Below are 144,179 nucleotides of genomic sequence, written 5' to 3' on the forward strand. Positions count from 1 at the left end.
TGTCTCTGAAGTGACTCAGCAATGATACACTTGACACAAGGGCTCACTTGACACACCTGAAGTGGAGAGTGATAGTAGGTGACAGGAGTCAGAGAAGTTTGATAGAATGTAGACATGAGAAAGAAGTTTATTCATAATCAGAAAAAAATTGAAATTGGACAAGCATTACATTTTTTAATATATGTGCTGAAATGGAGAACCAGTGCATCTAATGGAAAGAGCATGGGCTTGGGTGTTAGAGGACTTGGGTTCTAATCCCACCTCTGTCATTTGTCTGCCATGTGACCTTGGGCAACTCACTTAACTTTTCTGTGCCTCAGTTTCCTCCTTTTGTAAAATGAGGATTAAATCCTTCTTCCTTTTACTTAGATTGTGTGCCTTATGTGGGACAGGGACTGTGATTACCCTGAATACCTTGGATCTACTCCACTGCTTAGTACGGTGCTGGGTATATAGCAAGTACTTAACAATTAGCATTTAAACTGCTATGGTATGGTATATTTGGATCATGAAACAGCCAAATTGAGGGGCATGTCACAAATCCAGAGTCATCTTGGTTTTAGCAGAATTTGACATTTGCTACTTCAGGAATACATTGTTCTGGAGAGTTACACTTGTTACAGTTCCCCTAAGCTGTAACTCCTTGTGGGCAGGGAACATGCCTAATAATAACAATGGTATTTGTTAAGCACTTACTATGTGCCAGGCACTGTTCTAAGCCCTGGGGAAGATACAAGATAATTGGGTTGGACACAGTTCCCGTCCCACATGGGGCTCATGATCTTAATACCTATTTTACAGATGAGGGGACTGAGGCACAGAGAAGTAAGTGACTTGACCGAGGTCATACAGCAGACAAGCAGCTGGGCCAATATTAGAACCCATGATCTGACTCCCAAGCCCCCACTGTTGGGTAGGGACTGTCTCTATATGTTGCCAACTTGTACTTCCCAAGCGCTTAGTACAGTGCTCCGCACACAGTAAGCGCTCAATAAATATGATTGATGATGATGATGATGTGCTAGGCCATGCTGTCTACCAACTCTGTTATATTCTACTTTACCAACTACTTAGTACTCTGCTCTCAGTAACTACCACTGATTGATTAATCACAGGAATAAATGGCTCCAGGTAATTAAATGGTACCTACTGAGACCCCTTAAGAGCATCATTAATCATCAGTACTTAGAATCGTGCTTGACCCATAGTAAGTGCTTAACAAATACCATGAAAAAGGATGTTGGACTGCTAAAGAAAACTGTCATAAGTTGTAGTTTACTTTTTCTTTGGATTCTTTTCCTGCTTGATCACAGAGAACTTCATGAACATTTCATTTACTCTCACAAATTACTACAAAGCAGGAACCGGGGTTATTTCCATTTACCCAAGAACCAGTTGAGAAAATGGGAAGTTAGAGGGTTTGTAAGAATTCCCCAATCAGTGGCAAGACTCAGTCCAAAATAGATATTTCTTTTTCCATGAGACTTGGTTGATTCCTGGCATTAAAGAAAGACCATATCAATTTTCGCCTCTTAGGTAAATGAGCTGACTTGCTCCCAATTTCTAAAGGAACTTTTTATACTGAATATGTTCTGGAATTAAAATCAATACATGACAGATCCCAAAATGACTGACCTCAGGTCTCCCTTTGAAAAGACTACACTGCTCTAAACGTTGCTTCTCTACATTAGGAGCAGCATGGAGTAGTGGATAGAACATGGGCCTGAGAGTCAGAAGGTCCTGGGTTCTAATCCTAGCTCTGCCACGTGTCTGCTGTGTGACTTTGGGCAAGTTGCTTTGCTTGTCTGTGTCTCAGTTACTTCATCTGTAAAATGGGGGTTGAGATGGTGAGGCCCACATGGGACAGGGTCTGTGTCCAATCCAGTTTGCTCGTATCCACCCCAGCACTTAGTACAGTGTCTAATGCTTAACAAATGCCACAATTATTATTATTATTATTATTACACCCATACATTGATCCACAGTGGGCAACTTTATAAAACTGCCTAAGACTGCCTGCTTGATTCTGTGTTGTAACACAGTGTTCCCTAAAATAGGAATAATGTTCGCTTTGTAAAATACTCATTTTAATCTCCCACTTCAAAGCATTCTTGAGGAATGGTATTTGTGTGCAGAAGAAAGACATCACTTGAATCTTTGTCAGAAAGAGCTTAAGATCCTGAAACGCCAGATGTGTACAGAATTGGCTAATAGCCCTCTTGGTGCTGAGAGTCTAATAGAAATTTGGCTTGTTTTTATAATTCTACTGAATTTCTCTAGAAATTAAAAAAAACAAACTTTTCAGGCAAAAGAGAAAGTCTACAAATATAAATTACATTCTTTTGAGCTGAAACAAAATCCCATGTAAAGGGAGAATACCATACATGGAAAAACTCTAGATTGAATAAGGTCATGGTATATAGATTTCTTTAGAGTAAAATCTAGGCTCCCAACTGGACCTGACTGGGAAAATCCTGCAGCTTGATGGAAGGCAGCAATATTTTAATTAAAGTGTTAGACTACATGGAGTTGAAATGGAAATGTCTGAGATAATTAATATCAAACAGCAGAATGTGAAAGGCCTTTACGCCTTTTACTAAGCCATAAAAGGCCAAGTCTTTTCCTGGTAATATTTTATCAGGCAAAACCCCATCAAAACCTAGAGATGCCTTTAGATTTTGTGAGCTTGCTTTGCTTCAGAGACAGCTCGACTTAACTTTGTTTGGGAATGGCTGTGAAATATAGTTCAAATCATATTCGAGGTCTACTATGTTAACTCAGAAAGGGGGTTGGTTGTTTGTTTGTCAGAATCAGTTTCAAATACTTGCACCAGGGGTTTTGGATCAATCTACTTAGTGCCAGGGAACAGCAGAAAAGCTTTTAGGGAAAAGCTGGCTTTGGTCAACGAGGAGAAAGTCAGCAGAGCTCCCCACTGCATTATCTCTCCCTGACTTGGCAGGAAAGCTGAATATACTGCCTCCTCTTCAAGACAGCAAAGTCGGTGAGGCTGCTGTGCCTTACAAAACCCCCTCAGACAAGGCAGCTGCATGATGAGAAGATATCCTGTCTTCCTATGCCTGTCAGTAATAATAGTTATTGTGATATTTGTTAAGTGCTAACTATGTGCCAGACACTGTACTAAACACTGGGGTGGATACAAGCAAATCAGGTTGGACACAGTCCCTGTCCCATGTGGGGTTCACAGTCTCAATCCCCATTTTATAGATGAGGGAACTGAGGCCCAGAGAAATGAAGTGTCTTGCCCAAGATCACACAGCAGACAAGTGGGAGAGCTGGGTTTAGAACCCATGACCTTCTGATTCCCAGGCTAGTGCTCTGTCCATTACGCCATGCTGCTTCTCATAGCAGTAGCAATAGCAGTAGCAATCAGTAGTAGCACCTGTGTGAATGGTCACCTAGGAGGGGAATCCAATGGTTCTAGGGCAGTGCAGCAGGGGTCATTAGATACCTGCAAAAATTACTCTAGGATTGGGTGATCTTCAAAGCCTAAGAATTTATAGTTATAAGATGGGGAGCAGCAGTCTAGTGGGTAGAGCATGGGAATGTGAGTCAGAAGGACCTGGGCTCTAACTCTGGCTCTGCCACTTGTCTGCTGTGTGACCTTGGTCAAATCATATCACTACTCTGTACCTCATTCACTCCATCTGTAAAATGGTGATTATTATTAACAATAATAATAATAATAATGGTGGCATTTGTTATGCACTTACTATGTCAGACACTGTACTAAGTGCTGGGGTGCATACAAGCAAATCAGGTTGGATTCACTCCCTGTCCCACTTGGGGCTCACAATCTTAATCCCCATTTTACAGATCAGGTGACAGGCCCAGAGAAGTTAATTAACTTGCCCAAGCCTACACAGCTGACAAGTGGCAGAGCTGGAATTAGAACTAATGATCTTCTTAGTCCCAGGCCCATGCTCTATTCCCTAGGCCATGCTGTTTCTCTGATTAAGATTGTGAGCCCTATGTGGGATAGGGACTGTGACCAATCTGATTAGCTTGTATCTACCACAGTGCTTAGAACAGTGCTTGACATGTAGTAAGCACTTAGCAAAAGCCATCATCATCATTATTATTATTATTATTACTATTATTTTTATTATTATCATGGAATGAGATGGGGAGGTAAATTTTTTCCAGCCTCAGAGCAGCTGAATTTTGGACAGCATCCATGACCCTCCTAGGTTGAGAATGATGATGACTCTCTTGCTCCTTATCTCTCCACTCCCCTGGGTGGCAAGTGGGTTCTCTGTGAATTCCACTCACGAGCCAATAGCTACTGAGGAACACAATTACAACGTGCAAGATCCTCAAAGATTACTTGCCATGGACTCCAACCAGCTGTTTTTAATGGTATTTTTAATGTGCCAGGCACTGTCTTGTCTTGTCTCATGCCATCAAGTCGTTTCCGACCCATAGCGACACCACAGACACATCTCTCTCAGAACGACCCGCTCACCATCTGCAAATGTTCTGGTAGTGGATCCAGAGTTTTCTTGGTAAAAATGCAGAAGTGGTTTACCATTGCCGCCTTTCACACAGTAAACTTGAATCTCTACTCTCAACTCTCTCCCATGCTGCTGCTGCGCAACATGGGTGAGTTTTGACTTGTAGCAGATTGTCTTCCAGGTGCTAGTCACTGCACAAGCTAGGAATGGACTCTCCCTCCCATAGCCAAGTCTGGTAGAGGACTGGAAACTCTCCAGTTGCAACCCTAAGAGGGGCCAGGCACTGTACTAAACTCATTAGTACACTGACACTAACTTGCTCAAGGACAAAAAGCAGACAAGAGGCAGATTCAGGATTCAAACCAAGGTCCTTCTGACTTCCAGGCCCATGCTCCAGCCACTATGCCATGTTGCTTCTCAATATTACATTCCATTAAAAAGATGGAGGAGATAGATTTTAAGAGGAGACCAGACCTTAATTTCACTTGCACACAGTTTTTCTGTGAGCTTCCTCCTACATCTTTGTAATCCTGCCCTGGTTCCACCGGTATAAATTCATTTGTGAGGTCATAGAAGAGCTGGTTCAAGAATGGGCTTTAGGCTAGTCAACCTGAGAATCCATAAATGAATCCAAAGCCTTCAATAATAATAATAATATTAGTATTTGTTAAGCACTTACTATGTGCCAGGCACTGTACTAATCTCTGGGGTGGATACAAGCAAATCGGGTTAGACACAATCCATGTCCAGCCTGGGGCTCCCGTTCTCAACACCCATTATACAGATGAAGTAACTGAAGCCCAGAGCAGTGAAGTGACTTGTCCAAGGTCACACAGCAAACAAGTGGTAGAGATAGAATTAGAACCCATTACCTTCTGACTCCCAGACCTGTGCTCTATCCACTAGGCCATGCTGCTTCTCACTAATTTCAACCCAAGAAAATGCCAGAGACAGGCAACCATGAGGGCACCTAAACAGAGCAACAAGGGCTACTGAAATTTGGGAGGAAATAATTTTAATTTTGCCTAATTTTATATCTTTCAAAATTGAAGAGTTAATATAAAAAACCCATATTTAAATTTTCACGTTAATACGTTTTTCCCCCCAGCCTACTGGGCAGTTTTCAAGAGTGAGCTGAAAGATGGTGTTAAGGTACTCTTCTGACCTCACTATAAAACTCTTCCAACTTATCAGGCTAAGGACAACATCAAAAGGATTTGATTCACTGGTCCTGGACCTTCATTGTACTGGGCATAGCATGTACACAAGAAGATATGCAGATGACTAAGGAATGCTTAGGGGAGTCAGAATAATGTACATGATAATGCTATTAAATTGTAATTCACTTAAGTGTCTCAGTTACCAAAACTTGTCAGGAAATTGTGAGAGGCTAACTGGTATCATCTTTGTAAATAATTCACTTTCACTATTTCTTTAGAAAAAGGTATCTCATTAAGTGAATATCTTTCTTAAAGCAAGTATCGTATCAGAGGGAAGCAGAGTGGCCTCATGATGGCCTGGAAGCCAGACAAACTGGGTTTAAATTCCACTCTGTCATATGTCTGCTGTGTGACCTTGGGCAAGTCACTTAACTTCTCTGGGCCTCAGTTTCTTCAACTGTGAAATGGGGATTCAATACCTGTTCTCCCTCCTGCTTAGACTGTGAGCCCCACATGAAACAGGGACTGTCTCTGACCTGATTACCTTGTATGTACCCCATCTCTTAGAACAATGCTTGATGCCTAACAAGTATAAAAATAATAATGGTATTTATTACAGGCTTGCTATGTTTTAAGTACTGTTCTAAGTGCTGTGATAGATATAAATTAATCAGATTAGACTCAGTCCCTGTCCCACATAAGGCTCACAATCTTAATCCCCATTTTACAGATGAGGTAACTGAGGCCCAGAGAAGTGAAGTGACTTGGCCAAGGTCACACAGCAGACAAGTGATGGAGCTGGGAATAGAACTCAGGTCCTTTTAACTCTCAGGCCCCTGGTCTAACCACTAGCCCATGCTGCTTCCCAGGCCAAGAGCATGTGTGTCCTTAATCATTCAATCAGTCAAACAATGGTATTTATTGAGAGCTTACTGTGTTTGAAGCACTGTACTAAATGCTGGGGAGAATACAGAACATCAAAGTTGGTAGGCACATTCCCTGCCCATAAAGAATTTATTGCAGTCTAGAAGGGGAGGTGGGTATTAATATAAATAAATACATAAATAAATTATGGTATGAAGGTATTTTCTTGGAAAATGGAATATGTTTTTCAGTTATTTCATACATATATCAAGTGCAAGTAACAGCCTTTCTAGTTGTATATGAAGTAAGAGAAGGACTTCTGGGAAATAGGGTAAATGTTGGGAAAATAATAGAAAACCTGGTTTATGCCTGTACCTCTTATGTGGGTCAACACCCAACACAACAAACTCAAATACATGAGGCCAATGTATTCTGTTTTCAATTATCTGAACTTTTTACTGAGTACAGTAAATTATATTTTATTTTATTCGCATTACTTGCCAAAGATGATAGAGGAATATCTTTACACAAGAAACAATTCTAGCCCCAGAACTCGTCAATCTTGGAAGAAATACAAGAACTGCTGAACAACGGTAGCAGTGGTCAAGCTTTATGGGGACTGTGAATTCATGGTAAGATTAGCAATAATGCATAATAGCTTCAGTTGATTTTTGTTTATGAAAAATACATTAATAAGACATAAAATATAGTGAACAATACCAGCAGCAAGCATCTACTAAAATCAAGGGAGTGATGGAGAGGAAGAGAGAGAGAAATATTAATCTGGACTATTAAGTAAATAATTGCATAAATATAATTTTAATCTTTATCTTCTGAAAATTGTTCTTCCCCAAATTTTGAAAGTAAGTGCTATTTTAAAGTTTTGATTTTTAAGGTAAGCAGGGATGGAAAATAGAAATGGCTAGGCAGCTGTTTGTGTTTTCTGGTCTCTAAACACTTAATTAAGTGTTCTGCATAAATTAGGTGATCTGTCTGCTATGTGACCATGGGCAAGCCACTTCACTTCTCTGTGCCTCAGTTACCTCATCTGTAAAATGGGGATTGAGACAGTGAGTCCCACATGGGACAAGGGATGGTATCCAACACAATTTGCCTGTATCCACCCCAGTGCTTAATACAGTGCCTGGCACACAGTGAGAACTTAACAAATACCATGATTACCATTATGATTATTAATAAACATTACTGACTGATTGACTCTTTTGAATTTCACATGTTCCCTCAAAAAGAGGGCTCTGATTTATATTTTTTCCTGAAGTCCATTAAATTCAAGGTAAATAATAACTAGTGACAGAAATGAACAATGTATTAAAGCTCAATACATACAATTCTTATTCCCCTGCCAAAATGCATGTATTAAAGAAAAAGAAACCTGCCCTTAAAAAGGACAATGAGGTCCTTGTGTGACATTATCTCTTCGGTATAAAACTTTTCACTTACTGCTTCCATCGATCCAACACTATGCTTTCCAATTTGAGAGTACATGACTCTGATTCACCAGCTAGAAGATGTGAGCTAGGTTTCCTATTTTTTAATAGTATTCATTAAGCACTTATTAGGTGCCAGGCACCGTACTAAACACTGGGGTAGATACAAGCTAATCAGGTTGGACACAGGTCATGTCCCACATGAGACTCACAGTCAATCCCCATTTTACAGATAAGGTAACTGAGGCATAGAGAAATGAAGTGACCTGTCCAAGGTCACAAAGCAGGCAAGTGATAGAGTTTTAATTAGAATCCAGGACCTCAGATGGTTACCTCAGACGGTCTTTCCCACACTGAGGTTGGTCCAGTCCTGGAAATAGTTAACCCCTGAGATGCATTTATTGCACTCCTGAGATGCGATTTTCCTAGAGAGGTAGATTATGCAGGGAGAAAACGTTGCTGTGTGCACTACTGCATCAATCTCCAATCAATCAAACAACTGAGTTTATTGAGCACTTACTGTGTGCAGAGCACTATACTAGGTGCTTGGAAGAGTACAACAGTTGGTAAATTTGACCTCTGCCACAACAGTAGCAGGAGGTTCCCTCAGTGGAACCAGACAGATCGATTCCTAGTTTGCTACCTTCAGCTCTGTCCAGAGGATTCACAGAAACAGTATCCCCTCCCCACAGAATACTGACACATTATTCAATGTCCATTTGAGAAAAAGGGGCAAGTCCTTTCCAGAACTGAGCTCCTGGGATCATAATGATAAGAACCATAAAAAGAAAAAAAAGTCATCAGCAGCACTCTAGTTGGTTTAGATTGAATATAATAAAAGCAAATGGTATTGGAACAAAATGATCGACAACACAGCCCTCCTGCCACTTAAGAAATGGCAATTCCTGGACAAAATGGGCATTGGGAAATACTTCAGAAGGACTTGTTAGAGGCACATTTCCTTTCTAGGAAAACAGCTTATTCAATCCTTCTGCACAAAGCCAGCTTTACAGTGGATGGTCAAGAAGGAGCCTGGATTCTCTACTGTACACAAACTTTTATAGCCCTATAAAACAAAACACTAGTTAGAAGTATGAAGGGTCATTATGCCAAGTAAATGACACTCTTTTCTAAAGATAATGTCCCATATGATACCATTAAAAATGCTCATGCAGGATTTGAATAGGCCAGTCTTATTCTGAGACATTGACTAGTAAGGGAATATGTCTACCAACTCTGTTACACTGTACTCTCCCAATCACTTTTTAAAACGTATTTGTTTTTTTGTTTATTCATTCATTCAATCATATTTATTGAGTGCTTATTGTATGCAGAGCACTGTACTAACCAATTAGAAAGTACAATTGGGCAACAAATATGACATTTTATGACATTTGTTAAGTACTTATTATGTGCCAGACACTGAACCAAGTGCTACGTTAGAGACAAGATAATCAGGTTGGACACAGTCCTATATGGTACTCATAATCTTAATCCCCATTTAACAGATGAGAGAACTGAGGCACAAAGAAGTGAAGTGACTTGCCCAAGTTACACAGCAGACAAGTGGCCGAGCTGTGATTAGAACCCTTCTTCTTCTAGACTGTGAGCCCATTGTTGGGTAGGGACTTTCTCTATATGTTGCCAACTTGTACTTCCCAAGTGCTTAATACAGTGCTCTGCACACAGTAAGCGCTCAATAAATACGATTGAATGAATGAATGAACCCAGGTTCTCTGACGCCCAAGGCCGTACTCTTTCCTCTAGGCCAGGCTGCTTCTCAAGCACTTAGTCCTCTGCATGCAGTAAATGCTCAGTAAGAATGATTAAGTGATTTACAAAATAAAGAATGGGTTAATAATAAGTGGATCCTCATTTCAGGTCTCTATTGTTAGCTGAGATCTGATAAGCTTTAAAAGTGAGATTTCACAATTGCTATTGGAATAACCTCTTGAAGGATAGGGACTGTGTCTGGCCGGATTGGACAGTGCTTGGCACAAAGCAAGTCGTGAACTGCATACAGTAAGCACAGGATAAATACGATTGATTGAATGAATGAACGAATGAACAAATAAAACCATTACGATTAGCAGACTTGTTCAATCATCCCGTGACCTAGTGGATTAGAGCATAAGCGTGGGAGTCAGAAGGACATGAATTCTAATCCCAGCTCTGCCACTTGTCTGCTGTGTGACCTCGGACTAGTCACAACCTCTCTGTGCCTCAGTTCCCTCAGCTGTAAAATGGGAGTTGAGACTGTGAGCCCCAATTGGGATAGGGACTGTGTCCAACCCGATTTGCTTTTATCCACCCTAACACTTAGAACAGTGCCTGGCACATAGTAAGTGCTTAACTAATGCCATAATTATTTTATTTATTTACTTTTTTTAATCATCCCACTTCTTACCTACTGTACACTCCTAATATTATTAATAATAGTAGCATTATTTTATTTATGCTTGGGTCTAAGTACTGGGATACATCCAAGTTAATCAGGTTGGACACAGTCCCTGTGCCACATGGGGCTCAAAGTAGGAGGGAATATGACAACCCCTATTTTACAGTTGAGGAAAATGAGGCACAGAGAAGTTAAGGAACTTGACCAAGGTCACACAGCAAGCAATTGGCAATTAGCAGAGTCAGAAATAGAAGCCAGGTCTTTTGACTCCCATTCTGGATTATTTCCATTAGGCCATGCTGTTTCTCAATCATAGTATTAAGTGCTTACTGTGTGCAGGAATGTCTGGTAAAGATTACAGAGCTAGTAATTCGGCATGGTCTTCAACCTTTAGGATGCTCTCCATGCCTGAATGTTCTCCCCTTCAACTTCACTAAAACAGATCCTTCAATATTTCAAAGCCCTCCTAAAACAAACAAAAACCTCTTCATTCCTCATCTCCCCATCTTCCTTATCATGCTGTCCCATCAACCACCACTGTAGTCAAATATATGTCTAATAATAATAACAATTGCATTTGTTAAGTGCTTACTATATGCCAAGCACTGTTCTAATTAATCAATTGTATTTGTTGAGTGCTTATTGTGTATGTGGTAACCTACGAATTGCTTGAGAGGTTACAATAAAACAGAGTTGGTAGGCATGAATTCCTGCTCACAAGGAGCTATCATGTCTCTAATTAGTTATGTATCCTTTTTTATATCCAATTCCTCCTTCTTAGCTATAGTGTATTTTTTTATTCATATCTCTCTGGCCTGGAATTCACTTCCGCTTCATATACCACAGATCACCACCCTCCCCATCTTCAAAAGCATATTAAAATCACATCTCCTCCAAGAACACTTCCCTTATTAAGCCCTCGTTTCCGCTACTCCCTCTCCCTTCTGCATCACCTGCATCCTGTATCTATACCCTTTAAACTCTTGATATTCACCCTACCCTCAGCCCCACAGCACTAATTTACTTTAATGTCTATTTCCCCCTTTAGACTATAGGAACAGGTCTACCAAATTTGTTGTATTGTTTTCTCCCAAGCACTTAGTACAGTGCTCTGCACATAGTAAGCAGTCAGATTGACTGACTGATATATACAGTCTCCCTCATTCAATTATATAAGCTTCTCAAGGGACCAGATTGTAACTTTTGCTTCTTATATATGTTACCCAAACATATATTTCTACACTCTGCAGAGGGCATTCAGCCTATTCTATAGGCAAACTAGGTGATTGCTTATGGCCTTAATTAGTGGGGGGTACCTCTTTTATCTTTCCAGCTTTTTCTTTTCACCACATAGGTTCAATTCTTAGATGTGTTCCTTCCTCTTGCCTGAGGTTCCAAAATGTGGTGAAGCCCTTATCTGCCCACAGTACATTCTTACTAAAAACAATTACTGTTGATGCATAAGGTAGAAGTGAGGAATTGTCTATCTGATATCTGCCTTAATGATTGCTCTACTTAGGCTCACTAGCTTAAAATTTCCCCAGAATGGAGAAAGACATTTTATCCCAAAGAATATACTACTAAACAAATACCAGACCTGATGACAACATCTCCTGTCCTTCAGACAAACTGGGCTTTCCCCCTGTGGTACTGACATGATTTGTTCTTTCACAGATATGTGCTGAGTGACTTCTATGTTTTGCTCCCCTGCTTGTTGAAGAAGAAAGGGAATGGTTTCTGCTTGAACAGTTTTTAAAAGGATGATACGAGGTAAAGCAGGGATGGGGAAGTCTGGATAGTTAGAGAGTGAATGGACAAGATCATTTAAATGAAATTTTAGAGTGGCCTCTGGAAAATTAGCCCCATTTATTACCAATGAAAATACTACCCCTAAAAAAACCATGCCCATTTTATAGCTTTCCTTTTTTGGATGATATTCAAAGCTGTATTATGCTATGGTAGAGAAGGGCAGTTTGTGGGCTACTAGGGACTTCTCAGAGGCATATTTAAAGTTGAACCATCAGATATCCCTCATTCGAGGGTAAAGAGTGAGTTTTCTTACTCAGACCCGAACAGGACGTCAACCTGAGTCTGGAAGTTTGGAAATGATGGGAATGATGGAAAAAAGCTACTGTTTTTCCACTTCCAAGAAAGCTGTAGCTCCCATGAATACAAAATTAAATCAATGTTGTCATAAGCTACTGGCTGCATTTCCTGCCTTAATGAAGACAGGTATTTTAGTACACGATGAACTAAATTCCTAAATCACTCTTTTAGACCCATAAAACTTAGCTCACTAAAGTATGATAAAAATGTAAACCTTATCTATCATAGTATAATCTTATTATTTGGACAGACTGGCATGAATTCATTTTGAATAATGAAAAATGGAAAGCAAGTCATTTTTTATTGTGGGATTCATGTTCCATGGAGAACTTCACTTAGCATTTAATGTTTATTAAGTGCCCACTGAGCTTTGTGAGTTCTTCAGCACAGGTGAAAATGAGTTTCAGAAGTGGGTAGTCACTCTAGGAACCATGGCAGCATGAGATAGGGGCAAGGGAAGGTGAATGAAGAAACGAACATATTTCTTCAAATTCACCAGAGAGAAAATGCCCTACTCCTCAGAAACCTCTGTTGGTTGCCCATCCACTTCCTCAACAAACAAAAACTCCTCAACATTGGCTTTAAAACACTGAATCACCTTGCCCTCTCCTACCTCACCTCACTACTCTCCAACCCCTCATCCACATCCTGCCTCTGGCCTGGAACACCCTCCCTCCTCAAATCTGACAATTACCCTCCCCCCATTCACAATCCTATAGAAGGCCCATCCCCTCCAAGGTTTCTTTCCTGACTAAGCCTCCACTTTCTTCTTCTCCCACTCCCTTCTGTATTACCCTGACTTGTTCCCTCTCTTCTTCCCCCCTCCCATCGCCACAGCACTTAGGTACATATCAATAATGTACTCATTTATATTAATGTCTTTCTTACCCCCTTTAGACTAAGTTCATTATGGACAGGGAATGTGGTATTGACACCTGTCTACTCGTTTTATTTTGTTGTCTGTCTCCCCCTTCAAGACTATGAGCCCATTGTTGGGTAGGCACCATCTCTATATGTTGACGATTTGTACTTCCCAAGGGCTTAGTACAGTGCTCTGCACACAGTAAATGCTCAATAAATATGATTGAATGAATGAATGAATGTGACTGTTTATTGCTGTATTGTACCCTTCCAAGTACTGAGTACAGTGCTCTGCACACAGTAAGTGCTCAGTAAATATGATTGAATAAATGAGTGCCATTTGGCTGTAGAAACAGGACAGTGTCCAGCAGGGATATCTAGAAAGGCCCCATGTTGGGGAGAAGAGGGGAGAGACACATGATTCAGGGCAGATGCTTGGGTCTTGACTGGAGCTCCAAGATGCAGTGTGGGATCAGGGGGGCCTCTTGCCTGACTATTCCCACACCTCAGGGACCTAAAGAGAGAAGGGCAAAAGCTAGAAAGAACAGTGCTTGGCACATAGTATGTGCTTAACAAATGCCATTATTATCATTATTATTATTATTATTATTTGGGAGATACTCGGTTTGAAACTCAGAGCCCACAGTCTTTAGCCAGCAGGAGAAGGGCAAAATGGGGAGGTTGCTCTGATGACCCCCTATGCAGTGATGAATTGATGTCACTCTTCACATAGGGGTTGACGTGGACCTGGGGACATGCATTCTTTCATTCATTCAGTGGTATTTATTAAGCACTTACTATGTGCAGAGCACTATGCTAAGTGCTTGGGAAAGAACAGTACAACAATAAACAGTGACAATCCCTGCCCACAACAAGCTCACAGTCTAGAGGTGGGGGAGACAGACATCAATACAAATGAATAAAATTACAGATAGATCCTTAACTTCCATCTTCAACTGCTCACTCTCCACTGGTTCCTTCCCCTCTGCCTTCAAACATTCCATGTCTCCCCCATCCTAAAAAAACCCTCTCTTGACCCCACCTCCCCTTCTGGTTATCACCCTATCTCCCTCCTACCCTTCCTTTCCAAACTCCTTGAACGAGTCGTCTACACTCACTGCCTCGAATTCTTCAATGCCAACTCTCTCCTTGACACCCTCCAATCTGGCTTCCATCCCCTACACTCCACCAAAACTGCCCTCTCGAAGATCACCAATGACCTCCTTCTTGCCAAATCCAATGGCTCCTACTCTATCTTAATCCTCCTCGACCTCTCAGCTGCCTTTGACACTGTGGATCACCCCCTTCTCCTCAACACACTATCCAACCTTGGCTTCACACACTCCAGTCTCTCCTGGTTCACCTCTTATCTCTCTGGCTGTTCATTCTCAGTCTCTTTTGCGGGCTCCTCCTCCCCCTCACATCCCCTTACTGTAGGGGTTCCTCAAGGGTCAGTTCTTGGTCCCCTTCTGTTCTCTATTTACTCCCTTGGTGAACTCATTTGTTCCCATTGCTTCAACTATAAGCTCTATGCTGATGACACCCAAATCTACATCTCTGCCCCTGCTCTCTCTCCCTCCAGGCTCGTATCCCCTCCTGCCTTCAGGACATCTCCATCTGGATGTCTGCCCACCATCCAAAACTCAGTATGTCCAAGACTGAACTCCCTATCTTCCCTCATAAACCCTGTCCTCTCCCTAATTTTCCCGTCACTGTAGATGGCACTCCCAACCTTCCCATCTCACAAGCCCGCAACCTTGGTGTCATCCTAGACTCTGCTCTCTCATTCACCCTATACATCCAAACCATCACCAAAACCTTCCGGTCTCACCTCCACAACATCGCCAAGATCCGCCCTTTCCGCTCCATCCAAATAGCTACCTTGCTGGTTCAATCTCTCATCCTATCCCGAGTGGATTACTACATCAGCCTCCTCTCTGATCTCCCATCCTCCTGTCTCTGCCCACTTCAGTCTATACTTCACAATGCTGCCTGGATTATCCTTGTAAAGAAATGCTCTGGGCATGTCACTACCCTCCCTAAAAATCTCCAGTGGTTGCCTGTCAACCTACAGATCAAGCAAAAATTCCTCACTCTCGGCTTCAAGGCTCTCCATCACCTCGCTCCCTCCTACCTCACCACCCTTCTCTCCTTCTCCAGCCCAGCCTGCACCCTCCACTCCTCTGCTGCTTACCTCCTCAATGTGCCTTGTTATCCTCTGTCCCGCCATTGACCCCCGGCCCATGTCCTTCCCTGGCCTGGAATGCCCTCTCTCTACACATCCGCCAAGCTAGCTCTCTTTCTCCCTTCAAAGCCCTACTGAGAGTGTACCTTCTCCAGGAGGCCTTCCTGGACTGAGCCCCCTTTTTCCTCTCCTCCTCCCCATCCCCCCCCGCCCTACCTCCTTTCCCTCCCCACCGCAGTTGTATATATTTGTACAGATTTATTACTCTTTTTTACTTGTACATATTTCCTATTCTATTTATTTTGTTAATGATGTGCATATAGCTATAACTCTATTTGTTCTGATGATTTTGACACCAGTCTACATGTTTTGTTGTCTGTCTCCCCCTTCTAGACTATGAACTTGTTGTCAAGTAGGGACCATCTCCATATGTTGCTGTGTAGTTCCCAAGCACTTAGTACAGTGCTCTGCACACAGTAAGTGCTCAATAAATATGACTGAATGAATGATTGAATATATAGGTGCTGTGGGGTTGGGAGAAGGGGGAAGAGCAAAGGGAGCAAATTAGGGTGATGCAGACTTAGTCTGGGAAACCTCTTGGAGAAGATATGCCTTCAATAAGGCTTTGAAGAAGGGGACAGTAATTGTCTGTAGGATTTGAGAGGAGAGGGTGCTCCTGGCCAGAAACAGGATGTGGGCCAGGGGTCGGCGGTGAGACTGCTGAGATCGAGGTACAGTAAGAAGGTTAGCGATAAAGGAGCAAAGTTTGCTGGGTGGGTTGTGGAAGGAGAGAAGGAAGTTGAGGTAGGAGGAGGCAAGGTGATGAAGTGCCAATTGTGAGGAGTTTTTGTATGATACAGAGGTGGGTAGGCAACCACTGGAGATTTTTGAGGAGCGGGTTGACATGTCCTGAGCATTTTTGTAGAACGATAATCCAGGCAGCAGAGTGAAGTATGGACTGGAGTGAGGAGAGACAAGAGGTTGGGAGGTCAGTAAAGAAATTGATGCAGCATTCTTGGCAGGATAGGATGAGTGATTGTATTAATGTGGCAACAGTTTGGAAGGAGAGGAAAGGGTGGAGTGTAGTGATGTGTCATGTGACATCAGAGACCTCTGGTTGACTTTTCCCACACTTCAGAGGCCCGAAAAGACAGCAGGAAAGCCAGAGAGTGGCCTGTTGGAGACATCACTGGGCTTGAAACTCAGAACCCATAGTCTTAGCTGCCCGGATTAGGGCAAAATGGAGATTACTCTGATGACATCCTATGTAGTGATGTAATAATAATAATAATAATGGTATTTGTTAAGTGCTTACTATGTGTCAGGCACTGTACTAAGCTCTGGGGTGCATATAAAAAAAATCGAGGTGGATACAGTCCTTGTCCCATGTGAGGCTCACAGTCTCCATCCCCATGTTACAGATGACTTAACTGAGGCAAAGAAAAATGAAGTGACTTGCCCAAGATCATACAGCAGATGTGTGGCAGAGCTGCGACTAGAACCCAGGTCCTTTTGACTTCCAGGCCTGTGCTCTCTCTCAAACTAGTTTATGACCTTTCACCATCTAGAACACTTATTTTAAAACAGAAAAGGATCCAGGAGAATTTTGACAGGGCATAACTAATGCTAATCCCAGATGGTCTTTAGTCAGAGCCAAAGCCCAACAGAAATTTTGTTTTTTTGTCCAAATGTCCCTTTCCCTATCATGGGTAGTCTTGCTTTACTCAGTGCTCAGTTTTCACTGGGATCATTCCAGGCGCCATCATTAAATCTAGAATAGCTACTTTTTTCCACCAGGAAGAGTCTTAAACTACAATTCCTCCCGGTGCATAAAAATAGACTTTTGTCAACAATTTTCAAGTCAAATGAGCTTAGGCAACTGAACAGCAGTAGAAGGAAAGGCAAAATTGCAATGACAATCTTATAAGGAGGTGGGGAAAAGGATTTTAAGATTGTCTATTTACTTTGATTAGAGCATGTGTTACAACCTATCTTTTTCAGTGCTCCTCAGAATCAATAACCAGGTTTTGTTTTCAATCCAAAATGCTTAGTTCTCATTCATAACAGCTACAGATGAGGTAGAGAAATAAAAAAACAAAAATCAGAAAACAAGCCAAAGAGAATCAAGCTGAGGTGCTTAATGCATGAGACTACATGAGGTTAGAATAGACATTGGTAGGATGTCACATCATTTTATCATGCTTAAAGGATTTCCGCAGAGAGAATGAATGCAAAAAAGAAAGTAATATTTAGCATGTTAATGAAGATAAACAGATGTAACCCAAATGTTTTTCCTGCCTTCCTTCATGTGTTCTTGAATTTTATGTATTATTACCTCATTGATGTCATTGATACATATTGCCTTCACAAAATATGCAGAACTGTTCTAAGCCCATGCTTGCATCAGTTGACTCAGGATAAAAGGGATATTGTTAGAGAAGTCTCTGAGGAATGGCCCCAGGATCAATCCTATGGAAAAGCTGAACTGTAACTACTGATCCCAGGGTCAATAAATTGTAAGTAAATTGCTTCTCTAGCATACGTAGCCTCTAGCAGAGTTTTTGGGAGACAAGCACTGGAAAACATGTACATTTACTATCTGCTCATCCGGTCATTTGGCCCCTTGATGTCTGAGTCCCTCAATCAAGCTTTCATATTTATTGAGCGCTTACTGTGCACAGAGCACTGTTCTAAGCATTTGGGAGAGCACAGTATGACAATATAACAGACACCAAAGCCAGAGGTACTGCTGCTGAGGCTTGAGTTGATGAAATTTCAGATCAATCAGGAATGAAAAGCAATATTCCTCCTGACTGAACAGAAACAGAAATATGCCTGTCAAAAATCATCTACTGATCTGTAGATAGCTGACTTTCATTTCAAACTATGATGCTATTAAGAGAAGATCCTTTTGATGCATTTTATTTCTATATGCGATGTGTGTGTGTGTGTGTTTTATACAGTTGGAAAACAGTGTTTTTTAATGGTACTTGTTAAAAGCTTATTTTGAGCCAAGCACTGAACTAAATGCTGGGGTAGATAAAAGATAATCAGGTTAGACAGCACCTGTCCGACATGGGGCCCAAACTAGGTGTGAGAACATGTATAAACTCCCCATTTTACTAATGAATTGAGGAACAGAGAAGTAAAGTGATTTGTCAAAGGCCACACAGCAAACCATTGGCAGAGTCAGGACTAGAATCCAGGTCTTCTGACTCTCAGGCCCATGCTCTTTCCACTAGGCCATGCTGCAAGACAATATCCGTGGACTCCAGAAAGGCCATGTATTGCACTAATTTGATACCATTAAGGCTTAAAGTGATGCTACATCATGTAGTGATGTTTAAGCAAGTGAAGCAGCATACCTTGCTTAAGTGATGCTGTAGTGATGCTTAAAGGACTTGGGGGAATGTTGGAATCTTCCATCTAGAACAACAGACAAGTGGTTGTCCAAGGTTCTCCCCCTTCTAGACTGTGAGCCCACTGTTGGGTAGGGACTGTGTATGTTGCCAACTTGTACTTCCCAAGCGCTTAGTACAGTGCTCTGCACACAGTAAGTGCTCAATAAATACGATTGAATGAATGAATGAATGAATGACTTCAGGCCTGGGAATCTGTGAAAGGGAAATGATCAGAGTGATGAGTGAAGCAGCATGGCTTAGCTGATAGAGCATGGGCCCGGGAGTCAGAAGAACCACGGTTCTTATCCCAGCTCCTCCATATGTCTGCTGAGTGACCTTGGATGAGTAACTTAAGTTCTCTGTGCCTCAGTTCTCCTGTTTGCCCTCCTAGACTGCGAGCCCCATGATGGACTGGGACTTTGTCCAATCCAATTATCTTACCCAGTTCTTAAAACAGTGTCTGGAACATGCTAAGTGCTTAACAAATATCGCAATGATTATCACTATCATGATTTTCATGTGAATATTTACATGTCCTTTGCAGTGTGCTGCTCCCTATTCTGCATACTTGTTTAACCCACCACTCAGCAGGATCCTGACAATCGTGCTCGGAGAATGTGAAAGGTACTGAGGTACTACAGCTCTAGTGCCATAATCAGTTCAATCAATCAATCAATTACCATTATTGAGCACTTAAGTTTGCAGAGCACTGTATCAAGCGCTTGGGAGAGTACAATATAACAGAGTTGGTAGCTGCGTTCCCTGCCCACAAGACAGAAATTGATATAAACAAATAAATTATGGCTATGCACACAAGTGCTGTGAAACTGAAGGAGAGATGAATAACAAGTGTGAACGCAAGTGCAATTCTCGAGGTTGTGTGCCTGAACTGAGGCTGTTATATCCATTAGGGGACTCCATTGCCACCATCATCATCTTCATCAGCAACTCCATCATCATCACCAGCGCCATCTTCATCTATCAGTCAGTCATATTTGTGAAACACTTACTGTTTATGGAGCCTTGTATTCATTCATTCAATCATATTTATTGAGTGCTTATTGTGTGCAGAGCACTGTACTAAGCACTTGGAAAGTACACTGCGGTAACAAATAGAGACAATCCCTACCCAACAACAGGCTCACAGTCTAGAAAGGGAGAAACAAAAAACAGAACAAGACAAATAGACAGGCATCAATAGCATCAATATAAATAAATAAAATTATGGCTATATACATATAATTAATAAAATAAATTGGATAATAAATATGTAAATATAAACGCAAGTGCCATGGGGAGGGGGGCAGGAGCAGAGGAAAAAGGGGGGCTCAATCTGGGAAGGCCTCCTGGAGGAGGTGAGCTTTCAGTAGTGCTTGTACTATGCACTTGGGACACTACGATATAACCGAGGTAGTAGACATGTTCCCTGCCCACAGTGACCTTACATTTTAGCGGAATGAGCTTAGTTTAGAGCTTACATCATCATCTTCCTTATCACCACACTACTATCACTATCATATTCAACATCATCATCATCTTCATCCTGGAGGATATGTCTTTGACAAAGATAGTATGCTTCCATCTCCAACAGGGTAATATCCAGTTGACAGATGTAATCAACCAGTGACCACCCAGACTAGGGACTAATGCTAATTTACTTGGAGAAGGGAGAGTTGAGGTCATCCTCTCCCTCTCTGGAAACAGCCTATGGAGGACCAATCTGACTTTATTCATTCAATTGCATTTATTGAGCACTTACTGTGTGCAGAGCACTGTACTAAGCGCTTGGAAAGTATGATTTGGCAACAGATAGAGACAATCCCTACCCAACAATGGGCTTGCTGTCTAGAAAGGGGAGACAGACAGCAGAACAAAACAAGCAGAGAGTCATCAATAGCACATGGAAGTTCTCACGTTTGGTAAATTCCCCAATATTTGAGACGATTTTAGAGGAGGCTTGACAAAGCCACCATTCCCTTTCTTGAGTGTGGTATCTGGCATTGCTAGTGAAGAGGAAGTGGGGTAGGGAGAGGAATCAGGGCAGACCAGGGTCCTGCTAAGGGGATTTATGGGGATTCCCGGGCAAGCAGGGGAAACGCTGCCAGGAAGTCTCTCCTAGGTCATTCATTCATTCATTCAATCAATTGTACTTATTGAGCACTTACTGTACACAGAGCACTGTACTAAGTGCTTGGAAAGTACAATTCAGCAATGGAGTCAATCCCTGCCAACACTGGGCTTACAGTCTAGAAGGGGGGAGACAGACATCAAAACAAGTAAACAGGCATCAATATAAATTAATAGAATTATAGATATATACATAAATACATGTATACATAAGTGCTGTGGGGCAGGGCAAGGGGGAGAAGGGCAAAGGGAGCGAGTGGAGGTGATATGGAAGGGAGGGGGAGCTGAGGAAAAGGTGGGCTTACTCTGGTATGGTCTTTTGGAGGAGGTGAGCCTTCAGTAGGGCTTTGAGGTGGGGGGAGAGTGATTGGCTTATTCCTTCATTCATTCATTCATTTGTAATTATTGAGTGCTTACTGTGTGCAGAGCACTGTACTAAGAGCTTGGGAAGTACAAATCAGCAACGTATAGAGACGGTACCTACACAACAACGGGCTCACAGTCTAGAAGGGGGAGACAGACAACAAAACAAAAGTAGACAGGTGTCAATACCATCAGAATAAATAGAATTATAGCTATATACACATCATGAATAAAATAGAGTAATAAATATGTACAAATATGTACAAGTGCTGTGGGGAGGAGAAGGGGGTAGTGAGGTATTTGAGGAGGGAGGGCATTCCAGGCCAGAGATAGAACATGGGTCAGGGGTCTACAGCAAGACAGGCGAGATCGATGCACAGTGAGAAGGTTAGCACCAGTGGAGCGGAGTGTGCGGACTGGGATGGAGAAGGAGAGAAGGGAGGTGAGGTAAGAGGGGCAAGGTGATGGAGAGCTTTGAAGCCAATAGTGAGGAGTTTATGTTCGTTAGGGAGGTTGATAGGCAACGACTGGAGATTTTTGAGGAGAGGGGTGACATGTCCTGAACGTTTCTGTAGAAAGATAATCTGGGTAGCACAGTGAAGTATGGGTGAAGTGAAGGGTCCCACCCCCCAACCACACAGATCCAGCCAGCCCACCCCGACTCACCTCCCCAGATATTACTCATGTACCCCGATTTTCTTGGAGATGGAAGCCTACATCCTGAGCAAATGTGACTCAGTTAAGATAGCCTACCAGTCTCCTGTGCCTAACAAAAGACTCCAATCCTTGGGCAGGAACTAGAGAATATTTTCTGCTTTTTGTCCCACTTGTTTGCAGTTTATGATCAGATGAAAAGCAGTGTGGTTCAGTCAGATGTCATGGGTTCGAATCCCACTCTGCCACTTGTCAGCTGTCTGACCTTGGGCAAGCCACTTAACTTCTCTGTGCCTCAGTTAGCTCATCTGTAAAATAGGGATTAAGACTGTGAGCCCCACATGGGACAACCTGATCACCTTGTATCCCCCCCCCCTCCCCGCCCAGGGCTTAGAACAGTGCTTTGCACATAGTAAGCACTTAACAAATGCCATCATTATTATTATGTCAGGTGGTACTGAAACTCCCCTGGGATTGTAAGGGAAGGAAAACAGCTCTCTCTTACAATTAATCAATCATGGCTATTTACTGAGCTCTTACTGTGTGCAGAGTAATAATAATAATGATAAGGACTTGGGAGAGTACAACAGAGCTGGTAGATGCATGCTCTGTCCACAAGAAACTTACACCCCAAACTCCAATGATCATAAGAAACTGCAGCCCTCCCCGACCCCTCACCCCTGCCTCCCCCACTCTCCACTATCCCTTTTCCTAAAGTTTTTAATCTTTCTATGGAAAGAGCATGGTACCGGTAGCTAGGGAGAGCTGCAGATCAGACTGCCTGCTGCCATGAAGGAACATAGAGTGAGTGCTGATTGCCCACCCTACCCAGATTCTCAGGCTCAGATTCTTGGGGATCCTGTTCCTAACCCAGGAGACTCAACAGGGAGATTCATCCACCAATCAAATCCGGCTTGGAGGAACCAATCAGATGGGAGACCAGAAGAGGGGGATCCCATGTGTTAATGGGAAGCAGTGTGGCCTAGTGGATAAAGCATGGTCCTGGGAGCCGAAGGACCTGGATTCCAAACATTCATTCATTCAGTTGTATTTATTGAGAGCTTACTGTGTGCAGAGCACTGTACTAAGCACTTGGGAAGCAAGTCGGCAACGTATAGAGACGGTCCCTACCCAACAATGGGCTCAGAGTCTAGAAGGGGGAGACAGACAACAAAACAAAACATGTAGACAGGTGTCAAAATCATCAGAACAAATAGAATTAAGGCTATACGCACATCATTAACAAATTAAATAGAATAGTAAATATTACAAGTAAAATAAATCTGTAGAAGTAAAATAAATACAGTAATAAATCTGTATAAATATATACAAGTGCTGTGGGGAGTTGAAGGAGGTAGGGTGGGGGGGGTGTGGAGGAGGAGAGGAAAAAGGGGGCTCAGTCTGGGAAGGCCTTCTGGAGGAGGTGAGTTCTCAGTAGTGCTTTGAAGGGAGGAAGAGAGCTAGCTTGGCGGATGTGTGGAGGGAGGGCATTCCAGACCAGGGGAAGGACGTGGGCCAGGGGTTGATGGCAGCACAGGCGAGAACAAGGTACAGTGAGGAGGTTAGCAGTGGCAGAGGAGTGGCGAGTGTGCGCTGGGCTGGAGAAGGAGAGAAGGGAGGTGAGGTGGCGGGGGTGGGGGGTGAGGTGATTGAGAGCCTTGTAGCCAAGAGTGAGGAGTTTTTGCTTGATTCATAGGTTGACAGGCAGCCACTGGAGATTTTTGAGGAGGGGAGTAATATGCCCAGAGCATTTCTGAACAGAGATAATCCAGGCAGCAGAGTGTAGTATAGACTGAAGTGGGGAGGGACAGGAGGATGGGAGATGAGAGAGGAGACTGATCTGCCGCCTGCCTGCTGTGTAACCTTGGGAAAGTCACTTCATTGCTTTGTGCCTTAGTTACCTCATCTGTAAAATGAGGATTATGACTGTGACCTCATGTGGGACGTGAACTGTGTCCAACCTGATTAGCTTCTATCTATCCCAGTGCTTAGTATAGTGCCTGGTACATAGTAAGAGCATAATAACAAACAAAACCAGCTATTCAGGGCCTCAGTTTCTCATCTTTAAAATGGGATTAAAGTATGTGTTCTCCTTACCTCTTAATAGAGGAGCCTTTGGTAGCACAGGGACTGTGTCAGTTCTGAGCATCTTCTATCTACTCCAGTGTTTAGTGTAGCACTTAAGTCTCACAATTTTTAATCCTTAATATAAATGAAAATGTAAATCAGCTGCTATTGTTCAAATATTTGAGTGTAGGAATTAAGAGCTGTGTCTATTATTTTAATGTCTTGTCCATGAATTGCCCTCAAATTATTTCTTTTAATATTTAAATATCCTTTCATTATTTATTTTGGCTTGTTAGGTGTTGAATTATCTATCTTTATTTTCCAATCACCACAGAACAATATATTAAACTGCTTCCTTTTTTACTAGCCCTAGAATGGTTTGACTTGATATGCTCAAGCTCTTAATTGATTTATTAAAAAATAATGGTAGTTAAATATTGGATTAATCCTTTCAACTTGGGTGATTAGATGCATTCTTAATAATTCCAGATTCATTTAAGATATTAGTCCCTTTAATGTTTTGGTTTTAGTTTTATATATTCTGCCTTCCCTTCAGAAGTCATAATTACTTAGAATTGAAGAATTGTTGGAAAACTAAGTCATCATTTTCGATCATGTCCCCATGTAAGTAGAAGAGAGAGCTAGCAACACTGAGAGACTGATTAGAGTAGATTAACAATTTTGCCAGTGCACTAATTAAGGGTCAAACAGCTTTTTCTTGTAAGGTGCCATGGGACCTCCTCTCTACAAATTTAGGAAGATTGGAGCTCTCTGATCAGAGACAATTTTAGAGAATTAGTAGTAATGACAAAAAATTCTAAAAATGTAAATGAATAATATAGTCAGCAACAAATTGCTGTAATAGCTATGAACAAAAACTGTTAAATCCATGACTTAAAAAAAACCCAAAACTATTCCTCTATCATATAGTGCATTATTCCAAAATTAACTCACCCCAATATTAAGATGACTAAAATCCAGTGCTACAAAATGCAAACTTTCCTCCCCATTCCCTTTTATTTTTTAATTCTAGTGTTCTTGTTTCTTTCCTTCTGGTTCTTTAAAACGGGGAAGGAAGGAGTTAAATGTTCTGACCTAAGCAGAGAGTATGTGAGTCTAAGGTCTCATGCTATTTTAAAATTGAACCCTTGCTTCTTAGTGCTAAAATGGGCCACAGAATGTACTAGTTTTGAGAAACATGCTATTTATTATTTTATTTACAGTAGTAGTAGTAGTAGTAGTAAATAAAACTCAGCTTGTGATCCTTCCATAAACCAAATGAGTTTCAGTGTTGGGAGGATTTCTGACTTTAAAAAGGCACTTAGTGTCAGTTAATTCAACTTTATTGTCATGCTGCCTATGAATTGTAAAGAAAGACTTCTGACCTATAGGGAAAGGTAAAGTAAGGCCTTTTTCTTCATATAGGAAGGTTTGGGGATGAATTCTTTCTACTTCTGACTTGTGACCTACATATAGGACACTCCTCTGGAAGCATCTTTCATTGTGAGATAACATTAATAATAATAATGATGTTCGTAAGCACTTACTACCTGCCAGACACTAAGCACTGGGGTGGATACAAGCAAATCGGGTAGACAGTCCCTGTCCCACGTGGGGCTCTCAGTCTCACTCTCCATTTTACAGATGAAGAAACGGAGGCCCAGAGAAGTTAAGTGATTTCCCTAAGGTCATACAGCAGACAAGTGGCAGAGCCAGAGTTAGAACCCCTTCTGACTCTCTGGCCTTTGCTCTATTCATTACACCACGCTGCTTCATGGTGTGGAGTATAGCACTGCAACATAAACTTTGGGAACCCACTTGGGGGGAGCCTTGAACAACAACCCTAGAGTTCTTCATTTTGAGCTATTAATTGGTTATATTAATCAATCATATTATTTGAGCACTCAATGAGCAGAGCACTGTACTAAGCACTTGGGAGAGTTCAACGTAACACAGTCGGTAGACACGTTACATTTATGGAATGCCTGAACAGTTTCCCTGATATAAAACCTTTGGACAAACAGGCAGTTGTCCCACAATCAATCAAAAATGGTGGTGGTAGCAATTAATAAATGGTAATAGTGGTATTTGTTAATCACTTACTATTTGATAAGCACTCTACTAAGTGCTTGGGAAAATGCAAGTTAATCAGCCTGGAAACAGTCCCTGTTCCACATGGGCCTCAAAGTCTGAGGGGAAAGGAGAAAAGGTATTGAATCCTTGTTCTACAGATGGGAGACTGAGGCACAGAGAAGTTAAATGACTTGCTCAAGGTCACACAGCTGGCAAGTGACAGAGCTGGGATTAGAATCCAGATCTTGTGACTCTGAGCCTGGTGCTTTTCCTCTATCTCACCTGCTTCTAAATTCCACCTTTCGGTAACAGGGGAGGGCACAAATCAGTTAAGTGACTTTTCCAAGGTCACACAATCAGACAATATTTATTGAGTGCTTTCTGTGTACACAGAGCACTATACTATGCTCTTGGGAAAGCACAATACAGCAGAGTTGGTAGACAGTACATTCATGGAATGGCTGAACTGTTTCTCTGGCATGAAACCCGATTCCTGCCCATAAAGAGCTGACATTCTATAGAGAGAGAAGCCATTAAAATGGATTCCTGATAGGGGAAATAGAAGAGTATAAAAATATTCTCATAAGTATCATGGGCCTGGAGTAAGTAACAGAGTACTTAAGGTGTACTCAACCAAGTTCATAGCCAACACAGAGAGGAGGGCAGGCGGGGAAATAAAGGGCTTAGTCTGGGAAGGCCTCTTTGCGGAGATGTTATTTGAGGAGAGTTTTGATGTTGGGAAGAGCAGTGGACTTCCAGATATGAAGATGGAGGGACTTCCAAACCCAAGGAAGAATGTGGGCAAGGTGCCAGTGGTGGGATGGGTGAGATGGAGCTACAGAGCAGCATGGGCTTAGGAGTCAGAGGATGTGGGGTCCAATCCCAGCTCTGCCACTTTTCTGCTGTGTGACCTTGGGCAAGTCACTTAACTTTTCTGGCCCTCAGTTACCTCATCTGTAAAATGGAGATTAAGACCGTGAGCCATGTGGGACAACCTGATTGCCTTCTATCTACCTCAGCACTTAGAACAGTGTTTGACACATAGTAAGTGCTTAGTACAGTCCTCTACACACAGTAAACACTCAATAAATATGATTGAATGAACAAATACCATAATTATTATTATCATTATTGGGGTTGGAGGAGCAAAGTGTGTGGTCTGGATTGTACTAAGAGGTCAGCAAAGTTAGGTAGGAGGGCAAGAGCTGATTGAGTACCTTAAAAGTGAGGGCGAGACGTTTCTATTTGATGTAGAGGTAGATTCATTCATTCATTCATTCAATCGTATTTATTGAGCGCTTACTGTGTGCAGAGCACTGTACCAAGCGCTTGAGAAGTACAAGCTGGCAACATCTAGAGAAGGTCCCTACCCAACAGCGGGCTCACAGTCTAGAAGGGGGAGAAAGACAACAGAACAAAACATATTAACAAAATAAAATAAATAGAATAAATATGTACAAATAAAATAGAGTAAATAAATACTCCCCAAGCACTTAGTAAAGTGATCTGCACACAGTAAGCTCTCAATAAATGCGATTGAATGAATGAATGAACCTCCCAAGAAGGCCTGGCATCACCCAACGGACCCCATACTGCCAACTCCCTCCACTCTAAATTGGAAGGTCTGCATTAGCAAGACAGCTTCTCACCGAATTTCTCAGCCCTTTCTCCCTTTCATTCATTCATTCAATCGTATGGTCACCTACTGGCAAAACTGGAGGATTTTGAGTAACAGGGAGAATTGAAGTGAACTTTTTTTCAGAAAAATGATTCAGGCAGCAGAATGAAGTATGGACTGGAGAGGGGAGAAACAAGAGGCAGGAAGGTCAGTGAAGAGGCTGATGCAGAAATGAAGGAAGGAAATGATGAGTGCTCGGATGAGAGTGGTACAGTGCCACCAACATATTAGGGTTCCTTTTCTCCATCTAAGCCAAAGGCAAGACCTTTAAAAGTCTGGTTGGAAACTGTGGAATGGCCAAAGAGGAACCTCAAATTTGTGACTGTCCCACCAGCTTTGAACTTCCGGTCATTTTCACTTCAACTTTAACTGAAGTGCTGATTTTGAAAGCCATTCACCAAATTCCTCAAGATTTTCAAAGAGGGAAGGATATCCCTGTCTAAACACAGTTTAAAAGCAGTATTATATGCAGCCTATCAGACTTTAGAAAAATCATTCCCTTGAAAGAGCCTGAGAAGCCTGAGCTATAGATTTTTATGTTGCTCTGGAAGTGTGATATAAACAAAGGGGAAAACGCAAGTCACTTAAACTTCTCTGTGCCTCAGTTACCTCATCTGGAAAATGGGGATCAAGACTGTGAGACCCAAGTGGGACAACCTGATAACTAGAAGCAGCGTGGCTCAGTGGAAAGAGCTCAGGCTTGGGAGTCGGAGGTCATGGGTTCTAAGCCCAGCTCCGCCACTTGTCAGCTTTGTGACTTTGGACAAGTCACTTCACTTCTTGGTGCCTCAGTTATCTCATCTGGAAAATGGGGATTAAGACTGTGAGCCCCATGTGGGACAACCGATCACCTTGTATACCCCCCCAGCGCTTACTATGTGCAAAGCACTGTTCTAAGTGCTTAACAAATGCCATCATTATTAGTAAAAGGATGTACGCCCTGTACATTTCTCAGTATTCTAGTGAATACTTTCGAGGAAGCACAGTCACTCATCCCTGTACAGAGTCAAGATGTCTGTCTCCCCTCCTCTAGACTGTAAGCTCGTTGTGGGCAGGGAATTTCACTGTTCATTGTTATACCTTACTCTCCCAAATGGTTAGTCCGGTCCTCTGCACACAGTAAGTGCTCAATAAGTATGATTGGATGAATGAATATTTTCCCTTATCCACTTTCCGCCTCTTTATGGCTAAAATGGGAAGGATTTATGAACAGTTGACATTTCTAAGCATTCTTAAAATCAGTTGATAAAATACACCCCCCTTCTTAATGCCTAAAACTGAAATGATTTATTAATCAGTGAAAATGCCAAGCAGTCTTACAAAGAGTTGCTAAAATACTTTTGAGGTAAGTCCTGTCACAAAGGAAAAAACCATAGTGGAGCCGGAATTAGAACCCAAGTCCTCTGACTCCAATGCCTGCACTCATTCCACCAAGTCCCACTGTTTCCCAGGTACCATATACTTGACAGATACTTCCCAGCACCTAGAGAAGCAGCTTGGCTTAGTGGAAAGAGCCTGGGCTTGGGAGTCAGAGAACGTGGGTCCTGATCCCAGCTCTGCCACTTTTGTGCTCTGTGACCTTGGCAAGCCACTTCATTTCTCTGTGCCCTAGTTCCCTCATCAGTAAAATGGGGATAAAGACTCTGAGTCCCATGTGGGACAACCTCATTACCCTTGTATCTACCTCAGCTCTTAGAACAGTGCTTGGCACATAATAAGTGCTTAATAAATACCATAATAATAATAATAATAACTATTATTATTATTGTGCAATTCATTGCACTCAGGGGACTCTCAATAAGTATCATTGCTGCTACTAGGACTAATGGGATAACCTGATTATCTTGTGTCTACCTCCGGACTTAGAACAGTGCTTGGCACGTAGTAAGTGCTTAACAAATACTATAATTATTATTTGTAGTAGTAGTAGTGCTACTACTACTACAGCTACTATTGCTATTACCATTACTACTAATACTAGAAGACCTAGGAATATAAACATAGAATTGGGAGGGAAAACCATCCTTACTTGACTAGTTTGCAGCCCTAGCCTGCTAGGGAATTCTTACTGGTTTGGATCAAGATTCCAAGCTTTCTTTTGAGATCTATCCCGATACATAGATAATAATGATAATGATGATGTTTGTTAAGCACTTACTATGTGCCAGGCACTGTTCTAAACGTTGGGGTAGATACAAGGTAATCGGGTTGGACACAGTCCTTGTCCCACATGAGGCTCACAGTGTCAATCCCCAGTTTACAATTGAGGTAACTGAGACCCAGGGAAGTGAAGTGATTTGTCTAAGGTCACACAGAACATGGGAGGCAGAGCCAGGATAAAAACCTTTAATAATACTGATGGTATTTGTTAAGCCCTTACTCTTACTCAAGCAGTGCTCTGTGCTGCTGCCTAAAATTCAGAAGTTCCTGCTTGTCTCAGAATAAGTGAAGGAAGGTGGTTCCTGCAATCTCTGAAGGGGCCTTTGGCAATTCTGGGCCAGATATGTATATATATATTTTTAATGGTATTTCCTAAGTACTTACTATGTACCAGGCACTGTACTAAGCACTTGTATGGATAAAAGCAAATAGGGTTGGACTCAGTCCCTGTCTCATGTGGGGCTCACAGTCTCGATCCCAATTTTACAAATGAGGTGACTGAGGTACAGAGAAGTTAAGTGACTCGCCCACAAATGGTGGAGCTGGGATTAGAACCCAGGTCCTTCTGATTTCCAAGGCCTGTGCTTTATCCACTAGGCAACATTGCCTCTCACCTCTCCTCTAAACTGTAAATTCATTGGGGGCAGAGAATGAGACTCTTGTTATATCGTATTCTTCTAAACACTTAGTATGGTGCTCTGCATACGATAAGTGCTCAATAAGTATGATTGACTAACTGTTGAAGACTTAAGTTTCTAATTACCAGTTAATTCACATTTCCCCCTCCAAGTTGACAGAAAGATATCAGGAGCTGGCAATCTGCAGTCTTTCATGACTATTTTTGTAGTAAATCTTGGCCATGGAAGGCTGGTACAAAGTAGGGATGGGAGCCATAATACAATTTCATTAAAATTAGACTCAAAACTGTGACATCAATTTTATATCTCTTCTCTCATTCTTCTTCTACCCTGGTCATTATTTGTTAAATCTGGCCTGACCTGTTATGTTATTTGAACCTTGAGATTTCCCATGAGAAAAAAAATGGAGGGAAAGGAGGAAATCATTTTGAAGTTTCTGATTTAAATTGTTTATTGGTATTAAATGTGCCATTGTGGTATTTTTTAATTGTGGTATTTTTTAAGAGTTTACTTTGTGCAAAGTACTGTACTAAGCACTGGGATAGTTACAGGATAATCAGATTGCATACAGTCTGAGGAGGAGGGAGAGCAGGTTTTGAATTTACAGATTAAAAAACTGAGGCACAGAGAGATTAAGTGATTTGCCCAAAGTCATAGAGCAGGCAATTGGTGGAGGCACGATTAGAACCCACCTCCTCTGACTCAGAGGCCTGTGCTCTTTCCACTAGGCTTTCTGCTTCTCAGGTGTCATGTGCTTCTCAGCACCTAGTACAATTCATTGTACTTAGACGACATTCAGTAAGTACCATTGCTGTTGGTAACATTTCTACTACTGCTATTGCTGCTGTTACTACTATTACTGCTAGTACTACTACTACCATTATTACTACTACTAGAAAACTATGGCTGCAGTAATATCAGCGTAAATTTCGAGGGGAAACCAAGTTTACCAGACCAGTTGGAATCTCTACACCTGTAGGGAATTCTTCCATTATGAATCAAGTTGCTAAACTCTTTTTTGAGATAATAATAATAATGGCATTTGTTAAGCCATAATTAACAAATTAACAGGCATGGTTTTCAGCACTGGAGTAGACACACAATAAATGGATTGGACAGAGTCCCTGTCCCATGTGAGTCTTAATCCCTGATCTGACCAACCCGATGCTCGGATGAAGATAGAACTGATAGCTAAGGAAAGCAGTTTATTTCACCATAATAAGTAAATGAGGAGGTGGAAAAGGAAACTAGCTCTGGAGGAGACAAATGGAAACAGCTTTGGTTGGGAAGTAATGAAAGAAAGAGCTGGGCGTAGTCATTTGAGGATCTTTGCTTATAAAAAAATCTCTAATGCCTCTGGGTACTGAAAACACAGTTCCCAAGACTCAACATGATACAGGCAATGCACATAATGAAGGCAAATACAACCAGATTTGAAAAGGATTTGAATTGTTTAGATGATTAAGCCAGCAGATGGCAAATGTAGACAGAAGTTAAATGGAAGCAAATGTAAATAATTAGCATGGCAATCAAAAAGCGATCAAGGGGATATATGCTAAATATGGCAACTATTCAGCACCTCTAGGAAAACAGAATAGAAGAAATTAGGATTACTCTGTAAAATCACCCATGATGCAGGTGTTGCTCTCCAGAGTTTGCATACAGTATATTTAAAAGAAATATTTCATCTGATAGTGAAAATTTTTCAAGAGATCTTCCAGTAGGCTTTGTATTGCAAAGTCCCAGAAGGTTAGTTAGGAATTAGTCTTTCCCAAACCATAAGTATCACTTCAAAATCCCTAAATGGGACACTTTCTCCCTTTTCTGATTTAAATAACAAGGAACTATAAAATCCCTGTAAATGAATACTTTTCCTCTTCCTGATAAAGTTGAAAACATTTCCTTTGAGAAAGTTGCTGTTGGATTGCCAGCCTTCAGTAAAGAAAAACAATAGATTTCATCATGTTTGAAATTGCAGTCTTTCACTTCTTCCATTTCAAATGCTATGTGCACACATTATGCAGTAATGGATCATTATCTGCCAACTCAATGTAATTTAGACAAAAAGAAGTGATCACAAAGCGTGTGGATAATATAAGATGATTGGTTTCAAAGTAACAATAGTGTTTAGGAAATCGCCATCTCAAAACAAGAGTTCCCTTGGCAGGAGCCCTGCCCCCTCCCCTCTTCACAATCTCCTAATATCATCCTATTACTATCAGCAGGATGTGAAGCCACCACTTGTCTGTTTTGTGAGCTTGGGCAAGTCACTTAACTTCTCTCTGCCTCATTACCTCATCTGTAAAATGGGGATTAAGACTGTGAATCTCATGTGGTACAGGGACTGTGTCCAGCCTGATTAATTTGTATCTATCCCAGACCTTAGAACTGTACTTGGCCCATAGTAAGAACTGAGCAAATATTATTATTATTGTTATTGTCATTTCTTGACAGCCTCAGTTATCTAATCTATAAAACCTTGATTGATTCTTCCTAATTTCAATAAAATTGCAGCATAGAGACAAGCTCTGCTCTGTAGGAGTGAAGGGTGGGTAGAAATTCAGCAGTTGGGACCACATGGCTCTGAGCCAGTATGTGCCAACTCCAAAAGATTGTGAATTCTACCTTCAATTATTTCTCTCATTTTTCCTTTTCCTCCTCTCTTGCCCATGGGAGAGAGCATAATTCTGGAAATCAGGAGACCTGGGTTCTTTGAGCCCCACAGACTATTTACCACATTTACTACAGTGTGAGCCCCATGTGGGACAGGGGCTATGTCTGACCGAATATCTTGTACTTACCTGGAGCTTAATACAATACTTGGTACAAAGAAAGCACAAAAGAACTATCATAATTATTATTGTTATTAATAATAATAATAATAATAGAGATAATAACTGAAAATGGAAGAGTAATAATAATACTCTTCTATTCCCAGTTATTCTTGTAGATGACTCACCTGAACAAATATTGCACACTTCAATCAATCTATCAGTGGTAGTTATGGGTCGATCATAATGTGCAGGCATTCATTCATTCAATTGTATTTATTGAGAACACTCAATACTGTGTGGAGAGCACTGTAGTAAGCACTTAGTACAATTTAGCAACAGATAGAGATAATCGCTACCCAACAATGGGCTCACAGTCGAGAAGGGGGAGACAGACAACTAAACAAAACAAGTAGACGGGCATCAGTAGCATCAAAATAGATAAATAGAATTATAAATATACACATCATTAATAAAATAAATACAATAATAAATATGTACAAATACATAAGTGCTGTGGGACAGGGAAGGGGGTAAAGCAGAGGGAGGAAGTAGGGGCAATGGGGAGGGAAGGAGGAGCAGAGGAAAAAGGGGGGCTCAGTCTGGGAAGGCCTCCCGGAGGCCGTGAGGTCTCAGTAGGGCTTGGAAGGGGGGGAAGAGAGCTAGTTTGGCAGATGTGTGGAGGGAGGGCATTCCAGGCCAGAGGTAGGATGTGGGCCAAGGGTCGATGGCGGGACAGGAGAGAATGAGGCACAGAGCGAGGTTAGCAGCATAGGAGTGGAGTGTGCTGGCTGGGCTGGAGACAGAGAGAAGGGAGGTGAGGTAGGAGGGGGCAAGGTGATGCAAAGAGTGAGGAGTTTTTGCTTGATACAGAGGTTGAAAGGCAACCACTGGAGATTTTTGAGGAGGGGAGTGACTTGCCCCAGAGCATTTCTGTAGAAAGATAATCTGGGCAGCAGAGTGAAGTATAGACTGAAGTGGGGAGAGACAGGAGGTTGGGAGATCATAAAGGATGATGTTGCAGTAATCCAGTCGGGATATGATAAGAGATTGTACCAACAAGGTAGCGGTTTGGATGGAGAGGAAAGGGTGGATCTTGGTGATGTTGTGAAGGTGAGACCAGCAGGTTTTGATGGCGGATTGGATGTGTGTGGTGAATGAGATAGCAGAGTCAGGGATTACACCAAGGTTGCGGGCTTGAGAACTGGGAAGGATGTTAGTGCCGACCACAGTGGTGGGAAAGTCATGGAGAGGGCAGGGTTTGGGAGGGAATATAAGGAGCTCAATCGTAGACATGTTGAGTTTTAGGTGGTGGGCGGACATCCAGTTGGGGATGTCCTGAAGGCAGGAGAAGATACAAGCCTGGAGGGAAGGAGAGAGAGCAGTATACTCAACAACAAGAGTACAGAGCACTGTACTAAGTCCCCCCCCCATCCTCTGCTGCTCCTCCCCTCCTCATTGCCCCCACTCCCTCCCTCTACCCTACCTCCTTCCCCTCCCACAGCACTTGTGTATATTTGTACATATTCATTACTGTATTTATTTTATTAATGATGTGTATATAGCTATAATTCTATTTATTTTGATGGTATTGACACCTGTCTACTTGTTTTGTTTTGCTGTCTGTCTCCTCCTTCTGGACTGTGAGCCTGTTGCTGGGCATGGACTGTCTCTATATGTTGTCGAATTGTACTTTCCAAGTGCTTAATACAAGGTTCTGCACACAGTAAGTGCTCAATACGACAATGAATGAATGAAAGCCCTTGGGAGAGTACAATAGTGTAATTAGACTGTAAACTCGTTAGCAGGGAATGTGTCTGCTATATTGTACACTCCCAAGAGTTTAGTACAGTGCTCTGCACATAATAAGTGCTCAAAAAATATGATTCAATGACAGATTAAGTAGACATGATCCCTGCCCTCAAGGAGCTTCCAATCTAGTGGAAGAGGCAGACATTAAAAGAAATCAAAAGTAGGGGAAATAACAGAGTATAAAAATTTGTACATCAGTGCTCGGTGATGAGGTGAGTACCAAAGTGCTTAGGAATTACTGACTCAAGTGAATAGATGATGAAAAAGAAATGGGGAGATGATAAATTACTCAGAGAAGACTTCCTAGAGGAGGTGTGATTTTAGTATGACTTAGTAGATAGAGAGAATGATGATCATTCGCTTGTAAAATGGGAGGGTATTCCAGGCAGGAAGCAGGTAGGGGGATGAGCAAGTAGTCGATGGCAAAAGTGATGAGACTGAGGCATAGTGAGTAGATTAGTATTAGAGGAGCAAAACATACAGCTGGGTTGTAGAAGACGAGAAGCGAGGAATGTAAGGGGAGATAGCAGATTATTTTGTGATATTTATTAAGCACTTACTGTGGCCAGGCATTGTTCTAAACATGGGGGTAATACAAGCCAATAAGGTTAGACATAGTCTCTGTCCCACATAGAGCTCTCAGTCTTAATCCCCATTGTACAGATGAGGTAATAGAGACCCAGAAAAGTGAAGTGACTTACCCAGTGTCACAGAGCAGACAAGTGACAGAGCAAGGATTAGAACCCAGATCCTTCTGGCTCCCAAGCCCAGGCTCTTTCCACTAGGCCATGCTGCTTTCTGGACAGAAATGTGAGAGACTGCTGCCATGATTAATTGTTGGATTTAGGGTTGGGTGTAGAAATACCCTCTGTGCTCAGAGGCGTAGCTTTACCTGGAAGTAATCTGGTGAGCTTTATCCATCTATGAGGCTAGAAGCCATACACTAATGTGCAGTGAGTCTGATGATAAAGTACACAATAAGACTGATTCATTGATAAATGTTGCCTTGGAAACCTAGAAATGAGTGTGCATCTGGTTTAGAGAGCTTTGGTTTAGAGCAGAGGGGAATACACTGAGAAACCCAGCCTGATCTTTTTTTTTTTTAACTGTTTGTTGTTTTGATTCCTAGACTTTAATTTATGAATAAAGTCTAGAGATAAACAGAACATGTAAATTTCCAAGCACAGGGAAAGGGAAGGATTGGGCCTATATGTGGAATTATTTCAATTATAAAACTCTAGTAGTTTTTATAGGGAACATCATCAAGGAACTCACTGGCAGAAGATATTCCAAAGGATGAAGCTCTGGGGCATGCACAAAGCATGGAAGCCAAGCTTTGACATGGTTATGGCTGTCTTACAGAAGTCTGTATTTTTGTAAAGTTGACCAGGTCTGGAACAATAACTCAAATATCTCCTGTCCAGTTAGGGCTTTCTTTCATATAACCTGAATGGCTTTTTCTGCATTTCATATTTCTGCACAGAAGTACACTCTGTTGCCAGCACATAAAAATCCAACTTCACTAAAGGTTGAAGCTTCCGAAGGTGTGATGTGTCAATTTGGAGAAACTGACATCAGTCGGTCACTCAATCAATTGTATCTATTGAGCACTTACTATGTTCAGAGTACTGTACTAAACACTTGGGAGAGTACAATACAAACAATGTGCTCGGATGCTTCTCTAAGGTTCAAAAGGACTTGCCAGTCCTGTGGGCTTTGGAAAATTAGGTGACAAGTGCTAAGATGCTGTATTAAATGCAAATTCCCTCATCTACTGCTCAGGGTAGAGCTACAAAAAAGCAGAACTATAGCAAGAATTATTGTATTTGTTAAGTACTTACTCTGTGCCAAGCACTGTACTAAGTGCTGGGGTAGATACAAGATAATTGGACTGAATACAGTTCCTTTCTCATAAAGGGCTCACAGTCTTAGTTCCCATTTTACGGATGAGAGAACTGAGGCATAAAGAAGTGAAGTGACTTGTCCAAGGTCACACAGAAGACAAGTGGCAGAGCCGGGATTAGAATTTAGACCATGTTGCTTCCCAAGTGAAATAAGCATTCTCTTTTTCATTCCTGCAATCGAGGACTGATCTCCTCCATTCAAGATATCTGAGGACTTATCTCCCCTATCTATCTTTCTGCTTCCACCACCAAAGGTACCTGAATAATTCAAGACTCACTACTTTAATCCAAAAGTCAGAAGGATGGATGGTTCACAATTAGGCCCAAAAGGCAGTGCTTTTCTATTTAATTTACCAGTTGAGCTCAGGGTGCTGCCATGACTAAGGTCTTTATCCTCCTACAAACTCTTTCCATGTAAGTACCTCCCAGACCAGGGGCTCTTAGACAGTGAATGAGTGTAGCTGCAGTCGATCAGTAGTATTCATAATAGTAATAATAATAATGATTACAGTACTTGTTAAGTGCTTTCTATGTGCCAAATACTGTTCTAAGCACTGGGGACAATACAAGTTAATCAGTATGGACAAAGTCCCTATCCACATGGGTCTTGCAATCTAAGGGATTATGGTGTGCAGAGCACTGTACTAAGCGCTTGGAAGAGTACAATACAGCGGAGTAATTAGACACAACTCCTGCCCTCAAGGAGCTTTCAGACTGGAGGGAGAGACAAACATTAGAAATAAATTACAGCTGGATACGTACATAAGTGCTGTGGAGGTGATGTGAAAAACAAAGTGTTTAAGGTTGAACGATCAAGGGCATAGGCAGTGAAGGAGGGAGAATATATGGGAGGGCATTGAAGACTTAGTCAGCAAAGGCCTCTTGAAGGAGGTGTGATTTTTAGCAGGGCTTTAAAGGTTGGGAGAGTGGCAGTCTGTAGGATATGAAGCCTTAGAGAGCTCAAGGCCCTGCCCTGGAGAATGAGGGTAAGAGGTCAGGGGCAAAAAAGAAAGGATGGAGGTTCAGAGAAGAGGTCTGCTCTGGAGAAGAGTATGCCTGCTGGGTTGTAATAGGAGAGCAGCCAGGTAAGATAGGACAGAAAGGATGGAGGTTCAGAGAAGAGGTTTGCTTTGGAGAAGAGTATGCCTGCTGGTTTGTAATAGGAGAGCACCCAGGTAAGGTAGGGCAGGGAGAAATGAATGAGTGCTTTACTTTCAAGCCGATGGTAAAGAGTTTCTGTTTGATGCAGAGGTGGATGGATAACCGCTGGAGGTGTTTGAAGAGTGGAAGAACTGAGCCACATGTTCATTTTGCTCCAGCCACTGAAACCTGGCCTTGACTTCCTAAACAGCCAGGAGGACAAGCATATTTTAATTCATTCATCAAGGCAGCCTGGGGAAGTCTGCATACCTTCAAGGACTCAAAGGTCTTTTGAGTCCTTGAAGGTAGGAACTCTGCAGGGAGGGACAACTGCATGAAAACTAACACTTGCAGTCCAATCACTGGTGCAATCAAATCACTGGATCTCCAAAACCCAACCCATCAATGGTTTCTTTTAGCCTGAGGAGCAGCATGGCCCAGGGAAAACGGGATGGGCCTGGGAGTCAGATGACCAGGGTTCTAATCCCTGCTCTGCCACATACCTGCTATGTGACATTAGCAAGTCACTTAACTTCTGTGTCTCAGTTCCCTCATCTGCAAAATTATGATGGCATTTGTTAAGCTCTTACTATGTGCCAAGCACTGTTCTAAGCTCTGTAAAATGGAGATTCAATCTCTGTTCTCCCTCCTACTTACTGAAAAACATCCGTCAGTCAATCATATTTATTGAGCACTTCCTATGTGTAGAGCACTATAATAAGCGCTTCAGAGAGTATGATATAACAATATAACAGATGCATTTTCTGCCCACAGTGAGCTTACAGTCTAGAATGGGAGACAGACATTAATATAAATAAATGAAATAACAGATCTGTCCTTAAGTGCTGTGGTTGGTTGTGGGGAGGGGGGATAAGTAAAGAGGGCAAGTCAGGGTGATGCAGAGGGAGTGGAAGAAAAGGAAAAAAAGAACTTTGTCAGGGAAGGCCTTTTGGAGGAGATGTGCCTTCAATAAGTCTTTGAAGGTGGGGAGAGTAATTGTCTGTTGGTTATGAAGAGGGAGGGCATTCCAGGCCGGAGGTGGGATGTGGGTGATAGGTCGGCAGCAAGATAGACAAGATTGAGGTATAGTGGGTAGGTTGGCATTAAGGGAGCAAAGTGTGTCAACTGGGTTGTGATAGGAGAGTAGCCAGGTGAGATAGGAGGTGGCAAGGTGGTGACTGAGTACTTTAAAGGTGGCTATCTTGATTACCTGATTAATCTTCTATCTACCCCAGTGCTTAATACAGTGCTACATATAATAGTAAGCACTTAAACACTACAACTTTGGTATTATTACTATTATTATTATTATTATTATTAATAAGAGTAAGGTTAGGCTCAGATAAGGTTGTGGCAAAAGCAGGCTGTGTTTCTGGTTTAAGAGAGCAACTACTTAGGGATTTGGGTTAGGGCTGGGTGTCAAAGGAACCTATTTTCAATTATTTAGTTCAAGGACTGTGAGCCCACTGTTGGGTAGAGACTGTCTCTATGTTGCCAATTTGTACTTCCCAAGCGCTTAGTACAGTGCTCTGCACATAGTAAGCGCTCAATAAATACGATTGATGATGATGATGACTGAAGCAGTGTTGCCTAGTGAGAAGCAGCCTGGCATAGCAGAAAGAACCCAGGCTTGGGAGTCAGAGGTCATAGCTCACCACTTGTCAGCTGTGACTTGGGGCAAGTCACTTCACTTCTTTGTGCCTCAGTTACCTCATCTGTAAAATGGTGATCAAGACTGTGAGCCCCAAGTGGGACAATCTAATAACTTTGTATCTATCCCAATGCTTAGAACAGTGCTTGGCACATAGTAAGCGCTCAAATACCAACATTATTATTATTATTATTATTATTAGTGGAAAGAGCACGAGCCTGGGAATCAGATGACCTGGATTCCAGTTTCACCTCTGCCACTTGCTTGCTGCATCACCCTGGGCAAGTCTCCTACCTTCTCTGGGCCTCAGTTGTAAAATGCAGATTAAATACCTGTTCTCTTTCCCTCAGACCATGACCCTGTGTCAGGCAGGAACAGAGTCTTATTTGATTATCTAGTACCTGTCCTAGGGCTTGGAACATAATAAGTACTTAATACCACTTAAAAAGTTGTGGGTTTTAAACTGCTAAATGAAATAAAGCTAACTTATAATTGTCTTTGGTCATGGTGATGGACAAGGTGTAGGGCTAAGGCTAACATAAGGAAAATCTACATCCAATTCCCAAACCTTCCTATCTAGTCTTTCCACATCCCAGATGAATGATCATTTCTGTATATAAATCCTTAAAGTTGTAATTTGTTTTGAAGCCTGGCTCTAGCACTTGCCTTAAGGAATTAACTTTTCTGTGCCTCAGTTTCCTAATCTGTAAAATAGTGATTAAGTACCTGTTCTCCCCTCTACTTAGACTGTGAGCCCCATGTGGAACAGAGACTGTGTTCAACCTAATTATCTTGTATCTACCTGAGGACTTATTACAGAACTTGTCACATGATATGGGCTTAACAAGTACTACAATTATTATTAGTAATATTTTTCTTTTATAGTGGGGTGGGGGACAGGATATACCTTTCAGTGATTGTGCTACTTCTCATGGTTATATGTAAAAGTTTTATATGCATCTATAAACTACAGAATGGCAACCTCATTAGCAGGGAAATTATTTTCCCTGAAGGGTTGATATGAGTAGTGTTAATGACAAGTTGTAAATGGGGAAAGGGATATTCATGGAGTCTACATGATGTAATTGATTCACATTTTATAGGTTGGTTTGGAGTTGTACCCTGAGGGACATAAGAACAACACCTTTCACTAATTGTGCGACCCATGGAATTATACAAATCTGCCAGTGTATCCCTAATTCAGGAATGTCAGGGGTTAGGTATAGTAAAAATGGCGATTCCACTATTGGAGGCAATAATGGAACATAAGCAGTGCAATTATAGGGTGAGATAGCAGTCCATTCAGTGGAAGGTTCTTCTGTAAAAGTGTGAAAACAGGATACTCTCCCCCATTTCAGAGCCTTATTGAAGGTGCATCTCCTCCAAGAGGTCTTCTCTAAGGCCTCCTTCCCTCTTCTCCCACTCCCTTCTGTGTCACCCTGTCTTGCTCACTTTATTCATCCCCCTTGGACAACTACACAGCACTTATTTACATATCTGTAATGTATTCATTTATATTAATGTTCATTTCTGCATCTAGACCATAAATTCACTGTGGTCAGGAAATGTGTCTGTTTATTGTTATAATGTACTCTCCCAAATGCTTAGTACAGTATTCTGCACTCAGTAAGTTCCCAATAAATATGATTGAATGATTGAATGAACGCTTGGAGGAAGAGTATGCAACATGGCACTCCTGGACATTCATGCTAATAGCTGGGGCTGTACCATCTAAACGGTAGATGTGGCCAGACAAATGGAAGAGATTCGTTCATCGGGCCAACATCTACCCTTTAATGTTCAATGATAGGTTGGCACAATTTCTGCTATGTAATATGCAGTTTCAGTTCTGGGTCCCCTTCTATTCTCCATCTACACCTATTCCCTTGGAGAACTCATTCACTTCCATGGCTTCAACTACCACCTCTATGTAGATGATACCCATCTACATCTCCAGCCCCCATCTCTCTACCTCTCTGCAGTCTCGCATTTCCTCTTGCCTTCAGGACATTTCTACTTGGATGTTCCCCCATTACCTCAAGCTTAACATGTTCAAAAGAGCACTCCTTATCTTCCCATCCAATCTCTGTCCTCCCCCTCATTTTCCAATCACTGGAAATGGCACAACCGTTCTTCCTGTCTCATAAGCCCATAACCTTGGTGTTATCCTCGACTCCTCTCATTCAACACACTTATTCAATCCATCACTAAATCCTGCTGGTCCCACCTTCACAACATCGCTAAAGTCCACCCTTTCTTCTCCATACAAACTGCTACCATGTTAATACAATCAGTGGGTGGTGCTGCGGAGGAGGGAGGCAGGACTTTCCGTGAAGCTCTCCAAAGGAGGAAGGTCACAGAATTTTGAACCTGAGATTGGTGAGGAGGCCAGACATTATGAGAGAAAACATATGGTTCTGAAAATTAGGTGATGCCCAACCAGGGGGCTACTGGGTGACTGTTTAAAACAGTTAACTTTCTATGCCATAGTTTTATCATCTGTGAAATGAGGATAAGAATACCTGCACTGTCTTCTCTCAGAGGGATAGTGTGAGGTTTAATGGACATAAGTGATGAGATGAGATGAAAGTGAGGTGAGACAAGATGAGAGAAAATAAGTAAGAGATGAGATAAGGGAAGCAGCATGGCCTAAGGGAAGCAGCAAGGCCTACTGGAAACAGTACGGGCCTGGGAGTCAGAAAGACTTGGGTTCTAATCCCAGCATCACCACTTGTCTGCTGTGTGACCTTGGGAAAGTCACTTCATTTCTCTATGCCTCAGTTCCCTCAACTATAATATGGAGATTAAGACCTTGAGCCCCATATGGGACAGGGACTGTGTCCAACCTGATTACTTGTATCTGCCCCAGTGCTTAGAACAGTGCTTGACACATAGTAAGTGCTTAACAGATGCCATTATTATCATTATCATTGTAAGTAATGAAACTGATTTGAAAAAGTGAAACTGCCATATACATTATTATATTCATTATTAATTATCATTGATTCATAAGGGGGGGCCTCATTCTGCATCATATCTGTGAGATCAAGTAAAATAAAGCTTTATCCAGCTCCCTCCTTCTGAGCACATGGTGCAGGAATCTAGTAATAGTAGTAGTAATAATAGTAATGATTTTTTTCATGATTTTTTTTTACTCTATGTTGAGCACTATTCTGAATCAATCAATCAATCGTATTTATTGAGCGCTTACTATGTGCAGAGCACTGTACTAAGCGCTTGGGAAGTACAAATTGGCATCACATAGAGACAGTCCCTACCCAACAGTGGGCTCACAGTCTAAAAGGGGGAGACAGAGAACAGAACCAAACATACCAACAAAATAAAATAAGTAGGATAGCAATGTACAAGTAAAATAAATAAATAAATAAATAAATAGAGTAATAAATATGTACAACCATATATGCATATATGCAGGTGCTGTGGGGAAGGGAAGGAGGTAAGACGGGGGGATGGAGAGGGAGACGAGGGGGAGAGGAAAGAAAGGGCTCAGTCTGGGAAGGCCTCCTGGAGGAGGTGAGCTCTCAGCAGGGCCTTGAAGGGAGGAAGAGAGCTAGCTTGGCGGATGGGCAGAGGGAGGGCATTCCAGGCCCGGGGGATGACGTGGGCCGGGGGTCGATGGCGGGACAGGCGAGAGCGAGGTACAGTGAGGAGATTAGTGGTGGAGGAGCGGAGGGTGTGGGCTGGGCAGTAGAAGGAGAGAAGGGAGGTGAGGTAGGAGGGGGCGAGGTGATGGAGAGCACTGAAGCCCAGGGTGAGGAGTTTCTGCCTGATGCGCAGATTGATCGGTAGCCATTGGAGGTTTTTGAGGAGGGGAGTAATATGTCCAGAGCGTTTCTGGACAAAGATAATCCGGGCAGCAGCATGAAGTATGGATTGAAGTGGAGAGAGACACGAGGATGGGAGATCAGAGAGAAGGCTGGTGCAGTAGTCCAGACGGGATAGGATGAGAGCTTGAATGAACAGGGTAGCGGTTTGGATGGAGAGGAAAGGGCGGATCTTGGCAATGTTGTGGAGCTGAGACTGGCAGGTTTTGGTGACGGCTTGGATGTGAGGGGTGAATGAGAGAGTGGAGTCGAGGATGACACCAAGGTTGCGGGCTTGTGAGACGGGAAGGATGGTAGTGCCGTCAACAGAGATGGGAAAGTCAGGGAGAGGACAAGGTTTGGGAGGGAAGACAAGGAGCTCAGTCTTCGACATGTTGAGCTTTAGGTGGTGGACGGACATCCAGATGGAGATGTCCTGAAGGCAGGAGGAGATGCGAGCCTGGAGGGAGGGGGAGAGAGCAGGGGCAGAGATGTAGATCTGGGTGTCATCAGCGTAGAGATGATAGTTGAAGCCGTGGGAGCGAATGAGGAATGCTGGGGAGGGGTAACTACATGTAAATCAGGCCAGACTGGGCCCACAATTTAAGTACAAGATCCGCCCTTTCCTCTCCATCCAAACTGCTACCTTGCTGGTTCAATCTCTCATCCTATCCCAACTGGATTACTGCATCAGCCTCCTCTCCAATCTCCCATCCTCCTGTCTTTCCCCACTTCAGTCTATACTTCATGCTGCTGCCTGGATCATTTTTGTGCAGAAATGCTCTGGGCATGTTACTCCCCTCCTCAAAAATCTCCAGTGGCTGCCTGTTAACCTATGCATCAAGCAAAAACTCTTCACTCTCGGCTTCAAGTCTCTCCATCATCTTGCCCCCTCCTACCTCACCTCCCTTTTCTCCTTCTACAGCCCAGCCTGCACCCTCTGCTCCTCCCCTCCTCACTGTACCTCATTCTCACCTGTCCCGCCTCGACCCCCAGCCCATGTCCTCCCCCTGGCCTGGAGTGCCCTCCCTCCACACACATCCACCAAGCTAGCTCTCCTCCTCCCTTCAAAGCCCTACTGAGAGCTCACCTCCTCCAAGAGGCCTTCCCAGGCTGAGCCCCCTTTTTTCTCTCCTCCTCCTCATCCCCCCTACCCTACCACCTTCCCCTCCCCACAGCACCTGTATATATGTTTGTACAGATTTATTACTCTATTTTACTTGTACATATTTACTATTCTATTTATTTTGTTAATGATGTGCGTTTAGCTTTATTCTATTTGTTCTGATGACTTGACACCTGTCCACATGTTTTGTTTTGTTGTCTGTCTCCCCTTTCTAGACTGTGAGCCCGTTGTTGGGTAGGGACCGTCTCTATATGTTGCCAACTTGTACTTCCCAAGTACTTAGGACAGTACTCTGCAAACAGTAAGCACTCAATAAATACGATTGAATGAATGAAAGTACTAGGGAGAACAGGTTTTGAATCCCCATTTTACAGTTGAAGAAACTGAGGCACAGAGAAGTTGGGCTTTTTGTCCAAGGTCACACAGCAGGCAATTGGCAGGCTTGGTATAAGAACCTAAATCCTCTGACTCCTAAGTCCATGCTCTTTCCACTAGGCTATGCCGTTTATTTCTTGATATTTCCTGATTGCCTGTTACATGCAGCACTCCATACTATGAATTGGGGTTAATACAGAATAAGTGAATTTGGACACAGTCATGGTCCCTCGGGGTCTTCCAGGTTCAATGGATGGACATTTAAAAAAAGAGAAAGGAATCATAGACAGGGACCAGACAGCAGGGGTACTTAGAAAACAAGACCAAAACTAAGGGAATAGAAAGGTAAAGGAACAGCCATGGGTGGTGGGATCATTCCTTATTCTCTTCCCCATTTCAGGAACAGTCCTGTGTTTTAAACTGCATAATCCCCTCAAGGGTTCATCCAGGGTGGGGTTTCTGTCTATTGTCAGACTACTCCCAGACTAAGCCTCCCTTTCCCCAGACTAAGACTCCTTTTTTCCTCTGCTCTCCCTCCCCATCACCCTGACTCACTCCCTTTGCTCTACCTCCCTCCCCGTCCCACATCACTTGTGTACATATTTACATTTTTATAATTATAATTCTAGTTATTTTTATTGGTGTATATATCCATAATTCTATTTATTTATAATAATGTTACTGATGCCTGTTTACTTGTTTTGATGTCTGTGTCCCCCCTTCTAGACTGTGAGCCCATTGTTGGCAGGAATTGTCTCTATTGGTTGCTGAATTGTACTTCCCAAGTGCTTAGTACAGTGTTCTGCACACACTAAGCACTCAGTAAATACAACTGAATGAATACTGACTACTATGCTCTCCCAAGCGTTTAGTACAGTCCTCAGCACAGAGTAAGCACTCAGTACGTTTTATTGATTAAGTTCTGCTTTCTGCATTTCATTGTTGGGGAGGGTATGTGATGGTTTCTGTTCTTGAAACCTATCCCATTGTACCATCTCATATACTCTTACATCCTTAGCCTTCTCTCTAGCCACATAGGGTAGGTGAGAGTTCCATAGTGTTTGCTAGAAGCGAAAGCATTACAAATTCCTCTTGAAACTTCTGATATTGTTGGTCTTGAAGGGATGAAGTCCATACATTTGTCACCAATTGGGTGAAATATGACATAATAATATATATGATATTTATGATGTGTGAGTCTGTATTATATGTATATATATTTTTATAGTCATTCATTCAGTTGTACTTATTGAGCACTTACTGTGTGCAAAACACTGTATTAAGTGCTTGGGAGAGTACAGTATGACAAGTAGACACATTCCTGCCCACAGTCTAGATATATTCATATTCATTCAGCATACTTAATATACTTCGTATACTTTGGCATACTTAATTTTAGGGCATAAGTTCTCTCCACCACAGATCTTGTCTCTGAATTCCATGGCTCAGACACGATATCCAAATTCACCCTGACATGAGAAGGGAACAAAATGATTCTGAAACAACTGTGGGCATGGTCCCCTCGAGAGTGCTCTAATTCCAGATGAATTCTGGACAAGTCAGGTGCACTTCCACAAAATGGCAGCAGGATGATGCCATCACGTCACCCTGCATGCCAGCCTAACATGTGTCATGTCACATGTCTCGAGGTCTGGTTTCTCAGATGCCATTGCTGGCCTCCCTAATTGCTTAGCACAAATTTATGTCCATCCTGCCAGTCCATACCTTTTGTGATTTTGCAGATTTCAGCCAAGTCCCCTCTCAGGGTTCAAATTTCCAGACCAAATAGTCCTCATCCTGCCAGTTTCTCTTTGTACCTGAGCTTCTCCTTAGGTGCCTTCTCACTACACCTCCATCTCACCTATCTCTCCGCTGACCCCTCTCTCACACATGTCCTGACTCTGGCCTGGAATGCCCTCCCATCTCAAATCCAACATACAATTACTTTTCCCCCCTTCAAAGCCTTATTGAAGACATATCTCCTCCAAGAGGCCTTGCATGACTAAGCCTTTCCTCTTCTCCCACTCCCCTCTGCATCACTTTGACTGTTTCCTTTATACATCCCCCTTCCAGCCCCACAGCACTTAAGCATATATCTGTAATTTATTTAATGATAATAATAATAATGATAGCATTTATTAAGCACTTACTGTGTGCAAAGCACTGTTCTAAGTGCTAGGGAAGTTACAAGGTGACTAGGTTGTTCCACGGGGGGGCTCACAGTCTTCATCCCCATTTTACAGATGATGTAACTGAGGCCCAGAGAAGTGAAGTGACTTGCCCAAAGTCACACAGCTGACAAGTGATGGAGCTGGGATTTGAACCCATGACCCCTGACTCCAAAGCCCGGGCTTTATTTATAAATAAATATTTATTTATATTAATGTCTGTCTCCCCCGCCCCAGACTGTAAGCTTGTTGTGGGCAGGAAATGTTTCTGCTTATTGTTGTGTTGCACTCTCCCAAGCACTTAGTACAGTGCTCTACTCATGGTAAGTGCTAAATAAATACGATTGAATGAATGAATGAACGCTCAGCCTTCTCACCAGATGGCCATCTGTGGCAGGGTGCTGAGCCAATTGCTGCTTTTGCATCTTCTGGGAGCCCACACAGCAAAAAACACAGTGTCATAAATAGTGCTCATAAATGAATGATGATGAGAAGCAGCAAGGTCTAATGGAAAGAACATCGGCTTGGGAGTCAGAGGACCTGGCTTCTAATGATGCCTCTGTCAATTGCTTGGTGTGTAACTTTAAGTAACTTAACTTCTCTGTGCTTCAGTTCTCCTTCCTACTTAGACTGTGAGCCCCATATAGCATAAGGACTGTGTCCAACCTAATTCTTCTGTGCCTATGCCAGCACTTAGAACAGTGTTTGATTTATGGCAATTGCTTAACCCTGTCTCAGGAATGCACCTGAAGAATTTCCAGTACTCTACTAATCTCGGCTATGGGAGGGAGAGCTAAACAGAGGCATTTCCATTCCATTCCTAGCTTGGGCAGTGGTTAGCAAGAAGGCAATTTCCTACAAGTCAAAAGTCATCTGTGCTGGGCAGCAGTGGCATGGGAGAGAGTCGAGGGTGGAGACTCAAGTTTACTGCATGGAAGACTCAGTGGTAAACCACTTCCATATTTTTAACCAAGAAAACTCTATGGACAAACTACTAAAACAATTGCAGATGGAGGTGTGGCATTCTGGGAGAGATGTGCCTATGGAGTCGCTATGAGTCGGAGACAACTAGACAGAATGAGAAGACAAGTGCTTAAATACCATTAAAAAAAAGGATGATGATGTTTCTTCTTGGTCCTCCCTAATAAGGATGGTATTTGTTAAGCTTTTACTATGCATCAGGCACTGTACTAAACTCTGGGGTAGATACAAGCAAATCAGATTGGACACAGTCCCTGTCCCACATGAGGCTCACAGCCTTAATCCCCAGTTTACAGAAGAGCTAAGGTACAGAGAAATTAAGTGACTCATGCAAGGTCACCCAGCAGACAAGTGGCAGAGCCAGGAAAAGAACCTATGACCTTCTGACTTCCAGTTCTGTGGGCTATCCACTACCCCGTGGTGCTGGTTCTTCTCAGCTCCCAGAAACACTTGAGGGAACACCCTAGTGCTCCAGAAGCCAGCTGCAACATCAGCAAACTGCCCTTTGAAAGCAGACCTCAATTTGGGGATGTCAAAAATGTCATGAAGGAGAAGTGAGCCTCTCCTGGAGATCAGTGTTTGCTTCTCCTCAATTTTAGTTGCAGTACATTTGCCATCCAATATGGACTGATATCCCTATAAGTACCAGGGTCTGATTCAAGAAGATAATCAGCATTTTCAAGATATTCCTATATTAGTCTCCAAAGGGTGAGCTCTTCTTAAGACTGTAAGCTTCTTGAGCTCAGGCATGGTGCTTTCTTACCCTATTGTTCTCCCCCAAGCTCTTAATACAGTGCAAGTGCTCAATAAATACCACTGATTGATTGATTAATGTTGATACCTAATAGAATCCTCCAAAATACTCAGAATATTTTATTGGGTTGGGTGTGGCACCAATCCTGGACTTTGAAACTGTTTCAGCAAAGACTGCAGTTTGAAAATATGATGAATATATAAAATAATATTCCTTGCCATAAATACCCAAGCCAGTCATTCAGATTGACAGGCAACTTGTCATTTCAAAGAGCACTGCTAAGCAGTCAGAAATGAGAAACCTGAGAGATCTATTATGTTTCACAGCCAACTATAATTGCTTTGATTTCTCTGGTGGAGCAGTAGAGCAGGTTTTCTTCAGGTCCTGACTGCTGAGAAAGAACTGTGAAACCACATATGCTGCTTTTTTGTGTGTTCCCATGAATACTCAGGATACCAAGTCTGGTTTATTTTCAGTTAGAATTGTTATGTGCCTGTTCTGCAACAGAGTTATCCAGGGACAAGAATTTCTGAATTCTTTTGGCAGTGTGCTTTGACCATTTTAATTACTATCTGGATTTTTGTTTTCCTCTCTGTAGAATGAGGAACAGTGATTCTGACTATCCCAATTTTGGGGTTTTCTAAAGATAAATTCATTAATAATTGCAAAATGGTCAAAATTTCTTCATTATTGAGAAAAGTTTTAAAAAATATGTTAGAAATGTTTTCCTAGTTTGTTTTCGTCAAGGATAACCACCATCATTATTGAAAATTCTTTATCTTTGTTTTGTAGGAGCTGAGGGACCAGTTTTGTCTCTTTCCAATCAGGTATAAATCTTAAGCATTTTTGAATCTCACTTTAGAATTCATATAGTAATAATTGATTATAATAATTATGGTACTTGTTAAGGGCTTACTCATAATCAGGTTGGACACAGTCCCTGTCCCACATGGGACCACTCATCCCAGTGTCTTTCGCATCATCCCTCCTTCCCCTTCCCTTTATTTCTCCTCCTTTGAAGCCTATATCATCCACCTCTACCACCCTACTCCAGATTCTTGTACTGTCATCTACTCCCCCGCCCCCACCTCCAACTTCTTTATCCATTTTGACACTTTTCTCACCTTCCTTCTCTCTTTTGCCATGCCCACTCTGATCCTCAGAGATTTCAACATCCACATAGATGTACACGGTGACTCCTCTGCCACCAGCCTTCTATCACTCCTCAACTCCGCCAATCTCCTGCTCCACCCCACCTTGCCCACTCACCAATTTGGACACACACCCAATCTCACCATCTCTAACTGCTGCACAATCTCCACCCTTTCCAACTCTGAAGTTCCTCTCTCTGACCACAACCTTCTCACTTGCCTCCTCTCTCATGCTCCTCCTCCCCATAAATTTCATTCATTCATTCAATCGCATTTATTGAGCACTTACTGTGTGCAGAGCACTGTATTAAGTGCTTCAGAAGTACAAGTTGGCAACGTATAGAGACGGTCCCTACCCAACAACAGGCTCACAGTCTAGAAGGGGGAGACAGACAACAAAGCAAAACATGTGGACAGGTGTCAAGTAGTCAGAACAAATAGAATTAAAGCTAAATGCACATCATTAACAAAAATAAATAGAATAGCAAATATGTACAAGTAAAATAGAGTAATAAATCTGTACAAACATATACAGGTGCTGTGGGGTGGGGAAGGAGGTAGTGTAGGGGTGATGGGGAGGAGGAGAGGAAAAAGGGGGCTCAGCCTGGGAAGGCCTCTAGGAGGAGGTGAGCTCTCAGTAGGGCTTTGAAGAGAGGAAGAGAGTTAGCTTGGCGGATGTTTAGAGGGAGGGCATCTGCACTACTCTCCCACAGAGACCTTCACTCTCTTGAATCCTTCCACTTCTCTCAGCACATCATGCCCCACCTAGCCTCCCTACCCATTCTACCAACTATTTATGACCAAGTAGATGCTCTCAACTCCACCTTCTCTACTCAACTTACTCACTCCCCTAACCCTTCATTGCTCTCAAACAACTAGTCCACAGCCCTGGATCACCTCCACTGTCAGCCTCCTTTGCTCTTATGCTCGAACCTCTGAACGCTACTGGAGGAAATCTAAACACCAGGCCAACCATGTCCACTTTAAGTTTGTCCTTTCTTGCCTAAACTCTGACCTCTCCTCTGCCTGGAAAAACTCTTCCTTTACGGACACCCTTGCCCATCACCCTTATCAATTGTTTTGGACATGTACTCCCTCCTCAGGCCCCCTGTCCCTCCCTCTCCCCCATCCCTCAGCTCCAACAATCTGGCCACCTATTTCATTAGGAAAATTAACACCATCAGGTCTGAGCTCCCTAAAAATCACCCCTCCCCCACCCCACCTCCTCTTGACCTCTTCTACTACTTTTCCATCCTTCCCAGCAGTATCTTCAGAGGAGATCTCCTCCCTACTCTCAAGTGCCACCATCTCCACATGTGCATCAGACCCCATTCCCTCACACCTTAAAAAAAACTCGCCCCTTCCCTCCTCCCAGCTTTAACTTCCATCTTCAACCACTCACTCTCCAATGGCTTCTTCCTCTCTGCCTTCAAACATTCCCATATCTCCCCCATCCTAAAAAAAACCCTCCTTTGACCCCACAGCCCCATCCAGTTAATGCCCCATCTCCCTCCTACCCTTCCTTTCCAAGCTCCTGGAGTGAATCGTCTACACTAGCTGCCTAAAATTCCTCTCCTCCAATTCTCTCCAGGACCCCCTTCAATCTGGCTTCTGTCCCCTCCACTCCACTGAAACCACCCTTTCAAAGGTCACCAATTGACCTCCTTCCTGCTAAATCCAATGGCTCCTACTCTATCCTAAGCCTCCTCGACCTCTCAGCTGCCTTCGACACTGCAGACCACCTCCTTCTCCTCAGCACACCACCCAACCTTGGCTTCACAGACTCCATCCTCTCCTGGTTCTCCTCATCTCTCTGGCCGTTCAGTCTCAGTTTCCTTCACATGATCTTCATCCCCCTCCCATCCTCTTAGGGGTTCCTCAAGGGTCAGTTCTTGGTCCCCTTCTATTCTCCATATATACTCACTCCCTTAGTGAACTCATTTGCTCCCAAGACTTCAGCTATCATCTCTATGTGGATGACATCCAAATCTACATCTCCTCTCCTGTTCTCTCTCCCTCCATCCAGGATTGCATCTCCTCCCCGCTTCAGGACATCTCCACCTGGATGTCCTCCTGCTACCTAAAACTCAACATCTCCAAGACAGAGCTTCTTATCTTCCCTCCCAAGACCTGTCCTCTCCCTGACTTTCCAGTCACTGTGGATGGCACAACCATCCTTCCCATCTCAGTAGCTCACAACATTGGTGTCATCCTTGACTCCACTCTTTAATTCACCCCACATATCCAATCCATCACCAGTACCTGCTAGTCTCACCTTCACAACATCACCAAGATCCACCTTTTCTCTCCATCCAAACCACTACATTAGTACAATCACTCATCCTATCCTGACTGGATTACTGCATCAGCCTCCTTGCTGACCTCCCAACCTCCTGTTTCTCCCTACTTTAATATATACTTCACTCTGCTGCCCAGATTGTCTTTCTACAGAAACATTTTAAACATGCCACCCCCTCCCCAAAGTCTCCAGTGGTTGCCTACCAACCTCCATATCAAGGAAAAACTCCTCACTATTGGCTTCAAAGCTCTCCATCATCTTGCCCCTTCTTACCTCACCTCCCTTCTCCCCTTCTATATTCCAGCCTGCACACACCCTTCCTCTGGTGTTAACTTTATCTCTATGCCATGCTCTCACCTGTCCCACCATTGACCCATGGCCCATGTCCTACCTCTGGCCTGGAATGCCTTCCCTCCTCAAATCCACCAATCACACTTCCCCCCTCCAAAGCCCTACTGAAGGCTCACCTCCTCCAAGAGACCTTCCCAGAATAAGCCTCCATTTTCCTCAGCTCCCCCTCCCCTCATTCATTCATATTTATTGAGCACTTACTGTGTGCAGAGTACTGTACTAAGCACTTGGGAAGTACAATTTGGCAACATATAGAGATGGTCCCTACCCAACAATGGGCTCACAGTCTAGAAGGGGGAGATAGACAACAAAACATGTGTCAAGTCATCAGAATAAGCAGAAGTAAAGCTAGATGCACATTATTAACAAACTACGTAGAACAGTAAATATGTACAAGTAAAATAGAGTAATAAGTCTGTACAAACATATATACAGGTGCTGTGGGGAGGGTGAGGAGGTAGGGCTGGGGAGATGAGAAGGAGGAGAGTAAAAAGGGGACTCAGTCCTGTTCCCATATCACTCCCTTTGCTCTACCCCCCACCCCAGAGCACTTGCGTATATGTACATATCTATAATTCTATTTATATTAATGACTTTACTTGTTTTGATGTGTATATATATCTATAATTATATGTATTTAAAATTAATGCCTGCTCATGTTTTCATGTCTGTATCCCCACTTCCAGACTGTAAGCTCAGTGTGGGCAAGGATTGTCTTTGTTGCTGAATTGTACTTTCCAAGCACTTAGTACAGTGCTCTGCACATAGTAAGTGCTCAATAAATATTACTGAGTGGAAGAATTATCCCAGTTATACAGATGAGGTAACTGAAGCCCAAGGAAGTTAAGTGACTTGCCCAAGGTGACATAGACATATGGCAGAGCCAGAATTAGAACTCAGGCCTGTGACTCCCAGGCCTGTGCTCTTATCCACTAAGCCACATCACTTATAATCATACTCTTTCCACTAATGAAGAAGCAAATCCTCTAAGTTGAGAAGCAGCGTGGCTCAGTGGAAATGGCATGGGCTTGGGAGACAGAGGTCATGGGTTCTAATCCCTGCTCTGCCACTTGTCGGCTATGTGACTTTGGGCAAATCACTTAACTTCTCTGGGCCTCAGTTATCTCATCTGAGAAATGGGGATTAAAACTGTGAGCCTCACATGGGACAACCTGGTCACCTTGTGTATCCCCCCAGCACTTAAAACAGTCCCCCAGCACTTAAAACAGTGCTTTGCACAGTAAACGCTTAACAAATGCCATCTTTTTTTTTAATGGGAAGGAATAGAGATTTTATTACCATTCTCTGGTGAGCAGAGAAGATTAAAGAGCAATAGATTTTTAATGGACTGATCTGGTGGCTAGATCAACAGATTGAGACTAGAGTATCCAAAATTAAAAATCCAGTTCAGCCACTGACTCACTACTTGACCTTGACCTCATCTGAACTCCTTGAATATCAGCCAAAATGGCTCCAAAATGGGACCAAGCCAGAACCACCATGAGATAAGGTAACCACTTTTCTTTCTAAACTGGAGCAACTGGGGAGAATTGCAAACCCAAAGGCATGTGGAAGCATGGGAAGCAGCATGGCTCAGTGGAAAGATCCTGGGTTTGGGAGCCAGAGGTCATGGGTTCTAATTCCAGCTCTGCCACTTGTCAGCTGTGTGACTTTGGTCAAGTCTCTTCACTTCTGTGCCTCAGTTACTTCATCTGTAAAATGGGGATTAAGACTGTGAGCCCCACATTGGACAACCTGATCACCTTGTATCCCACCAGTGCTTAAAACAGTGCTTTGCACACAGTAAGCACTTAACAAATGCCATCATCATCATCATGTCCTCTTGGATTGCCTCATACTATTCAGTGGCTCCCATGAGCTGTGAGAAGAATAGAGTCTTAAAATAAACTCTGAAAAGTATCAGAGCCCAGACATGAAGACTTGATATGAAATGTGGCATGCCAAATATAAGCCACCTAGGTACAGTGCCAAAGATTTCTACTTCTTTGTATCTTTTAATAGAATTTTAATTGGCATGTTTAATATAGAAAGACTATTCAAACAATGGCTCTTGCCATTTCTATTTTCTGTACTCCATGAGTTAGGCTAGAGAGAGTGTAATCACTAAAATGCAAACAATTTGAAAATGAAGTTCAGCTGTATTGCTTCATTTACTGATTTACCGTTCATGTAAATAACCATTCGATTGTCTCTTGCTCTTCCATGAAGATTAATTTAATGTGAGAGACTCCAGAAAGTTTTATAGACTGCACAGTGAGACATAATCCTTTCCTTTGCTGCAATTCTGTTATGCCTGCAATACATTAATTCATTTTTTTGTTTGTTTGTTTTGACAGATTCCTGCATGCTAATGTAAGAAGATATTTTGGTTCATTGAAATAGTTCTGTATATATGTATATCTGTTTCTTTCTGTAAATGTGTGTGTGTGTATATATATATATTTCAGTTACCTAAACAAAGCTGCTCCCTACAGGTGAATACAGAAATTGCCTAAGTTAACTTATCGATGCTTTTTAGAGTGAAAGATGATTCCAGTCTGAAATTTTATTTTAGATTGTATGATTGTAGCTGGTAATCACTTCCATGTATTGTGCAGTGTCCCTCTGCAGCACAGTTGTGTTTGCTTCCCAAACATCATGAGAGGTGGGCACTACCTTTGTTTCTCCTTTTTCTTGCCATTTTCCCAAAGCCTCTGTTCTAACAGAGCCAGCTCATCTCTTATTGCTGTAAACTATGCTGATCTGTCTTCTGCTTCCATCTTTAAAATGCCAAGCTGTAGTTTTACTTGACTGTGGTTTAAAAAAGAGTGCTTCTTCTGTCTTTCCTGTTTCAAGGTCCCTCATTTCAGCTCATCTTGGAATAGCTGTTAGGGTATCATTCTGTCTTCCTTTCTTCACACATGACTTTACCTTGTTTATTCAGATGCAACTCTGACCCTGAATATTGCCATTTTCATTAAGTGTTTAGCTTGCTGTTTTCCAACTTCAGTTATCACCCTCATTTTGGTTACTCACTGTTCCCTAAACAATGACTATCTGTGTAACCTTGGGTATTGTCTGAGTGGTACTAGATCAGATAATTGCAAATTGCTCACAGTAGTGGGCACCACACCTTTCCTTTTGGCAAATACAAAATGGCTTTTCTATGTAGCCAACATTGTAACCATGAGTGGTAAAGTTTGTTTTTAGAGTCTGCTTTACCAGAACACATAATTGGACATGTTTCAGTGTGACTCACTAACTTTTTTTCCTGTTCAAGGGTAGGGCAAGTCCTTTATGTCTCTGCCCGACACAGAACATAAAAATATGATAATGAAAGTAAGTTTTTCAATTATGTTGCCAGCTATTTCCATTCCCAGGAAGACTGAGGTAATAGTCACATATCATGAGAAAATCTTGAAAGATTTGTTGTCAGGAATAGAAGTAGCCTGCTTCTTAGTAATAATAGCAGTGGAAGAGGCAATTATTCAATGCCCACTTGGCCTGGCATAGTGTACTGGGCATTTGGGAAGAAGTATAAAATAATAAAATGATGTGTTTACTGCACACAAGGTGGTGACAATTTAACGGGGGATGCAAATGTAAAAATATATACAACTAGAGAGGTCAAGAATAAATACATAAATGAATAAATGTATGAGCCATTGTGAGCACGGAAAATGTTTACCAACTTTGTCATATTCTCCCAAGCACTTAATGCTCTGCTTTGCACACAGTCAGCACTCAATACTATTCATTGATTGATTGATGAGTGGTAGGAAGGGTATAGAGAAGTTAATAAGTTATAGTTGGCTTAAAAGATGGCATGGCTCAGGATGCTGGGAGTTAACCTGGGAAATCTGGTAGGAAGAGGTGGTTGTCCCATATGGAGCTCACAGTCTTAATCCCCATTTTACAGATGTGGTAACTGAGGCACAGAGAAGTGAAGTGATTGCCCAAAGTCACCCAGCTGACATTTGGCAGAGCTGGGATTAGAACCCACGACCTTTGACCCTCAAGCCCTTGCTCTTTCCACAAAGCCATGCTGCTTCTCACTTTTGGGATCTGATACGCTCTTTAGAAATGCATAGAAGTTTTGAGATTGGTGTTATTCCACATAGCCTTGCATCTCACGCAAACAGTGATGATAATAATAGTAATAATTATAGTAATAGTACTTTTTAAATGCTTGAATAAGCCAAGCACTGTACTAAGTGCTGGGGTAAATTCAAATTGATAAGGTTGTACCGAATCCCTCCCCTCTCAGGGTCACACCTGGAGTGTTTCCAGTACTCTACCAGTCTCAACTGCAGGAGGGAGAGTCAAGCAGAGGCATATCCTTTCCATTCCTAGCTTGGGCAGTGTCTAACAAGTGGAAGGCAATCTGCTATAAGTCAAAACTCACCTGTTCTGGGCAGCAGCAGCATGGGAGAGAATCAAGGGTGGAGATTCAAGTTTACTGCGTGGAAGGAGGCAGTGGTAAACCACTTACGGCCTCAGTAAGAAGGAAACCAAATATTGAATCCCTATTTTGCCCATGAGGAAATTAAGGCTCAGAGAAGTTAAGTGACTTTCCCAAGGTCACATAGAGGGTAAATGGTGGAGCTGGGATTAGAAACCAGGTCCTCTGATGGCCAGGCCTGTGCTTTTTCCACTAGGCCAAACTGTTTCAAGGTGGGGCTGATCTATAGCTTTCTTGACTGAAATGACTCTGATTCAGGAATTATTCTCATCCATCCAGTTTTGAGAGTTTTCTGTTGGAAACATCCAGAGTCTCAAAGGCTGCATGTTAGAGATTATGCCACAGATACTCAATCTTTGATTCCATTGGAAGAGGTAGTTTGGGTTTCTTGACACCATGGGTCTGTTTCCCCACTCCTCAAGAACCTCCAGTGGTTACTCGTCCACCTCTGAAAAACCCCATGTCATCAGCGTTAAAGAGCTTAATCGCCTTGCCCCCTCCTACCTTACCATGCTGCAACACATCCCACAAACCTCACGCCTCTAATGTCAACCTACTCACTTTACCTCCATCTCGTCTATCTCTCCGCTGACCTATTGCCCACACCCTACATCTGGACTGGAACATCTCCCTTCATGTACAATAGACAATCACTGTCCCCACCTTCAAAACCTTATTCATTCAGTCATAGTTATTGAGTACCTACTGTGTGCAGAGCACTGTACTAAGTGCTCCAACTCCTGAGACGTCTTCCCTAAGCCCTTATTTACTTTTTCCCCATTTCCTTCTGCATCACCCTTGCACTTGCACTCTATTTACTCCTCCCTCAGTCCCACAGCATTTAGGCATTTAGATACATATCCATGATTTGTTCATTCATATTAATGTCTGTCTGCCCCTCTAGACTGTAAGCTCAATGTGAGCAGGGAACTTGTCTAGTAACTATTACGTTGTACTCTCTTGCACATAGTACAGTGCTCTGCACACAGTAAGTACTCAATAAATAACTGATTGATAGTTTGATTGATCCTTATTAATTCTACCATCTGTAACCACACTAAGCATCTGGAAATTGGTGTCAGCATGTTACTCCCCTCCTCAAAAGTCTCCAGTGGCTGCCTGTCAACCTACGAATCAAGAAAAAAAAAAAAACTCCTCACTCTCGGCTTCAAGTCTCTCCATCACCTCGCCCCCTCCTACCTCCCCTCCCTTCTCTCCTTCTACATCCCAGCCTGCACTCTCCACTCCTCTGCCACTAACCTCCTCACTGTGCCTCGTTCTCACCTGTCCCACTGTTGACCCCCAGCCCACATCCTTCCCCTGGCCTGGAATGCCCTCCCTCCACACATCCAACAAGCTAGCTTTCTTCCTTGCTTCAAAGCCCTATTCAGAGCTCACCTCCAAGAGGCCTTCCCAGACTTAGCCCCCTTTTTCCTCTCCTCCTCCCCATCCCCCCTGCCCTACCTCCTTCCCTTCCCCACAGCACTTGTATATATTTGTACAGATTACTCTATTTTACTTGTACATATCTACTATTCTATTTTGTTAGTGATGTACATTAGAGTTGTAATTCTATTTGTTCTGATGATTTTGACACCTGTCTATGTTTTGTACTGTTGTTTGTCTCCCCCTTCTAGACTGTGAGCCCGTTGTTGAATAAGGACAGTCTCTATATGTTGCCAACTTGTACTTCCCAAGTGCTTAGTACAGTGCTCTGCACACAGTAAGTGCTCAATAAATGATTGAATGAATATGCATATATACACACATATATATATATATATACACACGAAGACATGCAGATGATTATAAAGTACTTCTTAGAATATGTGAAAGCACTATGGACTGACAGCCTGAAGAAAAATAAGGTTATGTATCAGCCCACACTGGGCAAACCATATGGGTAATAAAGATTAAACATCTGTGACATAGAGTTGGATGCTCTTACAAAATTCTGTTACCTGGATGAGCACATCATCCCATGATGCACTGATAAACAAGGAGATAATAATGATAATTATGGTATTTTTTGTGCTTACTGTATATCAAGCACTTTTCTAAGCGCAGCAGACCATACAAGGTAATCAGGTTGTCCCACGTGGGGCTCACAGTCTTAATCCCCATTTTACAGATGAGTTAACTGAGACACAAAGAAGTGAAGTGACTTGCCAGAGATCACACAGCAGACAAGTGGCAGAGCCAGAATTAGAACACACCTCCTATGACTCCCAAACCTGTGCTCTTGCCACTAGGCCATGCTGCTTCATGGATAGAAACTAAATGAAGAGGAGTAGTGTTTCCTTGAGGAAACTGGAAAAAGGGTATATGGCTCCAAAATGGCTCTGAGATCAATACTGAATCCAACTAAAGGGATAGGACAATTGTAGTACCAATCATTCTCATGGCTGTGAGACCTTGGATCTAGTCAGTCAATCATATTTATTGAGTGTTTATTGCATCCAGAACACTGTATTAAGTGTTTAAGAGAGTAAAGTATAACAATGAACAGACACATTCCCTGCCCACAATGAGTTTACAGTCTAGAAGGAAAGAAAGACAATGTCACAAGCACCCAGCACTTTCCTGGATTGGGAGAGCCTCAGTCACACATAGGAGAGTCAAACCACTTCACTGACCACCAGGGATATTATGGAAAGTTTTTTACTTAGTATTACCAACGGGCAAGGGAGTGACACATACACACAAACTCACTCACTCCACCAAGGGTCCAGTACCAGTCTGCTGATCAAGGGAGCCCCTTCTGCCGCTGCTTCTTTTCTCTGCTTCCAAGTGCTGCTGTCTTCTGCTGCTTTCTAATGCTGCTCTCCAGCTGCTCCCTGTTGATTCAAAATGACCACCTTTTATCTGCATTAGGCATCACAGCTGTGGCTCTACGTGGCAGCCATTGATTGATCCAGGCCCATTACTGAATAGAGCAGGGAAAGAAGGCCATGTCTCCCTCCATGCTCCAATCCCCCATGGACTGGCAACTACCTTTCCTCAATTAGATCACATCAGTGCCTTCCCAAGTTTCTTTTTTGTTCTTCATTGTTATTCTCAGGATCACAAGCAGTCCCTAGTAAAGCTGCTTGCTGCAGGCTCACCAAGATTAACATAAGTAAATAAATTACACATATATGCATAAGTGCTGTGGGGCTGGAAGGGGGGATGAATAAATGGAATAAGTAAGGGTGACACAGAAGAGAGTGGGAGAAGACAAAAGCAGGGCTTAGTCAGAGAAGGTCTCTTGGAGGAGATGTGCCTCCAATAAGGCTTTGAAAGGGGGAGAGAGTAATTGTCTGTCAGATATGAGCAGGGAGGGTGTTCCAGTTCAGAGGCAGGTCATGGCTGAGAGGTCAGAGGCCAGACAGATAAGATTGAGGTACAGTGAGAAGGTTAGCATTATTCATTCATTCAATCGTATTTATTGAGCGCTTACTGTGTACGGAGCACTGTACTAAGCACTTGGGAAGTACAAGTTGGCAACATATAGAGACGGTCTCTACCCAACAGCGGGCTCACAGTCTAGAAGGGGAAGTGTTAGGGCAGATGCCTAGATCACCTTGTAACCTCCCCAGTGTTTAGAACAGTGCTTTGCACATAGTAAGCGCTTAACAAATGCTCACTTAACTACTCTGGGCCTCAGTCACCTCATCTGTAAAATGGGGATTCAAGCTGTGAGCCCCCCCCGTGGGACAACCTGATCACTTTGTAACCTCCCCAGCGCTTAGAACAGTGCTTTAAACATAGTAAGCGCTTAATAAATGCCATTATTATTATTATTATTATTATTATTATTATTATTATTATTATCATTATTATTATTGAGAAGCAGCATGGCTCAGTGGAAAGAGCATGGGCTTTGAAGTCAGACATCAGGGGTTCAAATCTCGGCTCTGCCAATTGTCAGCTGTGTGACTTTGGACAAGTCACTTAACTTCTTTGTGCCTTAGTTACCTCATCTGTAAAATGGGGATTAAGACTGTGAGCCCCCCGTGGGGCAACCTGATCATCATCATCATCATCAATTGTATTTATTGAGTGCTTACTATGTGCAGAGCACTGTACTAAGTGCTTGAGAAGTACAAATTGGCAACATATAGAGGCAGTCCCTACCCAACAGTGGGCTCACAGTCTAAAAGGGGGAGACAGAGAACAAAACCAAACATACTAACCTGATCACCTTGTAACCTCCCTAGTGCTTAGAATAGTGCTTTGCACCTAGTAAGTGTTTAATAAATGTCATCATTATTTGTATAGCAGTTCCACTTATGCCATCTATGGGCACCAAGTGGCAAGATAAGATGCTAAACGATGAGGTCCCAGCCCAGAGCCAGTCACCGGCATCAGAGTCGGAGACATCATATTCCAATTGTGCTGGCTGGAACGTGTGAGGAGAATTCCTCTGTGAGCCCCTCTAGGGACAGCATTCCTAATTCCCACCTGTACATTTTTTCCCAGCACTTAGTACTGTGCCATGCACAGAGTAACTGCTTAATAAGTACCGTTACTATTACTATGGTGAGCTGAAATGGGAAAGCTGTAAGCAGAGTAGATGGAATAAATGCTGTAAAGAGGCAATGAGGTGAGTCTTGCATGATGCTCCCTAGGTGGGAGCCAGCTGCTGAAGGAAGATCAGCCTAGCACAGAGCGCTCAGAAATGAGGTGATGAACTTAGAGCAGATACTCTGGGAAAATCATGACTCCAAGAAAAAGAGATATGATATCTACTCACATAATCATTCAGCCAATTAATGGTATTACTGTTTGCAGACCTCTGTACTAAGTGTTTGGGAGAGTACAATACAACAGGTTGGTAGACATCTTCCCTGCCTGCAAGGAGCTTACAATCTGCAGGGGGATGCAGACATTAAAATAAATTACAGATATCTATAATAATAACAATGACATTTGTTAAATGCTTACTACATGCAAAGCACTGTTCTAAGCGCTGGGAGGATAAAAGGTGATCAGGTTGTCCCACGTGGGACTCACAGTCTTCATCCCCATTTTTACAAATGGGGTAACTGAAGCTCAGAGAAGTTAAGTGACTTGCCCAAGGTCACACAGCAGACATGTGGCAGAGCCAGGATTAGAACCCATGACCTCTGATTCCAAAGCCCGGGCTCTTTCCACAATGCCATGCTGCTGTGGAGCTGAGGGTGGGGTGAATATTCGTTCATTCAATTGTATTTATTGAGTGCTTATTGTGTGCAGAGCACTGTACTAAGCACTTGGGAAGTATATCAAGAGCTTAAAAGGGACAGATCTAAATCTAAATGTACAGGTTGATTGTTATAAAGCCACTGGTAAGGAGTTTCTGTTTGATGTAGAAGATGCAGAGGTGGATGGACAAACACTGGAAGTTTTTGAGGAGTGACCAGATGTAATGGGATGGGATCAAGTGCTTAGTATGGTGCCAAACACTTAGTACAGTGCTCAAGCACTTAATACAGTGCTCAAGCTCTTAATACAGAGCTCTGCACACAGTCAGTGCTCAATAAATACGATTGAATGAATGAATGAAATGAGCAGGGGTGTTTTTAGAGAAATGATTGGGGTAGCAGAGGGAAGTAAGGAATTGAGTGGGGAGAGACAAGAGGTAAGGAAATCAATGAGAAGGTTGATGTAGTATTCAAGGTGAAACATGATAGCTGTTTGGATCAGCATAGTAGCAGTTTGGATTGAAAGACAGGGAATTTTAGCAATGTTATCAAGGTAGAACTGGCAGGATTTGATGACATTGAATATATGCATGGAATAAGAGCGATGAATCGTGGATAATGCCAAGGTTACGGGCTCGTGAGACAGGGAAGAGAGCATTGTTGCCCAGTGATGGAAAAGACAGGGGGAGGACAGGATTTGGGTAGAAAAATGAGAAATTCTGTTTTGGACATGTTTAGTTTAAGGTGTTGAATACCCTTAAGGCAGGAGGAAATGTGAGACTGCAGAGGAGAGATGCCAGGGTGGGAGATGTGGATTTGGGAATCATCTGCATAGAGATGACAGCAAATGAATTCTCCAAGGGAGTAGATTTAGATGGAGAATAGAAGGGGACCCAGTACTGCTTAGAGAAGCAGCATGGCACAGTGGAAAGAGCATGGGCTTTGGAGTCAGCGGTCAGAGGTTCAAATCCCGGCTCCGCCAACTGTCAGCTGTGTGACTTTGGGCAAGTCACTTAACTTATCTGTGCCTCAGTTACCTCATCTGTAAAATGGGGATTGACTGTGAGCCCCCGTTGGACAACCTGATCACCCCAGCGCTTAGAACAGTGCTATGCACATAGTAAGCACTTAATAAATGCCATCATTATTATTATTATTAACTGAGCCTTGAGGGACTCCCACAGTTACAGAATGGCAGGCAGGAGAGGAACCTTGGAAAGAGATTGAAAAAGAACAGCCTGAGAGATGGAAGGAGAACCAAGAGAGGACAGTATCAGTAAAGTCAAGGTTAGACTCACTTGGTCCCCTTTCCCTTCGACGCTCTCGTACCACTAACCCACAGCCCTGGATCACTGCCACTGTCTGCCTCCTTCGCTCTTATGCTCGAGCGGCTGAACACTGCTGGCGTGAGTCTAAACACCATGCCAACCTCGTTCACTTCAAGTTTATCCTTTCCTGCCTTAACTCAGCCCTCTCCTCTGCCAGACAAAACTATTTCTCCTCCCTTATTGACACCCATGCCCATCATCCCCGTCAGGTCTTCCATACATTCAACTCCCTTCTCAGGCCCCCAGTTCCTCCCCCTCCTCCTTCCCTCACCCCCAACGATCTGGCCTCCTATTTCATTAATAAAATTAAATCCATCAGGTCTAACCTCCCCAAAGTCACTCCCCCCCTTCTTCAACCCCCCAGCTCTCAACACTCTCTGCTACTCTCCCATCCTTCCCAGCAGTATCCTCAGAGGAGCTCTCCTCCCTCCTCTCAAGTGCTACTCCGGCCACCTGTGCTTCTGACCCCATTCCCTCTCATCTCATGAAATCTCTCGCTCCGTCCCTTCACCCTGCCTTAACTTCCATCTTGAACCACTCACTCTCCACTGGTTCCTTCCCCTCTGCCTTCAAACATTCCCATGTCTCTCCCATCCTAAAAAAAACCCTCTCTTGACCCTACCTCACCTTCTAGTTATCGTCCCATCTCCCTCCTACCATTCCTTTCCAAACTCCTTGAACGAGTCATCTACACATGCTGCCCCGAATTCCTCAACACCAACTCTCTCCTCGACCCCATCCAGTCTGGCTTCCGTTCCCTGCATTCCATGGAAACTGCCCTCTCAAAGGTCACCAATGACCTCCTGCTTGCCAAATCCAATGGCCTATACTCTATCCTAATCCTCCTTGACCTCTCAGCTGCCTTCGACACTGTGGACCACCCCCTTCTCCTCAACACGCTATCCAACCTTGGCTTCACAGACTCCGTCCTCTCCTGGTTCTCCTCTTATCTCTCCGGTCATTCATTCTCAGTCTCTTTTGCAGGCTCGCCCTCCCCCTCCCATCCCCTTACTGTGGGGTTTCCTCAAGGTTCAGTTCTTGGTCCCCTTCTGTTCTCGATCTACACGCACTCCCTTGGTGACCTCATTCGCTCCCACGGCTTCAACTATCATCTCTACGCTGATGACACCCAAATCTACATCTCTGCCCCTGCTCTCTCCCCCTCCCTCCAGGCTCGCATCTCCTCCTGCCTTCAGGACATCCCCATCTGGATGTCTGCCCGCCACCTAAAACTCAACATGTCCAAGACTGAAGTCCTTGTCTTCCCTCCCAAACCCTACCCTCTCCCTGACTTTCCCATCACTGTTAATGGCACTACCATCCTTCCCATCTCACAGGCCCACAGCCTTGGTGTCATCCTCGACTCCACTCTCTCGTTCACCCCTCACATCCAAGCCATCATCAAAACCTGCCGGTCTCAGCTCTGCAACATTGCCAAGATCTGCCCTTTCCTCTCCATCCAAACCGCTACCCTGCTCGTTCAAGCTCTCATCCTATCCCGTCTGGACTACTGTATCAGCCTCCTTTCCGATCTCCCATCCTCGTGTCTCTCCCCACTTCAATCCATACTTCACGCCGCTGTCTGGATTGTCTTTGTCCAGAAATGCTCCCCTCCTCAAAAATCTCCAGTGGCTACCAATCAATCTGCGCATCAGGCAGAAACTCCTCACTCTCGGCTTCAAGGCTCTCCATCACCTCCTACCTCACCTCCCTTCTCTCCTTCTAAAGCCCAGCCCGCACCCTCCGCTTCTCTGCCGCTAATCTCCTCACCGTGCCTCGTTCTCGCCTGTCCCGCTGTCGACCCCCGGCCCACGTCATCCCCCTGGCCTGGAATGCCCTCTCTCCCAACATCTGCCAAGCTAGCTCTCTTCCTCCCTTCAAGGCCCTACTGAGAGCTCACCTCCTCCAGGAGGCCTTCCCAAACTGAGCCCCCTCCTTCCTCTCCCCCTCATCCTCCTCTCCATACCCCCGTCTTACCTCCTTCCCTTCCCTGCAGCACCTGTATATATGTATATATGTTTGTACATATTCATTACTCTATTTATTAATTTATTTTACTTGTACATATCTATTCTATTTATTTTATTTAATTAATATGTTTCATTTTGTTCTCTGTCTCCCCCTTCTAGACTGTGAGCCCACTGTTGGGTAGGGACCGTCTGTATATGTTGCCAACTTGTACTTCCCAAGTGCTTAGTACAGTGCTCTGCACAAAGTAAGCGCTCAATAAATACGATTGATTGATTGATTGATTGATTGATTAAATAATGTTTCCAGAAGCTAAGACTGGCACACAGTAAGATTGAGAAGCAGTGTTGCTTAGCAATGTTAAATAGAGCATGGGCCTGGGAGTCAGAAGGACCTGGGTTCTAATTCCGACTCTGCCACATGTCAGTTGTGTGACCTTGGGAAAGTCAACTAACTTCTCTGTGTCTCAATTACCTCATCTGTAAAATGGGAATGAGTGTGAGCACAATGTGGGACAGGGAATAAACAATTGTATTTCTTAAGTGCTTACTAATGTGCCAAGCACTGTTCTAATCTCTGGGCTAGATACAAGGTCATCAGGCTTTCCCACGTGGGGCTCACAGTCTTAATCCCCATTTTACAGATGACATAATGGCAGCACAGAGAAGTTATGTGGCTTGCCCAAGGTCACACAGCAGACAAGTGGTGGAGCTGGGATTAGAATCCACATCCTGTGACTCCCGAGACCGCTATGCCATGCTGCTTTATCCCACCTGATTAATGTGTGTCTACCTCAGTGTTAAGAACAGTGCTTGGCACATAGTAAGCACTTAACAAGTACCACAATCATTATTAGTGTTTCTATTGAAGGTAGCTGAGAGGTTTAAAACAATTAGGATGGAATAGAGGCCATTGGATTGGACAAAGATATCACTAGTAATCTTAAGAGAGGGCAGTTTTATGTGTAAAGAAGCAGGGAGAAGTCAGGTTGGAGGTCAAGGAGATAATTGTAGGAGAGAAATTGGAGGGAGCAGGTGTAGACAGCTCACTCAAGGAGTTTGGAAAGGAATGGTAGAAGAAGATTGAATAATAACTGGAGGGAACCATAGGGTCAAGGGAGGATTTTTTTTTAGGATTAGGGAGACATTGGTGTGTTTGAAAGCTTTGGGGAAGAGCTGGTTGGAAAGCAAATGGTTGAAAATGGCAGTTAGGGAGGGAAAAAGGGATGGGGTAATTGTTTTGATAAGGTGTAAAGTGTTGGGGCCAGAGGCGCAGATGGAGGGGGTAGATTTTGATAGGAGGTAGAAAATCTCCTTTTGAGGTGTTGGTTGGAAAGTTAGAAGAGTTGAAGAAGGGTAGGAGGATGGAGAGACAAGAGAAGACCAGAGGAGATTCTAGGGGTTTCAATATTTTCAGTAACCTATTTGGACAGGAGCAAGAGTGCCTTGCACACAGTAAGCACTCAATAAATATGATTGAATGAAGAGGTGTGGGGAGGGGCAAAGGGTTTGAGAAGGGAGGTAAATATCCGAAGCAACTGTTGCCACATGACGAAAAGGGCAGAGTTAAAGTAGGGGAGGATGAAATCGCATATTTTTTGCAACTTAAAAATAGGAGAAGCAGCATCTAATAATGGGAAGAGAATGGGTTTGGAGCTCAAGGACATGATTTCTAAACCAGACTCAGCCACTTGCCTGATGCGTGACCTTGGGCAAATCTCTGTGCCTCAATTTCCTCATCTGTAAAATAGAGATTAAATACCTGTTCTCCCTTCCTGCTACGAGCACCATGTGGGACAGGAACTGTAGCTACCGTGCTTGGCACACATAAAGCATTTAGCAAATACCACAACTATTGGTAACTATTAATACCCTTGGGGATTTAAGTTTATCAATAAGGCAAGTTGGAGAAAAAAGTGGAAAGGAAAAAAAAGAGAAGGAAAGAAAGCCCTTACTTCTATGGCACTCTCCTATGTGTTTCATACAATAGTCATTAATGAATTAAATAACCCTCCCCTCACCTACCCTCCAAACCTTTCCTTCTTCCTATCCTTCCCTTCAAATCTTGCACCTGTGTCCTAGATGTCCTGACCCTACCTTTCTTCCTACACTAGTGAGTGGTATTACCACTGCTCAAATATAATTATCTTTCCTCCCCCATAAAAAAATGGCTGAGGGGGTGGGATTATGCAGGGAAGCAGTAATATGAGTAAATATTGTAAAAGAACAGCATCAAGTGCTGTGAGTAGCAAAAACAGACATACCTAACCATTGTCTTTAAAGCCCTCAATCACACTTACCTTACTTTACTGATCTCCTACTACAACCCAACCCACAAACTTAGCTCTTTTGATGCCAACCTACTCAATGTACTTAAATCTCATTCATCTCCCCTCCAGTTCCCTGCCCATGACCTCCCCCTGGCATGAAACACCCTCCCCTTCCATATCTGACAGACCACCACTCTCCCCATCTTCAAAGTTTTATTAAAATCACATCACCTCCAGGAGACCTTCCCCTACTAAACCTTCTTTTCCTGGACCCCCTCTCCCTTCTGCCTACACACTGATCCAGCTGTACACTTAAAATTGTAACCTTTAAGTACTTGATATCCACCTCACCCTCAGCCCCAGAACACTTAAGTACATATCTTCAATTTATTTTAATTCTGCCAACTGCTTTCTGTGGGACTGTGGGACTTTGGGTAAGTCGCTTAACTTAAAAATAACTTAAATTATTTATGCCTCAGTTTCCTTAACTGTAAAATGGAGACACATGTTCTCCCTCCTATTTAGACTGTGAGCCCCATGTGGGACAGGGACTGTGTTTGACCTAATCAACTTGTACCTATCACAGCACTTATAACAGTGTTTGACATACAGCAAGTGCTTAATAAATACTATAAAAAAAGTTTCCCCCTCTCAACTGTAAGCTCCTTGTGGTCATGTATTGAGTCTATCTTCTCTTTTGTATTGTACTGATCCATGGATTTAGTACTGTGCTCTGTATACAGTAAACACTCAATAAATACTGTTGATTGGCTGATTGATAGCTTCAACCTTTAGTTACCATCTCTAGCAGATGATTCTGAAATTTATATCACCAGCCCTGATCTTTCTTCTTCTCAGCAGTCTCGTATTTCTTCCTGCCTTCAGGACATCCCTACCTGAATGTCTCACCAGCAACTCGAACTGAACAAGCCTAAAACAGAACTCTGATGACACCCAAATCTACATCTCTGCCCCTGCTCTGTCTCCCTCCCTCCAGGCTCGCATCTCCTCCTCCCTTCAGGACATTGCCATCTGCATGTCTGCCCGCCACCTAAAACTCAACATGTCCAAGACTGAACTCCTTGTCTTCCTTCCCAAACCCTGCCCTCTCCCTGACTTTCCCATCACTGTTGACGGCACTACCATCCTTCCCGTCTCACAAGCCTGCAAACTTGGTTTCATCCTCAACTCCGCTCTCTCGTTCACCCCTCACATCCAAGCCGTCACCAAAACCTGCTGGTCTCAGCTCCGCAACATTGTCAAGATGTGCCTTTTCCTCTCCATCCAAACTGCTACCCTGCTCGTTCAAGCTCTCATCCTATCCCGTCTGGATTACTGTATCAGCCTCCTCGCCGATCTCCCATCCTCCTCCTCATCAATCGTATTTATTGAGCGCTTACTGTGTGCAGAGCACTGTACTAAGTGCTTGGGAAGTACAAGTTGGCAACATATAGAGACAGTCCCTACCCAATAGTGGGCTCACAGTCTCCTGTCTCTCCCCACTTCAATCCATACTTCATGCCGCTGCCCAGACTGTCTTTGTCCAGAAACGCTCTGGGCATGTTACTCCCCTCCTCAAAAATCTCAAGTGGCTACCAATCAACCTACACATCAGGCAGAAACTCCTCACCCTCGGCTTCAAGGCTCTCCATCACGTCGCCCCCTCCTACCTCACCTCCCTTCTCTCCTTCTATTGCCCAGCCCGCACCCTCCACTCCTCTGCCACTAATCCCCTCACCGTGCCTCATTCTTGCCTGTCCCGCCGTCGACCCCTGGCCCACGTCATTCCCCTGGCCTGGAATGCCCTCCCTCCACACATCCGCCAAGCTAGCTCTCTTCCTCCCTTCAAGGCCCTACTGAGAGCTCACCTCCTCCAGGAGGCCTTCCCAGATTGAGCCCCTCCTTCCTCACCCCTCCTACCCCTCCCCATCCCCCCGCCTTACCTCCTTGCCCTCCCCACAGCACCTGTATATATGTATATATGTTTGTACGGATTTATTCCTCTATTTATTTACTTATTTTATTTGTACATATTTATTCTATTCATTTCATTTTGTTAATATGTTTTGTTTTGTTCTCTGTCTCCCGCTTCTAGACTATGAGCCTACTGTTGGATAGGGTCCGTCTCTATGTGTTGCCAACTTGTACTTCCCAAGCGCTTAGTACAGTGCTCTGCACACAGTAAGCGCTCAATAAATGCGATTGAATGAATGAATGAACTCCTCATCTTCCCAGCCAAACCCTGTTCTCCCTCTGACTTTCCCACCCTCCCTGTCTCACAAATCCATAACCTTAGTGTTATCCTCAAATCATCTATGTCATTCAACCCACACATGCAGTCTGTCACCAAATATTTTCAGTTCAAGCATCACATCGCTGAAGTCTGCCCTTTCCTCACCATCCAAACTGCTATCATGTAAATCCAAGCATTCATTCAATCGTATTTATTGAGCACTTACTGTGTGCAGAGCACTGTGCTAAGTCCTTAGCACTGTACTAAGTGCTTGCACATATCCTCTGCTGTCTTCATTACTGCAGCAGCCTCCTCACTGACTTTCCTGCTTCCTGCTTCTCCCCACTCTAGTCTATAATTCACTCTGCTGCCCCAAACCATTCAATCTATGTTTCCCCATTTTCAAGAACCTCCAGTTGTTGCCCATCCACCTCCACATCAAACAGAAACTCACGCTATCATCTTTAAAGCATTCGATCACCTTGGCCCCTCCTTACCTTGATCATTTCCTATTAAAACCCAGCCCATACACTTTGTGCCTCTAATACCAACTTATTCACTGTACCTTGATCTCATCTATCTCACCACAGACACCTCGCCTACATCCTCCCTCTAGCCTGGAGCTCATTTTTTATGGTATTTGTTACATGCTTACTTTGTGTCAAATAGTATTCTAAGATCTGGGATAGGTACAAATTAATTAGCTTGGACAGAGTTGCTGTCCCTCCCCCTTCATGTATGACAGACCATCACTCTTCCCACTTTCGAAGGCTTATCAAAATTATATCTCCTTCAAGGGACTTTCCCCAGTAAGGCTCTCAATTCTACTCCCTTTCCTTTCTGCATTACCCTTGCACTCGGATTAGTACCCTTCATTCACTCCACCCTCAAACCCACAGCCTTTATGTTTGTATTTGTACTTTACTCATATTATTTTCTGTGTCCCCCGCCCAGACTGTAAGCTCCACATAGGAAGGGAATATTGTACTCTCCCAAGTGCCAAGTTCAGTGCTCTGTACAGAGTAAGTGCTCAATAAATACGATTGACTGATGGATTGGTGCAACCAAACAACACTGGGCAATTCTTCCAGGCAGAGCTCATGACTTGAAAAGGATAGTGAATTAATGAAAGGCATTTAGAAATTCCAATAAAATTGGGCTGTGTTCAAGGTTAAGGCTGAATCTTTCTTCAGAAGATGCCTGAAGACATTAGAATCTGGAATGTGTCTACCAACTCTGTCACCTGGTACTCTCCCAGGTGCTTAGTACAGTGTTCTGCACACAGTAAGTGTTCAATGAATATGACTGATTGATTGATTGATTAATCTCAAAAATTTGGCTGGACAGCCCCAGAAACCATTTTGAAAGCTGTGACATGGCAGTCACCCAATTTCCCAGTAAAACTAAGGCAGGGCTTCTGTGGGCACCGAGTGTGAGTGGGTGAGCATGCAGGGGTGGCCAGAGGAGGAAAAGAGATAGGGTAACAATTAGTCTAGTTTTATACGGGGAAGTCAAATTTCAGCTGGGTACTGGTCATATCATAGTTAGACTACTGCATCAGCCCCTCTGCTCATCTTCCCCTGCTTTAGCCCAGATTCTGTTCTCCTGCCTGAGTCATCCTCCTATAGTATCGCTTGGCATACATCTCTCCAAAAATCTCCAATTATTAACCACCTCCCTCCTCATCAAGCAGAAATTCCTTGTTGGTAAAGGATCCTGACTCACAGTGTAAATAGGAAGGAGAACGCCCTATAGAATCCCCATTTTACAGATAAGCAAATTGAGGGCCAGAGAAGTTAAGTGTTTTGCTCAAGATTACACAACAGGCGGCTCAAGATTACACAACAGGCAACTGGCAGAGCTGGGATTGGAACCCAGATCCTCCGACTCCCAGTGTTGTGCTCTTTCTACTAAGTCACATTGCTTCTTGACTAAATTCCCTTTCTCTTGAAACCTTTTGGTAGAAAGTTGTTCATTTACTTAATAATAATAATAGTTTTTGTTGAGTCTCTACTATGTGCCAGGCACTGTATGAAGCACTGGGATGAATACAAGCATATCGGGTTGGACACAGTCCTTATCCCAGGTGGGGCTCACACTCTCAAGCCCCATTTTACAGATAAGGTAACTGAGGCAGAAAGAAATGATGTGACTTTCCCCAGGTCACACACCAGGCAAGTGGTACATTGGGGATTAGAACCCATGACTTTCTGACTCCCAGGCCTGTGTTCTATCCACAGTGCCATACTACTTCTCTATCTCCCACTCTAGACCTTAAGCTCCTTATGGGCATTCATTCATTCATTCAATCGTATTTATTGAGCGCTTACTATGTGCAGAGCACTGTACTAAGCACTTGGGAAGTACAGGTTGGGCAGGGAACTTGTCTACCAACTCTGTTATACTGTACTCTCCCAAGCACTTAGTAATAATAATAATAATAATAATGGCATTTATTGAGCACTTACTATGTGCAAAGCACTGTTCTAAGCACTGGGGAACTTACAAGGTGATCAGGTTGTCCCACATGGGGCTCACAGTCTTCATCCCCATTTGACAGATGAGGGAACTGAGGCCCAGAGAAGTGAAGTGACTTGCCCAAAGTCACATGGCTGACAATTGGCAGAGCTGGGATTTGAACCCATGACCTCTGACTCCAAAGCCCATGCTCTTTCCACTGAGCTACGCTGCTTCTCTAGTACAGATCAGTACGATTAGTACAGTGCTCTGCATACAGTAAGCGTGTAAATACCATTAAATGAATGACTACATACAATTGATTGATTGTTCCCTCACCAGGGAGTTTTCACCCTGGCAATCAATCGATCAGTCAATGGTATTGATTGAGTGCTTACCTTGTGCAGAGCACTGTTTTGAGCACTTGGGAGAGTACGTGTGCTTAGGAGAAGCAGCATGGTGTAGTGGATAGAGCATGGGCCTGGGAGTCAGAAGGACATGGGTTCTAATTCCGGCTCTGCCACTTGTCTGCTGTGTGACCTTGGGTAAGTCACTTCAATCAATCAATCAGTCAATCAATCAATCGTATTTATTGAGTGCTTACTGTGTGCAGAGCACTGTACTAAGCGATTGGGAAGTACAAGCTGGCAACATATAGAGACAGTCCCTACCCAACAGTGGACTCACAGTCTAGAAGGCAGAGACAGGGAACAAAACTAAACATACTAACAAAATAAAATAAATAGAATTGATAGGTACAAGTAAAATAAATAAATAAATAGAGTAATAAATATGTACAAACATATATACATATATACAGATGCTGTGGGGAAGGGAAGGAGGTAGACTGTGAGCCCACTGTTAGGTAGGGACTGTCTCTATATGTTGCCAATTTGTACTTCCCAAGCGCTTAGTACAGTGCTCTGCACATAGTAAGCGCTCAATAAATACGATTGATGATGATGATGATGAGGTAAGATGGGGGGATGGAGAGGGGGACGAGGGGGAGAAGAAGGAAGGGGCTCAGTCTGGGAAGGCCTCCTGGAAGAGGTGAGCTCTCAGTAGGGCCTTGAAGGGAACTCTTGACGGGAGCTCGCAGTAGGGCCTTCACTTCTCTGTGCCGCAGTTACCTCATCTGTAAAATGGGGATTGAGACTGTGAGCACCACCTGGGACAGGGGACTGAGTACAACCCGATTTGCTTGTATCCATCCCAGCGCTTAGTACAATGCCTGGAACAGACCAAGCACTTAACAAATATTATTATTATTATTATTATTATTATTATTATTATTATTATTATTACAATACAACAGAATTAGCAGACACGTTACCTGCCTTTAACGAGCAGGTCGATAGATGGTTTTGCAAAGGTCACCCAGAGGGGTGAGCGGAAGGGAGTCCAGATACTTCAAATATTTAACACTGGCAACAGACCAGGCTTGAAATTGTTCATTTCCAACCACCCTCCATATTATTTATTTATTTATTTTACTTGTACATATTTATTCTATTTATTTTATTCTGTTAATATGTTTTGTTAATATGTTTTGTTCTCCGTCTCTGTCTCTGTCTCTGTCTCTGTCTCCCCCTTCTAGACTGTGAGCCCACTGTTGGGTAGGGACCGTCTGTCTATATGGCCAACTTGTACTTCCCAAGCGCTTAGTACAGTGCTGTGCACACAGTAAGCGCTCAATAAATACGATTGAATGAATGAATGAATGAATTTGTCAGGGGAACTGGGAAGTTGCAATATGCCTTTTGGTCACACGAGGGCACCACAGTCCCATCCGTGGTTTATGAGTTCTAGGTTCCTCCAGGCTGCAGCCTGTCTATTCCGTTGGCAGTCTGGAAGACAGATTCATTGACTTATTTTAGTATCATCATCAATCGTATTTATTGAGCGCTTACTGTGTGCAGAGCACTGTACTAAGCGCTTGAGAAGTACAAGTTGGAAACATATAGAGATAGTCCCTACCCAACAGGGGGCTCACAGTCTAAAAGTATGGAAAGTTTCTCTTCAAACTTTTACTCTTTGTGGCTTCCTATTACCTACAGACCCTTTCATTAGCAGGAAACGTGGGGGTATCACTTTTCTCCTGGGCTGGGGCTAAAGGCTGATTCACTATTCATTCATTCATTCAATCTTATTTATTGAGCGCTTACTGTGTGCAGAGCACTGTACTAAGCGCTTGGGAAGTACAAGTTAGCAACATATAGAGACAGTCCCTACCCAACAAAGGGCTCATAGTCTAGAAGGGGGAGAAAGACAACAAAATAAAACAAGTGGACAGGTGTCAAGTCGTCAGAACAAATATAATTAAAGCTAAATGCACAACATTAACAAAACAAATGGAATAGTAAATATATACAAGTAAAATAAATAGAGTAATAAAACTGTACAAACATATCTGTACAAACATATATACAGATGCTGTGGGGAGGGGAAGGAGGTAGGGCAGGGGGGATGGGGAGGAGGAGAGGAAAAAGGGGGCTCAGTCTGGGAAGGCCTCTTGGAGGAGGTGAGCTTTCAGAAAGGCTTTGAAGAGAGGAAGAGAGCTATCTTGGCAGATGTGTAGAGGGAAGGCATTCCAGGCGAGGGGAAGGATAACAGATAATCTGGACACACATGGGACACACAGTCAAAGTAGGAGGGAAAAGAAGTAGTACAAGTTTGGTTTCTCTCCAAGCCTCCTAAGGGTTTTGCTAGGGGCAAGGCTGGGATGACCAGACCCAAGGTCTCCCAAGCCACAGCACTTTTTAATTTTTTTAATGGTATTTGTTAAGCGCTTTCTATGTTACAGGCACTGTAGTAAGCATTGGGGAAGCTACAAGCTACTCAAGTTGGACACAGTCCATGTCCCGCATGGGACTCACAGTCTTAATCCCCATTTTACTGATGAGGTAACTGAGTCAAAGAGAAGTTAAGTGACTTTCTCAGGCAAGTAGATGAACTCGGATTAGAACCAGGTCCTTCTGACTCCCAGGCCCATGCTCTATCCACAAGCCCACTCTGCTTCCCACTTCAGCATCCCCCTCAAGCACTTGACCTTCAGCCCATCCTCTGCCCCACAGCACTCATGTACATACTTATGCTGCATTTTAATGGATGACTCCCCCTCTAAACTAAGCTCGTTGTGGGAAGGGAATGTAGTTACGAATTCTGTTGTATTCCATTCTCCCAAGTGCTCAATACAGTGCTCAGCAGACAATAAGTGCTCAATACCATCGATTGATTGATGGATCAATCAGGGAGGCAGACGAAGTCACATGGGCTGGATGGAAGCAAAACACAGGAAACAGGGGCCCAGGAAGTTGTCAAGTGGCCTTCAGGCTTGGGTCTCCACCTCAGCAGCCCCTTCTGCCAGGAACATCTGTCGGGATGACCAGGCTTCTGCCTCAGCCTCTGGCCACCTCATGGTCCGTCCAACCCAGCAGGCAGGCATTGTCTGAATTCTGCGATCCGCTGACATAATAATAATAATAATGATGATGGCATTTATTGAGCGCTTACTATATGCAAAGCACTGTTCTAAGCGCTGGGGAGGTTACAAGGTGATAAGGTTGTCCCACGAGGGGCTCACAGTCAACTCCCATCTCACAGTCTTAATCTCCATTTTACTGAGGCACAGAGAAGTTAAGTGACTCACCCAAAGTCACACAGCTGATAATTGCTGGAGATGGGATTTGAACCCACGATCTCTGACTCCAAAGCCCGTGCTATTTCCACTGAGCCACGCTGACATATCAAATAAAACTTGTTACTCACCTAGATAGTTCACATAGGGAATATGTAAGAGCTCGAAATAATCGAAGACCAGACTTGTAGGTACTGTGTGCTCAATGTCTGGACCCAAGGACGTATTTCTATAATAATAATGACATTTATTAAGCGCTTATTATGTGCAAAGCACTGCTCTAAGCGCAGGGGATGTTACAAGGTAATCAGATTGGTTGTCCCAAGGGGGGCTCACAGTCTTAATCCCCATTTTACAGATGAAGTAACTGAGGCACAGAGAAGTTAAGTGACTTGCTCAAAGTCACACAGCTGACAATTGGTGTAACTGGGTTTTGAACCCATGACCTCTGACTCCAAAGCCCAGGCTCTTTCCACTGAGCCACTAGCAGCGTTGCCTAGTGGACAGAGCACAGGCCTTGGAGTCAAAAGGAATTGGGTTCTAATCCCAGCTGTGCCCCTTGTCTGTTGTGTGACCTTGGGCTAGTCACTACACTTCTCTATAAAGTGGGGATTAAGACTGTGAGCCCACTGTGGGACAGGGACTGTGTCCAACCCGATTTGCTTGTAACTACCCCAGTACTTAGTATGGTGCCTGGCACTGGGTAGGCATTTAACAATTGTCACAATTATAATTGTGGGAGGGAGAATAGAGGTGCATGGATTGGAATCAGCTGCTGTTTGTTGGCTTTAAAGCACTCCATCAGGTTGAACCCTCGCAGCGTGGCTCAGTGGAAAGAGCCTGGGCTTTGGAGTCAGAGGTCATGGGTTCGAATCCCAGCTCCGCCACATATCTGCTGTGTGATCTTGGGCAAGTCAACTTCTCTGTGCCTCAGTTCCCTCATCTGGAAAATGGGGATTAAGACTGTGAGCCCCATGTGGGACAACCTGATCGCCTTGTATCCCCCCAGCTCTTAGAACAGTGCTTTGCACATAGTAAGCGCTTAACAAATACCATCATTACCATTATTATTATTATCCTACCTCACCACAGTACTCTCCTACTACAGCCCAGCCTGCACAGTTTTCTCCTCCAATGCTCACCTTCTCACTATGCCTCCGTCTCGTCTATCTCACCACCAAAGTCTCGGGCCAATCACTCACCCACAGCCTGTCTCTGGCCTGGAACGCCATCCCTCCTCAATTCCAACAGATAATTACTCTCCCCTCTTTCAAAGCCTTACTGAAGGCACATATGCTCCAGAGGCCTTTTCTAAGCCCCACTTTCCTCTTCTCCCACTCTCTTCTGGAACTCGCTGACTTGCTCCCTTTTTTCTTCCGTCCTTCCAGCCCCACAGCACTTATGTACTTATCTCTAATTTATTTACTTATATTAATGTCTGGCTCCTCACCTCTAGACTTAAGCTCATTGTGGGCAGGTAATGTATCTGTTTATTGTTGAATTGCACTCACCCAAATGCTTAGTACAGTGCTTTGCACCCAGTAAATGTTCAATAAATACAATGGAATGAATAAATGAATGAGTGGAAACAGTAGTGAATTATTAAGCTGAAAGCTGGAATTGGAACCTTGTCTGTAGACTGTAAACTCTTTACTGGAAGGGAACATGTCTATCAACCCTGTTGTACTCTGCCAAGCATTTAGTACAGTGCTCTGTACACAATAAGCATTCAATCAATACATCAATCAATCACATTTATGGAGCGCTAAATGTGTGCTGAACACTGGACCAAACACTTGGGAAAGTACAATTTAACAGAGTTGATAGACTCATTCCCTGCCCACGGTAATTAACTATTATTCATTCATTCATTTATTCAATCATATTTATTGAGCACCTACTGTGGGCAGAGCACTGTACTAAGCACTTGGAAAGAACAATTCGGCAACATATAAAGTCCCTACCCAACAACGGGCTTACAGTCTAGAAAGGGGAGACAGACAGCAAAACAGAGCAAGTAAACGGGGGTTAATTCCATAAAAATAAATAGAATTATAGATAAGTACACATATGGCAGTATTTGTTAAGCATTTACTTTGTGTTAGGCACTGTTCTAAATCCTGGGGTACATATAAATTAATCAGGTCTGACATAGTCCCTGTCCCACAGAGGACTAGCTGACTAAGTAATAACAATAATAGTGCTTGGTACTGTTGTCCACCCTAGCTGCATACTCCAACAGAAGCGGCATCGACTGCATTTTCCCTTAAGGCTTAGTATAACCGACTCCATTGTGTGCAGGGCTTAACAACCGGATGTGTGATGAACAGGCTCCTGCCTCCAGGAAGATTCTGTAATCAAGGAGGGCTGACACTGATCAAAGCGGCTACGCCCTGTCTGAGACACCCCATCCTGTGTGGGGATGTCTCTTGATAACATCTCCCAGTAACAGGGTGCCAAAGTTTCCCGCGCTGGAATCCTTTGTGTAGCTACGATGGGGAACCAAATGAAAGGAAAGAAGCAGCTGGGTTCAGGGCTGTTCCTCACTAGTACCTCTTGGGAGGTGAACAGGGGAGAAGTCAGCTTTCCTACCTTTCCTGCTCTATCTGAACTCATGTCTCCGAGTCATTTTTCCTATCTGCGTCACCACCTTGGGTTCCCGAACCCTGCAGCCGATTTACACTGGTTAACGTATTTTGCCTCCTACTTATCGATAACAGTACATAGTAAGAGCTTAACAAATACCATCATAATTACTGTGGTACTTGCTAAGTACTTAGTAGGTGTTAAGCACTGTTCTAAGAACTGAAGAGCAAAAATAATCAAGTAAAGACACAGTCCCTGTCCCACACAGGGCTCACAATCTAAGAGAGAGTAGGATTTAGTCCCCATTTTATAGATGAGGGAACTGAGGCAAGGCTAAATTGAATGATATTTTTAGACATTTTTTACACTTAATATGTGCCAAGCACTTCACTAAGTTCTGGAATAGATACAAGATAATCATGTTGGACACAGTCCCGGTCCCACATAGAATTTACAGTCTTAATCCTGCTGTGTGACCTTGAGCAAGTCACTTCACTTCTCTGTGCCTCAGTTACCTCATCTGCAAAATGGAGATTGAGAGTGTGAGCCCCACATGGGAAAGGGACTGCATCCAACCCGATTTGTTTCTATTTACCCCAGCACTTAGTATAGTACCTGGAACATAATAAGCACTTAACAAATAACATTATTATTATTATTATAAAGAATCCCCATTTTACAGACTAGGTAACTGAGGCACAGAAATGTTAAGTGACTTGCTCAAGATCATACAAGTAATGGAGATGGAATTAGAACCCAGTTCCTTCTGACTCCCAGGCCCATGCTCTATCCACTAGGCCACGCTGCTTCCCTAGTGAAAAGAAAAGAGAATGTTAATAGGAGAAGGAAGGCAAAAAATGGGGACAATGTCACACAGCAGATAAGTGGTGGAGATGGGAATAGAATTTGGGTCCTCTGATTCCCAAGCTCATGCTACTTCCATGATGATTCATTCATTCATTCAATCGTACTTATTGAGCGCTTACTGTGTGCAGAGCACTGTACTAAGCGCTTGGGAAGTACAAGTCAATCAATCAATCGTATTTATTGAGCGCTTACTATGTGCAGAGCACTGTACTAAGCGCTTGGGAAGTACAAATTGGCAACACATAGAGACAGTCCCTACCCAACAGTGGGCTCACAGTCTAAAAGGGGGAGACAGAGAACAGAACCAAACATACCAACAAAATAAAATAAATAGGATAGAAATGTACAAGTAAAATAAATAAATAAATAAATAGAGTAATAAATATGTACAACCATATATACATATATACAGGTGCTGTGGGGAAGGGAAGGAGGTAAGATGGGGGGATGGAGAGGGGGATGAGGGGAAGAGGAAGGAAGGGGCTCAGTCTGGGAAGGCCTCCTGGAGGAGGTGAGCTCTCAGCAGGGCCTTGAAGGGAGGAAGAGAGCTAGCTTGGCGGAGGGGCAGAGGGAGGGCATTCCAGGCCAGGGGGATGACGTGGGCCGGGGGTCGACGGCGGGACAGGCGAGAACGAGGTACAGTGAGGAGATTAGCGGTGGAGGAGCGGAGGTTGCGGGCTGGGCAGTAGAAGGAGAGAAGGGAGGTGAGGTAGGAGGGGGCGAGGTGATGGAGAGCCTTGAAGCCCAGGGTGAGGAGTTTCTGCCTGATGCAACATATAAAGACAACAGTCTTTATAAGACAGTCCCTACTATTCATTAAATCATTCAATCATATTTACTGGGAGCTTACTGTGTGCAAGCAGTGTACTAAGTGCTTGGGAGAGTAGGATATAATAATCTTTTCTTATCTGCCAAAGGAGGATATATTTCTTTTGCAGCTCTATTACTGCTGACTCCATTTGCTTATCAGTTGGATAAGTCAAATATTTATTTAGAGAAAGATACATCAATTAGGTTTCACTGGTTTCAGTTTTCTCCAGAACATCTGTCTGATTTGAATCTTCTGTGGTTTGAAGATAACCCAGCCACAGCCCTTAGCTGGTTTCAGGTTAACACACTTAACCCCTGTGTTACCATCGAAGAAGCAAGGTGGACACCGTGGCAGAGGTGAGGAATCCAGAAATTTGTAAAATGGCCCACATTCATTCATTCAATCTTATTATGTTGCCAACTTGTACTTCCCAAGCACTTAGTACAGTGCTCTGCACATAGTAAGCGCTCAATAAATATGATTGATTGATTGAGCACTTACTTTGTGCAGAGCACTGTACTAAGCGCTTGGGAAGTACAACTCAGCAACATATAGAGACAGTCCACCCCACCCCATCATATCACACCCACCCAGCCCATCACATCAAGATGAGCTGCGAAATGACAATGTTCTGTCTATGTGAATATCCGGGCCCCAAACCTACCCTTTAAGAACTTGAAATTCACCTCACCCTTAGTTGTATGGTACTCATAAACATATCCATAATTTATTTCAATGTCTGTCTCCCCCTCTAGGCTGCAAATGATTGTGGTCAGGGATCATGTTTACCAACTCTGCTGTATTGTATTGTACTCTCTTACACCCTTAGTATTCATTCATTCATTCATTCATTCAATCGTATTTGTGGAGCACTTACTATATGGAGGGTAGTGTACTAAGCGCTTGGGAAAGTACAATGCAAATATAAACAGACACATTCCCTGCCCACAGTGAGCTTACAGTCTAGAATGGGGAGAGATACGTCAATATAAAAAAAATAAATTAAGATATGTTTCAAAAGTGCTGTGGGGCTGGGAGGAGGGAAGAACAAAGGCTCCCAGACTGAGCCCCCTTTTTCCTCTCCTCCTCCCCATCCCCCCTGCCCTACCTCTTTCCCCTCCCCACAGCACCTGTATATATGTTTGTACAGATTTATTATTCTATTTATTTTACTTGTACATATTTACTATTCTATTTATTTTGTTAATGATGTGCATTTAGCTTTAATTGTATTTGTTCTGACGACTTGACACCTGTCCACACGCTTTGTTTTTTGTCTGTCTCCCCCTTCTAGACTGTGAGCCCATTGTTGGGTAGGGACCGTCTCTATATGTTGCCAATTTGTATTTCCCAAGCGCTTAGTACAATGCTTTGCACACAGAAAGCGCTCAAAAAATACAACAATGAATGAACAAAAGGGCAATGTAGAAGGGAGTGGGAGAAAAGGAAAGTGGGGGCCTAGTCTGGGAAGGACTCTTGGAGGAGATGTGCCTTCAGTAAAGCTTTGAAGGCAAGGAGGATGACTGTCTGTGGGGTTGTTAGCAAGATAGATGAGATTGAGGTAAAGTAGGTTGGTGTTAGAGGAGTGAAGTGTACCAGATGGGTTCTTGTAGGAAATCAGAGAGGTATTGTAGGAGGGTGAGAGCTGATTGAGTGCCTTAAAGCCGATGGTAAGGAATTTGTTTGATGCGGAGGTGAATGGTCCATGCTGAAGTTTCTTGAGGAGTAGAGAGATGTGGACTGACCTTTTTTTAAGAAAAATGATCTGGGCAGCAGAGGAAGTAAGGGCTTCAGTCCGGGGAGACAGGAGGCAGGGAGGTCTTTGAGGAGGCTGAAAGGATTAATGCGACCAATGTGGTACCAGTTTGCATAGAGAGGAAAGGGTGAATTCTGTAGTACACTAGTAAACACTCAATCAATTGAAGCAGTGTGGTTCAGTGGAAGGAGCACGGGCTTGGGAGACAGAGGTCATAGGTTCTAATCCTGGCTCTGCCACTTGTCAGCTGTGTGACCTTGGGCAAGTCACTTAACTTCTCTGTGCCTCAGTTCCTTCATCTGTAAAATGGGGATTAAGACTGTGAGCCCCACGTGGGACAACCTGATTACCTTATATCCACACCAGTGCTTAGAAGAGTGCTTTGCACACAGTAAGCACTTAACAAATGCCATCATTATTATTATTATTGATTGATTGATTAATCAATTGATCTAGCCTGAAGTACTTAATAGCTCTTAGAAGGATCTGTATAAATTACATATCCGTAATTTATTTATATTGACATCTGTCTCCCCCCTCTAGACTGTAAGTTCACTGTGGGTGGGGAATGTGTCTGTTTATTGTTGTATTGTATTTTCCCAAACGCTTAGTACAATACTCAGCACACAGTAAGTGCTCCATAAATATGATTGAATGAATGAATGAATGAATACTAAGGGTTTAAGAGAGTACATTACAGCAGAGTTGGTAAACTTGATCCCCGCCCACAGTGAGCCTGTGCTCTGCCCCAGGGGAGCTGAATGGTCTTTAAATTGTGGCCACATTAATGCAGACCTTGCAGACTCCAAGAGCAACAGCTCTGGTGGGAGCCACAAATTGGAATCCCATCTAAAACTCAATATGTCCAAGACTGAACTCCTTATCTTCCCTCCCAAACCCTGCCCTCTCCCTGACTTTCCCATCACTGTTGACAGCACTACCATCCTTCCCGTCTCATGAGCCCGCAACCTTGGTGTCATCCTCGACTCTGCTCTCTCATTCACCCCTCACATCCAATCTGTCACTGAAACCTGCCGGTCTCACCTCCACAACATTGCCAAGATCCGCCCTTTCCTCTCCATCCAAACTGCTACCCTGCTTGTTCAAGCTCTCATCCTATCCTGACTGAATTACTGCATCAGCCTCCTCTCTGATCTCCCATCTTCCTGTCTCACCCCACTTCAGTCTCTACTTCACGCTACTGCCTGGATCATCTTTGTGCAGAAATGCTCTGGGCATGTTACCCCCCTCCTCAAAAATCTCCAGTAGCTACCAATCAACCTACGCATCAGGCAAAAACTCCTCACTCTCGGCTTCAAGGCTCTCCATCACCTCGCCCCCTCTTACCTCACCTCACTTCTTTCCTTCTACAGCCCAGCCCACACCCTCCGCTCCTCTGCTGCTAACCTCCTCATTCTACCTCATTCTCACCTGTCCCGCCATCGACCCCCGGCCCACGTCCTCCCCCTGGCCTAGAATGCCCTCCCTCTGCATATCCACCAAGCTAGCTCTCTTCCTCCCTTCAAAGCCCTACGGAGAGCTCACCTCCTCCAGGAGGCCTTCCCAGACTGAGCCCCCTCCTTCCTCTCCCCCTCCTCCCCCCTCCCTATCCTCCCTGCCTTACCTCCTTCCCTTCCCCACAGCACCTGTATACATATTTGTACATATTTATTACTCTACTTGTACATATTTACTATTCTATTTATTTTATTTTGTTAATATGTTTTGTTTTGCTGTCTGTCTCCCCCTTCTAAATTTTGAGCCCGCTGTTGGGTAGGGACCGTCTCTATATGTTGCCAACTTGTACTTCCCAAGCACTTAGTACAGTGCTCTGCACACAGTAAGCGCTCAATAAATACGATTGAATGAATGAATGAATGAATAGTATTTCCTCCAGACTGTCAGCTCCTTGAGGGCAGGGATCCTAACTAATAATAATAATAATGATGATGATGTCATTTATTAAGCGTTTACTATGTGCAAAGCACTGCTCTAAGTGCTGGAGAGGTTACAAGGTGATCAGGTTGCCCCACGGGGGGCTCACAGTCTTAATCCCCATTATTCAGATTAGGTAACTGAGACCTAGAGAAGTTAAGTGACTTGTCCAAAGTCACACAGCTGACAATTGGCAGAGCCGGGATTTGAACCCATGACCTCTGACTCCAAAGCCCGTGCTCTTTTCCACTGAGCTACGCTGCTTCTCTTACCAACGCTACTGGACTCTACTCTCCCAAGCACTTAGTACAATGCTCTGCACACAGTAAGCGCTCAATAAATACGATTGAATGACAAAGTGTTTAGTACAGTACTCTGCACACACTAAGCACTCAATACATGCCATTGATTGATTGACTGATGGAGCCTGAAGGATCTTTTTAAGTCCTGCACTGCTCCAGAGGGGCCGAATGTTCTTTAAATTGTGGCCATGTTTACACTGACCTTGCAGGCTCCAAGAGCTACAGCTCTATTGGGAGCCGCACATCGGAAACCCATGTCTAGAATCCCCTCTAGACTGTCAATTGCCTGAGAACAAAGATCATGCCTATCAACTCTATGGTACTGCACTCTCCCAAGCACTTAATACAGTGTTCTGCACACAGTAAGTACTCCATAAATACGATCAATAGATTGGAGTACTGTTGCTCATCAATTTTTCCAAAACATGCCCCTCTCTCCCTTAACCTTCCCTGATTTAATCTCTCTACCTTCCAGGCCTGCCACTTCAACCAACCTGGAATGTATTATTAATACAGACAATACATTATTCATTCATCATACCAAAAAGAAATGAGTAAATATCTCAGCTACAATTGAGAGGTGGGATGGGGAAGAAAAAGAGTGAGAGATGCCTCTAGATTTAGAGAGATAGAGAGGACAGAGGGAGAGAGAACACTTAATTGTACTTGGCTTAAAAACTGGCAGTTTTATGACAGAGCTGAAATGAGAAGGGGTGGGTGGAGTTCAATAACTCTTCAGAAATATTTGAAGGGTGATTGGAAGGAGTATCCTGACCAGCGAATTTTCTTCTCAAGAGAGAATAAATAGGGCAAGAGAAAATTGGTGTGCATTAGAAAATGCAAGATTTAGGTTACATTTAAGAAAGAACCATAATCCCATCTCTCATGCTGCCAACCCTTGCCCACATCCCCTGAGAGACCACTGCTCCCCTCAGCTTCAAAACCCTGCTTAAATCACATCTTCTTCAAGAGGCTTTCCCTTGCTAAGCCCTCATTTCCCTCCCTTCTGTGTCCCCTATTCCCTCACTCATCCTTCAAGCACTTTATATTCACTCCACCTTCAGGGCCCCAGTATGTAGGGTTACATCCTCACACTCTACCATTTCCCCTTTCTGTAATTTCTTTTCCCAGTGGAGACTGTAAGCTCCTTGTGGGCAGGAATCTCCTGTCTACCCATTCTATTGCATTCTCCCAAGTGCTTAGTATAGTGTTTTGCACAAAGTAAGTGCTCAATAAATACTACTGACTACTGATTGGATAATGAGCAGAACCACTAAGTCTTGGAATAAGCCACTGTGGAGGCTGTTGAATTTCCAGCTCTGGAGATCTTTACAATCCATAAAACCACCAGCCATCATGGATGGTTTGGTAGCTGTTCTGTCAGGAGGCAGATCTAGCTTAAGTGACATCTTGTAATCTTTAGAATTTCAAGAATAGAAAGTTAAAGTTGCAAAATAAGATAAAATGGCCATGGTATAAATCCACTGAAATTAATCTTTCTAATGAAAAAGTAAAACAGCAAATGCATTCTAAGGTCGCATTCCTGGGATTATATTTTTGGTCTAATATTTGATGAAGATCCATATGTAAACTAAGCATATCTGGATTTCAAATGCTTTCCACTGTACAGCTGGCTCAGCTTTCCAGGACAAGGCTAATTTATATCCCTCTTGAATGATCTTAGAAGGAAATTGCATGCAGTTGAAAGCCATAAAGTTTTGTTATCCTTTCTGAATCAGTGAGTTATGGAACCCAGTATATACCTTTTATCATTGTTCTTTATTGGGTGTGCTTTAAAAAAAAACTTCCAGGAGTTCTGTGGCTCAGGAAACTAACTTAAATGTCACTGACAAAGACATTATTAATAAATTCAAGTCTCCCCACTCCTCAAAAAAACTCCAATGGTTGCTTATCCATTCCCGAGTCAATCAATCAATAGTATTTATTCAGCACTTACTGTGTAAAGAATATTAAAGGGTGAGTATAGAGGATCTCTGTCAACAAGGAGTTTACTGATTGCTGCCTCTTATTTTGTGATTTCCTACCACAATCTGTCCCACACACTTTCATTAATTCAATTGTATTTATGGAACACTTACTGTGTGTAAAGCACTATACAAAGCTCTTGGGAGAGGCCAATACAACAGACAGATACAGTACAGGCCCACAATTCATTCATTCATTCAATCATATTTATTGAGTGCTTACTGTGTGCAGAGCACTGTACTAAGCACTTGGGAAGTACAAGTTGGCAACATATAGAGCCGGTCCCTACCCAACAGAGGGCTCATAGTCTAGAAAGCACACTTCACTCCTCTGGCTCCAACCTACTCCCTGTACAACCCTCTCACCCATCTCACTGTTGACCACTTGCCCATGTCCTCCCTGTCCTGGAAATCTCTTCCCCCTCTTATAAGACAGATTATCATTCTACCCACCTTCAAAGCCTTGTTAAAATCAAATTTCCTCCAAGAGGCCTTCCCCGCAAACCCTCCTTTCCCCTACTCCCTCTCCCTTCTACATTATCTGTGCAATAGAGTTGTACTCTCTAAACAATGGGTATTCACCCTGCCCTCAGCCCCAAAGCACTTAAATACACAACTCTAATTCATTCAATTTTAATGTCTATCTCCCTGTTATACTGTAAGCTCCTTGTGGATAGGGAATGTGTCTTAGCAACTTTGGGTGTTTTTTTTTTACTTTTTTGGGGGTTTTCTTTTATGGCTTATTATGTGCCAGGCACTGTACTGAACACTGCAATAGATATGAGTTAATCAGATCGGACAGAGTTCCTGACGAACATAGGGCTTCCAATCTTAATCCCTGTTTTACAGATGAGGGAACTGAAGTCCAGAGAAGTGAAGCGACTTTCCAAGGCCCCACAGCAGACAAGGGGTGGAGCCGGAACAGTGGAACAGTGCTTTGCACATAGTAGGTGCTTAATAAATGCCTTCAAAAAAACAAAAAAAAAAAACACAGGTCCTTCTGACTCCCGGGCCTGTGCTCTATCCAAAAGGCCACGCTGCTATGGTGTATTGTACTCTCCTAAGTGCTTAGTACAGTGTTTTGTATATAGTAAGTGGTCAATAAATATCACTGATTGATGATGACACATTGCTACTCTCCCCTGCTTAAAACCCTATTGAAATTGTATCTCCCCTAGAATGCCTTCCCTGCATGGCATAGTGGATAGAGCACAGGCCTGAGAATCAGAAGGTCATGGGTTCTAATCCTGGCTTCACCACGTGTCTGCTGCGTGACCTTAGGCAAGTCACTTTATTTCTCTGGGCTCAGTTACCTCATCTGTAAAATGAGGATTTATTCATTCATTCAATCATATTTATTGAGCGCTTACTGTGTGCAGAGCACTGTACTAAGCGCTTGGGAAGTACAAGTTGGCAACATATCATCATCATCATCAATCGTATTTATTGAGCGCTTACTGTGTGCAGAGCACTGTACTAAGCGCTTGGGAAGTACAAGTTGGCAACACATAGATACAGTCCCTACCCAACAGTGGGCTCACAGAGTATTGAAACTGTGAGCCCCACATGGGACAGGGACTGTGTTCAACCCAATTTGCTTGTATCCACCCAAGCGCTTGGTACAGTGCTTGGCACATAGTAAGTGCTTAACAAACACCACAATTAATCTCCCCCAACTATTCTCCCTCAACCTCTGCTTAACCTGTACACTTGGGTTTCTACCCCTAAAGTACTTCGATACTCACTCTTCTCCCACCACATCTATGTTCATATCCTCATACTCTACAGGTTCCTCTACCTGCAATTTATTTTAATGTTTATCTCCCCCTCTAGAATGTAAGCTCCTTCCTTCATTCATTCATTCATTCATTCAATCATATTTTTTGAGCACATACTGTGTGCAGAGCACTGTACTAAGCACTTGGGAAATTACAATGCAGCAATAGATAGAATCCCTGCCCACAATGAGCTCACAGTCTAGAGTGGGGGAGACAGACATCAATACAAATAAATAGACATAAATATTTATAAATAAGTGCTGTGGAGCAGGGAGGTGGGGGGGAAGAGAAAAGGGAACAAGTCAGGGTGACACAGAAGAGAGTGGGAGATGAGAAAAATTGGGCTTAGTCTGAGAAGGCCTCTTGGAGGAGATGTGCCTTCAGTAAGGCTTTGAAGAGGGAGAGAGTAATTGTCTGGCAGATTTGAGGAGGGAGGATGTTCCAGGCCACAGATAGGACATGGGCCAGGGGTCAGCAGGAGACAAGTGAGCTCGAATCACAGCAAAAAGGTTAGCACCAGAGTAGTGAAGTGTGTGGGCTGGGTTGTAGAAGTAGAGAAGTGAGGTGAGGTAGAAGGCGGCGAGGTGATAGAGTGCTTTAAAGCCAAATGTGAGGAGTTTTTGTTTGATAAGGAGGTGGACAGGTAAAAACTGGATGTTTTTGAGGAAGGGGTTGAAATGTCCTGAAAGTTTCCGTACAAAGATAATACAATTTGCAGAGTGAAGTATGGACTGGAGTTGGGAGAGGCAGGAGATTGAGAGGTCAGAAAGGAAGCTGATGCAGTAATCTAAGCAGACTAGAATGACTGATTGTATTAATGTTGTAGCAGTTTGGATGGAGAGGGAAGGGTGGATTTTAGCAAATTTGTAAAGGTAAGACCGACATGATCTGGTGATGGATTGGATATGTGGGTGTAATGAGAGAGCAGAGTCAAGGATGATGCCAGGTTTTCAGGCTTGTGAGATGGGAAGGATGCTAATATAATAATAACAATAATTATGGTATGTGTTAAGTGCTTACTATGTGCCAGGCACTGTACTAAGCACAGGGGTGGTTACAAGAAAATTTGGTTGGACACAGTTCCTCTCTCAAATGGGGCTCACAGTCTCAATCCCCATTTTACAGATGAGGTAACTGAGGCCCAGAGAAGTAAAGTGACTTGTCCAAGGTCATACAGCAGACACATGGTGGAGCCAGGATTAGAACCCATGAACTTCTGACTCCAGGCCAGGACTCTATCCACAATGCCATACTGCTTCATCATCATCAATCGTATTTATTGAGCGCTTACTATGCTCCTCATGGTAATGCCGACTACAGTGACATGAAAGTCCGGGAGGGGACGGGGTTTGGATGGGGAGATAAGGAGCTCTGTTTTGGACATGTTAAGTTTGTGGTGATGGGAGTACATCCAAGTAGACATTTATTGAAGGCAGGAGGAGATGTGAGCCTGGAGAGTGGGAGAGAGAACAGGGGAGGAGAGTAGATTTGGGTATCACCCACATAGAGACGGTAGTTGAAGCCTATGGAGCAAATGAGTTGTCCAAGGGAATCCCTTCTTGTTTCAGGGATCATGTATACCATCTCAATTTTACTCCAATCAATTAATTGTATATATTTATTCATTTTTATGGCATTAGTTAAGTGCTTCATTCATTCATTCAATCATATTTATTGAGCGCTTACTGTTTGCAGAGTATTGTACTAAGCACTTGGGAAGTACAAGTTGGCAACATATAGAGATGGTCCCTACCCAACAACGGGCTCACAGTCTAGAAGGGGGAGACAGACAACAAAACAAAACATGTGAACAGGTGTCAAGTCATCAGAATAAATAGAAGTAAAACTAGATCAATCAATCAATCATATTTATTGAGCACTTACTGTGTGCAGAGCACTGTACTAAGCGCTTGGGAAGTACAAGTTGGCAATATATAAAGACGGTCCCTACCCAACAGTGGGCTCACAGTCTAGAAGGGGGAGACAGAGAACAAAACCAAACATATTACAAAATAAAATAAATAGAATAGATATGTACAAGTAAAATAAATAAATAGAGTAATGAATATGTACAAACATATATATATATACACATATACAGGTGCTGTGGGGAAAGGAAGGAGGTAAGACGGCGGGATGGAGAGGGGGAGGAGGGGAAGAGGAAGGAGGGGGCCAGACTGGGAAGGCCTCCTGGAGGAGGTGAGCTCTCAGTAGGGCCTTGAAGGGAGGAAGAGAGTTAGCTTGGTGGATGTGGGGAGGGAGGGCATTCCAGGCCAGGGGGATGATGTGGGCCAGGGGTTGACGGTGAGACAGGCGAGAACAAGGCATGGTGAGGAGATTAGCGGCGGAGGAGCGGAGGGTGCGGACTGGGCTGTTGAAGGAGAGAAGGGAGGTGAGGTAGGAGGGGGAGAGGTGATGGAGACCCTTGAAGCCCAGGGTGAGGAGTTTCTGCCTGATGCGTAGGTTGATTGGTAGCCACTGGAGATTTTTGAGGAGGGGAGTAACATGCCCAGAGCGTTTTGGGACAAAGACAATCCGGGCAGCGGCGTGAAGTATGGATTGAAGTGGGGAGAGACAAGAGGATGGGAGATCGGAGAGGAGGCTGATATAGTAGTCCAGATGGGATAGAATGAGAGCTTGAACGAGCAGGGTAGCGGTTTGGATGGAGAGGAAAGGGCGGATCTTGGCAATGTTGCGGAGCTGAGACCGGCAGGTTTTGGTGATGGCTTGGATGTGAGGGGTGAACAAGAGAGCGGAGTTGAGGATGACACCAAGGTTTCAGGCTTGTGAGACGGGTAGGATGGTAGTGCCGTCAACAGCGATGGGAAAGTCAGGGAGAGGGCAGGGTTTGGGAGGGAAGACAAGGAGTTCAGTCTTGGACATGTTGAGTTTTAGGTGGTGGGCAGACATCCAGATGGAGATGTTCTGAAGGCAGGAGGAGATGCGAGCCTGGAGGGATGGGGAGAGAGCAGGAGCAGAGATGTAGATTTGGGTGTCATCAGCGTAGAGGTGATAATTGAAGCCGTGGGAGCAAATGAGGTCACCAAGGAAGTGAGTGTAGATCGAGAACAGAAGGGGACCAAGAACTGAACCTTGAGGAACCCCCACAGTAAGGGGATGGGAGGGGGAGAATGAGCCTGCAAAAGAGACTGAGAATGAATGACTGGAGAGATAAGAGGAGAACCAGGAGAGGACAGAGTCTGTGAAGCCAAGGTTGGATAGCATATCATTAACAAAATAAATAGGATAGTAAATATGTACAAGTAAAATAAAAAGAGTAACAAATATGTACAAACATGTATACAGGTGTTGTGGGGAGGGGAAGGAGGTAGGGCAGGGGGGATGGGGAGGGGGGGAGGAGAGAGGGGGCTCAGTCTGGGAAGGCCTCAATCAATCAATCAATCAATCGCATTTATTGAGCGCTTACTATGTGCAGAGCACTGTACTAAGCGCTTGGGAAGTACAAATTGGCAACACATAGAGACAGTCCCTACCCAACAGTGGGCTCACAGACTGAAAGGGGGAGACAGAGAACAGAACCAAACATACCAACAAAATAAAATAAATAAGATAGAAATGTACAAGTAAAATAAATAAATAAATAAATGTATAGAGTAATAAATATGTACAACCATATATACATATATACAGGTGCTGTGGGGAAGGGAAGGAGGTAAGACAGGGGGGATGGAGAGGGGGACGAGGGGGAGAGGAAAGAAGGGGCTCAGTCTGGGAAGGCCTCCTGGAGGAGGTGAGCTCTCAGCAGGGCATTGAAGGGAGGAAGAGAGCTAGCTTGGCGGATGGGCAGAGGGAGGGCATTCCAGGCCCGGGGGATGACGTGGGCCGGGGGTCGATGGCGGGACAGGCGAGAACGAGGTACAGTGAGGAGATTAGCGGTGGAGGAGCGGAGGGTGCGGGCTGGGCAGTAGAAGGAGAGAAGGGAGGTGAGGTAGGAGGGGGCGAGGTGATGGACAGCCTTGAAGCCCAGGGTAAGGAGTTTCTGCCTGATGTGCAGATTGATCGGTAGCCACTGGAGGTTTTTGAGGAAGGGAGTAATATGCCCAGAGCGTTTCTGGACAAAGATAATCCGGGCAGCAGCATGAAGTATGGATTGAAGTGGAGAGAGACACGAGGATGGGAGATCAGAGAGAAGGCTGGTGCAGTAGTCCAGACGGGATAGGATGAGAGCTTGAATGAGCAGGGTAGCGGTTTGGATGGAGAGGAAAGGGCGGATCTTGGCAATGTTGCGGAGCTGAGACCGGCAGGTTTTGGTGACGGCTTGGATGTGAGGGGTGAATGAGAGAGCGGAGTCGAGGATGACACCAAGGTTGCGGGCTTGTGAGACGGGAAGGATGGTAGTGCCGTCAACAGAGATGGGAAAGTCAGGGAGAGGACAAGGTTTGGGAGGGAAGACAAGGAGCTCAGTCTTCGACATGTTGAGCTTTAGGTGGCGGGCTGACATCCAGATGGAGATGTCCTGAAGGCAGGAGGAGATGCGAGCCTGGAGGGAGGGGGAGAGAGCAGGGGCAGAGATGTAGATCTGGGTGTCATCAGCGTAGAGATGATAGTTGAAGCCGTGGGAGCGAATGAGGTCACCAAGGGAGTGAGTGTAGATTGAGAACAGAAGGGGACCAAGCACTGAACCTTGGGGAACCCCCACAGTAAGAGGATGGGAGGGGGAGGAGGAGCCTGCAAAAGAGACTGAGAAAGAACGACCGGAGAGATAAGAGGAGAACCAGGAGAGGACGGAGTCTGTGAAGCCAAGGTCAGATAGCGTGTTGAGGAGAAGGGTGTGGTCCACAGTGTCAAAGGCAGCTGAGAGGTCGAGGAGGATTAGGATAGAGTAGGAGCCGTTGGATTTGGCAAGCAGGAGGTCTTTGGTGACCTTTGAGAGTGCAGTTTCCGTGGAATGAAGGGGACGGAAGCCAGACTGGAGGGGGTCGAGGAGAGAGTTGTTGTTGAGGAATTCTAGGCAGCGCGTGTAGACAACTCGTTCAAGGAGTTTGGAAAGGAATGGTAGGAGGGATATGGGACGATAACTAGAAGGTGAGGTGGGGTCAAGAGAGGGTTTTTTTAGGATGGGAGAGTCATGGGCATGTTTGAAGGTAGAGGGGAAGGAACCAGTGGAGAGTGAGTGGTTGAAGATGGAAGTTAAGGAGGGGAGAAGGGATGGAGCGAGAGATTTCATAATATGAGAGGGAATGGGGTCAGAAGCACAGGTGGCCGGAGTAGCACTTGAGAGGAGGGAGGACAGTTCCTCTGAGGATACCGCTGGGAAGCATGGGAGAGTAGCAGAGAGTGTTGAGAGCCGGGGGGTTGGAGAAAGGGGGGAAGAGACTTTGGGGAGGTCGGACCTGATGGATTTAGTTTTGTTAATGAAGTAGGAGGCCAGATCGTTGGGGGTGAGGGAAGGAGGAGGGGGAGGAACCGGGGGCCTGAGAAGGGAGTTGAATGTACGGAAGAGCTGGCGGGGGTGATGGGCATGGGTGTCAATAAGGGAGGAGAAATAGTTTTGTCTGGCAGAAGAGAGGGCTGAGTTAAGGCAGGAAAGGATAAACTTGAAGTGAACGAGGTTGGCACGGTGTTTAGACTTTCGCCAGCAGCGTTCGGCAGCTCGAGCATAAGAGCGAAGGAGGCGGACAGTGGCAGTGATCCAGGGCTGTGGGTTAGTGGTGCGAGAGCGGCGAAGGGAGAGGGGAGCGAGCGAGTCTAGCTGAGTAGAAAGGGTAGAGTTGAGAGCAGTAATCTGATCATCAATACTGGGTAGAGAGGAGAGGGCGGCGAGGTGGGGTGTGAGGCGCTCTGAAAGATGGGTGGGGTCCAGAGAGCGGAGATCTCTGTGAGGGAGTAATACGGATTTACAGGGGAAAGGAGTGTGAGTGAGGAGGCAGGTGAGAAGATTATGATCAGAGAGAGGGATTACAGAGTTGGTGAGGGTGGACACAGTGCAGCGGTAGGAGATGATGAGGTCGAGGGTATGACCAAGTTGGTGAGTGGGTGAGGTGGGGTGGAGGAAGAGGTTGGCAGTGTCAAGGAGAGATAGAAGGCGGGCGGCAGAGGAGTCGTTAGGGATATCCATATGGATATTGAAGTCTCCGAGGATCAGAGTGGGCATGGAGAAGGAGAGAAGGAAGGTGAGGAAGGGGTCAAAGTCGTTAAAGAAGTTAACGACTGGAGGAGGTGAGTTCTCAGTAGGGCTTTGAAGGGAGGAAGAGAGCTGGCTTGGCGGATGTGCGGAGGGAAGGCATTCCAGGCCAGGGGGAGAACGTGGGCCAGGGGTCGATGGTGGGACAGGTGAGAACGAGGCACAGTGAGGAGGTTAGCGGCAGAGCAGCAGAGGGTGCGGGTTGGACTGTAGATGGAAAGAAGGGAGGTGAGGTAGGAGGGGGTGAGGTGATCGACTGCCTTGAAGCCAAGAGTGAGGAGTTTTTGCCTCACTATAGTATAGTAAGTGCTTACTATATCTGAGGCACTGTAATAAGTACTGGGGTAGATAGAAGCTAATAAGGTTGGACACAGTCCATGTCCCACATAGGGCTCACAGTCTTAATCCCCATTTTACAGATGAGGTACCTGAGGCACAGAAAAATTAAGTGACTCGCCCAAGGTCACATGGCCGAGAGTTGACAGCACTGGGATTTGAAACCAGGTCCAGCTGACTTCCAGGCCCATGCCCTATCCACTAGGCCATGCTGCTTCTCATAATTTATTATGCTTATAGTTATTGTGCACTTAGCATGTACTAAGCACTTGAGAGACTACAATATAACAGAATTGGTAGACATGATCCCTGCCCACAAGGAGCTTATAATCTAGACCGGGTGACAGATAAAATAAATTACGGATCTCTGTGTAAGTACTTCAGGGCTGAGGGTGGGGAGAATAAAGGTCACAAATCCAAGTGCAAGGACAATGCCGAAGGGAGAGGGAGTAGAATTTAGTACAGTGCTCTGCACATGGTAAGCACTCAAGAAATTCCATTCACTGATAGATGAAATGATGTTTCTCATGTAATCCTGAAAATGACACAGACTGCATCGGTATTTCATTTCATAAAACTAATTTCCCAACTAAACAGTAAACTTACCTGGCTATAATGAACAACATTTACCTGAGATGGGGTTCTATTGGGCCCAGTGACCTAGCTCTACGATGGATAAACACTGTAGTCTTTGAAAATAGTTTTGGTTTTTTTTCAGCCCCATTTTTTCAGGTATCCTTCAAAAATACCAGGGTCTGTTTCCATATGATGACTTGAATTAAGTTAGAAAAGCCTGTCCACAGCGTGATGGGTTAAATATCTAAATAGCTGTTAATTATTCAAACAATACATAATATGAAAATTTCTTTTCTTCCCTCTCTTTTCTCCCCCTCTGTAAGAAGGATGGGTGTGATTAGCTTCATTTCCAATTAGCATTATGGCCTGGTAGAAGCAACGTGGTGTAGTTGGAAAGAGCCACGGGCCTGGGAGTCAAGAGGACCAGGGTTCTAATCTCTACTTTAACACTTATCTGCTGTGTGACCTTGGGCAAATCATTTAACTTCTCTGCGCCTAGTTACCTCGTGAGTAAAATGGGAATTAAGACTATGAGCCCTATGTGGCACAGGGATTGTGTCTAACCTGACTGTCTTATAACTAACCCAGAGCTTAGTACAGAACCTGGTACAGAATAAGCACTTAACAAATACCATAAAAAATAGGGGAAATAAAGTAAGGCTGCAGAGGGCAGAGGTTTTATTTGCTGCCACCAATATGGGATTGCTCGACATCATTGTTACCCTTTGGGCTGCAGGAGTTGGGGGAAGGATCCAGAAAGCTTTCCCTGCACTTGCACCATGGGGTGTGGGGGTGTGGGGAAGGGCACAAAACAAAGACTCATCTGACTGATAGGTGGGGGGGGGGGGCGGTGAGTCAGTGCCATGTTAGGTCAGAGTTCAACCTCTTCACCTTGGGGTTAGTAGAATTGATGATACGATCTCCTAAGGCGACCACACTCCTAATATGATGATGATGGTATTCGTTAAGCACTTACTGTGTGCCAAGCACTGTTCTAAGCACTGGGGTAGATAGAAGGTAGTCACATTGGACACAGTCCATATCCCACATGGGGCACATAGCATTAATCCCCAGTTGACAGATGAGGTAACTGAGGCACAGAGAAGTGAAGTGACTTGCCCAGGGTCACACAGCCAACTAATGGCTGGAGCTGGAATTAGAACCCATGTCCTTCTGACTCCTAGGCCTGTGATCAATCTCCCATGCCACATGCAAATGACACCGGTGTCATCTCTCTGAACTGTCATAGTCATTCCATCGTACTTATTGAGTGCTTACTGTGTGCAGAGTACTGTATTAAGTACTTCAAAGAGTTTAATAGAATAAACAGACACATTCCTCACTCACAATGAGCTAATATACGATGATGAATAGGAACATATCTGCTGCTGTTAAAAGAATTCCAGGTGTGATCTAAATGTAAAAGTATCCTTCCCTTTCATAACATAATGGCTGCTGTGACATAATTTGGGGGTATTCTTCAAACTGCTATTAATTTTCACGAAGGGCCATGTTGGCAATGTTTGACAAAGCCTCTGCAAATTAATCCTAAACAATATTTTAGATACTGAGGCCGATTTTAATCATTAAACTTGTAGTAAAATTTGATTTTCAAAGTTTTAATTGCTATTTCATGATTTGGGGATTCAACAATCACTCAGAATTCAAGGTAGCTTTAAAGAATTGAAGAATCCAAGAATAAATGACATTGAATTGTCCTGGAAAAAAAAACCAGAATAATTCAGGTCATGTTAAATCAAGTCATAAAATCAGTAGCATAAAAAATGTGTTACTGCCTTTTTTATTTTTTAATGGTATTTGTTAAGTATTCACCATGTATCAGACACTGTACTTAGCGCTGGACATTAGAACATCTTTCTAGACATAGGCTTCAATCAATTATATTTATCGAGCGCTTTCTGTGTGCAGAGAACTGTACTAAATGGATGGGAGAATACAACACAACAGAGTTCATTCATTCATTCATTCATTCAATCATATTTAGTGAGCACTCACCATGTGAAAAGCAGTATACTAAGCTCATGGGAGAGTACAGTTTAACAAGAAAGAGACAGTAATAGCAAACAGCCAGAGTTGGTCGACACACTCCCTGCCAACAACAAAATTACAGTGTAAAGAATGACCTTCTCCATCAAACCACCAATAAATATTTCAATGTCTCCATCACAGGATTTTGAAGAGAAGCAGTGTGGCTCAGTAGAAAGAGCTCAAACTGGGAGCCAGAGGTCATGAGTTCTAATCTCGGCTTCACCACTCGTCAGCTGTGTGACCTTGGGTAAGTCACTTAACTTCTCTGGGCCTCAGTTCCCTCATCTGTAAAATGGGGATGAAGACTGTGAGCCCCACGTGGGATAACCTGATCACCCTGTATCCCCCCTAGCACTTAATAACAGTGCTTTGCACATAGCAAGTGCTTAACAAATACCAACATTATTATTATTATATGAGCCCTTGCTACATGTGGCTTTGAAACAAAAAAGAAGCATGTGCTCATATCAGCACTGATGATACCAGCTTAACTTCATTAATAACCTAAGCAATTATGCTCAAACACTCTAGCAGCTAAAACCATTTCCTGAACTCATTCCTCCACTTCCCACTTCTAGAAGCTCAGTAAACGCAACAGACAAAAAAGCCAGGTGTCCTCTTTTGATCTTTCCATGTCTCTGTTCCTTGATCCACAATAAATGTCTGCTTATTTCCCTTTCTCTGTCTTGTTTTTCATGTGCCGTCCAAGGGCTTGACCTCCACCTGTTTCAAGTTTTGCCTGCACCTGCTTTATGCTCTCATCAATGTAAATGAATGACGAACATGTAGAATAACAATTTGAAAGGATGGGAAAGGGAAAGATAAAAGTAACCAAAAGAGTGGTTTGCAGAAGTAAGAGGCAAGTGGCAGATACTTGGCAAGATGGAGAATTATTTTTCCATTCAGAAGCATGAGATTTTAGTGTGTGTGTGTGTGGTTGGGGGGGGGTATTAAAATCCAGGCTGATCTGATTTGGAATTGGTACCCTGCATTGTTAAGCATTTAATCTTGGACTCTGTCCAACCTGCTTAGCTTGAATCTACCCCAACACTTAGTACAGTGCCTGGCACCTAGGAATTGATTAACAAATACCATTAAAAATAATTAATCTTGTAGTAGTAACAGTATTTATTAAGCACTTACTCTGTGCAGAGCACTGTACTAAGCACCAGGAGAGAATATACAGGTGGTGATTGAACACGCTACCTTTCCCTCAATCAGGGGAAGAACACTGTTCTCCGTCCCGATCACATCAGCTCGTGAGTTGGGTTGAGCTAGACCCTCTGAAAAGGGATTTTCAGGTGGACTGAGAAGCAGCGTGGACTAGTGGAAAGAGCATGAGCCTGGGACTCAGAGGATCTGAGTTCTAATTCCAGCTCTGCCACTTGTCTGCTGTGTGACCTTGAGGAAGGCACTTAACTTTTCTGTGCCACAGTTTCCTCATCTGTAAAATGGGGATTAAGACTCTGAGCCCCATGAGGGATAGGGACTGTGTCCAACCTAATTATCTTGTATCTACCCCTGTGCTTAGAACAGTGCCTGGCATAAAGTAAGCACTTAACAAATACCATTGTTATTGGAAGTTATGTGATACCCTTGCCCATTTGCCCGGTTGGGAGCCAGGATCAGATTGAGGTAGTGTCAGGTGGGGAGTTTAGTGCTGTAAGCTCATTGTAGGAAGGGAAAATGTGGGCTATGTTGTATCATACTTTCCCAAGCACTTAGTACAGTGCTTGTTGTGGGCAGGAACTGTCTCTCTTTATTGCTGTATTGTATTTTCCCAAGCACTTAGTACAGTGGTCTGCACACAGTAAGTGCTCAATAAATATGAGCAAACAAATAAATGATTGCTCTGCACATAATAAGTGCTCAATAAATACCAATGATTGATTTATTGATTCCCAAGAGGCACAGAATTTGGTGGCCCCTTCAAACAGCCCATGGAGACCCCTCCCAGGACAGGGATCCGAAGAACATCTAAGTTGATCAGGACAGAGTAGTTACATCCACCCCACACGAAGTTCTACCAAGCACACACCCAACGCATTTCACATTAGTCACACTTCTGAAAGGCAACTATCAAGTTTTTGATAGAAATGATGACTGCAACTGGAGGTTCTGCTCAGATAAATTTCTCAGAATGCCAACAGTTGCTGCAATAATTTTCACGTCAACAATTGTTGATAACCCTGAGTTTTCTCTTAGACATTAATCTTCTAGTTTGTATGTGCTAGTGTGTATGTGATGCAATGTTTCTACCACTTCCCTTAAATGAAAGTCCTCTAAACTGTAAGCTCACTCTGGGCAGTAAACATGTCAGTTGTACTTTCCTCCCCCTGAGTGCTTAGTAAAGTGCTGTGTACACAGTAAGCACTCAATAAATACCATCGACTTAATGACTGATTGATGAAATAAGAATTTGCTGATAAGATCACAGTGTCATTGTTGCACCTTGCTTTAAACCAGGTGCCAAATTTCAGAACACTTCTACTTGCTGCTGGAGTCCCTGACACAGTTCCTGTAACCATTTCTCTGGACACTAGACTTTGAATGCTGAAGGGAAAAATTGTTGGCTGAAAAAATACCCGTTGCAGCCAGAACTAAAGTGCTTCTTCACTACACTCTATGATGAAAGGAAATTCCCATTCTCCAGAATTCTTAAGCTACCTTTCATTTGGATAATTTAGCATTTGAACTAGTGATTTGCAGTTGTACCATCCATTTAATAAATATACATGGCCCAAGCTCTTCAAAAGGCAGGGACTGGTGAGAACTTTTATCCAGAATAGAATATTTACTACTGAGTGGAATCCTTGAGATGTAGAAGCATTGTAATGAAAATGCAAGCTGAGGCTTAGCTTGGGGTCCCAAATCAGGTGCTCATCTGTTGCTATCCTCCTCACTGTGCCTCCTGGTTCTCGCCTGTCCCGCTGTCAACCCCTGGCCCACGATCTACCTCTGGCCTGGGATGTCCTCCCTCCACACATCCGCCAAACTAGCTCTCTTCCTCCCGTCCAAGCCCTACTGAGAGCTCAAATCCTCCAGGCGGCCTTCCCAGACTGAGTCCCTCCTTTTCCTCTGCTCCTCTTCCCCTTCCCACCCCCCACTTCCTCCCTCTGCCCTTCCCCCTTCCCCTCTCCACAACACTTGTGTATATTTGTATATATTTATTACTCTATTTATTTTATTAATGATGTACATATATCTATCATTCTATTTATCTATTTTGATGGTATTGACACCTGTCTACTTGTTTCGTTTTGTTGTCTGTCTCCCCTTCTAGACTGTGAGCCTGTTGTTGGGTACGGACTGTCTCTATCTGTTGCCAAATTGTACTTTCCAAGCACTTAGTACAGTGCTCTGTACACAGTAACAATAATGATAATGATAATAATAATGGTATTTGTTCAGTGCTTACTATGTGTGAAGCACTGTTCCAAGCGCTGGGGGGGATAAAAGGTGATCAGGTTGTCCCACGGGGGGCTCACGCTCTTCATTCCCATTTTACAGATGAGGTAACTGAGGCCCAGAGAAGTTAAGTGACTTGCCCAAAGTCACACAGCTGACAAGTGGCAGAGCTGGGATTAGAACCCACGACCTCTGACTCCCAAGCCAGGGCCCTTTCCACTGAACCGCGCTGCTTCTGTGCTCAGTAAATACGATTAAATGAGTGAGGTGGCGGGGTAGTTTACTGGAGTTGTTGCTGAATGCTTTTCACAAAACTTCCCCAAGCTTCCTCTCTATGACACTCCAACAATTTTAGAAGCCAAATCTAAATTGGAAATCCTACGGCTAGTTAGCAGAAGAGTTCCCTCAGGCAGTAGTTTTCACTCAGACTCCCTGTCCAGTCAAGAGCTGGGACAAAATTTGCAACCTCACAGAAATAAAATCTTGTCATCAACCTGATATCTGACACACCCTTCTTGATTTCTTGCAACAAAAAGCAAAAATAGTAAAGCTTCCCCAGTCCCATCCCAACCTTGATTTGGAGAAATTGCAGATGTTATGAATTTTTTTCCTCAAATGTTGTTATACCCCTCATAGATGTGGCCATGGAACAATTTCTTCAATGTAATCAGGGGGTTGGGAGGGAGGAGAGGGAATGTTTGGGAAGAGAAAATATCTTTTGTTCCATTTTCAGCTTTCCTAACAGGCTCTGTGTTTTGGCTCTTTGCTTTCTCTAAGCTCTGAGCAATTGAGAAGCTACCTAAAGGCAGACACAACCCAGAGTAGCTCACATAGGCCCTAGTTCTTCAGGATTTTCCCAGAATTCCAGTGGGACAATCTCTGCTCTCTCATCACCAATTTTCAAGAAGAGTGTTGATAGGACTCCTACTAAATGGTATGTAAATAATAATAATATTGGCATTTATTAAGCACTTTGTGCAAGGCACTGTTCTAAGCGCTGGGGAGGTTACAAGTTGATCAGGTTGTCCCTCAGGGTGCTCACAGTCTTAATCCCCATTTTACAGATGAGGTAACTGAGGCCCAGAGAAGTTAAGTGACTTTCCCAAAGTCACACAGCTGACAAGTGGAGGAGCCGGGATTTGAACCCATGACCTCTGACTCCAAAGCCCATGCTCTTTCCACTGAGCCATGCTGCTTCTCTATGATGGTTCCAGTTATGATGATTCTCTATGATGTATGATTCCAGTTAGCTAGTTTTGGTATTTGTTAAGTGCTTACTATGTGGAAAACATTGTTTTAAGCACTACCTGTCCCTCCCTCACAGGGATCCAATCGAGGAGGGGCTAGACAGATAAAAATAAGGTAACAGTCAACTACAATCAATTAATCAATCAGTGATATTTATTGAGCATTTACTGTGTGCATAGCTCTGTACTAAATGCTTTGGAAAGGACAACACAGTTATGGTAGTGGAAAGAGCATGATTTTGGGGGTTAGAAGGTCATGGGTTCTAATCCCAGCCCCGCAACGTGTCTGCTATGTGACCTTGGGAAAGTCATTTCACATTTCACCTGTATATATGTATATATGTTTATACATATTTATTACTCTATTTTTCTTGTACATATTTATTCTATTTATTTTATTTTGTTAATATGTTTTGTTTTATTGTCTGTCTCCCCCTTCTAGACTGTGAGCCCACTGTTGGGTAGGGACCATCTATATGTTGCCAACATGTACTTCCCAAGCTCTTAGTACAGTGCTCTGCACACAGTAAGTGCTCAATAAATACGATTGAATGAATGAAGTTCACTTCTCTGTGCCTCCATTTCCTCATCTGTAAAATGAGGACTGGGACTGGTTCCAATCCTCTTTGCTTGTACCCACCTCAGTGCTTAGTACAGTGCCTGGAACATAGGAAGTGCCTAACAAATACCATGGTTATTATTATTATTATTAATCTGGGAAAGCTTATTGGAGCAGGTGGGATTTTTGGAGGAATTTCAAAATGGGGAGATCTACAGTCTACCTGATGTAGGGGAAGAAAACCTTACCAAACAGGGGAACAGGAGTAAGGGGAAGGTTGGAGGTGAGAGAGTCTAATAATAATAATAATTAATTATGATATTTGGTAAGTCTAGAGTTGGGTATAGATCTGGGATTGGCATGGGAGGGAAAAAAACAGCAAATGATTAATTCATTCATTTGTATTTAGTGAGAGCTTACTTTGTGCAGAGCACTATACTAAGTGCTTGGGAGAGTACACTATGACAATAAACAGAGACATTCCCTGCCCACAACAAGCTTAGAGGAAAGCAGAACAGAGGCTAAAAGTAAGGTGGAACCAGATGGTGGAGAGCTTTGAAGCTGATTGGGAGGAGTTTTGTTTGGTGCGAAGGAAGCTGATGGAGAGTTTTGAGTAAAGAGCCTACAACTCCCCTCCTAGAATGTAAGATCATTGTGGGCAGGGAATGTGACTGTTTATTGTTATATTGTACTCTCCCACATACTTTATACAGTGCTCTGCACATAACAATAATAATAATAATGATGGTATTTGTTAAGCGTTTACTATGTGCCAAGCACTATTCTAAGCGCTGGGGTAGATACAAGGTGATCAGGTTGTCCCACGTGAGGCTCACAGTCTTAATGCCCATTTTACAGATGAGGTAACTGAGGCCCAGAGAAGTTAAGTGGCTTGCCCAAAGTCACACAGTTGACAAGTGGTGGAGCTGGGATTAGAACTCACGACCTCCGTCTCCCAAACCCGGGCTCTTTCCACTGAGCCACACTTTGTTTCTCACATGAATCTAAGACTTTTTCCCATGAAATATGAAGCACAGTATGTTTCTACTATATGAAGCCACCTGAAAGCTCATTAATCAATCAATCATTCGATCAATGATATCACTGGGGACTTACTGTGTGAAGAGCACTGTTTAAAGGGAAAGCACAGTTATTGCCCTCAAAGAGCTTATAATGCTAAAGGATTATCAGAAAATTCTGGACATGTATCGGGATTTTGGGGCGATCAATACCTGTCTTGCAAAATAGCTAAGGAAATGTGAGGAAAGGGAAGACCAGGAGCTAAAGAAAAATCTTCTGGGGTTTCAGGACAGAGAGACTATATTATGCTGTCTCAAATTCCCCTCCTCCAATTCTCTCCTGGACCCCCTCCAGTCTGGCTTCTTCCCCCTTAGCTCCACTGAAACTGCCCTCTCAAAGGTCACCAATGATCTCCTTCTTGCCAATTCCGTTGGCTTCTTCTCCATCCTAATTCTCCTCGACCTCTCACAGTGTCAATGCCTTTGACACTGTGGATCACCCCCTTCTCCTGGAAACGATATCCAACCTTGACTTCACTGATTCTGTTCTCTCCTGGTTCTCCTCTTATGTCTCTGGCTGTTTATTCTCAGTCTTAGTGGGATCCTTCTCTGCCTCCCACCCCTTAAGTGTGGAGGTTCCTCAAGGTTCAGTTCTGGGTCTTCTTCTATTCTCCATCTATACTCATTCCCTTAGAAAATTCATTTGCTCCCATAGTTTCAACTAGCATCTCTATGCAGATGATACCCAAATCTACATCTCCTCCCCGATCCCTCTCTCTCTCCAGCCTCACATTTCCTCCTGCCTTCAAGACAATGTCTACTTACATGTCCTTCTGCTACCTCAAACCAAACGTGTCCAAAACAGAGCTTCTTATCTTCCCTGTCTGCGCCTTGACTTTCTCTTCACTGTAGATGGCACCACCATCATTCCCATTTCGTAAGCCTGTAACCTTGGTGTTATCCTTGATTCTGCTCTCTCATTTAACCCACATATTCAGTGTCAACAAATCCTGTCAGTCCCACATTCACAACATCATTAAAACTCGCCCTTTGTTCTCCATCCAAACTGCTACCACGTTAATACAATCACTCATCCTATTCGGCCTAGATTTCTGCATCAGCCTCCTTTCTGACATCCCAACCTCCTGCCTCTCCCCACTCCAGTCCATACTTCACTCTGCTGGCCAGATCATCTTTCTACAGAAACATTCAAGACATGTCACCCCCCTCCTCAAAAATGACCACTGTTTTTCTATCCACCTCTGTATCTAACAAAAACTCCTCACCATTGACTTTAAAGCATCCCATCACCTTGACCCCTCCTACTTCACCTCACTTTTCTCCTTCTAAAACCCAGCCAGCATACTTTGCTCCTTTAGTGCTAACCTCTCACTGTGCTTCGATTTTGCCTGTCTCACTGCCAACCTCTGGCCCATGTCCTACCTCTGGCCTGGAATGCCCTCCCTTCTCAAATTGCCAGACAACTACTCTACCCCCCTTCAAAGCCTTACTGTAGGCACATCTCTTCCAAGAGGCCTTCTCAGACTAAGCCCCACTTCCCTCATCTCCCACTCCTTCTTCATTGTCCTGACTTGCTCCCTTTGCTCTTCCCCACTCTCCCCGCTCCACAGCACTTATATATATTTATCTGTAATTTTATTTATTTGTATTGATGTCTGTTTATTTGTACTGATGTCTTTCCCCCCACCACTTTGTCCTGTGAGTTCGTTGTGGGCAGGGAATGTCACTCTTTATTGTTGTATTGTTCTTTCCCAAGCACTTAGTACAGTGTTCTGCACAATGTAAACACTTAGTAAATACAACTGAATGAATGAATGCAGATCCTGAAGACCTTGCCACATTCCCCTCAAGCCTATCATTAGATATAGCTTTGAACTACACTTATTTTATTTCTATAGATTATGTTATATACATAATTCCCTATGAATGCATAAAATTCATCTTTAATCTACAGGTTCTTTACAGTTTCAGAACAGTGACCTTAAAATTGGATATCAAGGGGCATACTCACCTCCTCCCCCCAACTTTCCTTAATAAATTATTTTGTGATGCCCATGTTCATTTGGAAGGTAGCAGGGAAAGATATTTTTGCCATATCCTTTGGGATAATCAGACTGTATAGGACAAGGCATTGGAAGCAGTTTCCCTAAACCTAAATAAAACTTTAAATTGAATTCTGCAAAAGCGATGCTGGCTTATCTCATTTGGTCCTTTCAAAGAAAAGACATTCACAACATCTGACTCTTTCCATTTCATTTTCTGTGGTATCTGTTAAGCTATTATTATGTGCCAGGCACTGTTCTAAACTGCTGGGATAGGTACAAGTTCATTAGGTTGGCACAGTCCATGTTAAATGTAGCATTTACAGTCTTAATCCCCATTTTACAGATTAAGTAACTGAGGCAAAGAGAAGTGAAGTGACTTGTCCAAGGTTGCACAGCAAGAAAGTGGTGAAGCTAGAATTAGAACCCAGATCCTTCTGACTCCCAGGCCTGTGTTCTATTCTCTAGGCCATGCTGCTTCCATTCCCATCTTTAATTTCCAGTGTTTTGTCCACCCCTTGCATACTTCCTGGATTCAAGTTACTACACTAATTCAAATGACACTCTTCACTTTCAAAAAGTCCCAAGTCCAAAACCAGAGATGATGGAAACATTTCTGATGATATTCACCAATGATCAAAATGTTAATCAATAGACATCTGAATAAATCCAGGAGTGCTGTGATCTCATCTTACGAGCAGAGTCAGAAAAGACAAAGTTCCACATCCCATCCAGGGGCAGGAACTCCTAGTTCATGTTTTTATTAAAATACAAACACATCAACAAAATATGTCTGCAGGTCCACTTCAAGCCCTTTGTTTTTCTCACACCTCGATTTGTTGGCCAGTTGTACAATAGTCATCTATCTTAAAACCTCTTAGTGAAAATCATCAGATTGTTTGTGGGGATCTCCTCAGAGCCAGGTGCATCCTTTGGTAGAAAAAGGAGAATGCCTAGGGGAATGAAATGAATTGGGTACCTCGTCTTCTGAAAGATTTGATTGACTGGAAGAGTTGCCTCACCCTGTTTGATAGCATCTCTCTGAAGTTGTCCCCAATTAGGAAATAGAAGACTGGGTTTATCACACTGTTTAGAAAGGCTATGGGCCTAGTGATGATATAGAAGGCATGAACAGCAGCCCGCTCACGAGGACTTGCATTCCAGGAATCCATGCGAGATGCAATCCTCACATTGCACATTTTGTGGTAGGGGATGAAAAGCACCAAAAAAATGACCACAGCCATGATGATTAAGGTGAGGGGCTTTTCAAGTGGTAGAGCTGACTATATCTGCTGATTCCTGTGTTTCAGGAAGAAAGCAATCTTCAGGTAGAAAAACACATAACAAAGAGAGGGATCATGAATCCTAAGAACATGAGGCACAGGCTGTATCCAAAGTTGTATTTTGGATCGCCGGAACTTGCATAATCACTGCAGGTGGTACTGTTTTCTGTTATAATCGGATTGAGGATGAGGAGGATTGGCATGATTTCAAGCATTACCAGAATCCAGATGGCCACAGAAGCAAGAATTGCTAGTTCTTTCTTCTGTAGAAAGCGGTCACAGAAGGGACATTTCATCAGCAGATAACGATCGATGCTAATAAAAGTGACACCTGTCCACATGTTTTGTTCTGTTGTCTGTCTCCTCCTTCTAGACTGTGAGGCTATTGATGGGTAGGGACCGTCTCTATATGTTGCCGACTCGTACTTCCCAAGTGCTTAGTACAGTGCTCTGCACACAGTAAGCGCTCAATAAATATGATTGAATGAATGAATGAAGTGAGGAAAAGGATGCTCATGTACATGTTGGTATGGAGCATATATCTATTTGTTTTGCTGAGAGCGACTCCATATGTCCAGCTTCCCATGGCTTAAGTTCTCGCCAACATGGGAAGAGTACATAGGAGGGCCAGATGTGACAAGGAAAGGTTGAAGAGATAAATACTGCAACTTTTCCAGTCCTTGAAGTAGAAGACGTAGCCCAAAACCACTGTGACTTTCCCAGGAGCCCAACAACAAACTCAATCCCATATGTGATGGAAAGGTAATACTTTACCAAGACCACCTCTGCCACCAACCAGTTGCTACAGGAAATAGTCTCCTGAGGGAGTCAAATAAAAAGAGAAAGAAAGCTCAGTAATGTGGATAAACTGACAATTTAAGTTTAACGTGATGAGTTCCTAACTTTATGATCATGCAGAACGTGACTATGCTTTGTGAAGAAAAGCCAACTGGGAAATGTAAACCTGAAATGCTGCATGGTGTAGTGAATAGAGCACAGGCCTGGGAGTCAGTAGGACCTGGGTTCTAATCCCGCCTCTACCACTTTCATGCTGCGTGGTCTTGGGCAAATCACTTAACTTCTCTCTGCCCCAGTAAACTCATCTGTAAAATGCAGAATAAGATCATGAGCTCCATATAGGACAGGGACAGTGTCCAGCCTGATAAGCTTGTAACTAAGCCTAGTATTTTTTCTGGCACATAATAAGTGCTTTACAAATACCATTACAAAATCCTCTATTTCCGGGACAACTGAGGTTAAAACGGGGCTGTTTTGATGCTCAGTTAATTGGATGATTGATGGTTGGGCCTAGAGCTGTTAAATATCAAATTGAAGTTATCTTTGGCAAAGATGACAGCACAGACAAAGGAATTAGCCAATGAGTGATGCTGATGGTGAGTCCTGAGGCTTGGTAGCAAACCAGGCTGCTCTTTCAAAAGTGCATTTTGGTAGCTCAATGGGAAATCAATTTAAAGTGGACATTTCAAAGTTCCAGAGGCTACACAAACTCACACATTAAGAAACAATTAGGGGTGTTAGCTTTCTGTTGATCACAAAATGGTCAAAGGTCCTGTCCAATCCAAGCCCCCTATCCTTTAACCTCTGGAAGTCTTCAGTTTACAAACAATCTACTGTTATTTTCACAAGACAAAAGCAGGACTTTAAATGAAACACTTTACGGATCCTTAGAGGGTCCATAAATGGGAGAGAGAGAGATTAATTTAATCTCCCACCTCATTTCAAATCTTACGTGCATGTTTAGCACGAAAAAGAAGGGTGACATGGCAGTAATAACCTACTTTCCGTTATTCATTCAAAAAGTTGTTTAAAACTGACTGTTGATATAGACAAATTTGAAAATCCACTACTGATTGATTGCATCATTTATTAAGCATTGACTATATGCTGGGCACTGTTCTAAACTCCAGGTAGTTGCAATTAAACAGTTCAGATACACTCTCTGTCTCACTTGGGATTCACCAATTGAAATGGGAGAGGACAGATCATTAGCCAAACAGGAATATAATTCATAGTGGTATTTGTTACACGCTTACTATGTGCTAGGCACTGTACTAAGCTCTGGGGTAGATACAAGATAATTGGATTGGGCACAGTTCATATTCCACACAGGGCTCACAGTCTTAAGAACATAATCCCAGGTAAATCATTCTTGTGGTAGCAGGGTTTAGGAGCCTCACTTCTCTAGGCCATAGTCCTTGGTTATGAATGGTAGCTATAGCATTACTAGCATTTACTCATTTCTTACTATGTGCAAAGCACTGTACTAAACCCTCAAGCCTGGGGATTAGGAATGAGGAGAGTGGTGGAATAGCTTACATCTACCAGTGGTATTTTTTGAGTGCTTACTATGTGCAGAGCACTGAACTAAGCACTTGGGAGAGTACAACATAATTAGCAGACATGTTTCCTTCCCATAAGGAGTATCACTGCAGATAGTCTATCTAACCCTTTCTGGGTTTGGGAAGGGAAAAGTTCAGCCTTTTCAACTTTCTCTCCATTGTTACAGGCTGCTTATATAAATGTATATCTCATTGTAGGCAGGGAGTGTGTCCTTTATACTAGTGGGCTGTACTCTCCCAAATGCTTAGTATGGTGCTCTTCACACAGTAAATGCTCAATTAATTCATTCAATCGTGTTTTGTGAGCACTTACTGTGTGCAGAGGACTGTACTAAGTGCTTGGGAAGTACAAGTTGGCAACATATAGAGACGGTCCCTACCCAACAGTGGGCTCACAGTCTAAAATTAATACAACTGATTCATTGATACGCAAATAGGGCTGGTACATGGTTACATTTTGAAGATTTGCTGTGACTGTGGATAGTGATGTAAACCAAAAGAATGAAAGAAATTCCTAAGTTAATTTCTTCTGAAACCTAAATCTGACTTTAGGATACCAGGAGTTAAGTAATGGAGAATGAGCACCTGAAATGAAAGATTGCTGTCAAAAGAGTTTGGAAGAGGAAGAAAGGTCTTAATCTGGGCTGATGCTCCACGAGTCTGGCTGGTGGGGCTGAAGAGAGGGCAGCTAGAAACTGGACACCGTTGGAGTCATATAATCAGAAGGAATCATATGCTCAACACCCAGGACTGACCTAAAGAAGGGTGAAGCCATTTGTAGTGGTGATGGTGCAGCGTGGCTCAGTGGAAAGACCACGGGCTTGGGAGTCAGAGGTTCAAATCCCAGCTCCACCACTTGTCAGCTGTGTGACTTTTGGAAATTCACTAAACTTCTCTATACCTCAATTACCTCATTTGTAAAATGGGGATTAAGATTGTGAGCCCCACGTGGGACAACCTGATCACCTTGTATCCTCCCCAGTGCTTAGAACAGTGTTTTGCACATAGTAAGTGCTTAACAAATACCAAAATTATTATTATTATTAGTGGAGGTGAAGAGGAAAAGAGGAGGGAACATAAATAGTTTCTTTCTCTGCCTCCCATCACCTAAGGTGTGGGTGTCCCTCAGAGTTCAGTTCTGGGTCCCCTCCTGTTCTCCATCTATACCCATAGCCTTGGAGAATTCATTCACTTCCATGGCTTCAACTACCACCTCTATGCAGATGATTCCCAAATCTACATCTTTCATTCATTTATTCAATCATATTTATTGAGCACTTACCATGTGCAGAGCACTGTACTGAGCACTTGGAAAAGTATAATACAACAATAGAGACAATCCCTGCCCACAGCAAGCACCCAGACTACAGGTGGGGTATGGGGGTGGGGGAGACAGACATCAATACAAATAAACAGACATAAATATAAATGAATAAAATTACAGATATATACATAAGTGCTGTGGGGCAGGAAGGGGGGGACAAGCAAAGGGAACAAGTCAGGGTGATGCAGAAGGGAGTGGGCGATGGAGTGGGAGATGAGGAAAAGTGGGGCTTAGTCTGGGAAGACCTCTTGGTGGAGATGTGCCTTTAGTAAGGCTTTGAAGAAGGGGTAGAGTAATTGTTTGGAAGATTTGAGGAGGGAGGGATTTCCAGGCCAGAGGTAGGATGAGGCCCAGGGGTCAGAGATGAGACAGGCGAGATTGAGACACAGTGAGAAAGTTAGCATCAGAGGATTGAAGTTAGGAGGGATCAAAGTGATGGAGTGTTTTAAAGCTAGTGGTGAGGAGTTTTTGTTTGGTATGGAGATGGATGGGCAGCCACTGGAGATTTTTGAGGAGGTGTGTGACATGTCCTGAATGTTTCTGTAGAAAGATGATCTGGGCAGCAGAGTAAAGTATAGACTGGAGTGGAGGTTGGGAGGTCAGAAAGGAGGCTGATGTAGTAATCTAGGCAGGATAGGATGAGTGATTGTACTAACATGGTAGCAGAATGGATGGAAAGGAAAGGGCAGATTTTAGTGATGTAGTGAAAGTGAGACATCTCCTACCCATAGCGACTCCATGGACCCATCTCTACCAGAACAACCCACCTCCATCTGCAATGGTTCTGGTAGTGTATCCATAGAGTTTTCTTGGTAAAAATTCAGAAGTAGTTTACCATTGCCTGCTTTAGCACAGTAAACTTGAGTCTCCACCCTTGACTCTCTCCCATGCTACTGCTGCCCAGCACAGGTGAGTTTTGACTTATAACAGATTTCCTTCCACTCACTAGCCACTGGCCAAGCTAGAAATGCAATGGATATGTCTCTGCTTGACTCTCCCTCCCATAGTCGAGATTTGTAGAGTACTGGAAACTCCCCAGCTGCAACCCTGGGAGGAGGTGTCTCTCCCCATTCCAGTCCATACTTTATTCTGCTGCCTGGATCATTTTTCTAAAAAATCATTCAGGCCATGTTTCCCCACTCCTCAAGAGCCTGCATTGTTTGTCCATCCACCTCCACATAATAAAATAATAATGATGGTATTTGTTAAGTGCTTACTATGTGCCAAACACTGTTCTAAGCGCTGGGGTAAACACAAGGTAATCAGGTTGTTCCACATGGGGCTCACAGTCTTAAACCCCATTTTACAGATGAGGGAACTTAGGCACAGAAAAGTTAAGTGACTTGCCCAAAGTCACATAGCTGATAAGTGGTGGAGCCGGGATTAGAACCCACGACCTCTGACTCCTAAAACCGTGCTCTTTCCACTGAGCCACACTGTTTCTCTAATAATAATGATCATATCTGTTAAGTGCTTATTATGTGCCAAGTGCTATTCTAAGCACTGGGATAGATAGAAGGTAATCAGGTTGTCCCACATGGGGCTCACTGCCTTCATCCCCATTTTCCAGATGAGGTAACTGAGGCCCTGAGAAGTGAAATGACTTGCCCAAAGTCACACAGCTGACAAGTGACAGAACCAAGATTAGAAGCCATGACCTCCGACTCCCAAGACCATGCTCTTTCCACTAAGCGATGCTGCACATCAAACAGAAACACCTTACCATCGCCTTTAAACACTCATTCACCTTGCCCCATCCTACCTCACCTTGTTGCTCTCCTTCTACCCAGCCCATGCCCTTCACTCCTCTAATGCCAACTTTCTCAATGTACCTCAATATCATCTACCTCATGGCCAACCTCTCACCCACATCCTCCCTCTTCACCTGCTAGCCAGTTACTCTCTCCCCACCTTCAAAGCATTATTGAAGGCATATGTCTTCCAAGAGGCCTTCTCTGACTAAACCCTCATTTCCTTTTCTCTCACACCCTTCTTGTCACCCTGACTAGCTCCCTTTTTTTTATCCCTACTCCCAGCCCCACAGCACGTATGTATATATATGTAATTTCATTTACCTATACTAATGTCTGTATCCCCTCTAGACTGTAAGCTGCTTATGAGCAGGGAATTTGTCCGTTGTATCGTTATATTGTACTCTCCCAAGTGCAATGCTCTGTACACAATAAGTGGTCAAGAAATACAATGGTCTGACTAACTTTCTCTACTCCTCAATCAATCAATCATCAATCAGTCAAATTTATCGAGTGCTTATGGTGTGCAGAGCAACATACTAAGACTTGGGAGAGTACAATATTACCTCCTCCCTGCTGCCATGTCATGGCTCATTCCCTTTACTCAATCAATCAATCAATCATGTTTGAGTGCTTACTATGTGCAGAACACTGTATTTGGTGCTACAGAGAGTACAGTAAAACAGAATTAGCAGACATGTTCCCTGCCAATAATGAGTTTACAGTCTAGAGAGGGAGACAGACATTAATATGAATAAATAAGCAATTTATAATATATAATTGAAAGGTATGTACATAAGTGCTGTGGGGTTAGAGGTGGGGTGAATATGAAATGGCCAAAAGTCACAGATCCAAGTGCATTGACGACTCACAAGGGAGAGCTAGCCAGGGGAAAAAGGCCTTAATTTGGGAAGGCCTATTGAAGAAGATGGGGCCTTAGAAAAGCTTTGAATGTTGAGAGAGTGGTGGTTTGGCATATTTGGAGGGGACGGGAGTTCCAGGCCAATGGAAGGATATGGGAAAAGGGTTGGTACTGAGATTGATGAGATTGGGGCACAGTGAATAATAAGCTGGAGCTAGAGGAACAGAGTGTGATGATTAGTAGGAGATTAGTGAGAGAAGGTAGGATAGGCAAGCTGACTGAGTGCTTTAAAGCTGATGGTAATGCTTTTCTATTTGAAGTGGAGGTGGATGGGAAGCAGCATGGTGTAATGGCTAGAGCAAGGGCCTGGGAGTCAGAAGGTCATGGATTCTAATTCCAGCTCCGCCACTTGTCTGCTGTGTGACACTGGGCAAGTCACTTCACTTCTCTGGGCCTCAGTTACCGCATCTGTAAAATGGGGATTAAGACTGTGAGCCCCATGTGGGAAAGGGTTTGCTTGTGTCTACCCCAGCACTTGCAACACAGTAAGTGCCTGGCACAGAGTAAGTGCCTAACAAATACCACAATTATTAGTAGTATTAGTATTAGTGGTAACCATTAGAAGATCTTGAGGAACCACACACTGAAAGTAGGGATGGATGGGAGGTAAAAAGAGGGTCAAAAATAGTGACTCTCCACCTTGAGACATGTCTGGCCACCTTGCACAAAGAGGTCCTTGATTATCCAGGTCAAGAATGTTGTGGGTTAAACCTACCAGATTGTCTGCTATGAGTCTGGAGCATTCTCCCAGATTGGAGGATAAATGTCTTACTGGGTTAGCCGCACACTAGAATACAAGGGTCCTGAGCTGAGATAGTTGAAAGAAGGAGTTAGGGGAGGGCAGAGAAGAAGAGACCAAGAGTGGGAAGGGTGTGGGGTTACTTGGTTTCTAATTGGAGGCCCAGGGCTAGTCAACAACTCTAATTTACTTCCAATCAGTCAATCAGTGGCATTTATTGAATGGTTAGTGTGTGCAGGGAACTGTACTAAACACTTGGGAGAGTACAATACAACAAAGTTGGAATATACATTCCCTGACCATAGGGAATTTGGTGATTTCATCATGTAGCCTCTTTGACTTGATATAAATTCATTAATGTCAGTTTAATTCACATAAAATTGATGAGTGTACAATTATGAGGAATGTTTGACAAAAATATGCTACCTGATCTCGGTTCAGGAATCAATCTGTCCATCCATCAAATGTTTTTATTGAGTGCTTACTGTGTGAAGAGTGCTGTACTAAGCATTTGGGAAAGCTTAATACAGTGCTCTTCAGACAGTAAGTGCTCAATTAATATGATCAAATGAATTGAATGAATGAATGAGAGTCCAATATAACAGTAGAACAGACACATTCTCTGCCCAATCCCCAATTTTTAACATTGTTCCTATGACAAAATTGATTCCACCTATGTTTTTACTTAGGCATCTTTTCCAGAACCAATTATATTGAAAATCTAAAGACTGCCTGTATCTGATTTCTTAGAGTGCGTTATTCTTCACTGGTTTTACTTCTTTGAAATTGTTCAATGGTTAATCTAAAAGCTGATGCGTAAGTCTTATCAGTCAGGCAACCTATCCGGAGTATTCTCATAACTAAGGTTTTCAGTTCACTACTTAGAAAACACTGGCCTTGGTATTTTTTACTACAAATTAGTTTAAAGGGACAACACAGACTTCAAAATATCAATTTTGTCCTCAGAATTAATAATGACAAAATGCTCTTTTTTCCTCATGGGTATATTTGCATTGAGGGATGAGTTTTATCAATTTCATTTCCCAGTGACTGGTATTTCTATATTAATTAAATAGAAATAGTGATTTTTTGAATAGTTTACACTTTTTAAGCCTAGTTCCTTTTAATGAATGTAAGATTGTTAAGAAAGACCTAGGGAGGAAAGAGGGATTGTTAATAATTTCATTTATTAAATTTCTAAGCTTTGTTCTAATGTTGTGGAGCATATTTACATAATTCATTGAACAATTTTTAAAAGTACAAAAACAGAAACAGCATCAGCGCTTAGAACAGTGCTTTGCACATAGTAAGCGCTTGACACATGCCATCATCATCATCATCATTCAACTTACTCCTCTAGGTATTGCCTTCTAAAATGACAGGCTACAAATCTGTGAACACTGCAAATAATAATAATAATAATAATGATGGCATTTATTAAGTACTTACTATGTGCAAAGCACTGTTTTAAGTGCTGGAGAGGTTACAAGGTGATCAGGTTGTCAAACAAGGGGCTCACAATTTTAATCCCCATTTTACAGATGAGCTAACTGAGGCACGGAGAAGTTAAGTGACTTGCCCAAAGTCACACAGCTGACAATTGTCAGAGGTGGGATTTGAACCCATGACCTCTGACTCCAAAGCCCGTGCTCTTTCCACTGAGCCATGCTGCTTCTCATATTTCAGTTACAAATATTTTTTACATCAAGCACTGACAAATGGGATACTTAAAAAATCCAGGGGACGGGTCCTATAAAACCAGATTTACATATGATGAGTTTCTTTCTCTAATTCATCTAGTGAATTTTTAATGGATTTGACTCTTCTATGACATTGATCTCCCATCCTCGTGTCTCTCTCCACTTCAATCCATACTTCATGCTGCTGCCCGTATTATCTTTGTTCAGAAACGCTCTGGGCATATCACTCCCCTCCTCAAAAATCTCCAGTGGCTACCAATCAATCTGCGCATCAGGCAGAAACTCCTCACCCTCGGCTTCAAGGCTGTCCATCACCTCGCCCCCTCCTACCTCACCTCCCTTCTCTCCTTCTACGGCCCAGTCCGCACCCTCCGCTCCTCCACCGCTGATCTCCTCACCGTACCTTGCTCTCGCCTGTCCCGCCATCGACCCCTGGCCCACGTCATCCCCCGGGCCTGGAATGCCCTCCCTCTGCCCATCCGCCAAGCTAGATCTCTTCCTCCCTTCAAGGCCCTGCTGAGAGCTCACCTCCTCCAGGAGGTCTTCCCAGACTGAGCCCCTTCCTTCCTCTCCCCCTCATCCCCGTCTCCATCCCCCCATCTTACCTCCCTCCCTTCCCCACAGCACCTGTATATATGTATATATGTTTGTACATATTTTTTTTTACTCTATTTATTTATTTAATTTATTTGTACATATCTATTCTATATATTTTATTTTGTTAGTATATTTGGTTTTGTTCTCTGTCTCCCCCTTTTGGACTGTGAGCCCACTGTTGGGTAGGGACTGTCTCTATATGTTGCCAATTTGTACTTCCCAAGCGCTTAGTACAGTGCTCTGCACATAGTAAGCGCTCAATAAATACGATTGATGATGATGATGACATTACTATTATTTTCTTATCAAGGAAGTCTAGAAAAGTTTTTTTTTGGATCATCATTTTTCCCTTCCTTCTTGTTTAATGATCAATTCCAGCTAAGAGTTATGTCAGAAAAATGAACTGAACACTAGACAAAAAGTAATTGGCACCATTCCAGTTTTCAGAGGTTTCTAGAAACTGAAGATTAGGATCAGGATTAATAATCTGGACCATGTAAACAATGATATCGATGGTAACTAATGAAGTGATTGAGGTGAACAGCGAACAGGTGAACAGGTAGCAGTATTTGGAAAACATATGCTGTTTCATCTGTTTTCAAATGTCTGGGGAGCAAATATTACCAACAAACATGCAATTTCCTCTAGTATTTTCTCTCAATGCCTGTGGTTTTGAGAGATCTTTTTATGCTGGGAAATCCCAAAATTAATTCTTAGGCAATCAAGAACTGTATCGTACTGTCCTTTTCAGTTGGTGGCCCAAATTACAGGATTAAAATAGCAATTTTGGTTAGCTTCTACAGGTGATCGCTGTTCACCTCAAACACTTTATTAGTTATCATCGACATCATTGTTTACATGGTCCAGATTATTAATCCTGATCCTAATCTTCAGTTTCTAGAAACCTCTGAAAACTGGAATGGTGCCAATTACTTTTTGTCTAGTGCTAAGTTCATTTTTCTGACATAACTCTTAGCTGGAATTGATCATTTAACAAGAAAGAAGGGAAAAATGATGATCCAAAAAAAAAACTTTTCTAGACTTCCTTGATAAGAGAATAATAGCAAAATCATAGAAGAGTCAAATCCATTTAAAACAAATGTCATCAGGATTAACTGTGAAGAGGAACTGTATATTACTCATTGATGATTGTTGAATTTACTCCACCCTCTGATTAAGAGCACTTAAAACTACTGAACTGCTAGTTGAGCTAACTGATCATTTTACAAACTAGTCACAGAGAAAGAATGGGATTTGGATGAAATAGCACATGCATTCAAGTTAAAAAAAACAGACCACCTTCAGATTCTTCTATTGCTTTGCAGCTAGTTATTGACACCGAGGGGTGAAGCACTGTGATAAAAATAAAGTTCTGCGATCACAGATTCATCTACCAAAGTGCCTCATCTCCACATCTATGCAGGCAAACAAAATCTAAATCACATTGAATATATTACCACTTACCATTGGGTTGGACATTTTGTATCCCTTAATGAACATTCTGGTTGTGATGTGCTGAATGATTCTGACTCAGAATGCACCTGCTTATGCTTATAGCAACTTGATTGGCATAACATGCAAATAGCACTAGTAACTTTAAAAGCCTAGAGTAATTTTTATGTCTGACCAATCATGGGGACATTTTCCTAAGAAGTGGTGAGGTAAAATTGCCTACCTTATCAATTGTCTAATTTACCCAGAAAAAAATGAATATGGGAGTACAGGTACCAATTGGTGGCTGGAATTTGTGTACAGTGATCCTCTGGACCCCTCTCAGGATCACACCTGTTAGTTTCCAGTATCTACCAGTCTTGGTTACAGTAGGGAGAGTAAGAAGAGGCATATTTATTCCATTCCTAGCTTGCACAGTGGCTAACAAGTGGCAGGCAATCTGCTACAAGTCAAAACTCACCTGTGCTGGGCAGCAGTGGCATAGGAGAGAGTTGGGAGTGGAGACTCAAGTTTACTGCACAGAAGAATGCAGTGGTAAACCACTTCTGTATTTTTACCAAGAAAACTCTATGAATACACTACCAGAAAAATTGCAAGATGGTTGTGGGGCATTCTGGGAGAGATGTGTCCATGGAGTCGCTATGAGTTGGAGCCGATTTGACAGCATAAGACAAGACTAGACCCCCTGGAAATATTCTGATTGAATAGATGCGCCTTTTGCTGTTTCCACAAAAGAAAATAAGACTTTTCCTTCTCTCCACGTCACAAAACCAGCAGAAACATTTCTTTTCAGAGGTCCCCACAAACATTTAAACATTTCAATACCTTGGAATTCAACTCTGGGGGCTTGCAAAAGAAAATCTGAGAAAACAGCCTGAGATTCAGGAGCAAGGCAGAGTCTAAGCCAACCGGAATGTAAATCACTGTTGATATATTTTTGATAACATCTTTAATTGTACATGGAAACAAGTAATCAATTAAATTTATCAAGTGCTTTTAGTGCACAGAGCACTTTTGGAACAAACTGAAACTCTTTTATATAGCACAGCACATTTGTTTCAATCATTCAGTGGTATTTATTGAATGCTTACTATGCACTTGGAAGTATTTAGTACAATGACATAACAGAAACATTCCCTGCCCACAACGAACTTACAGTCTAGAGGGGGAGATAGACATCAATATGAATAAATACAACTACAGATATGTACATATATGCTGTGGGGCTGGGAGGGGTGGATGGATAAAGGGAGCAAGCAAGGTGATGCAGAAGGGAGTGGGAGAAGAGAAAAGGAGGCCGTGGCCAGGGATGGCCTCTAGGAAGAGATGTGCCTTCAATAAGGCTTTGAAGGAGGGGAGAGTAATTGTCTGTCATACATGAATATCGAGGGCATTCCAGGGAAGAGGCAGGATGTGGGTGAGAGGTTGGCCTTGAGATAGACGAGACAGAGGTACAGTGAAAATGTTGGCATTAGAGGAGTGAAGCATGCAGGCTGGGTTCCAGTAGAACAGTCGTGAGGTCAGGTAGGAGGATGCAAGGTAATTGAGTGCTTTGAAACCGATTGTACTAGAGGGTTATCAGAAACTTCAGCTATAAGGTGTTTCTGTCGAATCAATACCTGTCTTGCAAAAGAGTCAAAGAACTGTGAAGAAAGGGGGAATCAATTCAGATAGACTATGTTGTGGATCCTGCAGACGCTGCCACATCCCCCACAAACCCATCATTAGACAGAGCCCTGTACTACACTTTAAAAAAATTTCTATAGATATGCTTATATACATAATCTCCCATAGATGCAGCAAATGCATCTTTTATCCTTAGGCTATTTACCATTTCAGAACAATGACCTTAGAGTTGGATATCAAGGGACATATTCCACTCCTCCTCCCCCAAATCCTGGAACTTTCCAAGACAAGTTATTTTGTGATGCCCGTGTTCATTTGGGAGGAAGCGACATTTTAGGTGTATTCTTTGAGAAGATCAGACTGCATAGTACAAGTCATTGGAAGCTGTTTCCCAAAAGCTAATTAAATCTATGAAATGAATTATGTAACAGTGATGCGGCTCATCCTACTTGGTCCTTTCCAAAGAAAATGCATTTACAACATCTGCCTCTTTCCATTTTTTAATAGTATCTGTTAAGCTAGTAATATGTTCCAGGCACTGTTCTAAGCTGCTGGGGTAGATGTAAGTTGATTAAGTTGGACACAGTCCATGTTCCAGGTAGGGCTCACAGTCTTAATTCTCATTTTACAGATGAAGTAACAGTGGCACAGAGAAGTGAAGTGACTTGTCCAAGGTCACACAGCAAGACAAAGGGTGAAGCAAAGATTAGAACCCAGGTCTGTCTGACTCCCAGAGTTCTGACTATTCACTAGGCCATGCTGCTTCCATTCCCACCCTTAATTTCCACTGTTCTTTCCACCCAATACATACTTCCTGGATTCAGTTTATTACACTAATTCAATTGGCGCTCTTCACTTTAAAAAAGTCCCAAGTCCAAAACCAGAGATGATGGAAACATTTCTGATGATATTCACCAATGATCAAAATGTGAATCAAACAGGCATCTGCATAAATTCAGGAGTGCTGTGATCTCATCTTAACAGCAAAATCAGAAAAGACAAAGTTCTGCATCCCGTTCAGGGCCTGGAACTCCTAGTTCATGTTCTAAGTAAAATACAAACACATCAATAAAATGTGTCTGCAGGTCCACTTTAAGCCCTCTGTTTTTCTCATACCTCGATTTATTGGCCAGCTGTACAATAGTTATCTACCTTAAAACGTCTTGGTGAAAATCATCAGATTGTGGGGATCTCTTCAGAGCCTGGTGCATACTTTGGTAGAAAAAGAACCCCAGGGGGAATGAAATGAATTGGGTACCTCATCTTCTGAAAGATTTGATTGACTGGAAGAGTTGCCGCACCCTGTTTAATAGCATCTCTCTGAAGTTGTCCCCAATTAGGAAATAGAAGACTGGATTTATCACACTGTTTAGAAAGGCAATGGGCCTCGTGATAATATAGAAGGAGTTGATGATGGCCTGTTCACTGCAACTTCCAGCCCAGGTTTCCAAGCGAGATGCGATCCTCACGTTGCGCATTATGTGGTAGGGGCTGAAAAGCACTGAAAAAATGACCATGGCCATGATGATTAAGGTCAGGGGCTTTTCCAGCGGGAGAGCCGATGATATCTGCTGATTCCTGTGTTTCAGGAAAAAAACAATCTTCAGATAGAAAAAGCACATAACAAAGAGAGGGATTAAGAATCCTAAGAATGTGAGGAATAGGCTGTATCCAAGGTTGCATTTCGGATCTCCAGAACTTGCGTAATCAAGGCAGGCGGTGCTGTTTTCTGTCATAACTGGTTCAAGGATGAGAAGAATTGGCAGGATTTCAATCGTTACCAGAATCCAGATGGTCACCGAGGAAATAATTGCTAGTTCTTTCTTCTGCAGAAAGTGCTCACGGAAGGGATATTTCATCAGGAGATAACGATCGATGCTAATAAAAGTGAGGAAAAGAATGCTCGTGTACATGTTGGCATGAAGGATGTATCTGTTGCTTTTGCAGAGAACAACTCCGTATGTCCAGCTTCCTGTGGCATAACTCCTCACCAACATTGGAAGAGTACATAGGAAGGCCAGATCTGACAAGGAGAGGTTGAAGAGATAAATGTTGCAACTTTTCCAGTCCTTCAAGTAGAAGATGTAGCCCAAAACCACTGTGATGTTTCCCAGGAGTCCAACGACAAACTCAGTCCCATACATAATAGAAAGGTAATAATTTTCCAGGACTGTCTCTGCCACCGTCTTGTTGCAGTGGGTACCATTCTCCCCCTGAGGGAATCAGAAAGAGAAGAAAAAAAGCTCAGTGGTGTGGATAATCCACTGACTCAACTTTCATGTAATGAACTCCTAACATTATGATCATGCAGAGCCTGAATATAATAATTTTAGTATTTGTGAAGCACTCACTATGTGCCAGACATTGTACTAAGAGCCAGGTGGATACAAGCAAATTGGGTTGGACACAGTCCCTGTCCCAAGTGGGGCTCCCAATCATGATCTTCATTTTATGAATAACTGAAGCTCAGAGAAGTTAAGTAACTTGTCCAAGGTCAAACAGCAGACAAATGCTGACCGGGGATTAGAACCCATGGTCTTCTGACTCCCAGGCCTATGTTCTATCTGCTACACCATGTTGCTTCTCTATGCATCATGTACCCAGGCCAACTGGTAAATGTAGATCTGAGAAGCAAAATGGCCTAGAGTATAGAAAAGCAGCGTGGCTTAGTGGAAAGAGCACGGGCTTGAGAGTCAGAGGTCGTGGATTCTAATCCCAGCTTCACCAGTTGTCAGGTGTGTGACCTTGGGCAAGTCACTTAGCTTCTCTGTGCCTCAGTTCCCTCATCTGAAAAATGGGATGAAGACTGTGAGCCCTACGTGGGACAACCTGATTACCTTGTATCTATCCCAGTGCTTAGAACAGTACTTGGCACATAGTAAGTGCTTAAACAAATACCAATACTATTATTATTATTACAACAGTGCCAAGCGCTTAACAATACCATTATTATTATTATTATTATTATAGCGCAGAGGCCTGGGAGTCAGGGTCATGTGTTCTAATCCCAACTCTGACACATTTCTGCTGTGTGACCTTGGGCAGGTCACTTAACCTCTCTGTGCTTCAGTGACCTCCTCTGTAAAATGAGGAATAAGACTATGAGCCCTATGTGGGACAGGGACTGTGTCCAACCTGTTAAGATTTTAACTATGTTTACTATAGTTCCTGGCACATTAAAGCACTTAACAGATACGGTTAAAAAAAATCCTTGATTTCTGAAGCAACAGGTTTAAAGCAGAACTGTTTTGGTACTTGGTTAATTGGATGATTGATGGTTTGGGCCTAGAGGTGTTAAATCTCAAATCACAGTTATCTCTTACAAAGATGACAACACAGAGAAAGAAGGTTGCTGATCAGTGAGAGTCCTGAGGGTTGGCAGCAAAGCAGACTGCTCTTTCAGAAGTGCATTTTGGTAGCTCAAGTGAAAATCATTGTAAAATAGGTAGTTCAAAGTTCCAGGCTTCACACACTCAAACTTTAAGAAGAGCTGTGGCTGTTAATCTTTTTGCTGATCACAAAATACTCAAAGGTTTTGTTCAACCCAAAAACCCTACCCTTTAGCCTCTGGAAGTCTTCGGTTTACAAACTATTATTATTACTACTATTTAACAATAGTTGCTATTATTTCCCTAAGATGAAAGCAGAACTTTAACTGAAACATTTTTCAGGATCATTAGAGGGTCCATAAATGGGAGCGAGAGAGATCGATTTAATCTCCCACCTCATTTCAAATCTTACTTTCATGTCTATCCTGAAGAAGTGGGGAGACATGGTGGTAATGACCGACTTTGAGTCATTCATACAAACAATTGTTTAAAAACTGACAGGTGATTCAGGTAACTTTGAAAATGCACTACTAATCTATTGCATCATTTGTTAAGCCCATAAATGTTTTTACTTCTTTTAAAAGAAAGTATTTAACATTGAATATTGATTATGAACTTACTGGGTTTTGAGTTTAATGCGATGAAGTGCATTCTAGGCAGTGGGATAGTTTGCTCCCTGGCCCACGTCCTTCCTCTGGCCTGGAATGTCCTCCCTCCACAAATCTGCCAGGCTAGCTCTCTTCCTCCCTTCGAAGCCCTACTGGGAGCTCACCTCCTCCAGGAGGCCTTCCCTGACTGAGTCCCCCCTTTTTTCCTTTCCTCCTCCCTTCCCCATCGCCCCCCCACACTACCCCCTTCCTCTCCCTACAGCACTTGTATATATTTGTACATATTTATTACTCTGTTTTATTTGTACATATTTACTATATTTATTTTATTAATGATGTGTATGTAGCTATAATTCTATTTATTCTGATGGTATTGACTCCTATCTACTTATTTGGTTTTTTTGTCTGTCTCCCCCTTCTAGACTGTAAGCCCGTTGCTGGGTAGGGACCATCTCTATATGTTGTCGATTTGAACTTCCCAAGCACTTAGTACGGTGCTCTGCACACAGTAAGCACTCAATAAATACGATTGAATGAATGAATGAACTATATGACAAACACTGTAATAAACTACAGGGTAGTTACAAGTAAACAATTTACAAACAGTCCCTGTCTGCCTTGTGCTTCACCAATCTAAGTGGGAGAGGACAGACCCATAGGAAAACAAGAATATATTACAAACAAGGCAGAAATTATTATATTTATTATAATGTTATTTATTAAAGGCTTACTATAATAATGATGGTATTTGTTAAAAGCTTACTATGTGCCAACTATGTGCCAGGCACTGTAATAAACTTTAGGGTAGATGCAAACTAATTGGGTTGGACACAGTTTCTGCCCCACATAGGGCTCACAGTGTTAAGCAGAAGGCTCACAGTCTTAAAAACATAATCCCTGGTAAATCATTCTCATCATCATCATCATCAATCGTATTTATTGAGTGCTTACTATGTGCAGAGCACTGTACTAAGCGCTTGGGAAGTACAAATTGGCAACATATAGAGACAGTCCCTACCCAACAGTGGGCTCACAGTCTAAAAGGGGGAGACAGAGACCAAACATACTAACAAAATAAAATAAATAGAATAGATATGTACAAATAAATTAAATAAATAAATAAATAAATAGAGTCAAAAAATACGTACAAACATATATACATATATACAGGTGCTATGGGGAAGGGAGGGAGGTAAGATGGGGGGATGGAGAGGGGGACGAGGGGGAGAGGAAGGAAGGGGCTCAGTCTGGGAAGGCCTCCTGGAGGAGGTGAGCTCTCAGCAGGGCCTTGAAGAGAGGAAGAGAGCTAGCTTGGCTGATGGGCAGAGGGAGGGCATTCCAGGCCCGGGGGATGACGTGGGCCGGGGGTCGATGGCGGGACAGGAGAGAGCGAGGTACGGTGAGGAGATCAGCGGTGGAGGAGCGGAGGGTGCGGACTGGGCTGTAGAAGGAGAGAAGGGAGGTGAGGTAGGAGGGGGCGAGGTGATGGAGAGCCTTGAAGCCAAGGGTGAGGAGTTTCTGCCTGATGCGCAGATTGATTGGTAGCCACTGGAGATTTTTGAGGAGGGGAGTGATATGCCCAGAGCGTTTCTGGACAAAGATAATCCGGGCAGCAGCATGAAGTATGGATTGAAGTGGAGAGAGACACGAGGATGGGAGATCAGAGAGAAGGCTGATGCAGTAGTCCAGACGGGATAGGATGAGAGCTTGAATGAGCAGGGTAGCGGTTGGGATGCAGAGGAAAGGGCGGATCTTGGCAATGTTGTGGAGCTGAGACCGGCAGGTTTTGGTCACGGCTTGGATGTGAGGGGTGAATGAGAGAGCGGAGTCGAGGATGACACCAAGGTTGCGGGCTTGTGAGACGGGAAGGATGGTAGTGCCATCAACAGAGATGGGAAAGTCAGGGAGAGGGCAAGGTTTGGGCGGGAAGACAAGGAGTTCAGTCTTCGACATGTTGAGCTTTAGGTGGCAGGCAGACATCCAAATGGAGATGTCCTGAAGGCAGGAGGAAATGCGAGCCTGGAGAGAGGGGGAGAGAGCAGGGGCAGAGATGTAGATCTGGGTGTCATCAGCGTAGAGATGATAGTTGAAGCCGTGGGAGCGAATGAGGTCACCAAGGGAGTGCGTGTAGATCGAGAACAGAAGGGGACCAAGCACTGAACCTTGGGGAACCCCCACAGTGAGAGAATGGGAGGGGGAGGAGGAGCCTGCAAAAAAGACTGAGAAAGAACGACCGGAGAGGTAAGAGGAGAACCAGGAGAGGACGGAGTCTGTGAAGCCAAGGTCAGATAGCGTGTTGAGAAGAAGGGGGTGGTCCACAGTGTCAAAGGCAGCTGAGAGGTCGAGGAGGATTAGGACGGAGTAGGAGCCGTTGGATTTGGCAAGCAGGAGGTCATTGGTGACCTTTGAGAGGGCAGTTTCCGTGGAATGTAGGGGACGGAAGCCAGACTGGAGGGGGTTGAGGAGAGAGTTGTTATTGAGGAATTCTAGGCAGTGAGTGTAGACAACTAGTTCAAGAAGTTTGGAAAGGAATGGTAGGAGGGAAATGGGACGATAACTAGAAGGTGAGGTGGGGTCAAGAGAGGGTTTTTTTAGGATGGGAGAGACATGGGCATGTTTGAAGGCAGAGGGGAAGGAACCAGTGGAGAGTGAGCGGTTGAAGATGGAAGTTAAGGAGGGGAGAAGAGATGGAGCGAGAGATTTAATGAGATGAGAGGGAATGGGGTCAGAAGCACAGGTGGCCGGAGTAGCACTTGAGAGGAGGGAGGAGAGCTCCTCTGAGGATACTGCTGGGAAGGATGGGAGAGTAGCAAAGAGTGTTGAGAGCCGGGGGGATGGAGAAAGGGGGTAGCAGGGCTTAGGGCTTGGTAGCAGTAACATTAATAGCATTTATACAGCTCCTACTATGTACAAAGCATTGTATTAAACCCTGGGCCCTGGGGATTGGGAATGAGAAGAGTCATGGAACAGCTTACCTCTATCATTGGTATTTTTGGAGCTCTTACTATGTGTAGAGCACTGAACTGGGCTCTTGGGAGAGTACAATTCAACAGAATTAGCAGACACTTTCCCTTCCCATAAATAGTCTATCTAATCCTTCCTGGTTTAGGAAGGGAAGAGGACAGCCTTCTCAACTTTCTATCATTGTTTCAGGCTGCTTACATAGATCCAGTGCTTTTAGACTGTAAGCCCGTTGTTGGTAGGGACCGTCTCTATATGTTGCTGACTTGTACTACCCAAGCGCTTATTACAGTGCTCTGCACACAGTAAGTGCTCAATAAATACAATTGAATGAATGAACAGTGCTCGGCACAAAGCAAGTGCTTAACAAATACCATTATTATTATTATTATTATTATTATGTATATCTCATTGTAGGTCAGGAATATGCCTATTACATTGTTGGGTTGTACTCTCCCAAATGCTTAGTATTGTGCTCTTCACACAATAAGAGTTCAGTAAATACAATTGATTGATTGATTGATGCTGGTGTAAGGTTACATTTTGATGACTTGCTGTAACTGCGGAAGATGACATAAACCAAAATCATGAAAGAAATTCCACTGTTAATTTCATCAGAAACCTAAATCTGACTTTAGAATCAAAGTAGTGAATCAATGCGTACCAGCACCTGAAATGAAAGCTTGCTGTCAAAAGAGTCTGGAAGAGGTAGAAAAGTCTTAATGTAGGCTACTGCTCCAGGAATGTGGCTGCGGGGGTGGGGAGGGGGCAGCTAGTAACTGGACACTGGTGGAGTCGTGTAATCAGAAGCAACTACATGCTCAACGCCACGGACTGACCTAAAAAGGGTGGATTTATTTGTAGTGGTGATGGTGCTGGTGGGGGTGAAGAAGTAAAGAGAAGGGGTAATGAGTAGCTTCTTTCTCTGCTTCCCACCCCCTAACTGTGGATGTTGCTCAGTGTTCAGTTCTGGGTCCCCTTCTACTCATTCATTCATTCATTTATTCAATCATATTTATTGAGTGCTTACTGTGTGCAGAGCACAGAGTGCTTGGGAAGAACAAGTAAGCAACATATAGAGATGGTCCCTACACAACAACGGGCTCACAGTCTAGGAGTGGGAAACAGACAACAAAACAAAACATGTAGACATGTGTCAAAATAGAACGAATAGAATTAAAGCTATATGCACATCATTAACAAAATAAATAGAATAGTAAGTATGTACACATAAAATAAATAGAGTAATAAATCTGCACAAATATATACAAGTAATGTGGGGAAGGGAAGGAGGCAGGGCCAGGGGGATGGGGAGGAGGAGAGGAAAAAGGGGGCTCAGTCTGGGAAGACCTCCTGGAGGAGGTGAGCTCTCAAAAGGGCTTTGAAGAGAGGAAGAGAGCTAGCTTGGCGGATGTGTGGAGGAAGGGCACTCCAGGCCAGGGGAAGGATGTGGGCCGGGGTTGACGGAAGGACAGGAGAGAACGAGGTACAGTGAGGAGGTTAGCGGCAGAGGAGAGGAAGGTGCAGGCTGGGCTGTAGAAGGAGAGAAGGGAGATGAGGAAGGAGGGGGAGAGGTGATGGAGAGCTTTGAAGCTGAGAGTGAGGAGTTTTTGCTTGATTCGTAGGTTGACAGGCAGCCACTGGAGATTTTTGAGGAGGGGAGTAACTTGCCCAGAGCATTTTTGTTCAAAGATAATCTGGGCAGCAGAGTGAAGTATAGACTGAAGTGGGGAGAGACAGGAGGATCAGAGAGGAGGCTGATGCGGTAATCCAGTCGAGATAGGATGGGAGATTGGACCAGCAAGGTAGCGGTTTGGATGGAAAGGAAAGGGCAGATCTTGGTGATGTTGTGGAGGTGAGACCGGCAGGTTTTGGTGACAGATTGAATGTGTGGGGTGAACAAGAGAGTGGAGTTAAGGAGTTTCACAAGGTTGCGGGCTTGTGAAATGGGAAGGATGGTAGTGCTGTTTACAGTGATGGGAAAGTCAGGGAGAGGGCAGGATTTGGGAGGGAAGATAAGGAGTTCAGTCTTGGATAAAGGAGTTCTCCCTTTATCTCCATCTGCACCCACTCAATTGGAGAATTCATTCACTCCCATGGTATCCAGGCCTGATCTCTATCTCCCTCTGAAATCTTGCATTGCCTCCTGTCTTCAAGACATCTCTCTTGGATCTTCTGCTGTCACCTCAAACTTATCATGTCTAAAAGAGAACTCCTTATCTCCCAACCAAAACCCTGTCTTCTCCATGACTTTCCCATTACTGTAGATGGCACCACCATCCTTCCTGTCCTTCAAGCCTGAAACCTTGGTGTTATCTTGACTCCTTTCTCTCATTCAACCCACATATTTAATCCATCACTAAATCCTGGCAGTTCTACTTTCTCAATGTTGTTAAAATCCTCCCTTTCAATAAATCAATCAATCGATCAATCGTATTTATTGAGCGCTTACTGTGTGCAGAGCACTGTACTAAGCACTTGGGAAGTACAAGTTGGCAACATACAGAGACAGTCCCTACCCAACAGTGGGCTCACAGTCTAAAAAGGGGGAGACAGAGAACAAAACCAAACATACTAACAAAATAAAATAAATAGAATAGATATGTACAAGTAAAATAAATAAATAAATAAATAAATAAATAAATAAATAAATAAATAGAGTAATAAATATGTACAAACATATATACATATATACAGGTGCTGTGGGGAAGGGAAGGAGGTAAGATGGGGGGATGGAGAGGGGGACGAAGGTGAGAGGAAGGAAGGGGCTCAGTCTGGGAAGGCCTCCTGGAGGAGGTGATCTTTCAGTAGGGCCTTGAAGAGAGGAAGAGAGCTAGCTTGGCGGATGGGCAGAGAGAGGGCATTCTAGGCCCGGGGGATGACGTGGGCCGGGGGTCGATGGCGGGACAGGCGAGAATGAGGCACGGTGAGGAGATTAGCGGCAGAGGAGCGGAGGGTGTGGGGTGGGCTGTAGAAGGAGAGAAAGGAGGTGAGGTAAGAGGGGGCGAGGTGATGGAGAGCCTTGAAGCCTAGGGTGAGGAGTTTCTGCCTGATGCGCAGATTGATTGGTAGCCATTGGAGGTTTTTGAGGAGGGGAGTAACATGCCCAGAGCGTTTCTGGACAAAGACAATCCGGGCAGCAGCATGAAGTATGGATTGAAGTGGGGAGAGACACGAGGATGGGAGATCAGAGAGAAGGCTGATGCAGTAGTCCAGACGGGATAGGATGAGAGCTTGAATGAACAGGGTAGCGGTATGGATAATAATAATAATAATAATAATGATAGCATTTATGAAGCGCTTACTATGTGCAAGGCACTGTTCTAAGCGCTGGGGAGGTTACAAGGTGATCAGGTTGTCCCACAGGGGGCTCACAGTCTTAATCCCCATTTTACAGATGAGGGAACTGAGGCACAGAGAAGTGAAGTGACTTGCCCAAAGTCACACAGCTGGCAATTGGCGGAGCCGGGATTTGAACCCATGACCTCTGACTCCAAAGCCCGGGCTCTTTCCACTGAGCCATGCTGTTTAAGCCATGCTTAATATTAATAATGGTATTTAATAATAATAGCATTTATTATGTATGCTGCCGACTTGTACTTCCCAAGCGTTTAGTACAGGCGCTTAGTACAGTGCTCTGCACACAGTAAGCACTCAATAAATACGATAGAGATGGAGAGGAAAGGGCGGATCTTGGCAATGTTGCGGAGCTGAGACCGGCAGGTTTTGGTGACGGCTTGGATGTGAGGGGTGAATGAGCGAGCAGAGTTGAGGATGACACCAAGGTTCCTCTCCATCCAAGTAGCTACCATGTTAATCCTAGTGCTAATTCTATCTCACTTCGATTACAGTATCAGTCTCCTTGCTGACCTCCCTGCTTCCTGTCTCTCCCCACTCCAATCCATAGTTCACTCTACTGCCCAGATCATTTTTCTACAAAATCATTCAGGCCATGTTTCCCTACTCCACAAGAACCTCCAGTGGTTGCCCATCCACCTCCATATGAAAAAGAATCTCCTTACCATCATCTTAAAAGCACTCAGTCATCTTGTCCCCTCCTACCTCACCTAGCTACTCTACTACACCCCAGCCCATACACTTCTCTAATGTCATACATCTCTATCTTAATTTCACCTATCTTGTGGCCAAGCTCTTGCTCAAGTCTTGCCTCTGGTCTGGAACACCCTTCCTCTTCATATCTGATAGACAATTACTCTCCCCAACTTTTAAGCCTTACTGAAGGCACATCTTCTCCAAGAGGCCTTCCCTGACTAATCCCTAATTCCCATTTCTCCCATTCCCTTCTGTGTCACCCTGACCTGCTCCCTTTGTTCTTCCTCTCTCCCAGCCCCACAGCACATAAGCACATGTATGTAATTTCACTTATTTATATGCATGTCTGCCTCCCCCTCTAGTCTGTGAGCTTGTTGTGTACAGAAATGTGTCTGTTTTCTTATACTGTACTATCCCAAGTGCTTAGTTCAGTGCTTTGCACACAGTAAGCACTCAATAAATGAAATAAAATGAGTGGATGAATAAGAATAGGAAAGGAGCCTAGTCAGGAAAGGAATCTTGGAGGAGATGTGCCTTCAAGGCTTTGAAATGGGGGGAGAGTAATTGTGTGTCAGATTTGAGGAGGGAGGATGTTCCAGGCCAGAGGCAAGACATGGGCGAGGGGTCAGCTGTGAGATAGAGGAGATCAAGACACAGTGAGAAGGTTAGCATTAGAGTCAGTCAGTCACTTGTGCTTTCTGAACACTTACTGTAAGCAGAGCACTGTACTAAGCACTTGGGAGAGTACAATATGACATTGTAACAGACACATTCCCTCCCTAACCCTTAATTTATAACACTGTTCCAATGAAAAAATTGATTCCACTTATGTTTTGGCTTAGGCATGTTTTCAGGTACCAATTAAATTGGAATTCTAAGGACTGCTTGTATGTAATTTCTTAGAGTGCATTATTTTTCACAGATTTCACTTCTTTTAATTTGTTCAATGGTTAATTTAAAAGCTGACCCATTGGTCTTATCAGTCAGGTAACTTATTTGGAGCATTCTCATTACTAAGGTTTTCAGTTCACTACTTAGCAAACACTGGCCTTGGAATTTTTTTAACTACAAATTAGTTTAAAGGGATCACACAGACTCCAGAAATTTCAGTTTTTGTCCTCAGAATTAATAATAATAATGATGGCATTTATTAAGTGCTTACTATGTGCAAAGCACTGTTCTAAGCACTGGGGAGGTTACAAGGTGATGAGGTTGTCCCACGTGGGGCTCTCAGTCTTAATCCCCATTTTACAGATGAGGTAACTGATGCCCAGAGAAGTGAAGTGACTTGCCCAAAGTCACACAGCTGACAAGTGGCAGAGCCGGGATTTGAACCCATGACCTCTGACTCCAAAGCCCGGGCTCTTTCCACTGAGCCACGCTGATTCTCTAATAATGATAAACTGCTCTTTTTTGTAATGGGAATATTTGCTATAAGGGATGGGTTTTACCAACTTAATTTCCTAATGATTGGTGTTTCTATATTAAATAAATAGAAATAATGATTTCAAGGAAAAGTTACACTTTTAAGGGCCATTTCCTTGGAGGAAAGATGAATTGTTACTGATTTCATTAATTAAATTTCCAAGCTTTGTTCCAATACCAGGGAGCATATTTACATAATTCATGGAACGATTTTTAAAAGTACAAAAAAAGCAACAATATTGTACTTATCCCTCTGGGTACTGCACACTAAAAAGATAGGTTTGAAGGGTAAGGCTGAAAATAACATTTTCATACTTCAGTTACAAATATTTTTTTACACCAAGCACTGACAAATAGGATCCTTGAAAAATGAAATTCTACAAGGGGATAACAGTCATCTAAAACCAGATTTACATATGATGAGCTTCTTTAATTCACCTAGTAAATATTGAAATTGTAGATAAACACGGAAAACCTATGCTGTTTCATCTGTTTTCAAATGTCTGGGAGCAAATATTACAAACAGAAATGCAATTTCCTCAACCGTTTTCTCTCAATTTCTGTGGTTTTGAAAGACCTTTTTACACTGTGAATTCCCAAAATTTATTCTTAGGCAATCAAACACTGTATCATGCCCTCATTTTCAGTTGGTGGCCCAAATCACAAGATTAAAATAGTAATTTTGTTCAGCTTCCTGAAGTGATCTCCTCAGGTTCACCTCAATCACTTTATTAGTTTTTATTAGTTTGTTTGTTTGACATCATTATTTACATGAACCATTATTAACCTTGATCCGGGGCTTCAGTTTCTGAAAACCTCTGAAAACTGGAATGATGCCAATTACTTTTGGACTCATTTTCATCTAAACAAGTTTTGCTCCGTTCTTTTTTCTGACATAACTCTAAGCTGGAATTGATCATTTAACAAGAAGGAAGGGGAAAATAATGATCAGAAAAACCTCTTCTACACTACCTTGGTAAGAGAGCAATTGCAAAGTCATCTACTTAAAGTAAATGTCATTATGATTAACTGTAAAGATGAACTGTATATTCCTCCCTGATAATAGTTACTGAATTTACTCCACCCTCTGATTAAGAGGACTTAAAACTACAGAAATGCTAGCTGAGCTAACTGAGCCAACTTAGCTAATTTTAAGAACCAAAGAGAAGAGAATGGGATTTGGATAAAGAAGAAAAAGCAGACAACTACCTTCAGATTCTTCAATTGCTTTACAGCTAGTTATTGACTCTGAGGGATGACACACTGTGATGGAAATAAAGTTCAGTGATCACAGATTCATCTACCCAAGTGCCTCATCTACAGGTCTAAGCAAGCAAACAAAAATCTAAATCACATCAAATATATTGCCACTTACCATTGGGCTGGACATCTTGTATCTCTTATTGAACTCTCTGGCTGTGACGTGCTGAATGATTCTGACTCAGAATGCAGCTGCTTATGGTTATCTCAACTTCATTTGCATGGCATGCAAATAGCACTAGTAACTCAAAAAGCCTAGAGTAATTTATATGTCTGAACAATTATGGGGACATTTTTCTAAGTGGTGAGGTAAAATTGCATAATATACTTGTTGCCTAATTTACCCAGAAAAATGAATATTGGAGAATTGTAGGAAAGTAGAAAAAAACCACACCATAGACACTCTAAGTGGATCACTCCAACCCCATATAATTCAGAACCTAAATGCTACTTCAGAACAATTGACTCGCCTGTACACATTTATATGTCAGAAGAATATGAAAAGGTAAACAGCACTTTGTTACCAGGAAACAAAATGCCACCACTACTTTCAGATTTCCTTGAGAAGACTGAATTTTAGCTCTGGTGAAGTAGCACCTTGTTGGCGGGGAATGCATCTACTATCTCTACTATTGTACCGTTGTACTGTTCTTTCCCAAATGCTCAGAACAATGCTCTGCACACAATAAATGCTCAGTAAATGTCATTGATAAATACCACTGATTGATTATGAGTATTAATTAGCACAAATTGGTGCCTGGAATTTGAGTATGGTCACCCTCTGGAAATATTCTGATTGTAGAGATACAGCTTTTGCTGTTCCTGCAAAAGAAAAGAAGACTTTTCCTTCTCTCCACTCATCACGTGGCTCAGTGGGAAGAGCACGGGCTTTGAAGCCAAAGGTCATGGGTTCAAATCCCGGCTCTGCCAATTGTCAGATGTGTGTCTTTGGGCAAGTTACTTAACTTCTCTGTGCCTCAGTTACCTGATCTGCAAAATGGAGATTAAGACTGTGAGCCCCCTGTGGGACAACCTGATCACCTTGTAACCTCCCCAGCACTGAACAGTGCTTTGCACATAGTAAGCTCTTAATAAATGCCATCATTATTATTATCACAAACCCAGCAGAAATATTTCTTCAACACCTTGGAATTCAACTCTGGGAGCTCCCAAAAGAAATTGTGAGAAAACAGCATGAGATTCAGGAGTGAAGTAGAGTCTAAGCCAACTGGAATATAAATCATTGTTGATTCATGCATAGATTTCATCTTTAATTATTGAGTGCTTACTATTTGCAGGGCACTGTGCTAAGCACTTAGAGAGTACAGTATAACAGAATTGGCAGACATGTTCCTGCCACCCCACCATGTTCCCTGCCCACAACAAGTTTACAGTCTAATGGGGGAGACAGACATCAATATAAATAAATACTTTATAACATATATTTTAAATATAGCTGAGTGCTCTAAGGTTGAGGGTGGAGTATAAATCAAGTACATAAATGATGCAGAAGAGAGAGTGAGCTGGGAGAAAAGAGGGCTTAATTGGGGATGGCATCTTGGAGGAAATGTGACCTAAATAAATGCTTTGAAGTCAGGGAGTATGGCAGTCTGGCATATATGGAAGGGGTGAGAATTCCAGGGTAGGGGGAGGATGTGGGAAAGGGGTCAGTGGCAAGATAGATGAGATCGGGGGACAGTGAGTAAACTGGTACTATAGGAGTGAAATGTATGGGCTGGACTGAAATAGGAGAGCAGTGAGGTGAGGTAGGAGGGGATGAGCTGATCGAGTTCTTTAAAACAATGGTAAGGAGTCTCTGTTATGCAGAGTGGGATGGTCAGTCTGCAGGATTTTGAGGAGTGGGGAGACAAGGACTGAAGGTTTAGAAAAATGATCCATGCAGCAGAGTGATGTATGTACTGGAGTGGGGAGACAAGAGGTCAGGAGGTCAGCAAGGAGGCAGATGCAGTAGTCAACAAGGAATAGTATACGTGCTTGGATCAGTGTGGTAGCAGTTTGGATGGAGAGGAAAGGGCAGATTTTAGCAACATTGTGAAGATAAAATGGACAGGATTTGATGACAGATTGAATATGCTGATGGAATGAGAGAGATGATTTGATGCTGCTGCCAAGGTTACTAGCTTGTGAGACAGGGAGGATAGTGATGTTGTCTTCAGTGACGGGAAACACAGAGGAAGGACAGGGTTTGGATAGGAAGATAAGCAGTTCAATTTTGGACATTTTTAGTTGAGGTGTTGGCTAGATAATCCAGATGTAGAGGTCTTGAAGACAAGAGGAAATGTGAGATTTCAGAGGCAGATTGAGGTGAGGGTTGCATGTGCCCTAGACCTCGAAATCTACAAGTCTCGGTCCTTCCCGCTGGGAATTCTGCCTCATCCATCAGGTAAATCCCTAATCTAGCATATTGCAGTACTCAAATCAGGTTTACATAAAAGACAAATTGTATAAGCAAGGTCTCAGAGGCCATGATCTGGGCTTGTAGAAGCAGCATGGCTTAGTGAAAAAGTATGGGCATGGGAGACACAGGACATGGCTTCTAATCCCAGCTCCCCCCCTTGTCTGCTGTGTGACCTTGGGCAAGCCACTTAACCTCTCTAAGCCTCAGTTACCTCATCTGAAAAATGAGGATTGACACTGTGAGCCCCACATATGACAACCTGATTACCTTGTAACTGCCCCAGTGCTTAGAACAGTGCTTGGCACATAGTAAACACTTAACAGATACCATAATTATTATTATTATCATTATGGCCTGGGCGGCACTCTGCCACTTGTCTGCTCTGTGACCTTGGGCAGATCACTTAATTTCTCTGTGCCTCAGTTACCTCATCTGTAAAATGGAGATTTGACTGTGAGCCCTTTGTGAGCAGGGACTGTATGCAACTTGATTAGCTTGTACCTATTCTCTTCTGTTCTGTATAATAATAATAATAATGGTTTTTGTTAAGTGCTTACTATGTGCAAAGCACTGTTCTAAGTGCTAGGGAGGATACAAGGTGATTAGGTTGCCCCACATGGGGCTCACAGTCTTAATCCCCATTTTACAGATGAGGTAACTGAGGCACAGAGAAGTTAAGTGACTTGCCCAAAGTCACACAGCTGACAATTGGCAGAGCAGGAATTTGAACCCATGATCTCTGACTCCCAAGCCCGTGCTCTTTCCATTGAACCACGCTGCTTCTCATAAGTACAGTGTTTAAGTACAGTGTCTGGCCCATAGTAAGCAGTCAAGAAATACCATTCATTCATTCAATTGTATTTATTGAGCGCTTACTGTGTGCAGAGCACTGTAATAAGCTCTTGGGAAGTACAAGTTGGCAACATATAGAGATGGTCCCTACCCAACAACGGGCTCACAGTCTAGAAGGGGGAGACAGACAACAAAATAAAACATGTGGACGGGTGTCAAGTCACCAGAATAAGTAAAAATAAAGCTAGATGCACATCATTAACAAAATAAATAGAATAGTAAATATGTACAAGTAAAATAAATAGAGTAATAAATCTGTACAAACATATATACAGGTGCTGTGGGGAGGGGAAGGAGGTGTGGCGGAGGGATGGGGAGGAGGAGAGGAAAAAGGGGTCTCAGTCACTTACTATATGCAAAGCATTGTTCCAAGCGCTGGGGAGGTTACAAGGTGATCAGGTTGTCCCATTTGGGGCTCACAGTCTTAATCCCTATTCTACAGATGAGGTAACTGAGGCCCAGAGAAGTCAAGTGGCGCCCGGGGGTGGTGTGAGCCCGTTTCTATTTGGTGCTGCCAAGCGCTTATTACAGTGCCCTGCACACAGTAAGCGCTCAATAAATAAATATGAATGAATGAATGCTCACTGTTGGGTAGGGACCATCTCGTCTCTCCCCCTTTTAGACTGTGAGCCCACTGTTGGGTAGGGACTGTCTCTATATGTTGCCAATTTGTACTGTCCAAGCGCTTAGTACAGTGCTCTGCACACAGTAAGCGCTCAATAAATACGATTGATGATGATGATGAAGTGACTTGCTCAAAGTCACACAGCTGACAATTGGTGGAATCGGGATTTGAACTCATGACCTCTGACTCCAAAGCCTGTGTCCTTTTCCACTGAGCCATACTGCTTCTCTGTTATTCTTCAGTAGAACAATAAGCAGATACATTCCCTGCCCACAATGAGCTGACAGTCTATACAAGTTAATTCAAACTCCTCCCAGGTGTGGCGGGGAGAGGCTGGCCGCTCCCTCCGACCAAAGTCTGCGGGTCTGGGACCCCGGGGGCCCACTTCCTCTTTGTCTGCCTCGTCATCCTCAGGCTCACTGACTCAGCACCGCCTTCATGGCCACCCTGGCTGACCACTCCTTCTCAGTTTCGCTCTCCGGTTTCCCGCCTCTTGGCCTCTGACCGTTGGCACCCCCAGCAGGTTCGGCTCTGAGCTCTCTCCTCTCCTCTCCTTTTTTTAAAAAATGATATTTATGTTAAGCACTTACTATATGCCACACACTATACCAAGCACTGGGATATAAGCTAATCAGGTTGGACACAGTCCCTGTCTCATGTGGGGCTCACAGGCATAATCCCCATTTTACGGATGAGGTAACTGAGGCAGAGTTCTTGGGGGAGTTCACCTGAAGCAACACAGCCTAATGGATAGAGCCCGGGCTTAGGAGTCAGAGAACCTGGGTTCTAAACCCAGCTCCACCACTTGTCTGCTGTGTGATCTTGGGCAAGTCACAAAAAAGTGCACCTGGAAAACATTTTTCCCTCAAGACCACAGTACAGAATTCATGATTTTCAGCCCTCGAATCAAAAAAGGACAAGCTTCCTGAAAATAATATGTGACTTTATCCATGATTTAAATACAGAGCTCCTGCTGAGGTTGGACACGTGAGTGCAAGGCTCTTGCAAAATGTGCGTTTTTGGTGCTTGGCTAGTGGCTAGTGAGATTATTGTCCAGGCAGAACTACGGATTTACAGCCTTTATGATTCCTGGAAACCTGTCTAAACACTGCAAGACAGAACCAATTTCCTCATGGGGATAATATTAAAGATAGGCAGATTCATCCTAAACCAAGGTTGGATAGCCTATATTTACTCAAATACCCAAATTACCCAGATGTGTGTACTCAGTTAATTAAAATAATTAGAGATAAGTAATAATCAATCAATCATATTTATTGAGCATTTACTGTGTGCAGTGCATGCACTAAGCACTTGGGAGTGTTCAATATAACAATATAATGGAAACATTCTGGGAGGGGCTCCCCCTCCATTCATTCATTCATTCAATCATATTTATTAAGCACTTACTCTGTGCAGAGCACTGTACTAAGCACTTGGAAAGTACAATTTGGCAACAGGGACAATCCCTACCCAACAACAGGCTCACAGTCTAGAAGCGGGAGACAGACAACAAAACAAAGCAAGTAGACAGGCATAAATAGCATCTAGATTGCAAGCTCTTTGTGTGCAGGGAATATGTCTGTGTATTGTTATATTGTACTCTCCCAAAAGCTTAGTACAGTGCTCTGCACATAGTAAATGCTCAATAAATATGATTGACTGACTGAATGACTGATGTGGACTGTGTCCAAACCTGATTTGCTTGTATCTATCCCAGCATTTAGTACAGTTCCTGGCACAGAGTAAACACTTGATAAATACTACTAAAAAAAAAAAAGGCATAGCCCTCCAAACTTACTTTTCCTGGAAGTCTAATTCTCTGGGATCTCAAGTGATAATGATGATGATAATGACAATAGTAATGATAATAATAATATGATCACTATAATCGGTAGCAGCACAGTCTAATGGAAAAATCACAGGCCTGGAAATCAGGAAGTTTGGGTCCTCATCCTGGCTCCACCACTTGTCTGTTTTGTGACCGCGAACAAATCACTTAGCCTCTCTGTGCGTCAGTTTCCTCATCTATAAAAGAGGGATAAAACCCCTGCTCACCCTGCCTCTTAAATTGTGAGCCCCATGTGGGATAGTGACTGTGTCCGATCTTCTTTCTGCATATATTCCATACTTGTTTTTTATGAAAGACAAATTTGCCACAATTTTACCTGCAGGTAGAATCTTCTTGCTAGTAGCATGACCTGGATATCTGAACTACCACTATAGGCCATCAGTCCATCCAGAAGATGTTTTAAATTACAGAATTAAAAAAAAAGCTTCAGGTTCACAAAGTTTCAAGAGAGCATGGAGAACCTGCATTCCAACTGAAAATTGGAAGTCAGTCTGCTGAGACTAGACCTTCAACAGTGATTCTCTTCAAGCTCTAACTTCATAAGGAATGAGAAACAAAAGAGGAGGCAAAAGAGAAAACTTTATCAGGTATTGTAAATATTAGGCGTAACAACATACTAAGGCATCGACTGTTTGTGTGCACAATGTGTCTCGGACTATGGCTCCCACACAGAGCTCTTTTCAGGCACACCCCCACTTCATGGGTAAACTTCAGTCTTAGTGGTATCTTCTTCAAATATGAGGGGTAACTATATATAACTCCTCCTCCCCACCCACCCCCAGCCCTACCTCCTTCCCCTCCCCACTTTCATTCATTCATTCATTCAATCGCATTTATTGAGCGCTTACTGTGTGCAGACCACTGTACTAAGCACTTGGGAAGTACAAGTTGGCAACATATAAAGACAGTCCCTACCCAACAACGGGCTCACAGTCTAGAAGGGGGAGACAGCACTTGTATATATATTTGTACAGATTTATTACTCTATTTATTTTACTTGTACATATTTATTATTCTATTTATTTTGTTAATGATGTGCATATAGCTTTAATTCTATTTGTTCTGACTATTTTGACACCTGTCTACATGTTTTGTTTTGCTGTCTGTCTCCCCCTTCTAGACTGTGAGCCAGTTGTTGGGTAGGGACCATCTCTATATGTTGCCAACTAGTACTTCCCAAGTTCTTAGTACAGTGCTCTGCACACAGTAAGCATTCAATAATTACGATTGAATGAATGAATGAATATATAAATGTGCATATCTTTAGCTATAGATATCTACATCAATATCTATATGTATGTATGTATATATGTATTTCTTTGATACATCAAAAAGAAGCAGCATAGCCTAATGGATAGAGCACAGGCCTGGGAAGTCAGAAGGACCTGGACTCTAATCCCTGCTCCACCACTTGTCTGCTGTGTGCCTTAGGCAAGTCACTTGATATCTCTGTGCCTCAGTTACCTCATCTGTAAAATGGGGATTAATATTGTGATCCTCATGTGCGACAGATACTGTATCCAACACCATTTGCTTGTATACACTCCAGCACGTGGAACAGGGTCTGGCACATAGCAAGTGCTTAACAAATACCATATCTTAGTGCATAATGGAAAGTGCTTAGTGGAAAGAGCCCAGACTTGGGAGTCAGAGGTCATGGGTTCTAATCCTGACTCCACCACTTGTCAGCTGTGTGACTTTGGACAAGACATTCAACTTCTCTGTGCCTCAGTTACCTCATCTGTACAATGGGGATGAAGACTGTGAGCCCCCTGTGGGACAACCTGATCACCTTGTAACCTCTCCAGTGCTTAGAACAGTGCTTGGCACAATAGTGAGCACTTACCAAGCACCGTGGCTCAGTGGAAAGAGCACAGGCTTTGGAGTCAGAGGACGTGGGTTCAAATTCTGACTCCGCCACATGTCTGCTGTGTGACCTTGGGCAAGTCATTTAACTTCTCTGAGCCTCAATTACCTCATCTGTAAAATGGGGATTAAGACTGTGAGACCCACGTGGGACAACTTGATCACCTTGTATTCCCCCCCAGTGCTTAGAACAGTGCTCTGCACATAGTAAGCGCTTAACAAATGCTATCATTATTATTACTAACAAATACCAATGTCATTATTATTATTATCATATTTGGCACATACTTAATAAATACCATCATTTTTACTATTCTCTGTGGGCAGGGAACATGCCTATCAATTCTGTTTTACTGTACTCTCCCAAGCTCTTAGTACAGTGCTTGCACACAGTGCAGTGCTTAATAAATGCCACTGATTGATTGATTGATTGCTGTGGTATTTATGGAGCATTTATTTATTTATTTATTTTTACTGGCATTTATTAAGCGCTTACTATGTGCAAAGCACTGTGTGTACGTACTGAGCACCGTGGAAAATACACAATCATTCAAACGCTTATTACAGTGCTCTGCATACAGTAAGTGTTCAATAAATACGATTGAATAGAATTCAAGCCATCAGACAAGGAGCTGCCTTTCCTCTCCCTGCAGCTCTGGGAGCCATACGGTTGTGCGAGAATGCACTCTGGTGATGGCCACACTTGTTCCTAATTGTGTCCATCATCAATCAATCAATCAACCATATTTATTGAGCACTTACTAGGTGCAGAGCAGTGTACTAATCTCTTGGGAGCGTACAATGCAGCGGAATTAGCAGACACATTCCCTGCCCATAATGAGTTTATGGTTTATCTCCCCTCCCCTTCACTCTCCTCTGTAACTGACCCCATCTCCCCCAGACCCCAGAACACGCACCTCCCGGTCAAGCTGGCCCTACAAAAAGACCTAGCTTCCCTCTGTGTGGTTTATTGGTTTAACCTTTGCCCTCTGGAACCTCTCTACCCCTTACCTGATTCCTGATGGGCAGAATCCTTTCAGCCTGTTCTCCCAGGAATTCTGAGGGCTGGGAGAGGACTAGGCAGGTGAAGAGATCCGGTTGGAGACCCCTATTACTCCCAGTCTGCCCTGGCTCTGCCTCCCTGGAATTTGGAAGTGCCAAATGTGTGGTACGAGTGGGGAAGTGTGGCTGTGGCCAGCCAGATTGAAAAGAAAAAAGCTACACAAGAAAAGACTGTGTACAGGCAGAGGGATGATCCAGTGTGAGGTATAGTGGAGAGGGACAGAAAGGATGGTGGAGAAAAGGGGTGGATTAGGGATTATGTTTAGAAGCAGTGTGACCTAGTGGATAAGGTACAGACCAGGGAGTAAGGAGGATCTGGGTTCTAATGCCAGCTCCACCACTTGTCTGCTGTGTGAGCTGAGTCAAGTCACTTTACTTCTCTGTGCCGCCTGTGCCTCATCTGGAAAATGGGGATTAAGACTGAGCCCCATTTGGGACAGGGACTGTGTCCAACCTAATTTGCATGAATCCACTACAGTGCCTGGCACATAGTAAGCTCTTAACATATACCATCTTTATTATTATTCTCAGGGCATTTTATTAGACCACTCCAGCACTAAGTACAGTATCTGGCACATAGGAAGTGCTTAACAAATACCACAATCATTATTATTATAATTATTATGAGATGAGTGGGGGAGAGGAACAGGGGAGCCACTGGAACGGAGATCCATAGAGGCATGGGGAGGCTAAGGCAACTGAGGCAGGGTGACTGAGATAAGAGATCCAGAGGAAGACTGAGAGTTGGAAATCCACACAGGAAGGGGGTGGGGGAAAGGTGTAAGCAAGGATCTCAGTCTGATTGACTGGCTGGATTGTGAAATACTCCAGGAGTAAGAGACTAATTTCTGCCAAATTGAATTTGCCCTTCTAAGAAAGATGCATCCATCCCCAAAAGAGAGAAGGCAGAGCCTGGTAAGAGAGACAGGGATAGTCAGTCATTTTCACCTTCACTCTGCCAGAATTTGGGCTCCTCTAGACTGTAAACTCTTTGAGGGAAAGATACGGGTCTACCATCTCTATCATTCTGTACTCCTCTAAACGATGAGTCCAGCACTTAAATATCATTGATTGATTGACTGATTGGTTGGATTCCTATTTGAAACAGACAAGAATGCCAAAAGCCCGGAATGGTAAGCAAGATGCCAATTCATTTGCTGATCAGATAATTTGCCATATACATGAATACAATTCTCTTTTCTGAATGATCTGGTAGCATCATTCCAACACTTTAGGAGGGTTTTAAAAATTTCCACAATTTCAGTGAAAAAAAAAAATCTAAAAAATAGTCTAAAAAAATCCCTCCAAACCCAATGTTTGGAAGCTATCGCGAGTCCTGTTTCTTCATCTTTCACTGGATTCATGATCTGACTGCCTTCCTTTCTCTTCTCTGGCCCCATTTTAATTAAAGTGTGGATCAGGCAGAGCATCGGCATCTGGGACTTTAGAATTGGAAGGTCCAGGGTCTGAGGAAACTATGGCCAGTGAGCTCTTGCCATCCTCACAGAGGAATAACCCAGGCACTGGAACAATTCTAAATGTCAAACAAGTTGGTTCTTCTCCAGAAAAAGTCCTCGTGCTCTGTTGGAGAGTGTCCAAGTCAACGTGAGCCAACTCACTCCAGAGGAAATTGGGAGGCAGATTGTCGCATCCACAGGACAATGCAATGTGAAAAAATTACCCCCTTTTGAGTCATTTTATTTTTGAGGCCTAAACAAAAGCCCACAATCTGCTGTCCGACTGAAAATTCTGCATCCTGCTTTTTGATGGAGAATGTAGTGATTTCTTGAGGACGAGAGGGGATCCTAGTCTACCCATTTTTTCTAGTGGCCCCAACTCCAAGCTATGGCAATGGAAACCTGGTGGGGTCGGGTTTTGGGGAGTCAAAGTGCAGAGGTCAGATGATAGAAATGCTGATGATGGTAATCAGAGCTCACGCAGTTAATCTACTTCTCCAATCCCCTAGTCAGTATAAGCTCCTTATAATAACAATAATAATAATTATGGTATTTGTTAAGCACTTACTTTGTTCCAGGCACTGCATGAAGTGCTGGGATGGATACAAGAAAATCGGGTTGGACACAGTCCCTGTCCCACATGGGGCTTCACAGTCTCAAACACCATTTTACAGCTGAGGTAACTGAGGCACAGGGAAATGAAGTGGGTTGCCCAAGGCCACACAGCAGACAAGTGGAAAGCCAGGATTAGAA

At 43.3% G+C, this 144,179-nt stretch overlaps 1 protein-coding gene and 1 pseudogene across 1 annotated transcript; both read right to left on the reverse strand.

Annotated features, from left to right (window-relative positions):
• Positions 1-46,606: 46,606 nt before the first annotated feature.
• Positions 46,607-108,942, reverse strand: LOC119927031 (annotated as a pseudogene).
• An 11,659-nt stretch (positions 108,943-120,601) lies between these two features.
• LOC119927040 (succinate receptor 1-like) lies at positions 120,602-139,420 on the reverse strand. The gene is made up of 2 exons (XM_038745580.1): positions 139,358-139,420; positions 120,602-121,870 (listed from the first exon to the last, which is right to left on the reverse strand). Exons 1-2 carry the CDS (start codon positions 139,418-139,420, stop codon positions 120,917-120,919), a joined length of 1,017 nt encoding a protein of 338 aa, XP_038601508.1. The 3' UTR covers positions 120,602-120,916.
• Positions 139,421-144,179: the final 4,759 nt, after the last annotated feature.

The sequence above is a fragment of the Tachyglossus aculeatus genome, chromosome 1 (genome assembly GCF_015852505.1).
Source record: "Tachyglossus aculeatus isolate mTacAcu1 chromosome 1, mTacAcu1.pri, whole genome shotgun sequence".
Classification (NCBI taxonomy): Eukaryota; Metazoa; Chordata; class Mammalia; order Monotremata; family Tachyglossidae; genus Tachyglossus; species Tachyglossus aculeatus.

Coding starts and splice junctions, on each gene's coding strand:
- LOC119927040 (XM_038745580.1), bottom strand. CDS start 139,420: ATGGCCTATAGTGGTAGTTCAGATATCCAGGTCATGCTACTAGCAAGA. Junction 121,871..139,357: donor CAAGAAGATTCTACCTGCAG/GTAAAATTGTGG, acceptor TGATTCCCTCAG/GGGGAGAATGGTACCCACTG.